The 138,859-nt window shown below is 45.5% G+C and overlaps 1 protein-coding gene across 1 annotated transcript; it reads left to right on the forward strand.

Moving 5' to 3' along the window:
* The first annotated feature begins 22,635 nt into the window (after positions 1-22,635).
* Positions 22,636-101,088, forward strand: LOC116989155 (disintegrin and metalloproteinase domain-containing protein 19-like). Its single transcript, XM_033046417.1, has 19 exons — positions 22,636-22,664; positions 26,101-26,179; positions 33,623-33,699; positions 36,114-36,141; positions 36,507-36,722; positions 39,190-39,255; positions 42,408-42,479; positions 43,205-43,371; positions 48,265-48,349; positions 52,073-52,215; positions 56,880-57,057; positions 64,491-64,583; positions 70,127-70,322; positions 80,877-80,985; positions 81,983-82,172; positions 88,527-88,604; positions 92,166-92,280; positions 100,212-100,304; positions 101,051-101,088. Exons 1-19 carry the CDS (start codon positions 22,636-22,638, stop codon positions 101,086-101,088), a joined length of 2,052 nt encoding a protein of 683 aa, XP_032902308.1.
* The last annotated feature ends 37,771 nt before the right edge of the window (positions 101,089-138,859 follow it).

Raw genomic sequence — 138,859 nt, forward strand, 5'->3', positions numbered from 1 at the left:
CAGACACCCTCCTTCCCCCCCAGACCAGACACCCCCCTCCCCCCAGACCAGACACCCCCCTCTCCCCAGATCAGACACCCTCCTTCCCCCCCAGACCAGACCCCCCCTCGCAGACCAGACACCCCCTAGACTAGACAGCCCCTCCCCCCAGACCAGACACCCCCAACCCCAGACCAGACATCCCCTAGACTAGACAGCCCCCTCCCCCCAGACCAGACACCCCCCAACCCCAGACCAGACACCACCTCTCCCCGCAGACCAGACACCCCCCTCGCAGACCAGACATCCCCCGGACTAGACACCCCCTAGACTAGACACCCTCTAGCAATGTTACAAAATTTTGAGATTTTAAAAATCAAGTCTTTAATTTATCCCATCAGATAAAGCACAAAAAGAAGTTTAATTTGACACCTAATTCACTTTCATATCTTCAGCATTAAAAAAGTTATGGCAATTTTCATGCTTGGAAATTGGCATCTTGTTCCCTATTGCTTTTCCATTGACTTAACACAAAAGCTGTGATCGAGGACAGTGAAATGGCCATAACTTTCTTAAAATTTAAGAGATCTGAAAGAAATGTTCAGTTATTATAGATTGAAGCATTCTGAAACAAATATGAAACAATCTTACTTAGATGACTTGAAATTAAAGCATATAATTAGTTAGTTACCTAATTGTAGCTAATTACAAAATTCAATTACTAGATCTAAACATCTATTCATTTCTTAAGAATAGATTAACATTTTTTAAATAGCCTAAGTGTCCAAATAACATTCACACAAGAATTCAGAATATAACATAATTTTTAAATCTCATTGTTTAGGCCAAATGGAAGGAATTTAATGTTTAATACCTGTAAATTAATGGCCATTTAAATCAGCTTGCGAGTGGGATTTTCTGGAACGGGACCGTTGGAACGCTGAGGTAGCGGTGAATTTAGTCCCCATATCTGCAGCAAATACACAGCCGGTTTGTTCGGGGACTAAATCACCGTTTCGCAACGTAAAATGTGAATTAAATACATCTTAAGAAACACTTTTATACATAAGAATAAACTACTTTCTTTTACCTGGTCCTCCATAAAATCCGTCCCCGTTGTCGGCATTGGCGGCTTCAGAAGCTGATTTTAAAATCACTACAGCAATTAACTTGTCGGGTGAATTTTTTAAAAAAACACACAGAACGGCCGTAGGAACAATTCTTTAGCAACATCTTGCACTCCAACAAATATAATTCAGGACCAGGTCGGAAAAAAACAGTTTTAACCCCGCCCCCCCCCCCCCAACGCGCCAAAATCACGCACACGGCCAGTGGCAGAATTGCTGTGCCGCTGAAGGTATGTTTTGTAACATACCTACACCCTCCTCCCCGCAGACCAGACACCCCCCTCCCCCCAGACCAGACGTCCCCCCCAGACCAGACCAGATACACCCAGACCAGACACCCCCCTCCCCCCAGACTAGACACCCCCCCAGACCAGACACCCCTCCACCCCCAGACCAGACACCCCTCACCCCCCAGATCAGACACCCCATAGACTAGACACCCCCCCCAGACTAGACACCCCCAGACCAGATCCACCCAGACCAGACACCCCCCAGTCCAGACACCCCCTCCCAGACCAGAACAGCACTGCCCCATCCCACTCGATTACTGCCCCTCCATCTCCCCCTCCATCATCGCCCCCACCCCCTCCATCATCGCCCCCACCCCCTCCATCATCGCCCACACCCCCTCCATCATCGCCCCCACCCCCTCCATCATCGCCCCCACCCCCTCCATCATCACTCCCACCCCCTCCATCATCGCCCCCACCCCCTCATTCATCGTCCCCCCCCTCTATCCACCATCACCCTCCATCGCCGCCCTTCCCCCTCCATCGCCGCCCTTCCCCCTCCATCGTCGCCCCTCCCCTCCATCATTGCCCCTCCCCCTCCATCATTGTCCCTCCCCCTCCATCATTGCTCCTCGCCCCTCCATCATTGCACCTCCCCTCTCCATCATTGCCCCCTCCCCCCTCTCCATCATCGCTCCCTCCATCACTGCCCCCTCATCACTGTCTCCTCCCCCCCTCCATTATCATCCCCTCACTCATCACCACTACCCCCCTCCATGACCCGCCTTCCCATCACTGCCTTGCCCCATCCTCGAGACATCCATCTCTTCATCCCTTCCACCCCGTCCTCTATCTCATCATCTTCGATTGGCGCCGCTGTTTTTGGTTTTGGTATTAGAGATACATCACGGAAACAGCCCAGCTGAGTCCGCACCGACCAGCGATCCCTACACACTGCCACCATCCTACACACGCACTAGGGACAATTTACAATAATACCAGCCAATTAGGGTTTTATACCTTAGGTGTGCAAGCAAAGAATTTCACTGTGCCTTATCATGTGACAATAAAGTAACGGCAGTCACGGTGGCACAGCGGTAGAGTTGCTGCCTTACAGCAAAATGCAGCGCCAGAGACCCGGGTTCGATCCCGACTATGGGTGCTGTCTGTATGGAGTTTGTACATTCTCCCCGTGACCTACGTGGGTTTTCTCCGAGATCTTCGGTTTCCTCCCACACTCCAATGACGTACAGGTTTGTAGGTTAATTGGCTTGATAAAAATGTTAAATTGTCCAAGTTGGCGATATGCAGAGTACTGCCCTGTCGACTACAAAATTCAGAAGGTTAATCCATTTCATAAAGTATTCAATAGGCAATAGGTGCAGAAGGAGGCCATTCGGCCCTTTCCATTCCTATTAGCCTACAAACCAGTATGTTCATAGTGGGGGAGGAAACTGGAAATCCTGGAGAAAAACAGGTCATAGGGAGAATGTACAGACATGCACCCGTAGACATGATTGAACCTGGGTCTCTGACGCTGTAAGGTAGCAACTCCACCCCTGCGCCACTGCACTGCCCCTGTTGTTGCGGCTCACGTTGTATCCCCTGGCCGTTAGTTCTTTCTTCAGCCCATTGCCAATGACTATGGGGTTCCACCAGCCTCTCACCAGCTACCGCTTCTTCATGTTGGCCGTCGCTTTGTCTGCTCCACTGCCGCTGCCTCCTCCTCCCCTGCAGTCGCCGACATCTTCCAATGTGATATATGCCAGCAACTCCAGGCGAGAAGGCGGGGTGAGAGGCTGAGTGGACAATGCATCCAGAGGAGGCGGTGGCGGTCAATTGGGGAGCACACAAAGCAACAGCCAACAGGAAGAAATGGCAGCTGGTTAGAGAGAGGGAGCCCCATGGTGAGCGAGCACGTCCTACCAGCAGCAGCGGCCTGAAGAAAGCGCAGTCCCCAGGGGCTAAAATGTGATCTGCAACAACAGCCACGTCAAAGGTGTTGTGGTGTTATAGAAACATAGAAAATAGGTGCAGGAGTAGGCCATTCGGCCCTTCGAGCCTGCACCGCCATTCAATATGATCATGGCTGATCATCCAACTCAGTATCCTGTACCTGCCTTCTCTCCATACCCCCTGATCCCTTTAGCCACAAGGGCCACATCTAACTCCCTCTTAAATATAGCCAATGAACTGGCCTCAACTACCTTCTGTGGCAGAGAATTCCAGAGATTCACCACTCTCTGTGTGAAAAATGTTTTCCTCATCTCGGTCTTAAAAGTTTTCCCCCTTATCCTTAAACTGTGACCCCTTGTTCTGGACTTCCCCAACATCGGGAACAATCTTCCTGCATCTAGCCTGTCTAACCCCTTAAGAATTTTGTAAGTTTCTATAAGATCCCCCCTCAATCTTCTAAACTCTAGCGAGTACAAACCGAGTATATCCAGTCTTTCTTCATATGAAAGTCCTGACACCCCAGGAATCAGACTGGTGAACCTTCTCTGTCCTCTATGGCAAGAATGTCCTTCCTCAGATTAGGAGACCAAAACTGTACGCAATACTCCAGGTGTGGTCTCACCAAGACCCTGTACAACTGCAGTAGAACCTCCCTGCTCCTATACTCAAATCCCTATGGGCAGGACCATCTGATATAACCAAAATCCATTATAAAGGGGCCCATTAAAACAAGGGTTTACTGTATACAAACGGCACAGGTCCCAGCAGAACTCCACTGGTCGTGGAACTCCAGTCTGAATATTGTCCTTACAACACAATCTTCTATCTTCTATCAGGAAGCCAGTTCTAAATTCATACAACCAAGTCACTGTAGATCCCATCCATCTTAATCTACTGGAAATAGCCTAGCATGGGGGACCTTATCGAATGCCGTACTAAAATCCATGTACAACAACATCCACCACCTTACCCTCACTGATCACCTTCTTCACTGTCAAAAATCTCAATCACATTAGTATGCTTGATTAATCTTCTGGAATTTTTTGAGGATGTAACAAGTAAAATGGACAAGGGAGAACCAGTGGATGCGGTGTATCGACATTCAAAAAGCCTTTGACAAGGTCCCATACAAGAGATTAGTGTGCAAAATTAGATCACATGTTATTGGGGGTAGGGTATTGACATGGATAGAAAACTAAAGATAGACAAAAAGCTGAGTAAATCAATGAGACAGGCAGTATCTCTGGAGAGAAGGAATGGGTGATGTTTCAGGTCGAGACCCTTCTAGAGAACTGGTTGGCAGACAGGAAGCAAGAGTAGGAATTAACAGGTCCTTTTCAGAATGGCAGCAGTGACTGGGACCCAAGTTATTTACAATATAAACGATTTAGACGAGGGAATTAAATGCAGCATCTCCAAGTATGCGGATGACACAAAGCTGGGTGCCCGTGAGCTGCGAGGAGGATGCTATGAGGCTGCAGGATGACTGATAGATTGAGTGAGTGGGTAGATCCATGGCAAATGTAGTATAATGTGGATAAATATGAGGTTATCCACTTTGGTGGCAAGAATAGGAGGGCAAATTATTGAAAAAGTTACCTTTATAACAACTAAACAGGTTCGCTTCTTAATAAACAGACACCACACAAACTGTTTGGTAGACCAGTTCAAAACTTTACTTATTATCGGCCGATGGAAGGGAGGAAGAACTCTAAGTCAAGTGAGCCATTACAGACACTTCACCGTCCTCCTCCCCTTCCCTGAACAACAGAATTACATCACATTATATAGGGTTTCTTTGTCCCCTTAGCGCATTCCACAGACATTAGTCATGGTCAGAGGTACAGGAAATGATTTCTACAGAATACAATACATCAAAGGCATTTTGTCACGGTACAAGATATATTAAAAACATTCGCCATTTGGTTTACGACATTTTATCTTTCTACTTCTCTGGTTCCTCTCTTGTCACCTCCTTCATAAACATAGGACACTTGGTTTACGACATCTTACTTCAAAGAGATGACTCTAGCTCTCTCTTCCTCTCTGTCACCTCGTCACTTGGGAGACAATGTTATAGTATTTATTATCTCACACACCGCAACTTGAGGCAAGCCTAATTTGACACTAAATATAAGCTGTAAGCTAGCCCAGAAACCAATTTTAATATCTTCTTATTTTTGTAACTTTATTCGGCTTCATCATTCCATTCTTTTATCAACATTTTGATAACTACTACAGTCCTTGCTGAGTACATACGAAAGACCATAAGCATCTCATCAGACAAATTAATAGTACACTAGTAACACAATCAATTCATAGTGGACAATCGTTCCACAAGTCCCTCCAAACATTTTAAATGGCCACCAACCTCCCCCAGACGTGACACTAATATACTACCATAGGACAGGAAAAGGATCATAAAAATTGCTCAGCCTTTATTCGGCTTCGCATGGAACTCCCCGTATGCTGGTGTAACTGGTTCATGCTTCTCTTGTGTGGCACTGCATTTGCAACATAACAATGCCCTGTCACAAATATACTGTTTCCTAAAAATACACCAGTGCCTTGGTTGTGGCAAAAACAGGTAGATTTAACTGGCCTTTGCAGACCTCTTATTGTCTGTAGTCAGAGTATCTTTGCTGCGCTTGTCATGTTTGACTCCAATCTTGTTTAAAAGGAGGTGTGTACCATCCTTTAAATGTGGGTTAGTCCGCAAGCTGAATAAAGTTCAGTCCTTGTGTCCACAAACTGTTCACAGTCAATCAAATGTATCCAACCACGATGATCTTCAATCTTCACAGCAGTTTATGTTGTTAGCAGCACTTGGTTGTTCCTTTCAACACAGTCTCAATTTCTTGTCCCAGCACCCCCGTCATCGTATAGCTTTTATGGCCTTGGTCACTGGTTTCCAGCAAAGCTCCTCCAACCTGGGAATATAGATCTGGCAAGACATGGGTTAATTGACGTCCATACATAGTTAGTTAATTGCCCAGGGCCTGTAGGTGGCTTCCCCCCACTCTCCAGGGGGTGGACACAGCAGCCTTTCCTGTATCAATAAAAAGTTGTAAATCCTGTTCACCAGCTGAGTTTCTCCAACACTTTTGTCTACCTTTGATCTTCCAGCATCTGCAGTTCCTTCTTAACACTTCCCTGGGAATTTATTCTTTAATCCGATTATATCTGAAGAGGCTCTCCCCACCTAAATATTCAATTCTCCAAATATGTTCTCTTCCCCAATCTACTTTATCTTCTCACCTTTTATCCCTCATTGTGAGTTCCCTCAACCCCCCTTTTGTAAGCCATAAGTCAATTTTTCATGTACCTTCATTTCCCTCACACAGCACGTGCTTCAACATCTTTTTGTTTGCTTGCAAACAGTAATCTTGCTTCATTTGCATTTTAAAAGACAACCTCTGTTATCATATCAAAACAATCTTTCTCAAAAGAACTCACTCAGAATCAGTAATCAATAATACATTTTATTTTTCTCTGTAATTTTGACATTTCCAATCTCAGTTAACACTTTAATCGGGATGAGTCTCTTTTTTAACTTTGCTCAAAAGATTTATAACAACCAACACATTTTATCATTCGAGTATAGCTCCGCCTCCCCATTCATGGCTGTTTCTTAATGGAACACACCATAACCTGTCTGTCCATTTGCATTTTAAAGGACAAATTGTTCTTAAAGCGACACACACCTTTGCTCATTGCTTCGAATTTCACACATTCCACATAAAAAACATTGTTTTACAAGCAGTACATATACAAAAACATTGTTTTACCAGCAGTATATAATATTTCATCTTCAAAGATGTCTCTTTGTAATTTACTTTCCCTTTTTCTGACAAGACTTCTGTTTACCAAAATCCTGGTTACCTAACCCTAATTGGACATTGATCCAGATCATGATTAGTCAGACTTCCCGTGTCCTTTCAGTCTCCCTACCCTATCCTCATTTCTCCATCGAATTTTCCTTCATCCCCAATTTTTTTAAAACATAGTTGCCTGTCAGAAAAAGGATTTACCCCGGGGTAATTGGCAGGATAGATTGGAGGGCTCATCTAGGGAGGTTATTTGGGTGGAACTCAGAAGTGGGAAAGGTGTAGCAACACTTATAGGGGTGTATTATAGACCGCCAAATGGGGATCGAGAATTGGAAGAGCAAATATGTAAGGAGATAGCAAATATTAGTAGTAAGCACAAGGTAGTGATTGTGGGAGATTTCAACTTTCCACACATAGACTGGGAAACACATTCTGTAAATGGGCTGGATGGTTTGGAGTTTGTAAAATGTGTGCAGGATAGTTTTTTGCAGCAATACATAGAGGTACCTACTAGAGGAGGGGCAGTGCTGGACCTCCTGTTAGGAAATGAGACGGGACAGGTGGCGGAGGTATGCGTTGGGGAGCACTTCAGGTCCAGTGATCACAATACCATTAGTTTCAATATAATTATGGAGAGGGTCAGAACTGGACCTAGGGTTGAGATTTTTTGATTGGAGAAAGGCTAACTTTGATGAGATGCGAAATGATTTAAAAGGAGTGAACTGGGACATTTTGTTTTATGCGAAGGATGTAGAAGAGAAATGGAGGACATTTAAAGGGGAAATTTTAAGAGTACAGAATCTTTATGTTCCTGTTCGGTTGAAAGGAAACAGTAAAAATTGGCAAGAGCCCAGGTTTTCAAGGGGAATTGGACATCTTGTTCGGAAAAAGAGGGAGATCTACAATAATTATAGGCAGCATGAAGTAAATGAGGTGCTTGAGGAGTATAAGGAATGCAAAAAGAATCTTAAGAAATAAATTAGAAAAGCTAAAAGAAGATATGAGGTTGCTTTGGCAAGTAAGGTGAAAGTAAATCCAAAGGGTTTCTACAGCTATATTAATAGCAAAAGGATAACGAGGGATAAAATTGGTCCATTGGAGAGACAGAGTGGACAGCTATCTGCAGAGCCAAAAGAGATGGGGGAGATATTGAACAATTTCATTTCTTCGGTATTCACCAAGGAGAAGGATATTGAATTATGTGAGGTAAGGGAAACTAGTAGAGTAGCTATGGATACTATGAGTTTCAAAGTAAAAGAAGTACTGACACTTTTGAAAAATATAAAAGTGGATAAGTCTCCAGGTCCTGACAGGATATTCCCTAGGACATTGAGGGAAGTTAGTGTAGAAATAGCCGGGGCTATGACAGAAATATTTCAAATGTCATTAGAGACGGGAATAGTCCCCGAGGATTGGCGTACTGCGCATGTTGTTCCATTGTTTAAAAAGGGTTATAAGAGTAAACATAGCAATTATAGACCTGTTAGTTTGACTTCAGTGGTGGGCAAATTAATGGAAAAGATACTTATAGATAATATATATAAGCATCTGGATAAACAGGGTCTGATTAGGAACAGTCAACATGGATTTGTGCCTGGAAGGTCATGTTTGACTAATCTTCTTGAATTTTTTGAAGAGGTTACTAGGGAAATTGACGAGGGTAAAGCAGTGGATGTTGTCTATATGGACTTTAGTAAGGCCTTTGACAAGGTTCCTCATGGAAGGTTGGCTAAGAAGGTTCAACTGTTGGGTATAAATGCAGGAGTAACAAGATGGATTCAACAGTGGCTGAATGGGAGAAGCCAGAGGGTAACGGTGGATGGCTGTTTGTCGGGTTGGAGGCAGGTGACTAGTGGGGTGCCTCAGGGATCTGTGTTGGGTCCTTTGTTGTTTGTCATGTACATCAATTATCTGGATGAGGGTGTGGTAAATTGGATTAGTAAGTATGCAGATTATACCAAGATAGGGGGTGTTGTGGATAATGAAGAGGATTTCCAAAGTCTACAGAGTGATTTAGGCCATTTGGAAGAATGGGCTGAAAGATGGCAGATGGAGTTTAATGCTGATAAATGTGAGGTGCTACACCTTGGCAGGACAAATCAAAATAGGACGTACATGGTAAATGGTAGGGAATTGAAGAATACAGTTGAACAGAGGGATCTGGGAATAACCGTGCATAGTTCCTTGAAGGTGGAATCTCATATAGATAGGGTGGTAAAGAAAGCTTTTGGTATGCTAGCCTTTATAAATCAGAGCATTGAGTATAGAAGCTGGGATGTAATGTTAAAATTGTACAAGGCATTGGTGAGACCAAATCTGGAGTATGGTGTACAATTTTGGTCGCCCAATTATAGGAAGGATGTCAACAAAATAGAGAGAGTACAGAGGAGATTTACGAGAATGTTGCCTGGGTTTCAACAACTAAGTTACAGAGAAAGGTTGAATAAGTTAGGTCTTTATTCTCTGGAGCGCAGAAGGTTAAGGGGGGACTTGATAGAGGTCTTTAAAATGATGAGAGGGATAGACAGAGTTGATGTGGACAAGCTTTTCCCTTTGAGAATAGGGAAGATTCAAACAAGAGGACATGACTTCAGAATTAAGGGACAGAGGTCTAGGGGTAACATGAGGGGGAACTTCTTTACTCAGAGAGTGGTAGCGGTGTGGAATGAGCTTCCAGTGGAAGTGGTGGAGGCAGGTTCTATTGTATAATTTGAAAATAATTTGGATAGGTATATGGATGAGAAGGGAATGGAGGGTTATGGTATGAGTGCAGGCAGGTGGGACTAAGGGAAAAAAGTTGTTCGGCACGGACTTGCAGGGCCGAGATGGCCTGTTTCCGTGCTGTAATTGTTATATGGTTATATGGTAATTTTGTTTTGCAATCCCCATTGACTCTTTCCACCATCTCAGATGCCTGTGGGTGGTGTACACAGTGAATTGCTGTCGGATATTAAAATGTGCCCATTTTCCCTTATTAATAGTGGCAATAAAATGAGGACCATTGTCTGAGCTTATGACAGTAGGTAGGCCAAACCTGGGATTAACAACAATGTTACTGTAGTTTCAGCAGTATTATTAGTGGTTGGTAGAGGTTCACTCCACCTGCTAAATAAATCTAAAATCACTAAGCAATATTTATAACACTGGGCCCTTGGCATTTCAATAAAATGAATCTGTATGCATTCAAACGGTCGTGATGGCATTGGCGTCACCCCTGAGGGTATCTTAGATGGTTTGCCTGGATTACTTCGTTGGCAAATTTTACATTCAGTGGCCTGCCACCACGTTTCCTTTGTTATCCTATCATTCCCTCCTTATCAGCATGGGTAAGACGGGTAAAAATGTATCGAATACACCAACTTATCCAAGCGGGGTGTGCTGAATCAATGGCACAGCCCTCTTGTTTCCATAGTTATTTTTATATATGAGAGGCGTCCCTCTGTAATGTACATACCTCCCTCATGTTTGGCAGGACCGTTCTATTTGCTAGCATCTGTTTAGCTGCTGTCACTACGCATTTGGATGTACAGGCTGCCTGTTTGGATACACTATCGGCAACTCATTGCCTTTTGCTATAGGGTCCCCAGCACCAGTGTGTGCAGTACATTTAATAATGGCCAGCTGTTCTGGTAGCATCAATGCCTTAAACAAATTACGCACAGAAAGGCATTCCCGTGCTCCCAATCCTGGGGAGCTTTCTAAGGTCAGAACTTCGAGGTATAGGGATGTTACTGACGGAGCTGTCACAGGTGGATGCCATTGCTACTGGTAGGACGTAAGGAGGTGGACATCTCCCAAGATTATCTAACTCCTCATCTTCACTACCAAATAGGGTCGTCGTGCCAGACATGAAGTCTCCTCCAGAGGATTTACCAGTACTGGGTTTATTTTTTACTAACCATCACCTGTTTCTCACCTCCTGTCTGTCTTTTAATTTTTTTCTCTTGTTCCCCTGCCCACTGGCATTCTAGTTGCAATACTTTCCATCCTTTCATAGTGCTATCATTGTTTCTTAACTCTATCCCCTTCTTACATGCAGTATCCAACCAACTTCGAACTCTATACTCTCCTCATGCTTCTCTTCTCTGCTTCTGCTTTCCATGTTTTAATTCCTTACTTCCATTTCTTTCCTGCCTTCCTTTCCCATATAATTGTCTCTACATTCCATGTGCCCCCTACTGGCCAGGCTTCATCCCCTATCCGTTTGGTCAACTTGTAACTTAACATTCTAAATTTCTTATTATACTTAGGATTCAAATAACACATATGTTGGACTGTTATCCAGAGCGAGAGCGAGAGAGAGAGAGAGAGAGAGAGAGCGAGAGCGAGAGCGAGAGAGAGAGAGAGAGAGAGAGAGAGAGAGAGAGAGAGAGAGAGAGAGAGAGAGAGAGAGAGAGAGAGAGAGAGAGTCTTAATTCCGGACCGTTCCAAATATATCAACCAGGCGACCCGCTAAATGAGACCCCAGCTTCTCAACTTGGCAGACTTCTTAATACTTTAATATACAACGCAGTGAAAAAGGCTAATGGCATGTTGGATTTCATTGCAAGAGGATTTCAGTTTAGGAGCAAGGAGGGCCCTGGTGAGACCGCACCTGGAGTATTGTGTGCAGTTTTGGGCTTGTGTTCACTGGAGTTTAGAAGGATGAGAGTGGATCTTATAGAAACATATAAAATTCTTGAGGGATTGGACTGGATGTCCTGATGTTGGGTGAGTCCAAAACCAGGGGTCACAGTTTAAGAATAAGGGGTAGGCCATTTAGAACTGAGATGAGGAAAAACGTTTTCACCCAGAGACGTGGATCTGTGGAATTCTCTGCCACAGAAGGCAGTGGAGTCCAATTCATTGGATGTTTCCAAGAGAGAGTTAAGGGCCTGTCCCATTGTACGAGGTAATTCAAGATCTCTCCCGAGTTTAAAAAAAAATCAAACTCATGGTAAGCATGTAGAATGTACGAAGCGGGTACGTCGGAGCTTGGGACGTCTCTTAGCGGCTTGTAACGCTAATGGCAGGTACCCGGGAAACGCTGTAAAGTCGTGAAGACTCATGAAGATTTTTTCAACATGTTGAAAAATGTCCATGAGAGCCCCGAGTACTTACGAGCGGCTATTACCGTAATTGTCCGAGTTTGAATCGGGGAAACTCGGGAGAACTCTTGAATTAGCTCGGACAGTGGGACAGGCCCTTTAGGGTTAACTCTTGGGGCTAGCGGAATCAAGGGATATGGGGATAAATCAGGAAAGGGATACTTAATTTAGATGATCGGCCATGATCATATTGAATGGCGATTCTGGCTAGAAGGGCCGAATGGCCTACTCCTGCTCCTAGTTTCTATGTATGTCATGACTTGTTGCATTCAAAGCCATGCTGTTTCAAATTCTCTTCCAAATGTAAATCCTATCCTGAAGTCCTCTCAAATCTTCTTCAAGCCTCCTGCAATCTTCTTGTCTCATAGCCAAGGGTTGATACCACCAGGCTTAAGATTTATCCACTTTATTGTTCTTCATGACAGCCAAAACTTCCTCCTCCTTGAAATCAACTTGCCCAAGAATATCAGCATATCGCACGCTGATCTAACTTTCCTCCTTTTCCTTGGTAAATGTTGAAGTGGGCTAATTTAGTTCCTCGTCCACTTTATCAAGCTTAAGTCATAAATAAACTTATGAATTTGTTCTTAATGGTCCTACCATCTCTCCAGCTATCCTCTTAGAGTGACACTGAATGGAAACAACCCTGTGACCCAACTTGCCTGTGCTGACGAACATGTCCCATCTACACGAACCCCATTTACCCGCGATTGGCACATATCCCTCTAAACTTTTTCTACCTGTCTCTTTTTAATTTTTATATAAAATGCTTTGGTAGGAGATGTATAGTTTATTAATTTAATGAACAGCACAATGGGATAATTCGGTCATTTTTCTGACAATGAAATATCAGATGGATTCCTGAAAGAAAAGCTTCAAGAACTGCATCATTACAGAGTCATCTACCCATTTATCATGTCAGGAGGACAGATGTGGAACATGGATAATTTAAAACAGGTAAAGACATTTATCAAACTCTACTGTGAATGACGTTAATGTTTTATACAATTGTACCATAACCTGCTCTCTTATATTCAAGAGTCAGTGACTCATACAGAAAAAAACAGGCCCTTCACCCTGTGACAATGCTGATCAAGTACCCAACTACACTCAAAACAAAATGTGTGGAGTAACTCGGCAGGCAGGCAGCATCTCCGGAGAAAAAGGATAGGTGACATTACTAAATACTGAACAGCATAGCTTTAAGGTGAAAGGGACAGAGTTTAAAGAGGATATGTGGGACAAGTTTTTTTAGATTGCCAGAGGTGAGATCAGTGACAATCTGAGAGAAATTCTTATAACAATTAAATTCTTATTTGCTTCTCCTCTGCAATTATAATAATAATGTAATCTATACATAACTAAGCTCTGATCTTGTTATCTTCTGGTTTGCGCGGTCTTTTTATTTGCCCAAAAACGGTACGCGATACCGCTACGACGTTTTGCCAGCTCACTCACCGTTCATCTGTGCTGCGAGTGCACTAAGTTTCGTTCCGATCAGTGGTCTATTGTAAAAGTTAGCGAGGTTTAAAAATATTAAAAACCACGCGTGCGCAGATCGATCTCTCCTGCCATTCAGCGCCGCATGGATTAGTCTCTTCTGTCACTCGGCGGGACGCTCAGCCCCTTCCTGCACCATTGCGTCTTTACTGGAGCTGAGGGACACTCTGGGTGGCAGGCGGAGGTCACCAATTTCGGAGGGATCGGAAGCGGCGCAGCCCGGCGCGGAGTCAGAGATGTCGCCAAATGGAAAGCGGGGACTCTGATCCCAGTGGAGGAGAACGACCAGCGACCAGCGCCCGCTGTGAGTCTCCATCGCACCGCCAGTTCCAGCCGCTTCCCCTCTGGTCCCCCTCGCTGGCTCCAGCCCCCCTCCCCCATGATAATAATAATAATAATAATAAATTTTATATTTAATGGGCGCCTTTCATACAAAATCTCAAGGACACCTTACATAGTAATCGGAATAAAAACATATAATCGGAGTAAAACAAGTAATTAAAGACATCACAATGACACAAATTAAAAACAGAATTCAATCCAAAAACAGAAAATCAAAAACACAGTGTGAAGAGAGAGCAGCGGCAACCAATTCGTGCCAGCGTCCACTCTCCCTTCACGGCAGCCATCTTGGACATAGACCTACAGGACTACAGTTAGACAAAAAAAAATCATCCCCCCACAGTGGATAGCACTGTGGAGGAAGGCACAATGTCCAGTCCCCACCCCATGTTCACCCCAAAGTCAGGCCTATTGGGGCCACCGCAATTGCCTCTATGGAGGCCCGATGTCCCTGGCCGTTCTCACCGGGTGGTCTTGCCCCTCTCTCCCCCATGGCTCTTCGCCCGTCTTTTCTCCGAGTTCTCTCCCCTCTCCCCCACACACCCCTCTCCCCCCACACATCCCTCTCCCCCCACACATCCCTCTCCCCCCACACATGTCTCTCCCCCCACACATCCCTCTCCCCCCACACCCCACACAACACCCCCCGCCCAGACACCCTCTCCCCCACAACACCCCCGCCCACACACACCCCTTCAATTTACCAAACAGGCCATGATACCACCGATTATACAATCAGTATGTTCTCTACAGTACTCCTGTAGATGTTCCATGGAGTATTCATCTGAATCTCCTAAAACATCGAGGAAATAGAGGCACTGGTGATCTTTGTTTGTGATGACCTTAATGTGCTGGGGCTTATCAAAGATGTGCAGGCCCAGGAACTTAAAGCTGTTCACTCTCTGCGCCTGAATGCCGCTGATGAAAGGTACATGATCCCTCAACTTTCCCTTTCTGATGTCACCAGTCAGCCCTTTGGGAACAACACTGTTCTGGCACCACTGCCACCTTCATCAAAACTGGGAAAGAGAAAACAAGTTAGCATTAAGGTACAGACATAGAAACATAGAAAATTGGTGCAGGAGTAGGCTATTCGGCCCTTCGAGCCAGCACCGCCATTCATTGCGATCATGGCTGATCGTTCCCTATCAATAACCCGTGCCTGCCTTCTCCCCATATCCCTTGACTCCACTAGCCCCTAGAGCTCTATCTAACTCTCTCTTAAATCCATCCAGTGACTTGGCCTCCACTGCCCTCTGTGGCAGGGAATTCCATAAATTCACAACTCTCTGGTGAAAAAGGTTTTTCTCACCTCAGTCTTAAATGACCTCCCTTTTATTCTAAGACTGTGGCCCTTGGTTCTGGACTCGCCCAACTTCATTGGCTATATTTAAGAGGGAGTTAGATGTGGCCCTTGTGGCTAAGGGGATCAGAGGGTATGGAGAGAAGGCAGGTACGGGATACTGAGTTGGATGATCAGCCATGATCATATTGAATGGCGGTGCAGGCTCGAAGGGCCGAATGGCCTACTCCTGCACCTAATTTCTATGTTTCTATGTTTCCTTCTAAACTCCAGTGAATACAAGCCTAGTCTTTTCAATCTTTCCTCATATGACAGTCCCGCCATCCCAGGGATCAATCTCGTGAACCTACGCTGTACTGCCTCAATCACAAGGATGTCCTTCCTCAAATTAGGAGACCAAAACTGTACACAATACTCCAGATGCGGTCCTACCAGAGCCCTATACAACTGCAGAAGAACCTCTTTACTCCTATACTGAAATCCTCTTGTTATGAAGGCCAACATTCCATTAGCTTTCTTCACTGCCTGCTGTACCTGTAAGCCAACTTTCAGTGACTGGTGTACAAGGACGCCCAGGTCTCGCTGCACCTCCCCCTTACCTAACCTAACCCCATTGAGATAATAACCTGCCCCCTTGTTTTTGCCGCCAAAGTGGATAAACTCACATTGGTGAGGGATGGATAGGTGATGCCAGGGTTACTGCAGTAATATGTTTATGAAACAATCTTGTTCATTTATTAATGAGGGCCATTGGGGAGAGAGTGAATCAGCTCTCTACTTATTCTCCTGCAAACCATTGACACAAGGGATAATTAGAGTAGCTATTGAAGCTACCAGCACATCACTGGGATGTGGAAGGAAAAGCGAGCACCAGTGGGAAACCCTCATAGTCACAAGGAGAATGCGCAAACTTCATATCATCAGTACTGAAGGTGAGGATTGAGGCTGGGTTGCTGGGTGACAATAACTGTGCCCAGAGGATTAATATAGCCTCACCCTGTCAAAGATATTCCTTGTGCCCTATCCATCCATTCGCTCTGCTCTCAGTAGGTTGAAAATTTTAAAAAGCCAAACATGCTGGAAATCTGAAATAAAATAAAAATTACAGTAATACTCCAGGTTATGCAGCATCTGTTGGAAGAGAAACAAAATCAATATTTTAAGTTGAAACTCAATTTCCAATTTTGATGTGGGGTTTAGACCTGGAACATTGTTTTGCATTTCCCAGAGGCTGCATTGGACCTCATTGGTTTGCACCATAGTTTTTTTTTAGTGATAGGAATTGTGTCAAGTTCCCAGTTCTTAGAGCCCCATGAATGTCTATTATGATAGACTTTTTTTTAGTGATTTCTACTGTGAACGTCGATCCAAAATAATTATTTAGAAACTTTGATTGTGTTGGAGGCTTAAGGGACACCTGTTAGAAGTATATAAAATAATGAGAGACATAGACTAGATAGAAAATCTGAACCTTTTTCCCAGGGTAGAAAGACACGGTGGCGAGGCACAGTTGCTGCCTTACAGCGCCAGAGACCCGGGTTTGATCCTGACTACGAGGTGCTGTCTGTACAGAGTTAGTTTGTTCTCACCATGATTGCGTGGATTTCCCCAGGAGCTCCAGTTTCCTCCCACATTTTAATGACGTTCAGGATTGTAGGTTATTTGGTTTGGTTAAAAATGGTAAATTGTTCGCAGTGCGCTTATGTTAGTGGTAATGTGTGGGGATCGCTTGTCGGCGCAGTCTCAGTGGGCCGAAATGCCTGTTTCCGTGCTGTGTCTTCAAACTAAACTAAAGGACATACCTTAAAGGTGAGAAGAGCAAAGTTTAAAAGAGATGTGCAGGGGCAAGTTTAACACAAGTGAAACTTGGGGCAAGTGAAGGCAGATACAGTAGTGGCTTTTAGATAGGCACTGATATACATGCGATGCATATGATCAAGTACAGAGATTAGTTTAACTTGGCATCATGTGCCTGTGCTATTGTCCAATTCTAGGTTCTCAATTATTTCTCTTTTTCTGATCATTAATTACCTCAAAGATGCTAATGTTTACTTCAGCTAAACATTTCTTTTGTAGATAGAGTTATACAATACAATACAATACGGTTTATTTGGAGTTGAAGCTCATCCTATTTGTTTGTCTTTATATAGTTTCCTGACATTTCCCGAGACATTATTAGTCACTGTTAATGAAGGCTTCTTTTTCCTGAACAGAGCAACTATACTGATGAACTTGAAATCTTGGTGGAAATAGAAGAACATTATTTAACCCTGGACCTGCGAAGAAATCAGTGAGTAAAGAGATGTCTTGTCTATATCTGCAACATTTTGTGTCTGACTTAACAGAAATGTAGATCCTGCCTCACCTTTTAAGTTATGAGGTCAGAAGGGATAGTAGATTTAGGCCATTCGGCCCATCAAGCCTACTCCGCCATTCAATCATGGCTGATCTATCTCTCTCCCCTAACCCTAATTCTCCTGCCTTCTCCCCATTACCTCTGACACATGTACAAATCAAGAATCTATCTCTGCCTTAAAAATATCCACTGACGGCTTCCACAGCCTTCTGTGGCAAAGAATTCCACAGATTTACAACCCTCTTGACTAAAGACATTTCTCCTCATCTCCGTCCTAAAAGAACGTACTTTAATTCTGTGGCTATGACATCTAGTCCTAGACTCTCCCACTACTGTAAACATCCACTCCACTTCCACTCTATCCAAGCCTTTCACTATTCTGTATTTCAATGAGGTCCCTCCCCCTCATTCTTCTAAATTCCAGCAAATACAGTAGACAATAGATGCAGGAGTAGGCCATTCGGCCCTTCGAGCCAGCACCGCCATTCAATGTGATCATGGCTGATCATCAACAATCAGAACCGCATTCCTGCCTTCTCACCATATCCCCTGACTCCGCTATCTTTAAGAGCTCTATCTAACTCTCTTGAAATCATTCAGAGAATTGGCCTCCACTGCTTTCCGAGGCAGAGAATTCCACACATTCACAATTCTCTGGGTGAAAAGGTTTTTCCTCATCTCCGTTCTAAATGGCTTACCCCTTATTCTTAAACTGTGGCCCCTGGTTCTGGACTCCCCCAACATCAGGAACATGTTTCCTGCCTCTAACGTGTCCAATCCCTTAATAATCTTATGTTTCAATAAAATCCTCTCTTCCTTCTAAATTCCAGAGTATACAAGCCCAGCCGCTCCATTCTATCAACGTATGACAGTCCCGCCATCTCGGGAATTAACCATGTGAACCGACGCTGCACTCCCTCAATAGCAAGAATGTCTTTCCTCAAATTTGGAGACCAAAACTGCACACAATACTCCAGGTGTGGTCTCACTAGGGCCCCGTACAACTGCAGAAAGACCACTTTGCTCCTATACTCAACTCCTCTTAGATATAGATAGATATAATTTAATTGCCACACAACCAAGGTCGGTGGTATTTGGGTTGCCAGCAGCGGTGGACAGCGGACAGTAATAAAGAACACAACCACAATAAAAATTTTACACAAACATCCACCACAGCATTCATCACTGTGGTGGAAGGCACATAGCTTGGCCAGTCCTCCTCCATTTTCCCCCGTGGTCGGGACCACCACCCTCCACAGCCGTTGCTGCGAGCGTCCAGATGGTAAGGGACAAAGTCAAGGTGAGTCCAGGATCGGCTCTTCCCAACCAGAGACCGCGGCTTCAGGCTGGTGTAGGCCGCAGGCCGGCGGTCAAAGTTTTAAAGTACCTGCCGTGCCGCAGCCGGAAGCACCGCAGTCTGCAGGGCCGGCGGTCGAAGCTCCCCTCCAGGGTAGATGGTAAGTCCATGCCGCACCCGCGGTAGAAGACGGCCGCGGGCCGGCGGTGGAAGCTTCTTCTTCCCCCCGGGTCCTCCACGAGGGATCCCGGGCTGTAGACGCCGCACCAGCTGAAGTTCTGCAGACCGCGGCTTCAGGCTGCCGGCTGCCGCGGGCCAGCGTTAACGGAGCGCTCCCCTCCAGCGAGGTCTCACCCGCTCCGCGCCGAGAGTCCTCGCTGCGCCCGCCGCTGAAGCTCCAGGCGCGTCTCCGGGAAAGTTCGCGCCGATCCTTGCTGTTAGGCCACGGGGGAGGCGACCTGAAAAAATCGCCTCCATGGAAGAGGCGGCCGAAACCCCCCCACACCACCCCCCACACAATTTTTTTTTTTTTTTTTTTTTTTTTACGGTAAATTACAATAACACACAACACATATATCTTAATACATTTTTTGTACCGCTTCATTTTTTTTTTTTTTTTAAAGCTTTAAGAAAAAGATAGAAGTAAGGAAAGTAAAGAAAGTGCGCAAGAGTTGTGAAGTGCAGGAGAGTGTTGGGAAAAGAAAGCCCCTTAGAAAAGAAGTTAGAGAAGGAAGTAAAGTAAGAAAGTAGACCCTAGAAAAGAAAGAAAAAGAAAGTAAGGACAATCGCTCTATCAGAAAGACTACCAACCAAGAGTGTCCAACCAAGCCACCCCCCACACATAACACACAAAGAAACATTAAAAACATACTTTTAAACATACTAAAAAAAAACGGACACGCTGCCGACAGGCTGCTGCCAGTGCAGCGCCCCCTTTCTAGTCCTTGTTATGAAGGCCAACATGCTATTAGCTTTCTTCACTGCCTGCTGTACCTGCATGCTTACTTTCAGTGACTGATGAACAAGGACCCCCAGGGTCTCCATTTCCCAACTTGACACCATTCAGATAATAATCTGCCTTCCCGTTCTTGCCTCGAAAGTGGATAACTGTTGAAAAAAGACCAAGCTCTTACAAAGTGATTAGAATCCATTGTCTTTTATTAGCAACTCTGCAGAGGTAACTCAAAGAGCTTTCATCTCAGCATGCATAACTTGTTTAACAGTGAGAGAGAGAGAGCTCTCGAATAAGCCTGTGGGCGGAGCCACAGTGTGAGTGACACTAATCTACATCCTCCCTCTTAAGGAATTAAATGCAAATACAAAACTACTGACTATATAAAGCATACATAGCATATGGCAATAAACTGGAGGAAGTTCAAACATAGCCCGGGTACTTTACAGTGGGCTTACAATTACGACCAACACGTGTACGGTATAGTCCATCCATCACCGTGGACACAATCGGTGGTGAAATAGGTGTTGGAGATTGAAACGGCATTCCTGGTGACGAAACAGGAAAGATACAGGTGGAGGCGGCGTGGCCATAGGTGAAGTAACTGGTCAGAAACAGGTTGTCATGCTGGTGCAGTCGGGCCGATGCCGCTGGATGTGGATGGAAGTACACTTGTGCGGTCAGGATAGTACGGAGGTGGTGCTGGCTCATGCACAGGCAGGATATGTTGCCTATTATGTCTGTAGGTGCCGCCATCGGCCTTGACCAAGTATGAACGTGGCTATGGGGCAGTTCCAGAAATTACGCCGTTGCGGTCGTGACCTTTGTCGGTTTGCAGACGCACCACTTGCCCCTCGGCTAAACGTGGAAGTGGTCTGCTCGTTTTGTCATACCACCCTTTTTGAATGTGGCGCTTTTGCTGCAGCCTGGACTGGACCTCTGATGGTGGGACCACCTGCGGGACTAGTGCCTGATTCGCCACAGGCAATGTAGCTCGGGTCTGCCTTGACAACAGACGCTGAACAGGTGAACCCAAGATAGGGTCGAGAGAGATGTTGCGCAGGTCCAGGTACACATCTGATTTTGCTCTATGGGATCGTTCCATTAATTGTTTGGCACTCCTGACGGCACGTTCAGCCAGCCCATTCGACTGAGGATATTCAGGGCTGCTGATGATGTGACGAAAACCCCAGCGTGCAGCAAAGCCTTTGAAGTGCTGGCTGGTAAATTGACTGCCATTATCAGATGGCAGTTGACAAGGAGCTCCATGGTCTGAGAATTGGTGAGCCAGCTTTAGAACTACCCCGTGAGAAGTGGGACCACTAAGAAGATGTCAAAATAACTGGAATAGGAGTAAAAAAGAACCAGGTACTGCTTGCCAAGCCACTCAAATATGTCAGTAGCCACTGTAGACCACGGGAGGGCAGGAACCGGGTGTGAGAGAAGTAGTTGCTTTTGTTGATGAGGTGCCAAACTGTTGCACACTGCACAGGATTCCACTTTCTCATGAATGTAATCAGTCATGCCAGGCCAGTAAAACATGTTTTTTTGCTCGTAGGGCAGTTGCTTCTGCGCCTGGGTGTCCTGAATGGACAGCGTCAAAATACTTGCTGTGTAGAGAGGCAGGGACTACAGCCTTGTGGCCTTTTATGGTAATGCCATCTTGTAGTACTAGTTCATCACGGACGGCAAAGAAGGGCCGAACAGGAAGTGGTAGATTGTAATGCTTGTCAGGCCAACCGCGCTTAATGACGGAGGAGAGGGAATGTAACGTATCGTCAGCAGCAGTGTGGGTAACCAGGTCCTCCAAACAGGAGGAGGGAATAAAGGAAACAGTCATGACCACAAAACTGTCATCTGGTGAGGGCGGACCCACGCAGGTTTTTCGAGAAGCAGGCAGGAGGGTGTCAGCCAGGTGCATGTCCTTGCCACGTTTGTAGGTCAAAACAATGTCATACTTTTGAAGCTGTAGTAACATCCGTTGAAGGCGTCCTGGAGAGGCATGTATTGGTTTGTTCAAGATGCTGATCAGGGGTTGGTGGTTCTTTTCAATCTTGACTGTACTTCCCAAGATAAAGTCGTTAAACATCTTGCATGCGAAAACGACTGCAAGCAACTCCTTTTCAATCTGCGTAGCGTTGGCCCATGTCAGTCATGATGAGCGAAGCTTAGGCGACAGACCTGTTGCTGTTACCATCATCTTGAAGATAGGCTGCCCCTAAACCGTACTGTGAGGCGTCCCAAGTCAGTGTGACCGGTAATTTAGAATTAAAGTAGGTGAGAGTGGTGGCACAAGACATTTGCTGTTTAACAGTATCTGCTGTTGCTCATGCCAGGCCCAAATAGTGTCTTTATGGGTTAGCTGGTGCAGTGGGGCCGATATTTCACTGAAGTTAGGAATAAATTTTTCCAAGTTTACCATGCCAAGGATTCTCTGCAGGCTAAGCACGTCAGTTGACAGAAACTCTAAAACGTCTGAGATGTCTGCAGTGTGGTATGAAATATTCTGCCTTGAGCAAAACACCTCCCATTTCTTTATGCAAGAAATGTACTGCTTCTGGGTACTATCCCTCCAGGCTGCTGCAATTACATCCATAGTGCGATCTGATAGTCCTCTTCCGAGATATGGCCTTTTTAGAATCTGCAAATCAACAAATCAATACGATCATGTAAAGGATGACAATCACCAGATACAGGGTGCACAAGTAGGTTTTCTTGTCTTGGAATACCCATAAGAGGTTCTGTGACCATTTTTAGCACTAATGGGTACCATGGTTGTGTAGGCCAATCTGAGACCACCAACAATCCTGAAGCAGAATCTTGCTTGATCTTTTGTAGACACCTACTAATGAGACAAAAGGGAGGAAATGCATATAAAAACATTCCACCCCAATTTAGCGAGAATGCATCCACCGCTGTTGCACCTGGATCTGGTTCCCATAATTGGTGGTTCAGTCTAGATGCAAACAAGTCCATTTCTGGCATTCCAAATTTTTCAACAATTTTATTAAAAAATGTCATCCATTCCGTATTGTCATTAAATTTTCGTGACCTGGTGTCTGCAATTATATTGAATCTACCTGGTAGGTAGATTGCCGAAAGCCAAATGTTTCGAATAATACACCAGTGCCAGATAACGTTTGCCAATCTGTCACAAGACTTGATTCCACCCATGTGATTGACATATGCTACAGCCGTAGTGTTGTCAATCTGAACCTGCACGTGCAGATTTTGCACATTAGAACAATAAGCTTTAAGCCCATAAAATGTACTTAACAATTCTAGGTAGTTAATTCCATGTGCTTCGAGCAAAGGTACCTCTTCCATATTCCATCTACCTCCACAGCTGGTAATGGTATCAATAGCGCCCCAACCTAGCGCACTTGCATCAGTCTGTAGAATGATAGCAGGTGTTTCAACCAGAATTTTCCTGGAAGCATATGAGACACTCTTAATCCACCATTGTATATCAGCAATTGCTGTTGTTGGTAATTGCATGGGCCTATCAAAATGCCCCGAATGTCTTTTCAATGCCTGTACCTTTGCTCTCTGCAGTTGCTGATAATGCAGTGGACCGAACTGCACAGCTGGAAATGAAGCGATTAGTTTGCCACGTAAGCTCGCCACTTGCCTAATTGATGGTTGATGCTCTGTAATGAGTTTACTACAACCCTCAATTAACTGCAGCTTTTTATCCTTAGGTAAAGTCACTATCATGTGTTCTGAATCGATAGTGAACCCCAAGTAATCAATTGTTTTATTTGGAGACAACATTGATTTATCTGGATGTATTACAAAACCCAGCCTCTCAAATGTGAGCTTGACTTCTGACACTGATGCTTCTGTTGTAGCTTGAGTGTCACCCACAATTAAAATATCATCCAAATAAGCCATTACCAAATGGCCCTGGGTTCTTAGCAATGCTCGGACTGGTTTTAACAATTTTGTAAATAATCTAGGGGCTGAGGTTAACCATTAGGCAATGCTTTTAGCTGCCATTATTGATTCATCCAGTTAAATTTTAAATATCTTCGATCATTGCCATGCACAGCCACAGAGTAATATGCATCTTGCAGATCTATGCTGGCCATATAGCATTCTCTTGAAATTAGCTGCATAGCATTGGCAAAAGTCTCCATTTTTAAATGTTTATACTGTACAAAAGGGTTAAGACTTGTTAAATCAAGAATGATTCTACAACCACCATCCTTTTTTGCTCTAGGAAATATGCTAGATACAAATTGGTGGTTTTGGTAAACTGTCTTTTCAATAATCCCTTCCCTACTTAATATTTCAAGCCCTGCTTGAATGTTTCTATTCTCTTCTTTAGAGAAAACATGCGTTCGCTTAGGAACATGTTGAGTAGGAGGATATAAATGTGGGTAGAATTCAACTCTAAACCCCATAATACTGCACAGTATAAATGCATCAGATGTTATTTTTTGCCATTCTTTTAGGAAGAATTGTAAACTTCCCCCAATTTGCGCCTTTACTTTTTCCCCCTTTCTCCATAGTTTAAGACTTGCCTGTACTCAGCACATAGTCTCCACGGAAGAAAGTGGCCTGAAAGTGAAAGTAAAAGTACATACCTTCAGGTTTTTTCTTTCACTCACCGCCTGGAGGGCTCTGCTCCTCCCAACACGGTCACAGCCGCTATGTGTCTGACGATATGACGCGTGTGCGTCTGGACGGGGTCTTCACGTAGTCACTCACGTGACTTCGAAGTAAAATTCCATGTTCTGTCTTTTAGTAAAGAAGTAACTTCTTTAGCATATGCATTCAATGGGAAGCACGTTGAGGAAGTAGACTAAGCTGTCTCATATTGTAAAGAAGGAAACTGGGTGGAGCCAGCAATGGCTGTCTCGCCAACAGTCTGTCTGTCCCTTCCTCCTTTGTTGTTTAATAGTATGTGTTAAATGTATGTTTTAGTGTTCTTTAGCTTGTTTTATATGGGGGGTCGGGGGGGGGGGGGGGTGTTAGGGGGAAACTTTAAAAAAAATCTCTTACCTCGATGGAGATGCGATTTTTTTCTGTATCGTATCATCATGGAGTTGGCAGCCTCTGCTGGAGACCGACTTCAGGAGCTCCAACCGCGGGAGCCTGCAGGACTTACCATTACGGTGCTTGCGATCGTTGTCGGGGATCGACCTTGGAGCTCCAACCACGGGAGCCTGTGGACTTCAACATCGTGGAGTTCGCTGTCCCTGGTTAGAGACCGACTTCAGGGACTCCAAGCCACAGGAGCTTCGACCGCCCCGACGGATGATTCGACTGCCCCGACCGCGGGAGAATAAAGAGAGAAGAAGATTAGACTTTATTGTTTTAATGGCATGTTGGCCTTCATAACAAGAGGAGTTGAGTATAGGAGCACAGAGGTCCTTCTACAGTTGTACAGGGCCCTAGTGAGAGCACACCTGGAGTATTGTGTGCAGTTTTGGTCTCCAAATTTGAAGAAGGACATTCTTGCTATTGAGGGAGTGCAGCGTAGGTTCACGAGGTTAATTCCCGGGATGGTGGGACTGTCATATGTTGAAAGAATGGAGTGACTGGGCTTGTATACACTGGAATTTATAAGGATGAGAGGGGATCTTATTGAAACATATAAGATTATTAAGGGATTGGACATGCTAGAGGCAGGAAACATGTTCCCGATGTTGGGGGAGTCCAGAACCAGGGTCCACAGTTTAAGAATAAGGGGTAAGCCATTTAGAACGGAGATGAGGAAAAACCTTTTCGCCCAGAGAGTTGTGAATCTGTGGCATTCTCTGCCTCAGAAGGCAGTGGAGGCCAATTATCTGGATGCTTTCAAGAGAGAGCTAGATAGACCTCTTAAAGATAGCAGAGTCAAGGGATATGGTGAGAAGGCAGGAACGGGGCACTGATTGTGGATGACCAAATGGCCTACTCCTGCACCTATTGTCTATTGTCTTCCATCACATTGAGGGATGTGGAATCCGCTGTGGTGGATGTTTAAGTTAACTTTTATGTAGTTGTGTGTCTTGCTTTTTTTTTGTATGGTTGTATGGTAATTGGAATATTGGTACACGTGACAATAAAGAACTTTGAAACCTTTGAATGGAAATCAATGGTTAAAATGGCTGAAGGGCTTGCTTGCATAAAATCCACCTGTTTCGTTAACAGGTTCCTCATTCCAGAAAGGTTTCAGGTATCGTACTATGATGCTAATGGAACTTTGGCAACGGAAGAAAACAGCACCTTGGTGAGATAATACATTTAATTAAAACCACATTTTAGTTGGTTTTCCCTTGTTAGAAGGTTGCATATTTAATGATTATAAACAAACTTTGAAACTATTAATTGTTTTAATATTACATTAAAAACATCTATGAATTCCAGCAAACAAGCAAATTGTTACCCTTGTGTGTGAACTGTTTTCGTTTGTTTTAAATGTTTAAACTGCTACTGAAAGCAGCACTTCCTTTTATGAAGAATTTGTTTTTCTCAAATAGAAGGTTAGATTGCATGGGATCCAAAGTAAGATAGCTGTATGGATAGAAAATTGGCTTCATGGAAGGAAGCAGAGGATGATGGTGGAAGGAATGGGTGGCGTTTTGGGTTGAAGCCCTTCTTCAGACTGATGTTAGGGGAGCGGGTGGGACAGAGATAGAATGCGGTTGGACACAGTAAGACTGGTGGGAGAACTGGGAAGGGGGAGGGGGTGGAGAGAGAGGGAAAGCAAGGGCTATTTGAAGTTAGAGAAGTCAATGTTCATAACGCTGGGATGTAAGCTACCCAATCGAAATTTTTGCCTCACTCTGACAATGGAGAAGGCCAAGGACAAAAAAGTCAGATTTGGGAATGGGAGGGGGAGTAAAAATGCTGAGCATCTGGGAGATCAGGTAGGATAAGGCGGACTGAGTGGAGGTGTTCAGCGAAACGATCGTCGAGCCTGCGCTTGGTCTTTTTACCTAGTGAAGATGGTTGTCAAAAATTGCAGCAGGATCTTAATTGGAGAGTCTTTTGCCCAGAGTAGGGGAATTGAGAACCAGTAAGACATAGGTTTAAGGTGAGGGCTGAAAGATTTAATAGGAACCTGTGGGGTAAATTTTATACACAAAGAGTGGTGGATGTATGAATTCAGCTGCCAGTGGAGGTAGTGAAGGCAGGTACTGTCGCAACGTTTAAGTTACATTTAGATAGGTTTATAGTGCAGTGACTAGTGGGGTGCGCAAGGCTCAGTGTTGGGATTCAGTTATTTACAATATATATTTACGATTTAGACAAAGGAATTAAATGTAACATCTCCAAGTTTGCGGATGACACTAAGCTGGGTGGCAGCGTGAGCTGCGAGGAGCATGCTATAAGGCTGCAGGGTGACTTGGACAGGTTGGGTGAGTGGGCAGATGCAGTATAATGTGGATAAATGTGAGGTTATCCACTTTGGGGGCAAGAACAAGAAGGCAGGTTATTATCTGAATGTAGACATAAAGTAGACATAAAATGCTGGAGTAACGCAGCGGGACAGGCAGCATCTCTGGAGAGAAGGAATGGGTGACGTTTCGGGTCAAGACCCTTCTTCAGACATTATCTGAATGGTTATCTGAAAGGGATCACAGTTTAAGAATAAGTGGTTGGCCATTTAGGACTGAGATGAGGAAAAATGTTTTCATCCAGAGTGTTGTGAATCTGTGGAATTCTCTGCCACAGAGGCCAGTGGAGGCCAATTCACTGGATGTTTTCAAGAAAAAGTTAGATATTGCTCTTTGGGCTAACAGAATCTCGGGATATGGGGAGAAAGCAAGAACGTGGTACTGATTTTGGATGATCAGCCGTGATCATATTGAATGGTGGTGCTGGCTCGAAGGTCTGAATGGCCTACTCCTGCACCTAACTTCTGTGTTTCTATATAGGGATATGGGCTAAATGGAGGTAGGTGTGACTAGTGTAGATGGGGCAGCCTGGTTGATGTGGGCAAGGTAAGCTGAAGGGCCTGTTTCCACAATGTGTGACTCGATGATTAGTGACATCCATAATACCAGAACAGAGCCAGCAAAATTGAAAATAGCAGGTGAATAAGTCGTAGACACAAGGATACAAAGTGCTGGAGTAACTCAGTGCATCTGGCAGTATCTTTGGAGAACATGAATAAGCAATGCTTTAGTTTGGAATCTTTGGGGCATAGGTGGATACAGGTGAGGGAGGTTGGTTGGACAAAGGCCAGAGATGAAAAAGACAAAGATAGAGGAGAAAAGCAGTGAAATGTGAAGCCAAAGGAAAAGGATGTAAGTGTGTAGGTGAAAGGGGATGTGGGGGGAACCAGCATATGCAGTTCCTTGTTTCTACTTGGAGCTAATACTCTTCAAATCCTGCACCATCCCAAAATGTCAATACCTCACACTTAGACTAATGCAGCACAGAAACGGGCCCTTCAGCCCAACTCATCCATGACAACCAAGATGCCCATTTTGGGCATTTGCCTACGTTTAGCCCATATCCTTGCAAATGTTTCCTATCCATGTACCTGTCCAAGTGTCTTAAATGTTGTTATTGGATCTGTCTCAATTACCTCCTCTGGCAGTTTGTTCCATACACCCAGCACCCTCCTTGTGAAGACATTTCACCTCAGGTTCCTATTTAATCTTTTTCCTTATCTCCTTAAACATCTTGTGCAATTGTAACATAACATCCCAACTTCTATATTCAATACCCTAACTGGTGAAGGCGAATGTACCAAAAGCTTTCTTTACAATCCTATCCACCAATGCCGCCAGTTTCAGGGAATGGTGCACCTGTCTCCTAGATACTTTGCAGGGCCTGCCATTCACTGTGACGGTCCTGCTCTGGTTTGACTTCCCAAAATGCGAAACGCACATTAAACTACATTAGCCATTCATTAGCCCACTTACCCAACTAATGAAGATCTTGCTGTAATTTTTGATAACTAGCTTTTCGACAATACCACCCACTTTAGTGTCATCTGCAAACTTACTAATCATGTCTTGTACATTCTCATCCAAATCATAGATATAAACCACTAACAATAATGGGCCCAGCACTGATCCCTGATGCACACCACTAGTCACGGGCCTTCAGCTAACTTGATCAGATTAAACTCTTTCTGCCATTACTCCACCTACTCCGATAACTATTCAAAATCCCATTGTATGCCTTGACAGCCTTCTTCACTGCCCGCAACTCAATGAATGTTGATGTAATTTGCACCAATTTACTTACCAACTTAATTACAAATATTTCCAAGTCTATGTTGGAATATATTTCCAACATAGTATTCCAACTATATTTCCAAGTTCTATGTTCTGTTGTGCTGAAGCAACGCAAGAATTTAATTGTCCTATCAGGGACACATGATAATAAACTCACTTGAACTTGAACTTGAAGTTGTTTATATATATCACCATTAACAAGTCCCAACATAGATCCGTGGGGAACTCCACTGGTCACAGACTTCAGTCTGAATATTGTCCTTCTATCGCAATCCTCTGTCTTCTATCAGCAAACCAGTTCTGAATCCATACAACCAAGTCACTGTGGATCCCGTGCATCTTAATCTTCCGGGGTAACCTACCGGGGGGACTTTATCGAATACTTTACAAAATTCATGCAGACAACATTTTCTGCAGGGGTCGGTGCTGGGGCTGCTACTCTTCATGTTGTATATTAATGCTGTGGATGAGGGGATTGAAAACTTTGTGGCCAAGTCTGCAGATGATACAAATATAGGTAGAGGGGCAGGTAGTGTAGAGGAAGCAGGGACTCTGCAGAAGGACTTAGACAGGTTGGAAGAGTGAGGAGAGCAGTGGCAGATTGAATATAATGTGGAGTCATGCATTTTGGTAGTAGGAATAAAGGCGTAGAATATTTTCTAAATGGGGGGATCCAGAAATCGGAGGTGCAAAGAGACCTGGGAGTGCTGATGTAGCATTCCCAAAAAGTTAATTTGCAAGTTGAATCATTGGTAAGGAAGGCAAACGCAATGCTAGCATTTATTTCGAGAGGACTAGAATACAAAACTAGGGATGTAATGCCAAGGCACTTTACAGTGCTGGTCAGGCCGCATGTGGAGTATTGTGAGCAATTGTAGGCCCCACATCTGAGGAAGGATACGCTGACACAGGAGAAGGTCCAGAGAAGGTATACGTGAATGATCCCAGGAATGAATGTTAACATATGATGAACGTTTGACGGCACTGGGCCGTCACTCGCTGGAGTTTAGAAGGATGAAGGGAAACCTGTTTGAAACTTCCCTAATAGTGAAAGGCCTAGGTAAAGTGGATGTGAAGAGGATGTTTCACTAGTGGGAGAGTCTCAGACCAGAGGTCATAGCCTCCGAATTAAAGGTTCCTTTAGGAAGGAGATGAGGAATTTCTATCATCAGAGGATGGTGAATCTGTGGAATTCATAGCCACACAAGGCTGTGGAGACCGTCAGTGGATATATTTAAGGCAGAGATATGGGGAGAAGGCAGGAGAATGGGGTTAGTAGGGAGAGATAGATCAGCCATGATTGTATGGCAGAGTAGACGATTAGGGCCGAATGGCCTAATTCTGCTCCTGTTGCTTATTTACCTCATCAATCGTCCTCATCACCTCAAAAAGCTTAATCACGTTAGTTACACATCATCTGTCATGGTCATGGAACAGAAAACATTACAGCACAGGAACAATGCCTGTGCCAAACAATGCCAAGACCAACTCTTATCTGCCTGCACATAAACCATATCCCTCCATTCCCTGCAAATCAAAGGAAGGACATGATTGCCATAGAGGGAGTGCAGAGAAGGTTCACCAGACTGATTCCTGGGATGTCAGGACTTTCTTATGAAGAAAGACTGGATAGACTCGGATTGTACTCGCTAGAATTTAGGAGATTGAGGGGGGATCTTATAGAAACTTACAAAATTCTTAAGGGATTGGACAGGCTAGATGCAGGAAGATTGTTCCCGATGTTGGGGAAGTCCAGGACAAGGGGTCACAGCTTAAGGATAGAGGGGAAATCCTTTAGAACCGAGATGAGAAGAACATTTTTCACGCAGAGAGTGGTGAATCTCCGGAACTCTCTGCCACAGAAGGTAGTTGAGGCCAGTTCATTGGCTATATTTAAGAGGGAGTTATATGTGGCCCTTGTGGCTAGAGGGATCAGTACGGGATACTGAGTTGGATGATCAGCCATGGTCATATTGAATGGCGGTGCAGGCTCGAAGGGCTGAATGGCCTACTCCTGCACCTATTTCCTATGTTTCTATATCCATGTGCCGATCTAAAAGCCTCTTAAATGGCACCACCCTATCCTTGGCAGCACGCTCCAGGCACTCACCACCTTTTGTGTCAAAAAACAACTAATTTCTACCATTTGCAGGTCAGAGTCTTTGTTCATTTAATGACGTTCTTCACTTTGTTTATTCAATTTTTATCTGTTCTTGCTTTGGAAGTTTCTGAAACTGGCACGTGGTATTGACACGCGGCTCCTGCTGTTCACTGTATATTTTTGACATTGCTGTTAGAATGCTTTGGAAAGTTGAAGTTCATGGTCAGGTCACAATCACAATCACAGTAATATTTTATTAGCCAAGTATGTTTTGCAACACACGAGGAATTTCATTTGATTAGATTTTTTAGATTAGATTAGATAGCCTTTATTGTCATTCAGACCGAAGTCTGAACGAAATTGAAGCAGTCATACATACAATCCAATACAATAAAAAACAACAATAAACACATATTAACATCCACCACAGTGAGTCCACCCAGCATCTCCTCACTGTGATGGAGGCAAAAGTCTTAGGTCTCCAGTCTCTTCCCTCCTCTTCTCCCTCTGCGTTGAGGCGATACCCCCCGGGCGATGTTACAACTGTCCAGCGGCTCAAACACCGCGGCCCGGGGTGGTCGAAGCTGCCGCCCACCAGTCCTGCTGACGCAGCCGCTGGCCCGCGGCCGAACCCCGGACTCAGGCCACCGCCGCCAGAACACCGTCCCAGCCACCGGAGCACCGTTCCAGCCCCGAGCCGGTCGCCCTCACGTGAGTACCGTTACCGTCTCAGCCTCGCGCCAGGCCGCCCCTACATGGACGCCGCTCTTCCCTCGGGCTGGGCCACCCCGACATGGGCGCCGCTCCTCCCTCGGGCTGGGCCGCCCCGACATGGGCGCCGCTCCTCCCTCGGGCTGGGCCGCCCCGACATGGGCGCCGCTCCTCCCTCGGGCTGGGCCGCCCCGACATGGGCGCCGCTCCTCCCTCGGGCTGGGAGCGCCGACATGGGCGCCGCTCCTCCCTCGGACTGGGCCGCCCCGACATGGGCGCCGCTCCTCCCTCGGGCTGGGCCGCCCCGACATGGGCGCCGCTCCTCCCTCGGGCTGGGCCGCCCCGACATGGGCGCCGCTCCTCCCTCGGGCTGGGAACGCCGTACCTCCCCGAGCTCAGCCACTCCGACGGGAGCACCGTTCCTTCCTCGGGCCGGCCGCCCTCCCGGGAGCGTCACAGCCACTCACGAAAGCACTGTTCCAGCCCCGAGCCGGGCCATCCTCATGGGAGCGAGCCCAGTGCGAGTCCTGGCGGGCTCTGCCTCCTGAGCCTCGAGGTCGCCAGCTCCGCCATTAGGCCTCAGCGCAGACGGAGGCGGAGAAGGGGAATACGACAAAAAAGTCGCATTCCCCCCAGGGAGAGACAGCAAGCCCCGTTTCAACCCCCCCCAAAACAGAAACTAAAAACCAAAACTAGACTAACCAAAACGAAAATAAATAACACAAAAAACACAAAACAAACAGGACTGCCGGAGAGCCGCTGCAGCCAGAGACGCGCCGCCGCCTAGTCAGTCATACAAATAAAAATCAACGGAACACACAAAACATATTTTAACATAAACATCCATCACAGAGACTCCTCCACATTCCTCTCTGTGATGGAAGGCGAAAAAAAGCTCAATCTCTTCCCTTTGCTTTCCCGCGGCCGGGGGCCTCGAACCCTCCGTTGACGGGATGATCTTGACTCCCGTAGCCAGCGGCGTTTGGGCCCTCTGTGTCGAGGTGATCAGCTCCTCCATCGGGGGGATTGTCAGCTACCCCGCGCCGGTCGATCGATCCTCTCGTCGGTGCTGGTTGAACCTTCCGCGACGTTGGAGCTCACGACATCCACGGCCTCTCCCGAGACTGAGAGCACCCGATGGAAAGACCGCAGGCCGCGGTTGGAGCGATATCAGGCAAGGGATCGATCTAATGTAAGTCCACAGCCTGCAGTGGGGCCCAAGGTCAGTCCGAGGAGGCCTCCAGCTCCATTGATGGTAGGCCACAGCGAGAATGCCATCCGAAAATTAATCGCATCCCCGGCAAGGTAAGAAACTGAAAAAAAAAGTTTCCCCCGACCCTTCCCCCTTCCCCCTTCCCCCACATAAAACAAACTGGAAAACATTTACACAGACTTTAAACACACACTACAATTTTTTTTTTAAGTAAAAAAAACATACAGACTGGCGGGGCTGCCAATCGTAAGGCGCCCCTGGTTCCTCCCACTGTCCAAAGACATGCAGGTTTGTCTGTGTTAATGTCAGAAAATTCAATTTTGTAGCTAAATGCGCAGGTTTGTTCATGTTTGGCTTGAACACAATGGGTAAGATGGCCACCTGCTGATTTAAATTTCTATTTTCCCCAAAACACTACAGCTTCTTTAAAATATTTAAATGTTTTCTCTTTAGAATCGATGTTATTATGAGGGGACGGTGCGAGGATATTTTGGTTCCCAAGTCGCAGCAAGTATATGTTCAGGACTCAGGTGAATATTAACTAATTCATGAAACTTTATTGTGTTGATGCCGCATATCAAACACCCGTTTACACTAATCCCATTTTATTCTACCCTCATTCCAATCAACACTCCACAGATTCTACCACTCAGCTACACACTGGAGCAAATTTAGAGTGGTCCATCAACCTACCAACCCCCATATAGTTGTGGTGTGGCAGGACACCAAAGCACCCAGAGGAAATCCCAGGATAGGACTAGGGGAAAATAATTGTTCAGCACAGACTTGAAGGGCCGAGATAGCCTGTTTCCGTGCTGCAATTGTTATATGGTTATATATAAATCCATGCAGTCACAGGAAGAATGTGTAAACTCCTCACAGACAGCACTGGGATTCAGTATTGAATCTGGCTCACTCGAGCTGTGAGGTAGTAAGCCTACTAGCTGTGCCACGGTGCAACTCTTAAACATAAAGTACATAACAAATGCTCAAATGTTTGGAATGGGCCAGTAGGGTTTTAAACATATTACTTGAGCCAGGGCACATCATTGAATGTTTCTCTGAACACTTGTACTCACTTGTACTGGCGTTCCGGCGGCGGCCCGACTTCGGGGCTGTGGCGGCGTTCCGGCGGCGGCCCGACTTCGGGGCTGTGGCGACGTTATGGCGTTCCGGCGGCAGCCCGACTTCGGGGCTGTGACCGCGTTCCGGTGGCGGCCCGACTTCGGGGCTGTGGCGGCGTTCCGGCGGCAACGACCCGACATCGGGGCTGTGGCGGCATTCCGGCAGCGGTGACCCGACTTCCGAGCCTCGGAGGCTCGGCCGCGGGCCCAGTGGACGACATCGTCGTGAGGTCGCAGGTCATAGGTTGGTGACCTGTTTTTCCGGAGCTCCTGCAACAACAACAACAACAATAATCCCTGTCACCCCTACTAGTCAAGCATCTATCTATCTCTGCCTTAAAAATATCTATTCACTTGGCCGCCACAGCCTTCTGTCGCAATGAATTCGACAGATTCACCACCCTCTGATTAAAGAAATTCCTCCTCATCTCCTAAAGGATTCTCTAATGTTCCATAGAACTGCTGGAAGGGAAGTTCAAGTTCACATTTATTGTCACATGCACCAATTGGTACAGTGAAATGTGAGTTACCACCTGTGTTCTCCATTCTGGATGCCAAAAGTTTGTTTTGGCAGATCCCACTGGGCCCTGACTCGTCCAACCTCACCACGTTCGGCACCCCCTTCGGCCGCTACAAATTCCTGAGAATGCCCTTCGGCATCAACTCTGCCAGCGAGGTTTTCCAGCGCACAATGGAACAATTGTTTGCGGGGTATCCATGCGCCGTCATTGTCGATGACATTCTCGTTGCCGGACACGACGTGGCTGAGCATGATGCCAATCTAAAAAGAGTACTAGACCATGCTAAAGGCATTCATCTCAAGCTCAACCCCCTGAAATGCAGATTTCGGGTCACAGAGGTTAACTATGTCGGCCATGTTTTCACCAGTGAAGGTCTCAGGACGAGATTATAATCAAGGGCCATAAAGCAGTCATCCCAGCCGTTCTTCGGGACAAGTAAAACAATGCCATCCGCAGGGGCCACCCCGGTGTGGAGGCAACCTTACAACAGGCGCAGAGCAGGATGCCCAAAGCTGAACACAATACTCCAACTGTGGCCTCACCTGCGCCTGTGGAACTGTAACGTCTCCCGATAGCCCAGACCCTCTAGCCCTGGGAACATCCTGAGCTACAGGGAGAGGTTGGGCAGGCTAGGACTGTATTCTTTGGAGTGCATGAGGATGAGGGATGATCTAATGGAGGTGTATAAGATCATGAGGGGAATAGTTAGGTTAGATGCACAGTCTTTTACCTAGAGGAGGGGAATCAAAAACTAGAGGACATAGGTTTAAGGTGAGAGGGGCAAGATTCAGTAGTAATCTGAGAGGCAACCTTTCCACAGAGGTTTGCGGTATATTGAAAGAGCTGCCAGAGGAAATTGTTGAGGCAGTTACCTCAACAATGTTTAAAAGACATTGAGACAGGTACATGGATAGGAAAGGATTCGAGGGATATGGGCCAAGATGGGACTGGGTAAGATTAACTTTAGTGCTGTTCATTGCTCCCCTATCCTGTCACATCTTAAATCTAATGTACATTCTCTGTTTCCCAGTACTGCAAGGAGTCTTTGGTGTGAAATATGAACTTTAATTTAGAAGGCTTCCAAGATGGCGCTCAACCCAGTTGACTATTTACGTGCTAGCCACAGAATCAGATCTACAATCACACTTTACATTCGTTCCGCACTCTTAAATCTCTGCACTGTAAATGGCTTGATTGTAATCATGTATTGTCTTTCTGCTGACCGGATAGAACGCAACAAAGCTTTTCACTGTACCTCGGTACACATGACAGTTAACTAAACCGATTTTCTTTCCACAGATACTTCCTGACTTGCTACGTGTTTCCAGTATTTTCTGTTTTAATTTCAAACTTTGAGAGTGTCCTGTCTTTAGATTTTCAAGTACCTGCGCATGTTGTTGTGCACTCTCATCAAGAAACATCAGTTCTGTACATTTATTACTTAACTGCCACATTATCTTTTCTTACCTTAAACCACCTGAACACAAGACCAGGGAGAAATAACGTACAATATTTATTTATTGACATTTGCATCAAGAGTGCTTGTCACTCTTTTGTTTTTAAAGATCTCTTGAGGATGGAGGTGGCGACAATGGTGATGTTTGAGCCGTCAAAATAGCTGTGTGTTTGCAGTAAGTGAGAGTCCTTGGTGGGACTACAAGTTGCTAAATGTCCTCTGTGGCATTATTCCAGTTAGTGTCCAAAAGAGAGCTAATCCTCATCTTTTTCTCTTTTGTTGGAGTCAGTGCTCTAATTATTCTTACGAATGAGAGTTATGTTATTGAGCATCTTGAGGGAGATGTACATGGTTACCACCTGGCATTTAAATCTGAGCATGTGAAGTTAAAGGAGAAGAAGTGCAGCAGCAGCAGGCACCTAACTGCAGAACGTACTCAACGGCCAGTTCGGGTAAGCATTGTACCTTGTGTTGTTATCCTGTAGCAGATTAATAGTGGACCTATCCTCTAAAGGACTTGACTTTGTATGCTCTTTAGGTTGCTTATTATTTCATATATTTAATTTAAAGTAATGCAGGGAGACAGAGGGCCGTAAAATGAGCGCAGAAGCAAAAGGTGGAAGGGAGAAAAGAAAAACAAACCTGAAAGCTTTGTGCCTTAATGCGAGGAGCATTCGTAATGTGGATGAATTGAATACGCAGTTAGTTAACGGATATGATATAGTTGGGATTTCGAAGACATGGATCCAGGGTGACCAAGGCTGGGAGCTATACATGCAGTGGTATTCAATATTCAGGAAGGATAGGCAGAAAGGAAGAGGAAGTGGGATGGCATTGCTGGTTAAAGAGGAGATGAATACAATAGCAAGGAGAGACATTAGCTTGGATCCTGTAGAATCGGTTTGGGTAGAACTGTGAAATAGCCAACGGCAGAAAACAGTTGTTGGAGTTGTATACAGACCACCAAACAGCAGTAGGGAGGTTGGGGATAGCATCAAGCAGGAAATTAGGGATGCGTGTAGCAAAGGTACAGCAGTTATCATGGGTGACTTTAATCTACATTTAGATTGGGCCAACCAAATTGGTAGCAACACTGAGGAGGAGGATTTCCTGGAGGGTATACAGGATGGTTTTTTAAGCCAGTATGTAGAGGAACCGATTAGACGGCAGGCCATCCTAGACTGGATATTGTGTAATGAGGAAGGATTGGTTAGCAATCTTGTTATGCAAAGCCCCTTGGGCAACAGTGACCATATTATGGTGGAATTCTGCATTAGAATGGAGAGTGACACGGTTAATTCAGAGACGAGGGTCCTGAGCTTAAAGACAGGACACTTTGATGGTATTTGATGGGAATTGGCTAGGATAGACTGGCAAGTTATACTTACAGGGTTGATGGTGGAGATGCAACGGCAAAGCTTTAAAGATTGCATTGATGAACTACAACAATTGTTCATCCCTGTCTGGCATAAAAATAAAACCGGGAAGGCGGCTCCACTGTGGCTAACGAGAGAAATTAGGGATAATGTTAAATCCAAGGAAGAGGCATATAAATTGGCCAAAGGAAGCAGCAAACTGGAGGACTGGGAGAAATTTAGAATTCAATTAAGAGGGGGGAAATAGAGCATGAAAGAAAGCTTGTGGGGAATATAATAACTGACTAAAAGCTTTTTTAGATAAGTGAAGAGGAAAAAAATGAGTGAAGACATATTTATGGGCCTATCCACTTAGGCGACTTTTTAGTGACTGCATGAGACTATGCGGTCGCCACATGTTCGCGGGTGGTTGCCGTGGAGTCGCTTTCGTGGTCGTGAGGAGTTCCCGCATTCTAGGACCTAGTCGCGGCCTCATTATGGTCACAGCGATTTTTGGAACATGTTGAAAAATTAGCGGCGACCAGAATGAAGAGTAGCGAGAATTCTCGTGCCGTAGGTGCAGTGGTAGTGGGTTGCCAGGAGGTCGAAGGTTGTCGTAGGTTGTGGCCGGTGCTGACCAGTGAAACTAATTGGTTAATTGGGGAAAAAAACGTAGGCAGTAGTTTTCAGAACCAAGGAAACCGACTGGTAATGTTAAATGTCCGCCAAGCTTCACAGTCGTGTCGTTTCTTAAAAGTTGTCTCCACTCCTTCTGCCGCAACTCCCCCCTTCTCCCCTCCTGTTTTAAAGGGCTTACGTGGCCCTTCCCGTATACTGTGCTTTCACCGTCTTAATTACATCGCCAACCTTCCTGTTCATCGCTGTGTGTGTCTGTATCACATTGGCTTTGCACCATGTGAATTTCACTCAGACAGCGCTCCCCCCGCTTGCCCTGTCCCCCGCCTGCATAATGGGCTTGTGAAGAAAGTGATGTGGTGTGTTTGTTCCCCTCTGACAGCCGTCGTTCCAGTCGCCGTTTTTTCAGGCGACTTAATAGTCGCTGGCAGTCGCCTGAAAAATCGCCTAAGTGGGACAGTCAGAAACAGGTGAATTTATAATGGGAAACAAGGAAATGGCAGACCAGTTAAACAAGTACTTTGGTTCAATCTTCACTAAATAGGACACAAACACCCAGAAATACAAGGGGACCGAGGATCTAGTGGGAGGGAGGAACTGAAAGGAATCCACATAAGTCATGAAATGGTGTTGGGGAAACTGTTGGGACTGAAGGCAGAAGGTGGCCCTAGAAATCGTGGATGCATTGGGGATCATTTTCCAATGTAAACAAGGACATGCTGGTGCACCATGTGAGCTGGGAATGGCATCAGAGGCCATAGCTGGAAGCGGTTGGGGAGGCGATGAGAACGGATGGTGGCGAGGGCAGATCAGTCCAACATAACCAAAATCTGTTAGAAAGAAGTCCGTTCAAATGATGTTTTACAGTTCATTTGTTCCTGATGAGGTCTCAGTATTCTCTACTCAAAATGTAAATGTTCTTTTTCAGTTGAAAAGGTCCCTTGGGTCAGAAATGAAGTACTTGGAGTTGGTCCTTGTGGCAGACAGAGTAGAGGTGAGTAGAAAGAAGGAACTGCTGATGTTGAGTCACAAAACAAGACACAAGGTGCTGGAGTAACTCAGCGGCTCAAGCAGGATCTCCAGTCAACATGGATGGGGATCGGGTTGGAACCTTCTTCAGACTGATTGTGTGGGGGGGAAGAAAGCTGTAAGAAAGGAGGGTCAGGACAAAGCAGGTAATAAATGAACAGGCAGATGGTTGGACAAATGCCATAGATGAAAAGTCAGAAGGTGTGAGGCAAAAGATCATGTGATAAGATTAGAATTAGGCCATTCGGCCCATCATGTCTACTCTGCCATTCAATCATTGCTGATCTATCTCTCCCTCTGAATCCCATTCTCCTGCCTTCTCCCCAGAACCTCTGACACCCGTACTAATTAAGAATCTATCGATCTCAGCCTTTAAAATATCCACTGCCTCGACCTCCACATCCTTACATAGAAACATAAAAAATAGGTGCAGGTGGAGGCCATTCGGCCCTTCGAGCCAGCACCACCTTTCATTGTGATCATGGCTGATCGTCCCCCATCAATAACCCGTGCCTGCCTTCTCCCCATATCCCTTGACTCCACCAGCACCTAGAGCTCCATCTAACTCTCTCTTAAACCCATCCAGTGACTTAGCCTCCACTGCCCTCTGTGGCAGGGAATTCCATAAATTCACAACTCTCTGGGAGAAAAAGTTTTTTCTCACCTCAGTCTTAAATGACCTCCCCTTTATTCTAAGAATGTGGCACCTGGTTCTGGACTCGCCCCACATTGGGAACATTTTTCCTGCATCTAGCTTGTCTAGTCCTTTTATAATTTTATATGTTTCTATAAGATATCCCCTCATCCTTCTAAACTCCAGTGAATACAAGCCTAGTCTTTTCAATCTTTCCTCATATGACAGTCCCGCCGTCCCAGGGATCAATCTCGTGAACCTACGCTGCACTGCCTCAATCACTGTACACAATACTCCAGATGTGGTCTCACCAGAGCCCTATACAACTGCCGAAGAACCTCTTTACTCCTATACTGAAATCCTCTTGTTATGAAGGCCAACATTCCATTAGCTTTCTTCACTGCCTGCTGTACCTGCACGCCAACTTTCAGTGACCGGTGTACAAGGACGCCCAGGTCTTGCTGCACCTCCCCCTAGGTTTGCCTTCTGTGGCAAACATAGAAAAATAGGTGCAGGATTAGGTCATTCGGCCCTTCGAGCCATCACAGCCATTCAATATAATCATGGCTGATCATCTAAAATCAGTACCCGTTCCTGCTTTTTGTCCATAACCCTTGATTCTTTTAGCCCTAAGAGCTAAATCTAACTCTTGAAAACATCCAGTGAATTGGCCTCCACTGCCTTCCGTGGCAGAGAATTCTACAGATTCACAACTCTCTGGGTGAAAAAGCTTTGCCTCATCTCAGTCCTAAATGGCTTACCCCTTATTCTTAAACTGTGACCCCTGATTCTGGACTTCCCCAACATCAGGAATATTTTTCCTGCATCTAACCTGTCCAATCCTTTAAGAATTTTATGTTTCCATAAAATATCCTCTCATCCTTCTAAATTCCAGTGAATACAAGCCCAGTCGACCCATTCTTTCATCATATGTCGGTCCCGCCATCCCGGGAATTAACCTGGTGAACCTACTCCCTCAATGACAATAATGTCCTTCCTCAAATTAGGAGACCAAAATTGCATACAATACTCCAGGTACGATCTCACTAGGGCCCTGTACAACTGCAGTAGTACCTCCTTGCTTCTAAACTCAAATCCTCTCGCAATGAAGGCCAACATGCCATTAGCTTTCTTCACTGCCTGCTGTACCTGCATGCTTACTTTCAGTGATTTATATACAAGCACACCCAGGTCTCATTGCACCTCCCCTTTTCCTTATCTGACACCATTCAGATAATAATCTGCCTTCCTGTTCTTGCCACCAAAGTGGATAACCTCACATTTATGCACATTATACTGCATCTGCCCACTCACCCAACCTATCCAAGTCAGCCTGCAGCCTCATAGCATGCTCACGGCAGCTCACACTTTCACCCAGTTTAGTGTCATCTGACTTGGAGATGTCATATTCCCTCGTCTAAATCGTTAATATATATAAATAATTCGGGTCCCAACACTGAGCCTAGCGGCACCCCACTAGTCACTGCCTGCCATTCTGAAAAAGACCCGTTAATTCCTACTCTTTGCTTCCTGTCTGCCAACCAGTTCTCTATCCATGTCAATACCCTACCCCCAATACAATGTGCTCTAATTTTGCACACTAATCTCTTATCTGGGACCTTGTCAAAGACTTTTTGAAAGTCCAGATACACCACATCCACTGGCTCTTCCTTATCCATTCTACTTGTTACATCCTCAAAAAATTCCAGAAGATTAGTCAAGCATGATACCCCTTCATAAATCCATGCTGACTTTGACCGATCCTGTCACTGCTTTCCAAATGTGCTGCTATAACATCTTTAACAATCGACTCGATCCCCCTGTATTTCTGGGAGATGGTTTGTGCCTTCCTCAATGATGACAGAACCAAAATTCTCGTTTAATTGTTCTGCCATTTTCTGGTTTCCCATTATAAATTCACCTGTCTCTGATTGTAAAGGACCTACATTTGTCTTCACTAATCCTTTCCTTTTCACATATCTAAAGAAGTTTTTAGAGTGTTTTTATATTCCCCGCAAGCTTTCTTTTGTGCTCTTTCCCCCCTGTTAATTAACCCCTTTGTCCTCCTCTGTTGAATACTAAAGATTCCACAGATTCACCACCCTCTGACTAAAGAGATTTTCCCTCATCTCTTTCCTAAAAGAACATCCTTTAATTATGAGGCATTGAACTCTACACGTGACAATAATGAACTAAACTAAACGACACCTGTCCATATATTTCAGAGATGCTGCTCAACCCACTGAGTTGCTCAAGCATTTTGTGTCTATCTTTGGTATAAACCAACATCTGCAGTTCCATTTTATTATGCACTCCCGAGAACCCAATCATTCATTGGTCTTTGACCAATCTGTCAATGATTTTGTCTCTCCTTTTTAACATCATCAGTCAACATGCAATTTTGCAATCAGCAATAAAAGAAACAGCCAATTCATAAAATTGTAACTCTGTAAATGAAATTACAATGTGACTTTGTCTTTCAGTATCAGAGTGCATTCAACAGCAAACGAAAAGTGATCAGTCGATTAGCAAATGCTGTTAGTTATGTGGATCTGGTAAGTATGGCAACCAAGTGATTTCACTAATGGCACATGTAATTCAATCATTTTCTCTACACTGTATTGCAGTATACAATACAGAGTTTTTGATTTGTACGGGTGTCAGAAGTTATGGGGAGAAGGCAGGAGAATGGGGTGAGGAAGGAGAGATAAATCAGCCATGATTGAATGGCACAGTAGACTTGTTGGGTCTAATGGTCTAATTCTGCTCCTATCACTTATGATCTTATGATCTATACAGTCTGTGGGCACGGCAGGTAGGGTGTTTATTTGGTGGGAAAACATTGCAGGGAGACCAAGCTTCATTGATTTGTAGGCAAAGGTGTTTGTGTTTGCTATAAAGGGAGAGGAAATTAATATTTTTTATCTACTAACAATGGTTAGATATTATATATCATTACATATCACAAGGTGACAAGCAGTGCAGGAAGACAAATCTATAAGATAGTGATACATCACAAAGATCAGGACAGTGAGTTGGGTCAGTGCTATTTCTAAATGATGCATTGGGACAGATTTATAGGGTAGGTTTTCAGGTAAAGAAGAAAGATGTTTATTGCATGTGTTAGCAGTACATGTTGACAGGCTTATTGGAGGCTGTACATCACAGAGAGGGAATTGTACTTTTGTTGAAGTGCAATAAGACAGGGTGCTTCCTGTTACCGGATATGTATTTAGTCATTTCAATTGATGATTCAGTTGATGTTTCCATCTCACTACAGTTCTACAGACCATTGGATCTTCGAATTGCACTGATTGGTGTTGAAGTGTGGACAACAGACCAGATTGTGGTCGATGACAATGCGTTGGCCACCATGAAACGATTCCTTACCTGGAGGAAAGCAAACCTTCTACCAAGACTACACAATGATAATGCTCAGCTCATCATGTAAGCCACTGTTATTAAAATGATGTATTGGTTCAGCCTGTGAATCGAGTTCTGATGTGGGGTCATGATGAGAAACATTGACCATCCCATTGCCTCTGCAGGTGTTACTAAACCCGCTGAGTTCATCTTGCCGTATGTTTATTGGAGTCATGGAGTTAAACAGTACGGAACGAGGCCCATCGGCCCAGATCATTCATGTGGACCAAGGTGTCTATCTGACCTATTCCCATTTGCCTATTTTGGCCTATATCCTTCCAAACATTGTTTTTTAAACATTGTAATTATGCCAGCCTCTACAACTTCCTCTGGAAGCTCGTTCCACATACCCACCAACCTCTGTACGACAAGGTTGCCATTGAGGTCCCATTTAAATCTTTCTCCTCTCACTTTAAACCTACAGCCTCTAGTTTTAGGCTCCCCTTAATGTGAAATCTCCTATGACCATTCATTTTAGTGTAGCTGGGACATGTTGGCCGGTGTGGGCAAGTTGAATTGAATTGAATTGAATTGAATACCTTTATTGTCATTCAGACCTTACGGTCTGAACGAAATTTCGTGCCTGCAGTCATACATACAATCATACAATAATAAACAACAATAAACACAAATTAACACCACCACAGTGTATCCTCCAAGCACCTCCTCACTGTGGTGGAGGCAAAAATCTTAGGGTTACTGTCTCTTCCCTCCTCTTCTCCCTCTGCGCTGAGGCGATTCCCCACCGGGCGATGGCACAACAGTCCCGCGGCTCACCGAACCCCGCAAACGGGCCGGTTCAAACACCGCGGCCCGGGGGTGGTCGAAGCTGCCGCCCTCCAGTCCAGCACACGCAGCCGCTGGCCCGCGGCTGAACCCAGGACTCAGGTCACCGCCGCCAGAACGTCGTCCCAGCCACCGGAGCACCGTTCCAGCCCCGAGCCGGATCGCCCTCACGTGAGTACCGTTCTCCCTTGGGCTGGGCCACTCCGACGGGAGTGCCGTTCTCCCTCGGGCTGGGCCACTCCGACGGGAGTGCCGTTCCTCCCTCGGGCTGGGCCACTCCGACGGGAGTGCCGTTCCTCCCTCGGGCTGGGCCACTCCGACGGGAGTGCCGTTCCACCCTCGGGCTGGGCCACTCCGACGGGAGTGCCGTTCTCCCTCGGGCTGGGCCACTCCGACGGGAGTGCCGTTACACCCTCGGGCTGGGCCACTCCGACGGGAGTGCCGTTCCACCCTCAGGCTGGGCCACTACGAAGGGCCACAGCCCCTCACGGGAAAGTCTCTCAGCCCCTCGCCAGGCCACTCTCACGGGAGCGCAGTTCCAGCCCCGAGCTGGGCCGCCCTCACGGGAGCGAGCCCAGGGCGAGTCCTGTCAGCTGCCTCCAGAGTCCCGAGGTCGCCAGCTCCGCCATTAGGCCTCAGCGTAGACGGAGGCAGAGAAGGGGGATACGACAAAAAGGTCGTATTCCCCCGAAGGGAGAGACAGAAAGCCCCGTTTCACCCTCCACCCCACCCCCCCCCCCCCACATAAACACGACCTAAAAAAACAAAAACGTAACTAGACAAAACGAAAAAAACAACACAAAAAAGTAAAAGACAAACGGACTGCAGGCGAGCCGCAGCCGTTCCCAGCGCCGCCACTTCCGGAAGTTGGGCCGAAGGACATATTTCTACGCTGTATCACCCTGACTTTATGAGTCTATGTTGCAGTTATATAAGATGTTGTTGAGGCTGCATTTAGAGTATTGTGTTCAGTTCTGGGCACCATGTTATAGGAAAGATATTGTCGCTGGAAAGGGTACCTTAGGTTCAAGGTGAAGGGGAAATAATCTGAGGGGTAACATTCAACACACAAAGGGTGGTGGATGTATGGAACAAGCTGCTAAAGGAGGTAGTTGAGGCAGGGACAATCGCAAGTTTAAGAAACAATTAGACAGGCACATGGATAGGACAGGTTTAAAGGGATATGAGCCACACGCAGGCAAGTGGGACTAGTGTAGCTGGGCCATGTTGGCCCACAGTGTGGGCAGGTTGGGCTGAAGGGCCTGTTTCCCCACTGTATCACTCTGCCCTCTGACTCCTCCTCCAAAGCAATTTTGGAATCTAATTGGCTGGCTCTTCTTAGATTTTTTAAACTGCTATTGAACTACTTTTTGTGGTTTATTATAATATTCACTGAGTTAAGTGTTTACAGACCTGTTGTGCTGCAACAAGAAATAATTTCTGTCCCGTTTCAGGACATATGGCAATAAATCACTCTTGACTATTGATTTAATGCAATCTAAGCTTCCCGACAAACCATCTAAGTAGGATAGAGACAAAATGCTGGTGTAACAAGGGTCAGGCAGCATCACTCTACAAAATGGATAGGGAAGTTTCGGGTCTTCAGATCATTTTTCTGATCTCTGCCATCCTGACCTGCTGAGTTACTCCAGCATTTTTTATTTATCTTTGGTATAAACCAACATCTGCAGTTTATTTTTTATTACCTTCCAAATCCTCATCAATCCTCTTGGTGACCGCTTCAAAATACTCATCTGATTTGTGGGAGATGATTTCCCATACCATGCTGACTATCCCTAATCAATCTATCCAAATCACTCTTGACTATTGATTTAATGTGATCTAACACCCAGTTTCTTACTCAGAGTAGGGGAATCGAGAACCAGAGGACATAGGTTTAAGGTTAGGAGGTAGCTTTTTCACACAAAGAGTAGAGAGTGTTTGGAACGAGCTGCTGGAGGAGGTAATTGAGGCAGGTAGTATCGCAACAGTTAAGAAACATTTAGACAGGTTTAGAGGGATATGGGCAAAATGCAGGCAGTTGGAAACTAGTGTAGATGAGCCATGTTGTTCGGTGTGGGCAAGTTGGTCCAAAGTGACTCTTTCCATGCTGTATGACTAAGAGAATCCTTCCTTGTACTTGGAAGGATTCTCTTGATCCTGCTGCTTAAATCTGGTATGACTCAATTTTCTTGACCAGTACTTCAAAATCTCTCGTCAACCAGAGTTCACTAAAGTTGCCAGCCTAGCCCTTCACCCCAACAGGAATATGCTGCCCCTCTACTCTTGCTATCTCACTTTCTAAAGCCTCCCACTTGCCAGACATCCTCTTACCTGCAAAAAGACTTTCCCAATTGACCTCTGAAAGTTCCCACCCAAATTCGGCCTTGTTCCAATTTAACCAGTCCTATCTTTCTCATCACCATTTTAAAACGTAGAATTATGGTCACTTGTCCCAAAATGCTCGCCACTGACACTTCAGGAGTCACAGATTTTAGGAGCAAGGAGGTCCTACTGCAGTTGTACTACAGGGCCCTGGTGAGACCACACCTGGAGTATTGTGTGCAGTTTTTGTCTCCTGATTGGTCTCCGAATGAGGCAGAATATTCTTGCTATTGAGGGAGTACAGCGTAGGTGCACCAGGTTAATTCCCGGAATGGCAGGACTGACACATGATGAAAGAATGGGTCGACTGGGCTTGTTTTCACTGGAATTTAGAAGGATGGGAGGGTATCTTATAGAAACATATAAAATTCTTAAGGGATTGGACAGGCTAGATGCAGGAAAAATGTTCCCGATGTTGGGGGAATCGAGAAGCAGGGGTCACAGCTTAAGAATAAGGGTTAGACCATTTAGGACTGAGATGAGGAAAAAGATTTTCACCCAGAGAGTTGTGAATCTGTGGAATTCTCTGCCACAGAAGGCAATGGAGGCAGATTCACTGGATGTTTTCAAGAGAGAGTTAGATTTAACACTTAGGGTTAAAGGAATCAAGGGATATGGGGAGAAAGCAGGAACGGGATACTGATTTTGGATGATCAGCCATGATCATATTGAATGGGGGTGCTGGGTCGAAGGGCCGAATGGCCTTCTCCTGCACCTATTTTCTATGTTTCTATCCCCATCCTCATTTCCTAAGAAGAGGTCCAGTGATATGTCCTTTGGAGTAGGGTTTGTATAGATTAAAGAAGCGTTACTGGACACATTTAATAAATTCCATCTCATCCAAGCCCTATCATCTAATCAATCCTATATTGATGCTGGTATATTACACCCAGTCCATGTGCTGCAACCTTATTGATCAACCGTTAATAAACAATTCTCATTCCATCCTGAAGGATGAGAAACAGATACAGGTACCTTTGACTTGGTGTAACTGGAAATATGTTTATTAGCACAGTTTACTTATCTGGAAATAGACAAAATGCTGGAGTAACTCAGCGGGACAGGCAGCATCTCTGGAGAGAAGGAATGGGTCATGTTTCGGGTCGGGACCCTTCTTCAGACTGGTTAGGGATAAGGGAAACGAGAGATACAGACAGTGATGTGGAAAGATAAAGAACAATGAAGGAAAGATATGCAACAAAGTAACAATGATAAAAGAAACAGGCCATTGTAAGCTGTTTGTAGGGTGAAAATGGGAAGCTAGCGCGACTTGGGTGTGGAAGCGATAGAGAGAGATGGAATGCCGGGGCTACCTGAAGTGAGATAAATCAATATTCATACCACTGGGCTGTAACTAGGTTATGTTCAATGCCGGTATTTCTATCACAATTCTCAGGGAAATAAGGTTCTCTTTGCACTGTTCAATCCTTCTCGGAGGTTGGTGAGCTTCTATATTTATGCTTGACACCATGTGATGTAATCAGATGCCAGATCTGAGCATTCTTTATGCTGCTGAGCATACCACCATGCCGGAGACACTGGATGAAGATCAGCCTCCTATTAGGAACATTATCAAAGCATTGTGGAAATGACTCACTGTCCCAGGTCACAGCTGGAATCAACCTTCTCTGTGCCTGATGAAGTGGTATTTTGGGGAGAAGAAAACAACTGTGAACCAACTCCCAGTCAATGTTGGGGATTCTTCACCCACAACCTGTGTACAAGTATTTGTTATTTCTCTCACAGAGGCAAGAGCTTCAACAGTCTCAATGGGCAGCTTGCTGAGTTTGGTTCCATGTGTTCTGAGGATCATTCAGGAGGTATTGTTCTGGTAAGCATCAGTCTATCACAAATATGGTATGACTGAAGGTCTGAGATTACAAGGGACAAAACACTGGTGGGATAGTTTATAGGCAGGAAATAAAGGAATAAGCAAAACTCAAAGCAACAGACGTGCAGTAATCAGATCCCATGTAATCTTCATTATGACTGGGCAAACAGGTAAAAGAGGATCCATTTATCGGATGTCTGTGGGACAGATTTCTAAAATAGTATAAAATGGAGTCAGTGAGGTAATGAGCTATCTCAGACTTTAATTTTGTGTAATACCTTGAAAGTTGTGTTCAAGGTAGAAAGGGTGGTCAAAAAGGTTTTGGGTACATCAGTTAAGATATTGAGTATAGATATTGGGATGTTATGTTACAGTTATACACGACATTGGTGAGGCTGTATTGGAGTATTGTATCTGTGTCGGTCACTCTGCTATAGGAATAAAGTCATCAAGCTGAAAAGAGTGCAGAGAAGATTTGTGATGATGTGGCCAGGACTTGAGGGCCTGAGCTGTAAGGAGAGGTTAAGCAGGCTGCGACTTTATTCCTTGGAGTGCATGAGGATGATCTTATATAGTTGTATAAGATCATGTGGGAAATAGACAGAGTAAATGGACAGTCTTTTGCCCAGAGTAGGGGGAATCAAGAATAAATGGGGTTTAAGGTGAGAGGGAAAAGATTTAGTAGGAACCTGAGGGCAACTTTTTCACACAATGCGCGATGGGTATATGGAACAAGCTAAGAGGAGGTAGTTAAAGCAGGTACTATGACAATATTTAAAAGACATTTGAACATCTACAGTATATGGACAGGAAAGGTATAGAGTTATATGGATTAAAAGCGGCAGGTGGAACTAGCTTAATTGGGGCATCTTGGTTGGCATAGGCATAATGTGCCAAAAGAGCCTATTTTGGTGCAGTTTGACTATGACGCTGTGATTCTGTGATCCCATAGTAAAAAAGCCATGCTGTCCATATTACCTAGCAACAATAATCACATTTGCCTGCTTTAGGACATCTATACCTTAACTGTTTAAATAACTGCCCAAATTATTTTTAAACATTGTAATTGTATCTGACTCTACCCCTCCACTGGCAGCATGTTCCAGGTGATCACCGTCCTCTGGGTGTCATACGTATGCTTCAGATCTCCTTTAGTTTTGCATTCTCTCACCTTAAGCCTGTTCCTCTAATTCTAGTCTTCCCTATACTGTAAAATAACCAAATATCTGTGCTATGCCTCTTATAATTTTATAACACTCTGTGAAGTCAATACTCAACCTTTTACATTTAAGTGAGAATGAACCCAATTTATCTAATCTCTTTTAACTGACTTGAACTGGACTTTATTCATTGGAGCGCAAGAGGCTGAGGAGTAATCTTGTAGAGGTGTATTAGATCATGAATTGATGGGTTTGAGGCAATTAGCAGATGATACAAAGCTAGGTAGCATCAAGGAAGTGGGGAGTCTGCAGAATGATCCACTGTTGGAGGGTACCTGCAATACACAGCTGGGGAGAGTGGTGGAAGAAGAGTCACTGCAGCATTTAAGTGACTAGATGAGAACTTGAATTCTTAGGCCCATGGTCTAGTGCTGAATGATGGGATTTATACAGACGGGTGCCCACTGGTTGGCGTGGACAGTCAGGTAGGCAGAGGAGTGGGGTAGCTCTGCTGGTAAGTCGTTAGCAAGGGGTGACATAGGATCAGAGGGTGTAGATTCCTCATGGGTAAAGCTGAGAAACTGCAAGAGTAAAAATACCGTAATGGGAGTTATTTACAGGCCCCCAAACAGTAGCCTGTACATCAGGAGAAACAATCGACGTAAGAAAAGCAATGTTACAGCGATCATGAGGGATTTCAATTTGCAGGTAGACTGGGACAATCAGGTTCGTACGGGATCTCAAGAGAAGGAATTTGTAGAGTGCCTATGAGATGGGTTTATTAGAACAGCTGGTACAGAGTCACAGTGATACAGTATGAAAACAGGCCTTTTGGCCCAACTTGCGACACTGGCCAACACCTCCCAGCTACACTAGACCCACCTGCCAGCATTTGGTCCATATCCCTCCAAACCTGTCCTATCCATGTCCCTGTCCAACTGTTTCTTAAATGTTGGGGTAGTTCCAGCCTCAACTACCTCCTCTGGCAGCTCGTTCCATACATCCACCACTCTTTGTATGAAAACGTTACCCCTCAGATTCTTATTAAATATTTTCCCCTTCACCTTAAACTTCTGTCCTCTGGTCCTCAATTCCCCTACTCCGGGCAAGAGACTCTGTGCATCTACCCGATCTATTCCTCTCATGATTTTATACATCTCTATAAGACCACCCCTCATCCTCCTGCACTCCAAGGAATAGAGTCCCACTTACTCAACCTCTTCCTATAGCCCAGGCCCTCTCCAGGCCCTGTATGTTCTCATACAAATCATTGATATGTTGAGCCTACTAGGGAAAGGGCAATTCTGGATGTGGTGTTGTGTAATTAACCCAAATTGATTTGGGATCTTAAGGTAAAGAATAGAAAATTGACTTCACAGACGGAAGCCTGCCAAACGCAGGCTGATGGGACTCGTGTAGATGGGACATATTGGTCAGTGTGGGCAAGTTGGGCTACAGGGCCTGTTTCCACACTCTATGAAACCTGAGCAGGTAGTGACCATAGTATGATCATATTTACCCTGCAGTTTGAGAGGGAGAAAATGAAATTGGATGTGTCGGTATTACTGTTGAGTAAAGATGACTACAGAGGCATGACGGAGGAGCTGGCTAAGGTGGATTGGAAAGGGATCCTAGCAGGAATGTCGGTGGAACATCAATGGCAGGAGTTGCTGGGAGTAATTCGATAGACACAGGATCTTCTCATTCCAAAGAGGAAGTAAGATTCTAAGCGGAGGACGAGGTGACCGTGGCTGACATAGTAAAAGTGAAAGTGTATAATATTGCTAAGATTAGCAAGAGCATAGACATTTGGAAGCTTTTAAAAATGAACAGAAGGGACTTGGGTGTGCTGGTGCAGGATTCCTAAAATTTCAAGTTGAATTGGTAGGAAGGAAGGCAAATAACATTTATTTTGAGTGGACCAAAATATAAAAACATGGAAATAATGTTGAAGTTGAAGTGCACTGGTTAGACCACATTTGGAGTATTGTGGTCAGTTTTGGGTCCCAATTCTGAGGAAGGATGTGCTAGCATTGGAGAGGGTCCAGAGGAGGTTTACGCAAACGATCCAGGGAACTATTGAGTTAACGTTTGATGAGCGTTTAACAGCACTGGGCCTCTACTCACTGGAGTTGAGAAGGATGAGGAGGGACCTCATCTAAACTTACCGAATAATGAAAGGCCTGGATAGAGTGGATGTGAAGAGGATGTTTCCACTAGTGGGAGAGTCTAGGACCAGAGGGCATAGCCTCAGAATAAAAGGATGTACCTTAAGAAATGAGATGAGGAAGAATTTCTTAGTCATAGGGTGGTGAGTCTGTGGAATTCATTGCCACGGATAGCTGTGGAGGCTATTATTGGTAATTCTAAGGCGGAGATTGATAGATTATTGATTAGTAAGGGTGTTGGGTTATGGGGAGAAGGCAGGAGAATGGGGTTGAGAGGGAAAAATAGATCAGCCATCATTGAATAGTGGAGTCAACTCGATGGGCTGAATGGCGTACACGCTCCTATACTTATGAGCGTATATGACTGACTCCTAATTATTGCTCTTCTCTCCTAGGATACCACTGCGGAAAGTTTGGGCATTGCTTCTAATCTGGCTCATGGCATTGGACACAATCTAGGAATAGAGCATGATTCCCCAGCTCAAAAGTGTGTTTGTGCAGACAAAAAGGCTGACTGCATCATGGCAGAAGTCCGAGGGTAAGAGACCAACAGAGTGCTGAATGGAAGAAATGGGAAGAGGTTATAAAATACAGGGAAAACATGGATTTAAATGGTTCTGGGAAACTGGCACAGAACTAGATTTAGGGCAGATCAGGAAAATATTGAATAGTGGGGTGTAAATGTCAAAGCCTAGAGGGCACAGCTTTAAGATCGGAACTGGACTGAGTGTTTAAAAAGTGCCGAGCAAGTTACGGCCCAATTTCTTTCTGATCCTGATAAGCATAGGTAGCAAAACCCGATCTGAGTGTCAGCTAAAGGATGCTGAGCTCCAGCATTGGTTTTGGGAATGGCGGGGTTTCAATTCCAAGTAGGGTGTTTGAGTAATAAGTGCTGAGGGTTTGGCTCAAGAGTCTCTGGCAAGAAGCTGAGCAGGAGCTACACAGTGAATGGTAGGGTTCTGGAGTGTTGTAGAGCTGAGGGATCTAGGAGAGCAAGTACATAGTTCCCTGAAGGTGGAGTTGAAGGTAGATTGGGTGGCCAAAAATACTTTAGGCACATTGGCCTTCATCAGCCAGAGTATTGAGTATAGATGTTGGGAGGTCATGTTGCAGATGTATAAGACATTGGTGAGGCCGCATGTAGAGTATTGTATTCAGTTTTGGGCACCATGTTATAGGAAAGATATTGCCAAGCTTGAAAGGGTACAGAGAAGATTTACGAGGATGTTACTGGGACTAGAGGGTGTGAACAACAGGGAGAGGTTGAGTAGGCTGGGTCTCTATCCCTTGGAGCGCAGGAGGATGAAGGATGATCTTATAGAGGTGTATAAAATCATGAGAGAAATAGATCGGGTAGATGCACAGAGTCTCTTGCCCAGAGTAGGGGAATCGAGGACCAGAGGACATAGGTTCAAGATGAAGGGGAAAAGATTTAACAGGGATCTGAGGGGTTACTTTTTCACAAAAAGGGCGGTGGGTGTACGGAACAGAGGAGGTAGTTGAGACTGGGACTATCCCATCGTTTAAGAAACAGTTAGACAGATACATGGATAGGACCAAACGCAGGCAGGTGTGACTGATGTAGCCGGGACACGTTGGCTGGTGTGGGCAAGTTGGGCCGAAGGGCCTGTTTTACAACTGTATCACTCTAAGACTATGACTCAAAGATATAGGTAATAACGTTCATAAGTTCATGTTATAGGAGTAGTATACACTATGAGAGGGTCTCCAGGATGGTGTGTTGCCCCCCTAGTGCTGGGGTCTGTGATGTCTCCGAGCAGCTGCTGAACATTCTTAGTGGGAGGGTGAGCAGCCAGGAGTCATGCATGTTGGGTAGAAGAAGGGAATGTGGTCCTGCGGAGAATCAGGCAAAAGGTTCAAAGGGGAACAATCTCCAAATTCTCCAAATCTCCAAATCACAATCTCCAAAAGGGAAACAATCTCTAGATTGCACCAGGTGCAATGTGCTAGTAAGGGCAAGAACAGGAAAATAGGACGGATGAAAGCATGGTTTAGGAGTTGTGACATAGGGCAAGGATTAAACATTAATATTGACCCCACACCCCGTTAAAGAGAACAGGCAGCAATAACGGACTCCCTGTGGTGCATTGCTGTGGAGGGTCTACTGTACTACATTAAAAAGAAAAGAATAACCGGGGGATTAAGGATAATCATAATTATAATGGAATATCTGAACAGACTTTAGAGATACAGAGCGGAAACAGGCCCTTCAGCCCACCGAGTTCGTGCCAACCAGCAATAACCCCGTAAACTGACACTATCCTATCCTACACACTAGGGACAATTTTACAATTCTACCAAAGCTAATTAACATAACAACCTGTATGTCCTTGGAGTGTGGGAGGAAACCTGGGCACCTGGAAAAAACCCACATGATCCCAGGGAGAACATACAAACTCTGTACAGACAACGCCACTATTCAGGATCAGAAACAAGTCTCTGGCGCAGTAATAATAATAATAATAATAAATGTTATTTATGGGCGCCTTTCAAGAGTCTCAAGGACACCTTACAAAAATTTAGCAGGTAGAGGAAAAACATGTAAGGGGAATGAAATAAATAGTAGAGACATGACTAGTACACAAAGTAAAGACAGAATTCAATACAAAATACAGTATGAGGCAATTAATGCACAGATGAAAAGGGAGGGGGACGTGGGGCTAAGGATAGGCAGAGGTGAAGAGATGGGTCTTGAGGCGGGACTGGAAGATGGTGAGGGACACGGAATTGCGGATCAGTTGGGGGAGGGAGTTCCAGAGCCTGGGAGCTACCCTGGAGAAGGCTCTGTCCCCAAAACTGCGGAGGTTGGACTTGTGGATGGAGAGGAGACCGGCTGATGTGGATCTGAGGGACCGTGAGGGTTGGTAGGGGGAGAGGAGGTTTGTGAGATATGGGGGGGCCAGATGGTGGAGGGCTTTGTAGGTGAGGATCAGGATTTTGTAGGTGATCCGGTGGGAGATGGGAAGCCAGTGAAGTTGTTTGAGGACTGGAGTGATGTGATGCCAGGATTTGGTGTGGGTGATGAGTCGGGCAGCTGCGTTCTGGACCAGTTGGAGTCGGTTGATGTAGGTGGAGCTGATGCCAAGGAGAAGTGAGTTGCAATAGTCCAGTCAGGAGGAGATGAAGGCATGGATGAGTCTTTCAGCAGCGGGAGGTGTGAGAGAGGGTCTGAGTTTGGCGATGTTGCGGAGATGAAAGAAGGAGGTTTTAATGACATGGCGGATGTGAGGCTCAAGGGAGAGGATGGAATCAAAGATCACGCCAAGGTTGCGGGCCTGGGGAGATGGGGAGACAGTGGTGCCGTCGATGGTGAGAGTGGGGTTATTTATTTTGCTGAGTGTGGCTTTGGAGCCTATGAGGAGGAATTCTGTCTTATCGCTGTTGAGTTTGAGGAAGTTATGTTGCATCCAGGTTTTTATAGCTGACAAACAGGAGTTGATATGGGAGAGGGGGAGGTTGTGGGGTATTTGGTGCCGAGGTAGATCTGGGTGTCATCGGCGTAACAGTGGAAGTCCAGGTTGAAGTGGCGAAGTATCTGACCAAGAGGGAGGATGTAGATGATGAAGAGGAGGGGGCCGAGTACGGAGCCTTGGGGACCGCCTTGAATGACTGTGGCTGTAGCAGAGGTGTGGTTGTGGAGAGAGATGAAGTGGGATCTGTTGGAAAGGTAGGAACGGAGCCAGCTGAGTGCAGAGCCTTCAATGCCGAGGTCTTTGAGTCTGGTGAGCAGGAAGTTATGGTTCACTGTATCGAAGGCTGCGCTCAGGTCGAGGAGGATGAGGATGTTGAGAGAACCAGTGTCAGCAGAGGTGAGGAGGTCGTTGAGGACTTTGAGGAGAGCAGTTTCTGTGCTATGGAGGGGGCGAAAGCCAGATTGGAGGGGTTCAAGTTGGTTATACGCAAGGAGGTGGGAATGAAGTTGCGACGCAACGATACGCTCCAGGGTTTTTGAAAGAAAGGGGAGGTTTGAGATTGGGCGGTAGTTAATGAGAGAGGAGGGATCAAGACCAGGTTTCTTTAAGATTGGTGTGACAGCAGCAGTTTTGAAAGCAGAGGGGACAATTCCTTGGGACAATGAGGAGTTGAAGAGATTAGTGAGGTAGGGGCAGAGAACGGGGAGGCAGGACTTCAGCAGGGGAGTGGGGAGAGAGTTGAGGGAGCAGGTAGTGGGTTTGGAAGAGCTGATGAGTTTGGAGATTTCAATAGGGGTGACCAGTAGGGCAGCAACTGTACTGCTGCGCCACTGTGCCGTCCCTAAATATATGTAAAGATACTAGACTAACAGGGACCTGTTGGGGGGATGTTTTTATGTTTTCTGTTAAATTTCTTTATAATGTTGTGTTGTATTCTTATTAATGTGCTGCAATGGCAACTTGAATTTCACGACACCAATTGGTGTATGTGGCAATAAATGAACCTTTGAAGGCCACCAAATTCAAGTGCAGTTTCATGCCATTTCAAGCAGGGTGCAAGGCCACCAATTTCAAGTGCAGTTTCATGCCACTTCAAGCAGGGTGCAATGCCACCAAATTCAAGTGCAGTTTCATGCCATTTCAAGCAGGGTGCAAGGCCACCAAATTCAAGTGCAGTTTCATGCCATTTCAAGCAGGGTGCAATGCCACCAAATTCAAGTGCAGTTTCATGCCACTTCAAGCAGGGTGCAAGGCCACCAAATTCAAGTGCTGTGTTATACCACTTCAAGCAGGGTACAAGGCCACCAAATTCAAGTGCAGTGTCAAGTAGGGCTGAAGAGCCTGCTTCCATGCTGTGAGACTATTTATTTTTTTCTCTGTTAGTTTGTTTAGTTTAGTTTAGAGATACAGCATGGAAACAGGCCGTTCGGCCCACCAAGTCCCCGCAGTCTAACAATTACATGTACTCTAGTTATATCCTGCACACTAGTGACTATTTGCACAAGTCAATTCACCCACAAGCCCACACATCCTTGTAATGTGTGCGGAAACTGGAGCACCCAGGAGAAAACCCACACGGTCACAAACTCCATACACACAGCACTCGTAGTCACGATCGAACCTAGGTTTCTGCTGCTGTAAGACAGTAACTGTACCACTGCGCAACTGTGCTGCTTTACATTCTGCAACTAAGTTCCCTTGGGATCACTCTTTAGAATTAAGGATTTGATTAGCATTTGGGATTTGATAATCTGATTTATTCTTTCAGGCTTCAGCCAGCACAGGTCTTCAGCAGCTGCAGCAAAGATTCTTTCCAGCGAAGTCTAACTCGTGGTGTTGGGATGTGCCTTTATAACCTGCCCGATCCCAGTTTGCTGGTTCGAGGACAAAAATGTGGAAATTCCTATGTGGATCCAGGTGAAGAATGTGACTGCGGAAAGCCTGAGGTGAGTAATGAACAAAGACACCCTCGAATTCCAAAATGTTGAAGTGTTCATCTCCCCTTTTACTCTCCCCTTATTCCCCTCACTGGTTCATTTGGTGTTAGAAATAAGTTACGTTGCACATAGGAGTGGCTGGGCAAATTTCCAATGGCTGCTATTTCACCAAGAAATAACAAGATATGACAAGAAATACAGAGAATAATGAGAAATAACGAGATATGTCAGTCCTGGGATGGCAGGGCTTGTACACTCTGGAGTTTAGAAGGATGAGAGGGTTCTCATTGAAACATATAAGATTGTTAAGGGCTTGGACACGCTAGAGGCAGGAAACATGTTCCTGATGTTGGGGGAGTCCAGAACCAGGGGCCACAGTTTAAGAATAAGGAGTAAGCCATTTAGAATGGAAACGAGGAATCACTTTTTATACAGAGAGTGGTGAGTCTGTGGAATTCTCTGTCTCAGAAGGCAGTGGAGGCAGGTTCTCTGGATGCTTTCAAGAGAGAGCTCGATAGGGCTCTTAAAAATAGCAGAGTCAGGGGATACGGGGAGAAGGCAGGAACGGGGTACTGATTGTGGATGAACAGCCATGATCACATTGAATGGCTCGAAGGGCCAAATGGCCTACTCCTGCACCTATTGTCTATTGTCTATTGTGGTATCCGACTAAGCTTAACGTCAACAAAATGAACGAGTTGGTTGTTTCCCTAAGAAAAGAGTGAACAATGTCCTTAACAAGAGTTTCTGTAGAGATAGTCAGCTTCAAATATCATATCAATATACATAGAATAGTACAGCACAGGAACGGGCTCTTCGGTCCACAGTATTTGTGCCAAACATCATGCCTAGTTAAACTGATGTCATCTGCCGGCACATGATCCATGTCCCTCTATTATTCATCCATGTCCATCTAGATTATTGCAACGGTCTCCTTGCAGGTCTTCCAAAAAAAACTGTCAGGCAGCTACAGCTTGTTCAGAACGCTGTTGCTAGAGTTCTAACAAAGACCAAAAAATTTGAGCATATTACACCAATTCTTAAATCCTTACATTGGCTCCCTGTATGTCAGAGAATAGATTTTAAAATCCTGCTGCTCACCTATAAATCACTACATGGTTTAGGGCCAAAGTATATCACTGACATGCTTCCACTATATAAGCCTTCTAGACCGCTAAGATCTTCTGAAACCAATCTGCTAGTGATTCCCAGAGTAAATACAAAACATGGGAAAGCAGGATTTAGTTACTATGCAACAAATAGCTGGAATAAACTTCCTGAAGATTTAAGACTTGCCTCAACTTTGACCACTTTTAAAACAAGACTGAAAACTTTTATGTTTACTTTAGCTTTCAGCTAAATCTTAACTACATTGCACTTTTAACTTTTGCACTTTTTATAATGCATTTTAAATTTTGTTTTTCTTTTCTTTTAGTTCTTCTATTTTATTTCATTTTATTATTTCATTTATTGTATGACATGTTTTTATGTGAAGCACTTTGAGTCTGCCTCGTGTATGAAATGTGCTATATAAATAAAGTTGCCTTGCCTTGCCTTGCCTCTATTCCCTGCACTTCCATTTGACAATAGACAATAGGTGCAGGAGTAGGCCATTCAGCCCTTCGAGGCAGCACCGTCATTCAATGTGATCATGACTGATCATCTCCAATCAGTACCCCGTTCCTGCCTTCTCCCCATATAACCTGACTCCGCTATTTTTAAGAGCCCTATCGAGCTCTCTCTCGAAAGCATCCAGAGAACCTGCCTCCACCGCCCTGGGAGGCAAAGAATTCCACTATCTAAAATTGCGTCTAAAATCTTCTTAAACACCACCTTCATGTCTGCCTCCACCACCGCAGCTGGCAATGCGTTCCAGCCACTGCCAATCCCTGTTTAAAAAACTTTCCCCGCACATCTCCAGTAACCTTCCCCGCCTCACAATATAGCTATGCCCTCCAGTATGAGAACAAATGTATGAAAGATACGCTGAAAGCAACAATGTCATTGTCTGTATAACTCGTTATCAACTACCCCACAGCCAACAATGGAGCAAATATTGTGGGCTCTATCTTTCCTTGATCATCGTTGCTTTTTGCATTTCTTTCATTCATTTGTTCTATAATCTCTCTATATCACAGTCTATATGTCTGATATCTCTTTCCCCTGACTCTCAGTCTGAAGAAGGGTCTCGACCTGAAACGTCACCAATTCCTTTTCTTCAGAGATGCTCCCTGACCCACTGAGTTTAGTTTGGAGATACAGCGCAGGAAGCGGGCCTTCAGCCCACTGACCGGTGATTCCTGCACATTAATGCAAAACCTACACACACGAGGGACAATTTACACTTGCACCAAGCCAATTAACCTACTAACCTGAAGGTAGACACAAAATGCTAGAGTAACTCAGCGGATCAGGCAGCATCTCTGGAGAAGGATTGGGTGACGTTTCTGGTCGAGACCCTTCTTTGATTTAAACCAGCATCTGTAGTTCTTTCCTACACATTTTAACCTACTAACCTGTACGTCTTGGGCGTGTGGGAGGAAACCGAAGATCTTGGAGAAAACTCACGCGGTCACGGGGAGAACGTACAAACTCCGTACAGACTGCACTCGTAGTCGGGATCGAACCTGGTTCTCTGACGCTGCAAGCATTGTAAGGCAGCAACTCTACCGCTGCCCCACCATGCTGCCCTTATGTTACTTATTATGTTTATTATGGGGAGAAGGCAGGAGAATGGGGTTGAGACGGAAAAATAGATCAGCCACAATAGAATGGCAGAGCAGCTTCTGCTGTAATGTCTTATAGTATTATGTCCACAAGAATTCTCTTGAATTTCTGTAGATGCACTATGAAACTATGCTGACGGGATGCATAGAAACATAGAAATTAGGTGCAGGAGTAGGCCATTCGGCCCTTCGAGCCTGCACCGCCATTCAATATGATCATGGCTGATCATCCAACTCAGTATCCCGTACCTGCCTTCTCTCCATACCCTCTGATCCCCTTAGCCACAAGGGCCACATCTAACTCCCTCTTAAATATAGCCAATGAACTGGCCGCGACTACCCTCTGTGGCAGGGAGTTCCAGAGATTCACCACTCTCTGTGTGAAAAAAGTTCTTCTCATCTCGGTTTTAAAGGATTTCCCCCTTATCCTTAAGCTGTGACCCCTTGTCCTGGACTTCCCCAACATCGGGAGCAATCTTCCTGCATCTAGCCTGTCCAACCCCTTAAGAATTTTGTAAGTTTCTATAAGATCCCCTCTCAATCTCCTAAATTCTAGAGAGTATAAACCAGTCTTTCTTCATAAGACAGTCCTGACATCCCAGGAATCAGTCTGGTGAACCTTCTCTGCACTCCCTCTATGGCAATAATGTCCTTCCTCAGATTTGGAGACCAAAACTGTACGCAATACTCCAGGTGTGGTCTCACCAAGACCCTGTACAACTGCAGTAGAACCTCCCTGCTCCTGTACTCAAATCATTTTGCTATGAAAGCTAACATACCATTCGCTTTCTTCACTGCCTGCTGCACCTGCATGCCCACTTTCAATGACTGGTGTACCATGACACCCAGGTCTCGCTGCATCTCCCCTTTTCCTAGTCGGCCACCATTTAGATAATAGTCTGCTTTCCTGTTTTTGCCACCAAAATGGATAACCTCACATTTATCCACATTATACTGCATCTGCCAAACATTTGCCCACTCACCCAGCCTATCCAAGTCACCTTGCAGTCTCCTAGCATCCTCCTCACAGCTAACACTGCCCCCCAGCTTAGTGTCATCCGCAAACTTGGAGATATTGCCTTCAATTCCCTCATCCAGATCATTAATATATATTGTAAATAGCTGGGGTCCCAGCACTGAGCCTTGCGGTACCCCACTAGTCACTGCCTGCCATTGTGAAAAGGACCCGTTTACTCCTACTCTTTGCTTCCTGTTTGCCAGCCAGTTCTCTATCCACATCAATACTGAACCCCCAATGCCGTGTGCTTTAAGTTTGTAAACTAATCTCTTATGTGGGACCTTGTCGAAAGCCTTCTGGAAGTCCAGATACACCACATCCACTGGTTCTCCCCTATCCACGCTACTAGTTACATCCTCGAAAAATTCTATAAGATTCGTCAGACATGATTTACCTTTTGTAAATCCATGCTGACTTTGTCCAATGATTTCACCACTTTCCAAATGTGCTGCTATCCCATCTTTAATAACTGACTCTAGCAGTTTCCCCACTACTGATGTTAGACTAACTGGTCTGTAATTCCCCGTTTTCTCTCTCCCTCCCTTCTTAAAAAGTGGGGTTACGTTTGCTACCCGCCAATCCTCAGGAACTACTCCAGAATCTAAAGAGTTTTGAAAGATTATTACTAATGCATCCACTATTTCTGGAGCTACTTCCTTAAGTACTCTGGGATGCAGCCTATCTGGCCTTGGGGATTTATCGGCCTTTAATCCATTTAATTTACCCAACACCACTTCCTGGCTAACCTGGATTTCACTCAATTCCTCCAACTCCTTTGACCCGCGGTCCCCTGCTATTTCCGGCAGATTATTTATGTCTTCCTTAGTGAAGACGGAACCAAAGTAGTTATTCAATTGGTCCGCCATATCCTTGTTCCCCATGATCAACTCACCTGTTTCTGACTGCAAGGGACCTACATTTGTTTTAACTAATCTCTTTCTTTTCACATATCTCTAAAAACTTTTGCAGTCAGTTTTTATGTTCCCTGCCAGTTTTCTTTCATAATCTATTTTTCCTTTCCTAATTAAGCCCTTTGTCCTCCTCTGCTGGTCTCTGAATTTCTCCCAGTCCTCCGGTATGCTGCTTTTTCTGGCTAATTTGTACGCATCATCCTTCGCTTTGATACTATCCCTGATTTCCCTTGTTATCCACGGATGCACTACCTTCCCTGATTTATTCTTTTGCCAAACTGGGATGAACAATTTTTGTAGTTCATCCATGCAGTCTTTAAATGTCTTCCATTGCATATCCACCGTCAACCCTTTTAGAATTAATTGCCAGTCAATCTTGGCCAATTCACGTCTCATACCCTCAAAGTTACCTTTCTTTAAGTTCAGAACCATTGTTTCTGAATTAACAATGTCACTCTCCATCCTAATGAAGAACTCAACCATATTATGGTCACTCTTGCCCAAGGGGGCACGTACAACAAGACTGCTAACTAACCCTTCCTCATTACTCAATACCCAGTCTAAAATAGCCTGCTCTCTCGTTGGTTCCTCTACATGTTGATTTAGATAACTATCCCGCATACATTCCAAAAAATCCTCTTCCTCAGCACTCCTGCCAATTTGATTCACCCAATCTATATGTAGATTGAAGTCACCCATTATAACGGTTTTGCCTTTGTCGCACGCATTTCTAATTTCCTGTTTGATACCATCTCCAACTTCACTACTACTGTTAGGTGGCCTGTACACAACACCCACCAGTGTTTTCTGCCCCTTAGTGTTTCGCAGCTCTACCCATACCGATTCCACATCCTCCAAACTAATGTCCTTCCTTTCCATTGCGTTAATCTCCTCTCTAATCAGCAACGCTACCCCACCTCCTTTTCCTTTCTCTCTATCCCTCCTGAATATTGAATATCCCTGGATGTTCAGCTCCCAGCCTTGGTCACCCTGGAGCCATGTCTCCGTGATCCCAACTATATCATAGTCATTAATAGCTATCTGCACATTCAACTCATCCACCTTATTACGAATGCTCCTTGCATTGAGACACAAAGCCTTCAGGCTTGTTTTTACAACACTCTTACCCCTTATACAATTTTGTTGAAAAGTGGCCCTTTTTGATTTTTGCCCTGGATTTTCCGGCCTGCCACTTTTACTTTTCACCTTGCTACCTATTGCTTCTACCCTCATTTTACACCCCTCTGTCTCTACGCTCACACATTTAAGAAACCCTTTCCCTTTAACTCCATCCTCCACTAGCCCATTCAACACCCCACCCCCCTTATTCAGTTTAAAACCACCCGTGTAGCAGTGGCAAACCTGCCTGCCAGAATGCTGGTCCCACACCTGTTAAGATGCAATCCGTCCCTTTTGTACAGTTCCCCCTTACCCCAAAACAGATCCCAGTGATCTAAGAATCTAAATCCCTGCCCCGTGCACCAGTTCCTGAGCCACACGTTCAGGTCCCGTATCTCCCTGTTCCTGCTCTCGCCAGCACGAGGAACTGGAAGCAAACCGGAGATAACAACCCTGGAGGTCCTGCATCTCGGCCTGGAATGGCAACTGCTCTTCTCTTGACCGCTGAACCTGCAGGGAGTGTAGAACATAGCCCAGTCCAGTACTGTGTACTCGAAGAGCTATTTCATTTTATCCTGGTGATTAAGACAATAAATTACTTTCCAAATGTGAATCCGACCTGCACAATCTAACCTGGTTAAAAAAGCCCAATTTTTGCACAAAGAAAACAAATCCGAAGGTCCCTGCTGCAGTTAATGAAGGCAGTGCGTAGTTTAGTTGTAATATGTAGCATTTAATAATATGGTGATTGTCCTGAACCTGGACGTTACAGTTTTCAGACTCCTGTACCTTTCGATCCCGACCACGGGTGCTGTCTGTATGGAGTTTGTCCGTTCTCCCCGTGATCTGCGTGGGTTTTCTCCAAGATCTTTGGTTTCCTCCCACACTCCAAAGACATACAAGTTTGTAGGTTAATTGGCTTGATAAAATGTAAAAATTGTTGAGTATAAAATTGCCCAGTGCTGAGTGTTGCTGTACCTTGAGCTTTTCACCGTACTACATCCAGATCCAGATCCAGTATTGTAGTCCTCTTGAAATAAATGCTAGCATTACCTTCGCCTTCCTTACCAATGATTCCATTTGCAAATTAACTTTTGGGAATCAGCACTCCCAAGTCCCGTTACACCTCCGATTTCTGAATTCTCTCCCCATTTAGCATTTGGGAGAGAACTTTCTACCCTATCTATGCTTTTCAGAATTTTGTGTACTTCCGTCAGGACTCCCTCTATCTCTGTGTTCTAGAGAACATAATTGAAGTAGCTCAACCTCTGCTATTTCAAGGTTCCAAAGTCCCAAGACCTCGTATATCTTCTTTGCATAATGACATATTCCCAGGGCTTAATAAAAAATGAATATCTGCATCCAGAGTGTGGTGAATCTTTGGAAATCTCTACCCAAGAGGCTGTAGGGTCTGTTCATTGTGTCTATTCATTAGTCGTGGAGAGTCATAGTCGCTTAGCATGGAAACGGGAAACTCAGCCATGCCAACCAGGTTTATAGCTGAGCTAATGCCATTTGCCGGTGTTTGGCCAACATCATTCTAACATTGGTAAAATGTCCCTTTTATGCTTCTGCACATGAATAATGGGCATGAATGAATTTGACAGAGCTGTTGTGTTTGTTGGTAAGACTATATCGTTTTAATTTAAATTGTCCCTCTTCACTTAGGAGTGCATGGATCCCTGTTGTGTTGCTTTACTGTGTAAATTTCGACCCGGTGCCAAATGTGCATCAAATGATATCTGCTGCAGAAACTGCAAAGTAAGTATATGATTCTTCCTTTACAAACAGAATTACATAGTTGCAAAGATTCATTTAACAGGTAAATATGCTGTTAAAATTGTTGAGTTGACACCTTACACCAGCTGCAAGCAACAGTTATTGGCAAAACCAAGACTACTGAATATGGCCTAAACACAATATTATTTGGGGAGAAAATAAATATTTATACCTATTGACACAAAGTAGCATTGTGTGCCAGTATTCTGACCTAAGAATGTGCAAGAACCACAAAACATATTGGCAACATTAATCACTGTAAACGAGGAATACACTTTCCCTGGTGTTTCTGGGATCCTACTTCACATATTTCCCTGAGAGGGGCTTCTCTTTGCTTTGCACCTGGAGAAATGGGACCTCCTCAGGAGCACTACTCTTTTCATCTTTACCTGTCTAACCTTAAAGCTATGCTAACGCCCTTTGACATTTCCTCCCTGGGAAAATGTTCAGATTGTCTACTCTATCCATGCCTCTCAAAATGTTATATATTTAAATCAGATGTCCCCTCCAACTCCCCAGAAAAAACAATTCAAGTTTATAAAACCTCTCTTTGTAGCTAATGCCCTCTAATCCAAACCTGCACTCTCTCCAAAGCCTACACATTTCATCCTGTAATGGGGTGACCAGAACTGCACACAATATTGCAAGTTTAGCCTAACCAAAGTCCTATAAAGCTGCAATATGATTTCATGACATTTATACTCATTGCCCCATCCAATGAAAGCATAGAGTAATAGAGTGATACTGCGATGAAAAAAAGGCCCACGTTCCGCTCCGTTGCATACTACACGTCAGAGTAGCAGTGTGAACGTGTGATGACCTGCTTAGTAGTTAATGACCTGAACAATAAAGATGCTTGTGTTTCAACCTGTGTGAGTTTGGACTCTTTACAAAGGGATTAAAAGTAATATTCACAAATTTGCAGCTGACACAAAGCTGGGTGGCAGTGTGAACTGTGAGGAGAATGCTATGAGAATGCACGGTGACTTGGACAGGTTGGGTGAGTGGGCAGATGCATGGCAGATGCAATTTAATGTGTATCCAAATGTGCCGCTATTTCATCTTTTATAATTGACTCCAGCATTTTCCCCACCACCGATGTCAGGCTAACAGGTCGATAATTCCCTGTTTTCTCTCTCCCGTCTTCCTTAAAAAATGGGATAACATTAGCTACCCTCCAATCCACAGGAAATGATCCTGAATCTGGGAGATTGTTTGTATCTTCCTTAGTGAAGACAGATCCAAAGCACCTGTTCAACTCGTCTGCCATTTCCTTGTTCCCCATAATAAATTCACATGTTTCTGTCTTCAAGAGACCCACATTTGTCTTAGCTAAATTTTTCCTCTTCACATACCTAAAGATGCTTTTACTATCTATCCTCCTTTATATTCTTGGCTAGTTTACCTTCGTACCTCATCTTTTCTCCCCGTATTGCCTTTATAGTTATCTTCTGTTGCTCTTTAAAAGTTTCCCAATCCTCTGGCTTCCCACTCATCTTTGCTATGTTATACTTCTTCTCTTTTATTTTTATGCTGTCCTTGACTTCCCTTGTCAGCCACGGCCACCTCTTACTCCCCTTGGAATCTTTCTTCCTCTTTGGAATGAACTGATCCTGCACCTTTTGTATTATTCCCAGAAATACCTGCCATTGTTGTTCCACTTTCATCTCTGCTAGGGTATATTTCCAGTCAACTTTGGCCAGCTCCTCCCTCATGCCTCCATAGTCCCCTTTGCTCAACTGTAATACTGACACTTCTGATTTTCCCTTCAAATTGTAGATTAAAATTATTATATTATGGTCACCACCTCCTAATGGTTCCTTTACCTTGAGTTCCCTATCAAATCCAGTTCATTACACAACACTAAATCCAGAATGGCCTTCTCCCTGATGTGGGAGAAGTACAAGCTGCTCTAAGAATCCATCACGGAGTCACTCCACAATCTCCCTTTCTTGGGGTCCAGTGCCAACCTGATTTCCCCAGTCTACCTGCATGTTGAAATCTCCCATAACCACAGTAGTATTACCTTTGCTACATGCCAATTTTAACTCTTGATTCAACTTGTACCCTATGTCCAGGCTACTGTTTGGGGGCCTGTAGATATCTCCCATTGGGGTCTTTTTACCATTAGAATTTGTCAGTTCTATCCATACTGACTCCACATCTCCTGATTCTATGTCACCCATCGCAAGGGACTGAATTTCATTCCTTACCAACAGAGCTACGCAACTCCCTCTGCCCACCTGTCTGTCGTATAGGACGTATACCCCTGAATACCTAAAGCTTCTTTCGGTATGTGAAGAGGAAAACATTAGTTAAGACCAAAGTTGGACCCTTGAAGACTGAAAAGGATGAATTTATTATGGGGAACAAGGAAATGACAGATGAGTTGAACAGGTACTTTGGATCCATCTTCACTAAGGAGGACACAAACAATCTTCCTGATGTACTAGTGGCCAGAGTATCTTGGGTGACGGATGAACTGAAGGAAATCCACATTAGGCAGGAAATGGTGTTGGGTAGACTGATGGGACTGAAGGCTGATAAATCCCCAGGGCCTGATGGTCTGCATCCCAGGGTACTTAAGGAAGTGGCTCTAGAAATCGTGGACGCATTGGTGATCATTTTCCAATGTTCTATAGATTCAGGATCAGTTCCTATGGATTGGAAGGTAGCTAATGTTATCCCACTTTTTAAGAAAGGAGAAGAGAGAGAACGGGGAATTATAGAACAGTTAGCCTGACATCGGTGGTGGGGAAGATGCTGGAGTCAATCATAAAAGATGAAATAGCGGCACATTTGGGTAGCAGTAACAGGATGGTACTTATGAAGGGGAAATCTGCAAGTCAGCATGGTATTTATGAAGGGGAAATCTGGAATTTTTTGAGGGTGTAACTAGGAAAATGGACAAGGGAGAGCCAGTGGATGTAGTGTACCTGGACTTTCAGAAACCATTTGATAAGGTCCCACATAGGAGATTAGTGGGCAAAATTAGGGCACATGGTTTTGGGGGTAGAGTGCTGACATGGATAGAAAATTGGTTGGCAGACAGGAAACAAAGAGTAGGGATTAACTGGCCCCTTTCGGAATGGCAGGCAATGACTAGTGGGGTATCGCAAGGCTCGGTGCTGGGACCGCAGCTATTTACAATATACATCAATGATTTAGATGAAGGGATTCAAAGTAACAAAGTGACACAAAGCTGAGTGGCAGTGTGAAATGCGAGGAGGATGCTATGAGAATGCAGGGTGACTTGGACAGGTTGGGTGTGAGGGCAGATGCATGGCAGGTACAGTTTAATGTGGATAAATGTGAGGTTATCCACTTTGGCAGCAAAACCAGGAAGGCAGATTATTATGTAAATGTTGTCAAGTTGGTAAAGGGATGTACAACAGGATCTGGGCATTTAGAACGGAGATGAAGAAACACTTTTTCACACAGAGCGTGGTGAGTCTGTGGAATTCTCTGCCTCAGAGGACGGTGGAGGCAGGTTCTCAGGATACTTTCAAGAGAGAGCTTGATCCTGCACCTATTGTCTATTGTCTAATCTCAATTCAGTTCCCAGCCCTGGCCCTCTTGCAGCCATGTCTCTGCATTTCCCATAACATCATACTTGCCAATTTCTAACTGAGCCTCAAGCTCATCCACTTTATTTCTTATACTTTGCGCATTCATATACAACACTTTAACTTACTCCCAATTTAACAATACTTCAATTTGTCAACCGCTCCCCCCCACGCATACGCTTTCACGTTGTTGACCCCCAACTCCCCACTATTTAGTTTAAACGCACACGTGTAGCATTAGCACTAGGCAGAATGTTGGTCCCCCTACAGTTAAGGTGTAACCCGTCCCTTTTGTACAGGTGGACAAAAGTGCTGGAGAAACTCAGCGGGTGCGGCAGCATCAATGGAGCGAAGGAAATAGGCAACATTTCAGTCTGAAGAAGGGTTTTGGCCCAAACCGTTGCCTATTTCCTTCGTTCCATAGATGCTGCCGCACCCGCTGAGTTTCTCCAGCACTTTTGTCTACCTTTGATTTTCCAGCATCTGCAGTTCCTTCTTAAACCTTTTGTACAGGTCACCTCTACCCCAGAGGGGATCTCAGTGGTCGATAAATCTAAATCTGTGCTCCCTGCACCAGCTCCCCAGCCACATATTCAGATCCCCTATCACCCTGTTCCTGCCCTCACTAGCAGAAGGTACAGGAAGCAATCCAGAGATAACCAGCCTAGAAGTCCTGCTTTTCAGTCTTCTTCCTAACTCTCCAAAGTCATGTTGCAGAACCTCCTTCCTCTTCTTCCCGACGTCGTTTGTGCCCACATGCACAAACACTTCCGGATGCTCACCTTCCCTCTTGAGGATGTTCTGAAGTCGGTCCGAGACATCTTGAACCCTGGCACCTTTGCTCTTCCTGTAACCTTGGCATGGCAACCTCACTCTAGGTCCTGCCCAGAATGGCCCTGAGGTCATCCAGCTGCTTCTCCAGTTCCCCAACACGCACGTTCATTCAGGAGCTGCACCTGGACACAATTTCTGCAGGTGTAGTTTCCAGAAGCACCAGCGGTGTCCCTGACTTCCTACATCCTGCAGGAAACACACTGTGCCAACTTGTCTGCCATTTCTTCAGTGGAAAAAATGACAGATTTTGATCAAGTGTAGCCTCCTTGCCTCAGCCTCCTGGCCAAAGACTCTCGAGACAAAGATTCACACTTTACTCACCAAGGCACTAAGACTCTGGAGCCAAAGGCTCACACTCTACTCACCAAGGCAGTTCACCTCAACAAAGCCACTCCCCAACAGGCCGCTCCCCCAAGAGCAAGACCTACTTTTATTTGCTGTTCAATTAACTAACTTCTGCAGCCAATCCCCCGCACTAGCTCCTTCACCTGCCACTCCTCGGCCGACCTTGAAGGTAATTCTTGCTATTGAGGGAGTACAGCGTACATTCACCAGGTTAATTCCTGGGATGGCGGGACTGACATATGATGAAAGAATAGGTCGACTGGGCTTATATTCACTGGAATGTAGAAGAATGACAGGGTATCTTATAGAAACATATATAATTCTTAAAGGATTGGACAGGCTAGATACAGGAAAAATGTACCTGACATTTTTGTTCCCGATCAAATGTAGTCCAGAATCAGGGGTCACAGTTTAAGAATAAGGGGTCGGCCATTTAGGACTGAGATGAGGAAAAATGTCTTCACCCAGAGTGAATCTGTAGAATTCTCTGCCTCAGAAGGCAGCGGAGGCCAATTCACTGGATGTTTTCAAGAGAGAGCTAAAGGAATCAAGGGATATGGGGAAAAAACAGGAACGGGGTACTGATTGTGCATGATCAGCCATGATCAGATTGAATGGTGGTGCTGGCTCGAAGGGCCGAATGGCCTACTCGTGCACCTATTTTTCTATGTTTCTGTAACTATTAGAGGAATACAGCTTCCTTTTTAATTTGGAGCTGTTTCAATGAAAATGATTGTTGTTAATTTGTGTGTAAATGTAATGTGCCCTTCCAAATTACAGTTCGTAAAAGCAAATCGAATTTGCAGGAAACCCATTGGAGAATGTGATTTCTCAGAGTATTGCACGGGCGCACATTCAAAGTGTCCCATCAATATGTACAAGAAAAACTTTTACCCCTGTGCAAATGGGACTTCATACTGTTTCAATGGCGCATGCCAGACACTGCAGACTCAGTGTCAGAATATCTGGGGACCAAGTAAGTATACAGCCAGCTTTGTTGCATTTATCTTTCTATTTCCTACCGCTGAGGAAGTGCATTTTCTGTGTTTTTGTGTCTACTAGCACAAATATATTGGTTTAACTAAACTAGACCTAGAGCATTATCACACGATGCAAATAAAATAGTTATCAATAGCGTATATTTAAGTGGAAATGTTTAAGTAGGAACTGCAGATGCTGCAAAATCGAAGGTAGAAAAAAATACTGGAGAAACTCAGCAGGTGTGGCAGCATCTATGGAGCGAAGGAAATAGGCAACGTTTCGGGCCGAAACCCTTCTTCAGACTGAAGATCACTTTGATGAAGAGCACTGCAGCTGAAATGTTTACTGTTTCACTTCCCACTGATGCTGCTCTGCCTAACTGTCAGATTAAATATCTTATGCTGATTATTTTCTGCATTTTCAACTTTTATTTTAGATTTCAATTTATTTAATTTCCATTTAGGATTAAGATATTTAATCTGACAGTTAGGTGGAGAACCCTAAAGGTAAAGTGTTTCAGGAAAGGAATTCCAGTGCATAATCAACCAATGATGAGTAAAGGGAAATGAACGAAACAGTAGATCCTCTATTTAATGGACCCCAGTATAACAGAATTCAGCTATAGTGGGGGGGACCCCATTCTCGCACTGCCTCCGCAGCCCCATGGGGAGCAGATTTCCGAGGGCCTCCATCCGACTTGCAAGGTGCACGAGCGAGCCCTTCGTCACTCACCGCATAGTTCGGTTGATGCCGCAGTTGTTGCAGGTCATGTTGTAGCCCCTGTGGACAGCGCTGTCTTCGGGCCACCTACAGGGCAGGCTCGGTCACAATGGGGCTCCCTCCACTCATCTGCTGCTTCGTCCACTCCATACTCCACCGCTGCCACCTGCTCCTTCTCCGTTGGTCTGTCATAGAATGATATAGAACTGAAACAGGCCCTTTGGCCCAATTTATGCCCCAGAATACACTCCAGCAATTTATCACGGATCTTAGGTTAACTGGTCTCTAGTTCGCAGACATTTCCTTGCATCCATCCTTGAATAGAATGTTAGCCACCCACCAGTCTTTTCACAGTTCACTCGTGTCTTATGATTCATATATTGTCATACGGCACAAAAAAAGGCCTTTTGGCCCAATATGCCCATGCCGACCAAGATGCCCCATCTGCGTTAGTCCCACCTGTGCACATTTGGCATATATCCCTCTAAACTCTCCATATCCATGTACCTGTTGTTAAAGTACCAGCCTTTCACCACCTCCTCTGACACCTCGTTCCCTTAACCCACCAACCTTTATATGAAATGTGTTGAAAGCAACTGCAGATGCTGTTTTAACGCTGAAACATAGAAAATAGGTGCAGGAGGAGGCCATTCGGCCCTTCGATACAGCACCCCCATTCATTGTGACCACGGCTGATCATCCCCAATCAATAACCCGCGCCTGCCTTCTCCCCATATCCCTTGATTCCATTAGCCCCTAGAGCTCTATCTAACTCTCTCTTAAATCCATCCAGTGACTTGGCCTCCACTGCCCTCTGTGGCAGGGAATTCCACAAATTCACTGGGTGAAAAGGTTTTTTCTCACCTCAGTCTTAAATGACCTCCCCTTTATTCTAAGACTGTGGCCCCTGGTTCTGGACTCGCCCAACATTGGGAACATTTTTCCTGCATCTAGCTTTTCCAGTCCTTTTATAATTTTATATGTTTCTATAAGATCCCCCTCATCCTTCTAAACTCCCGTAAATACAAGCCTAGTCTTTTCAATCTTTCCTCATATGACATCCCAGGAATCAATCTCGTGAACCTACGCTGCACTGCCTCAATCACAAGGATGTCCTTCCTCAAATTAGGAGACCAAAACTGCACACAATACTCCAGATGTGGTCTCACCAGAGCCCTATACAACTGCAGAAGAACCTCTCTACTCCTATACTGAAATCCTCTTGTTATGAAGGCCAACATTCCATTAGCTTTCTTCACTGCTTGCTGTACCTGCACGCCAACAGAAGATAGACAAAAAATGCTGGAGTAACTCAACGGGACAGATAGCATCTCCAGAGGGGGGGGAATGGGTGTTATTTTGGGTTGAGACTTCTTCAGACAGGGAGAGGGAGACTGGAAATATGTGGAAGGGTAAGGTGTGAAAACAACAGATCAAAGCAGATGGTGATCAAAGAAACAGGGAATGGATCGTTGTTAGCGGAGGGGAAGGTGACAACGAGGCCTACATTCAGCAAAATTAACCAGGAGGACAATGAAACTTGTCAGTGAACTAGGGTGGGGAAGGGACGGAGAGAGAGGGTAAAGAAGGGTTACTTGGTTAGAGAAATCAATATTCATAATGTTGGGTTTTAAGCTGCCCAAGCCCAAACATGAAGTGCTGTTCCTCCAAATTACGTTTGTCCTCACTCTAACAGTGTAGGAGGCCCAGGACTGAAAGGTCAGTATGGGGATGGGAGGAGGAGTTAAAGTATTTCGCAACCAGGAGATCGCTTGAGCCTCGGCAAGCTGAGTCTGCGCATGGTGTTGCTCCTCATAAGATCTTCATAAATCTTCTGTGCACTCTTTCCAGTTTACCATGATCCATCCTGCGCTAGTCCCACCTGCCCAGGAACCATCTGCTCTACAACACTCCCCAGGGCATTGCCATTCATTGTGAAGGCCCTGCCCTGTTTTGACTTTATAAAATGCAACACCTCACACTTATCTGCATTAAATTGCAATAACCATTCCACTGCCCGCTGATCAAGATCCTGCTGTAATTTTTTATAACCATCTTCACTATAATACCACCCACTTTAGTATCATCTGCAAACTTACTAATCATGCTTTGTACATTCTCATTCAAATCATTGACTTAGATCACCAACAGCAATGGGCCATGCACGGATCAATAAGACCATGAGACACAGGAGCCGAATTAGGCTATTTGGCCCACCAAGTCCCTGAGGCACACTACTAGTCACAGACCTCCAGTCTGAAAAACATCCTACGACCGTCTCGTAACGTCCCGGCTCTGGAACTCTTTATCCAGAACTGCCGCCGCGACGTCAACCGCCTCAACTTATCCACACCCGTCTCACTCCAATCTCTCCCCCCCCTGAACGCACTGCCATTGAATCACTCCGCAAAAACCCAGATTGGGTTATCAATCCAGCCGACAAGGGAGGTGCCGTGGTAGTCTGGCGCGTCGATCTCTAAAAAGCTGAGGCCACGCGCCAACTCTCGGACACCTCCTCCTACTTACCCTTGGACCATGACCCCACTGACGAGCACCAGGCCACCATATCTAGCACCATCACCGACTTCATCAATTCCCACGCCCAGCCAGACCAAGCTTCCAACCTCATCGTTCCCCAGCCCCGCACGGCCCGTTTTTACCTTCTCCCCAAAATTCACAAACCCGGCTCTCCCGGCAGACCCATTGTCACTGCTTGTTCGTGCCCCACCGAACTCATCTCCACATACCTTGACTCCATACTATCCCCCTTGGTCAAATCCCTTCCCACCTATGTTCTAGACACCTGAGACACTCCGCCGCCTCCGCGCATTCCACTCTCTAGGCCCTCACCCCCTCATCTTCACCATGGATGTCCAGTCACTCTACACCTCGATCCCCCACCAGGATGGCCTCAAAGCCCTCCGGTTCTTCCTCGACCAGAGGAGCAACCTATACCCAGCCACTGACACTCTCCTCCACCTAGCGGAGTTGGTCCTCACCCTCAACAACTTTACGTTTGATTCCTCCCATTTCCTCCAAACACAAGGCGTAGCTATGGGCACACGCATGGGCCCCAGCTATGCCTGCCTCTTTGTCGGGTACGTTGAACAATCCTTGTTCAATACGTACCAGGGCCCCATCACCGACCTCTACCTCCGTTACATTGATGACTGCTTTGGGGCCACCTCCTGCACCCACACACAACTGACTGACTTCATCCACTTCACCACCAACTTCCATCCGGCACTCCAATACACCTGGACCATTTCCGACACTTCCCTACCATTCCTTGACCTCACCATCTCCATTGCAGGGGACAGACTTCTGACCGACATACACTACAAACCAACTGACTCACATGGCTATCTGGACTACATGTCTTGCCACCCTGCCCCCTGTAAAGACTCCATCCCCTACTCCCAATTCCTCCGCCTACGCCGCATCTGTTCCCAGGATGAGACGTTCCACACCAGGGCATCGGAAATGTCCTCGTTCTTCAGGTATTCCTCCGCCACCATAGATGAGGGTCGCACCAGGGTCTCATCCATACCCCGCAACACTGCTCTCTCTCCCCATCCCCGCACTCGCAACAAGGGCAGAGTCCCCCTAGTCCTCACCTTTCACCCCACCAGCCGGCAAATAAAACACATAATCCTCCGCCATTTCCACCACCTCCAACGTGACCCCACCACTCGCCACATCTTCCCATCTCCCCCTATGTCTGCCTTCCGCAAAGACCGCTCCCTCCGCAACTCCCTTGTCAATTCTTCCCTTCCCTCCCGTACCACCCCCTCACCGGGCACTTTCCGTTGCAACCGCAAGAAATGCAACACCTGTCCCTTCACCTCCCCCCTCGACTCCATTCAAGGACCCAAGCAGTCGTTCCAGGTGCGACAAAGGTTTACCTGTATCTCCTCCAACCTCATCTACTGCATCCGCTGCTCTAAATGTCAGCTGATTTACATCGGGGAGACTATGCGGAGGTTGGGCGATCGTTTCGCCGAACACCTCCGCTCAGTCCGCAATAACCTACCTGAACTCCCGATGGCTCAGCACTTCAACTCCCCCTCCCATTCCCAATCCGACCTCCCTGTCCTCCTCCATTGCCAGAGTGAGCAACACCGGAAATTGGAGGAACAGCACCTCATATTCCGCCTGGGTTGCTTGCGTCCAGATGGCATGAACGTTGAATTCTCCCAATTTTGCTAGCCCTTGCTGTCTCCTCCCCTTCCTTAACCCTCGAGCTGTCTCCTCCCATCCCCCCGCCCTCGGGCTCCTCCTCCTCCCTTTTTCCTTCCTTCTCCCCCCCACCCCCCATCAGTCTGAAGAAGGGTTTCGGCCCGAAACGTCGCCTATTTCCTTCGCTCCATAGATGTTGCTGCACCCGCTGAGTTTCTCCAGCATTTTTGTGTACCTACGACCATCACACTGCTTCCAGAAGCCAATTCTCTATCCAGTCGGCTCGCTCTTCCTGGATCCCATCCAGAGCAGTCTGCCTTATCAAATGCCTTGCTGAAGTCCATATTGACACTGTCTATAGCTCTGATCTCAACAACCTTTTTGGTTACATTAAAAAACTCATTCAGATTCATAGGACACAATTTACCACATACAAATCCATGCTGACTATCCCTAAACGACCCCTGTCTATCCAAATGCATGTATATATCATTCTTCAGAATGATCCAGCTATCATGGTAACTAATGTCCTATTTAAATGTATCACGTGTTACTATGAGTCAGAAAGGTCAGAGGACACATGTAGCCAAGATGTAAAGAATGGTGGACGAATAAAACACAGCGTTTATGTTCAGTGTCCTTGAAGCATGTTTATTACATTCGGATTCAGGCGAGGATCTGACATTGGCGACAAGGATGAACTAGTAATTGTTTAGTTCAACTTTTGAAACAGATATGGCATTTAACGAAGCAGCTGGAATTAGAAGTTTGAAGTCATTCATCCCGAATGGGGAGGTGAGTGGTGTGAGTGCGAGGATTGAGGCATGGCTAGAAGAATTTGACTCCTTCTGGTGATTGGACCATCACCATAGAAACATAGAAAATAGGTGCAGGAGTAAGCCATTCGGCCCTTCGAGCCTGCACCGCCATTCAATATGATCATGGCTGATCATCCAACTCGGTATCCTGTACCTGCCTTCTCTCCATACCCCCTGATCCCTTTAGCCACAAGGGCCACATCTAACTCCCTCTTAAATATAGCCTATGAACTGGCTTCAACTATCTGCTGTGGCAGCGAATTCCACAGATTCACCACTCTCTGTGTAAAAAATGATTTTCTCATCTCGGTCCTAAAAGACTTCCCTCTTATCCTTAAACTGTGACCTCTTGTTCTGGACTTCCCCAACATCGGGAATAATCTTCCTGCATCTAGCCTGTCCAACCCCTTAAGAATTTTGTAAGTTTCTATAAGATCCCCCCTCAATCCTCTAAATTCTAGCGAGTACAAGCTAAGTCTATCCAGTCTTTCTTCATATGAAAGTCCTGCCATCCCAGGAATCAGTCTGGTGAACCTTCTCTGTACTCCCTCTATGGCAATAATGTCTTTCCTCAGATTAGGAGACCAAAACTGTACGCAATACTCCTTGTGTGGTCTCACCAAGACCCTGTACAACTGCAGTAGAACCTCCCTGCTCTTATACTCTCTGTACTCCCTCCAGGGCAAGAATGTCTTTCCTCAGATTAGGAGACCAAAACTGTACGCAATACTCCAGGTGTGGTCTCACCAAGACCCTGCACAACTGCGGTAGAACTGGATTTGAGTATAGGAGCAAGGAGGTTCTACTGCAGTTGTACAGTGTCTTAGTGAGACCACACCTGGAGTATTGCGTACAGTTTTGGTCTCCTAATCTGAGGAAAGACATTCTTGCCATACAGGGAGTACAGAGAAGGTTCACCAGACTGATTCTTGGGATGTCAGGATTTTCATATGAAGAATGACTGGATAGACTCGGCTTGTACTCGCTAGAATTTAGAAGATTGAGGGGGGATCTTATAGAAACTTACAAAATTCTTAAGGGGTTGGACAGGCTAGATGCAGGAAGATTGTTCCCGATGTTGGGTAAGTCCAGAACAAGGGATCACAGTTTAAGGATAAGGGGTAAATCCTTTAGGACTGAGATGAGAAATACATTTTTCACACAGGGAGTGGTGAGTCTCTGGAACTCTCTGCCACAGAAGGTAGTTGAGGCCAGTTCATTGGCTGTATTTAAGAGGGAGTTAGATGTGGCCCTTGTGGCTAAAGGGATCAGGGGGTATGGAGAGAAGGCAGGTACAGGATACTGAGTTGGATAATCAGCCATGATCATATTGAATGGCGGTGCAGGCTCGAAGGGCCGAATGGCCCACTTCTGCACCTATTTTCTATGTTTCTAAGTCACCTTGCATTGCATTCTCATTGCAGTTCACACTGCCACCCAGCATTGTGTCATCCGCAAACTTGGAGATGTTACATTTAATTCCTTCGTCCAAATCGGAGGAAGAAGGATTCCAAGGGGAGAAAGGGACGACCATGGCTGACAAGGGACGTCAGGGACAGTATAAAAATAAAAGAGAAAAAGTACAAAGTAGCAAAGATGAGCGAGAAGCAAGAGGATTTTGTAATGTTTAAAAAGCAACAGAAGATAACTAAAAAGGCAATAACTAAATAGCCAAGAATATAAAGGAGGATAGTAAAAGCTTATTTAGGTATGTGAAGAGGAGAAAATTAGTTAAGACCAAAGTTGGACCCTTGAAGACTGAAAAAGGTGAATTTATTATGGGGAACAAGGAAATGCAGATGAGTTGAACAGGCACTTTGGATCTGTCTTCACTAAGGAGGACACAAACAATCTTCCTGATATAGTAGTGGCCAGAGGTTCTGGGGTGACGGAGGAACTGAAGGAAATCCACATTAGGCAGGAAATGGTGTTGCATAGACCGATGGGACTGAAGGCTGATAAATCCCCAGGGCCTGATGGTCTGCATCCCAGGGTACTTAAGGAAGTGGCTCTAGAAATTGTGGACGCATTGGTGATCATTTTCCAATGTTTTATAGATTCAAGATCTGTTCCTGTGGATTGGAGGGTAGCTAATGTTATCCCACTTTTTTTAAAAAAGGCGTCAGAGAGAAAACAGGGAATTATAGACCAGTTAGCCTGACATCGGTGGTGGGGAAGTTGCTGGAGTCAATTATAAAAGATGAAATAGCGGCACATTTGGATAGCAGTAACAGGATCAGTCCGGGTCAGCATGGATTTACAAAGGGGAAATCATGGTTGACTAATCTTCTGGAATTTTTTGCAAATATAACTAGGAAAATGGACAAGGGAGAGCCAGTGGATGTAGTGTACCTGGACTTTCAGAAAGCATTTGATAAGATCCCATATAGGAGATTAGTGGGCCAAATTAGGGCACATGGTATTGGGGGTAGAGTGCTGACATGGATAGAAAATTGGTTGGCAGACAGGAAACAAAGAGTAGGGATTAATGGGATCCTTTCAGAATGGCAGGCAGTGACTAGTGGGGTGCCGCAAGGCTCGGTGCTGGGACCGCAGCTATTTACAATATACATCAATGATTTAGATGAAGGGATTCAAAGTAACTTAGCAAATTTACAGATGACACAAAGCTGAGTGGCAGTGTGAACTGTGAGGAGGATGCTATGAGAATGCAGGGTGACTTGGACAGGTTGGGTGAGTTGGCAGATGCATGGCAGATTAAGTTTAATGTGGAGAAAAGTGGAAGCAAAAACAAGTAGGCAGATTACTATCTAAATGCTGTCAAGTTGGGAAAAGGGGAAGTACAATGGGATCTGGGGGTCCTTGTTCATCAGTCAATGAAAGTAAGCATGCAGGTACAGCAGGCAGTGAGGAAAGCGAATGGCATGTTGGCCTTTATAACAAGAGGAGTTGAGTATCGGAGCAAAGAGGTCCTTCTGCAGTTGTATAGGGCCCTTGTGAGACCACACCTGGAGTATTGTGTGCAGTTTTGGTCCCCTAATTATAGGAAGGACATTCTTGCTATTGAGATAGATAGATATAATTTAGATAGATATAATTTAATTGCCACACAACCAAGGTCGGTGGTATTTGGGTTGCCAGCAGCGGTACAGTAATAAAGAACACAACCACAATAAAAATTTTACACAAACATCCACCACAGCATTCATCACTGTGGTGGAAGGCACAGAGCTTGGCCAGTCCTCCTCCATTTTCCCCCGTGGTCGGGACCTCCACCCTCCACAGCCGTTGCTGCGGGCGTCCAGATGGTAAGGGACAAAGTCAAAGTCAAGGTGAGTCCAGGATCGGCTCTTCCCAACCAGAGACCGCGGCTTCAGGCTGGTGTAGGCCGCAGGCCGGCGGTCAAAGTTTTAAAGTACCTGCCGTGCCGCAGCCAGAAGCACCGCAGTCTGCAGGGCCGGCGGTCGAAGCTCCCCTCCAGGGGTGATGTTAAGTCCATACCGCGGTAGAAGACGGCCGCGGGCCGGCGGTGGAAGCTTCTTCTTCCACCCGGGTCCTCCACGAGGGATCCCGGAATGTAGACGCCGCACCAGCTGGAGTTCTACAGACCGCGGCTTCAGGCTGCCGGCTGCCGCGGGCCAGCGTAACGGAGCGCTCCCCTCCAGCGAGGTCTCACCCGCTCCGCGCCGAGAGTCCACGCTGCGCCCACCGCTGAAGCTCCGGGCGCGTCTCCGGGAAAGTCCGCGCCGATCCTTGCTGTTAGGCCACGGGGGAGGCGACCTGAAAAAATCGCCTCCATGGAAGAGGCGGCCGAAACGGTTTCCCCCTCACCCCCCCACACCACCCCCCACACATAACACACAAAGAAACATTTGGGAGTGCAGCGTAGGTTTACAAGGTTAATTCCCGGGATGGAGGGACTGTAATTTGCTGAGAGAATGGAGCGGCTGGGCTTGTATACTCTGGAGTTTAGAAGGATGAGAGGGGATCTTATTGAAACATATTTGATTATTAAGGGTTTGGACATGCTAGAGGCAGGATACATGTTCCCGAAGTTGGGGAAGTCCAGAACCAGGGGCCACTGTTTAAGAATAAGGGGTAAGCCATTTAGAATGGATATGAGGAAACACTTTTTCTCACAGAGAGTTGTGAATCTGTGGAATTCTCTGCCTCAGAGGGCGGTGGAGGCCGGTTCTCTGGATACTTTCAAGAGAGAGCTAGATAGAGCTCTTAAAGATAGCGGAGTCAGGGGATATGGGGAGAAGGCAGGAACGGGGTACTGATTGGAGATGATCAGTCATGATCACACTGAATGGTGGTGATGGCTTGAAGGGCCGAATGGCCTACTCCTGCACCTATTGTCTATTGTCTAAAATTATACGTTATCACTGTAACAAATGCCATATCCTAAATAGTGTTGGAATGTTCAGTTTAAATTTATGAGGATTTGAATATCCTTTTTGTTTGATAAGGGAGAAATGTCATGGTAACCAACGTCATATTTAAATCATGTGTTAATATGTCAGAAAGGTCAGAGGACACATGTTGCCAGGATATAAAGGAATGGTGGAGGAATAAACAAAAGTGTTTATGTTCAGTGTCCTCGCAGCATGTTTATTACATTCGGATCCAGGCGAGGATCTGACACCTGTAACTTTCCCACCACAGATGTTATGCTCACAAGTGTATAGTTCCCAGGCTTTTCCTTGCAGCCTTTCAGAAATAGATTACAACGTTAGCCACCTTCCAGTCTTCTGGCACCTCACCTGTGTCTAATGATGATTCATATATCTGTATTAATAAATCTGCTGTGAATAAAACCAAGCTGACTGTCCAATACAATAACCTGTTTTGTTGTTCCTTCTTTCCAGCCTCCGCTCCTAGTCCCATTTTATGTTATTGGTACATGAACATAATAGGAAATCAATTTGGAAATTGTGGCCGGAAGGATGATGGCTTCTTTGTGAGTTGCCCTATAAAGTAAGTAGAAATATACTATGGATGCTGCCTTTCCCTTGGGATTGTAAGGAAAGACTGGATAGACTCGGTTTGTACTCGCTAGAATTTAGAAGATCCCCCCTCAATCTTCTAAATTCTAGCGAGTACAAACCGAGTACAAACTTGGGGCACAGGAGGATGAGGGATGAACTTATAGAGGTGTATAAGATTATGAGGGGAATAGATAGAGTGAATGTAGTCTTTTATCCAGAGAAGGTAAATTAAGATGACATAGGTTTAAGGCGAGAGAGGAAAGATTGAGTAGGAATCTGAGGGTGGTGGGTGTATGGAATGAGCTGCTGTGCAAATTCATTTTGGCTCTCCTGAAAACAGTTTACATCCCACGCCAGGCTGATGCTAAGCTTGCACTTGAGAAACTACACAGTCACTGAAAACCTTGAAACAAAGTTCCCCGAGGCCTTCATAACAGCCAGCGACATCAATCAGACCAATCTCAAGAGCTTTAGTTTAGTTTAGAAATACAGCGTGGAAACAGGCCCTTCAGCCCAATGAGCCATGCTGACCAGTGATCTCCCTACACTAACACTATCCTACACACACTCGGGACAAGAGTGGCTCACTCCCAATTAACTCTATGTAATCTATGCCCACTTTGAACAGAAAGTAGGTGGAGGAACCCGCACAATCATCATGTGTGCCTTCGTTTCTCTCACACTCAGCGTTGTTACACACCATCTATGTTCTCTTCAATTTTTCTGCAATTTAAATGTTGCATTTCTCACCTTACTTTGACCTATGGCATTCACTCCATTTCTCTACAGATGCTGTCTGACCACTAACTATTTCCAGCATTTTCTACTGTTATTTCGGATCTCCAGCATCTGCAATTATTTCCTTTTCTAAAGACAGGGTTACGTGTATGAAGCCGGATAATATTAACCTTTGAACTGCTGAAAATAATTTATTAAACAAGCAAAAGGCGGAAGATTTTTAAAAGTCCTTTGCAATTTTCCTGCAGAGATGTGAGATGTGGAAAGCTTCAATGCAATGGTAAAGGCATATCACCAGCAATTGGTGGAAGAACCGAAAATGTTGTGTCCCAGTTCTCCAACAAAGGCCGGAATATCGAGTGTTATGGAACATATTTCACAGGTGATGCTGAAGGCATTGATCTGGTGGCAGATGGCACTCCCTGCGGTTTGGGAAAGGTAATTCTCCTCACGTCATCAAAACACTGCATTTGCGGACATTGCAAATTGTGTCTGATTTGGTCTCAGACACAGATTTCCCAGTTCTGAGTCCGTAGCTTCATAGTTTAATGCAAGGTGCATGATCAGGTGCTCATCTGAGTACTTATTACATGTGGTGAGGCTTCCTTCCTCAACCACTCCGTCAGCATGAAAATGATGCCTCGGTTTCCTCCCATATCCAAAAGAGAAGCGGTTAATTGGGCTCAGTAAATTGCCCAGTCTGGAGGGGGTGGATGTGATAGAGAATAACATAAAATGAGTGTGAATGGGCGATCGGTGGTCTCTGGACTGAGTGGGCTGAATGGCCTCTTTCCATGCTGTATCTTTCATTTATACATTCCTTCAAAATCAGAACTGGCAAGAGTGATCCAGCTTTGATCCAGTGCAGTCTGTGCAGAGTTTGCATATTTTCCCTGTGGCTTTCCCAAAATCATGACGGTTGGTAGGTAATTGAACTCTAAGAGGTGACACAGTGGTGCAGCGGTAAAGTTGCTGCCTTACGGGTTCGACCTGACTATGGGTGCTGTCTGTATGGAGTTTGTACGTTCTCCCTGCGACCACGTGGGTTTTCTCTAGGTGCTCCGGTTTCCTTCAACACTCCAGAGACGTGCAGGTTTGTAGGTTAATTGGCTTCAGTAAATTGTAAATTGTTCCTAGTGTATAGGATAGTGCGAGTGTGCGGGGTGATCGCTGGTCGGCACAGTCTCGGTGGGCCGAAGGGCCTGTTTCCATGCTGTATCCTTAAAGGAAAGAGATTTGTCTGACATGATTTTTGTTGAGTCTGCCTATTTTTATTTGTTACTATGTACCCTGTTACCACTTCCTTACTATAAACTTGCAGCATTTTCCCTGCTACTAATTTCAGGCTAATTGCATCATAGTTCCATTTATATTTTTTGTCTTATTATTGTTAAATAGGAAGGATACATTTGCTACTTTCCAATCTGGAGAATAGTTATAGAATCTTTGCAATCTGCTCCTCTTGATTTTCCTTCTCACCCTTAACTCAGTATTTGCTCCCCTGTCCAAATGGATTAACTCATACCTATCTGGATTGAGAATTTTTTTGCTACTCTTAGATTTTAGAGATTTTAGGCCCTTAGACCAACTGAGTCCATGCCAACCATCAATCACCCGCATACTAGTCCTATGTAATCCCACTTTTGTGTCCTACACACTAGGGGGAATTTACAGAAGTAAATTAACAGGCATACCTGCATTTCTTTGGAATGTGAGAGTAAGGGGTAAGCCATTTAGAATGGAGACGAGGAAACACTTTTTCACACACAGTGGTGGAGGCTGGTTCTCTGGATACTTTCAAGAGAGAGCTAGATAGGGCTCTTAAAGATAGCTGAGTCAGGGGGTATGGTGAGAAGGCAGGAATGGGGTACTGATTGGGGATGATCAACCATGATCACATTGAATGCTGGCTCGAAGGGCCGAATGACCTACTCCTGCACCTATTGTCTATTGTCTCTAAACTGGAGAACCCTTAGAAAAATCACGGGGACACGGAAAGAACATACAAACAACACACAGAAAGCACCCTTCGTCAGGATTGAACCTGGGCTCTCACATGTCTTGAAGCAGCAACACCACCGCTGCACCCTGTGACACCTTAACTAGTTCAATTATATCCTTCAGTTAATATTTCAAGTCCAGTTGCTTTAACAGAACTGAGAAAGAGGGAAACAAGTTAGTATAGGTAGCAGAGAAGTGGTGGGGTTTAGGTTTCTTATTGTTTCTCATTATGTATTTATTTATTATTATATATAGGTACAGTGACAAGCTTTGTTTTGCATGCTATCCAAACAGATCAGATATACCATACACAATACAATCAAGTACAGAGTGCAGAATTCTCAGCATTGTAACGCATTGTAGGGAGGATGTTAGGAGGATGAGTGCAACAAAAAGAAGGAAAATCAGGTGTTGCTCCTCAAATTTGCATGTATTTAGTTATCCAGTGGAGGAAGGCACAGGTCAGAGTGGCAATGGTATAGTAAATTAGAGGTAATGAAGTGGTAATTAAATATATTGATTAGGACAGCCAGCATGTTGATGTCGTCTATATAGACATTTACACTTCAGAGATACAGCGTGGAAACAGGCCCTTCGGCCCACCGAATCCACACTGACCAGTAATTACCCCAAACACTAGCACTATCCTATACACTAGGGTCAATTTACAGAAGCCAATTAACTTACAAACCTGCACGTCTTTGGAATGTGGGAGCACCCAGAGAAAACACACACAGTCGCAGGGAGAACATCCGTAGACAGCACCCGCAGTCAGGATTGAACACGGGCTCTGCTGCTGTAAGGCAGCAATTCTACCGCTGCGCCACTGTGCCACCCTACTTCATTATGTTCTCACACGGATGGCTGATCCAAAAGATTAGTCCCATTGGATCCAAGGCAAGTTGGCAAAGTGGCTTGGTAAAGGGAGACAGAGTAATGGTGCAAGTTGCTTTTAGAGTCATAGAGCCATACAGTGTGGAAACATTCCCATCGGCCGAACTTGCCCACACCGGCCAACGTGTCCCATCTACACTAGTCCCACCTGCCTGCGTTTGGCCCATATCTCTCTTAAACCTGTCCTATCCAAGTATTTGTCAATGTACCAAGTACATTGTTTCATAAACATTGCGATAGTCCCTGGCACCTCGTTCCATACTCTCACCACCCTTTGTGTGAAAAAGTTACCCTTCAGATTATTATTACATTTTTTCCCATTCACCTTAAACCTATGTCCTCTGGTCCTCAATTCCCCCACTCTGGGCAAGAGACTCTGTGAGTCCCAACTATTCCTCATATGATTTTATACACCTCTACAAGATCATCCCTCATCCTCCTGCGCTCCAAGGAATATAGTCCCAACCTACTCAACCTCCCCTGATAGCTCCGACCCTCGAGTCCTGGCAACATCCCTGTAAATCTTTGTGATTGGAAGGCAGACAACTTTTAATCATAGTATTATCACAGAAAGTGGTGCTGAGACATTGGTGCTATGTGATTTGGATGCCAATGTAGGTGATATGACTGGCAGGTTTGCAGATGACACAAACATTGGTAGTGTTGTGGATAGTGAGGAGGATAGTCTTCCCCTCCCCTCTCTCCCCCCCACCTCTCCCCCACCCCCCCCCCCCCCCCCCCCCCCCCCCCCCCCCCCCACCTCTCTCGAGCTGAATATATCGTGGCAGCCTAGAAGAGCAATACCAGACTTAATCTGGGGGAAATGTAACTGCATTGTCTGTTTTTATTTCAGAGTTCCAGCATAGGTGTAGTTTTATTTATTTTCATTTACCAGGAGACTGCCTGGGAAGAAACATGTCATTTCTGAGGAGTGTTTGGCTGTTTTCCTTAAAGAGGAAGGGGCTGCTGGGGAATCCGATGGTGAAATTATTATTAACAACTTGTTCATAGAAACATAGGAAATAAGTGCAGGAGTAGGCCATTCGGCCCTTCGGGCCTGCACCGCCATTCAATATGATCATGGCTGATCATCCAACTCAGTATCCTGTACCTGCCTTCTCTCCATACCCCCTGATCCCTTTAGCCACAAGGGCCACATCTAACTCCCTCTTAAATATAGCCAATGAACTGGCCTCAACTACCTTCTGTGGCAGAGAATTCCACAGATTCACCACTCTCTGTGTAAAAGATGTTTTTCTCATCTCGGTTCTAAAAGATTTCCCCCTTATCCTTAAACTGTGACCACTTGTTCTGGACTTCCCCAACATCGGGAACAATCTTCCTGCATCTAGCCTGTCCAACCCCTTAAGAATTTTGTAAGTTTCTATAAGATCCCCCCTCAATCTTCTAAATTCTAGCTAGTACAAGCCGAGTCTATCCAGTCTTTCTTCATATGAAAGTCCTGACATCCCAGGAAACAGTCTGGTGAACCTTCTCTGCACTCCCTCTATGGCAAGAATGTCTTTCCTCAGATTAGGAGACCAAAACTGTATGCAATACTCCAGGTGTGGTCTCACCAAGGCCCTGTACATCTGCAGTAGAACCTCCCTGCTCCTATACTCAAATCCTTTTGCTATGAATGCTAACATACCATTCGCTTTCTTCACTGCCTGCTGCACCTGAATGCATACTTTCAATGACTGGTGTACCATGACACCCAGGTCTCGCTGCATCTCCCCTTTTCCTCATCTGCCACCATTCAGATAATAGTCTGCTTTCCTGTTTTTGCCACCAAAGAGGATAACCTCACATTTATCCACATTATACTGCATCTGCCATGCATTTACTCACTCACCCAGCCTATCCTAATTCAAATTCAAATTCTTGTTCAAATTCTTTGAGATTGTATCAGGGGGACCTTATAGAGGTGAATCTCCACATGTAGTATGTAGTGATTTCCAAAAGACATTTGACAAGATGTCATGTAAGTGGCTGGTGGTATAAATTGAAATCGGACATAGTTGTCAGAATAGACTGAAAACAGCTGCCTCATAGAAAACTGAGTTGGAGTAAGTTGGTGCTTTCAGACTGATACCCATCATGGGGAGGTGTTATATATCTTTTGGTGTGTTGTCTGTGTGTATGTGCTGGTGATGCTGTTGCAAGCAACATTTTCACAGTGCTTGTGCATATGACATCTACTTTAGTCTCTACTTATCTAAATGGAGAAAGGCTGCAAGTGAGTGAAATACACAGGGATCAAGGTGTCCTAATGCAAGTATCACAAAATGTTGGTTGGCAGGTCCAACAGGTCATCTCAATGATTTGGATGAGAATGTACACGGCATGATTAGTAAGTCTGCAGATGACCCTAAAGTGGTAGATAGTGAAGATGGTTATAAAAATTGCAGCACCACCTTGATTGGTTGGGCAGGTGGGCTGATGAATGGTTATTGAAGTTTATTGCAAGAATACTGCAAGGTGTTGCATTTTGTGAAGTCCAACCAGGGCAGGACCTACACAGTGAATAGCAGGGCTCTGGGGGGGAGAGAGAGGGGGGAGAGGGAGAGGGGGGTGGGGGAGGGGTGCAGAGGGAGTGGGAGAGGTGGTGGGAGAGAGGAGGAGAGGGGAGGGAGAGGGGCGGAGAGGGGGGGAGACTTGGGAGAGGGGCGGGTGGAGAAAGGGGTGTGGTATATTAAGTAGAGCAATTGTAGATAGAATTTAATGCTGGTGATGCACATTTGCAAACTTACTAATCTTGCATTCTACATTCTCGTCCACATTGTTGATATAAACCATAAACAGCCATGGGCCCAGCACCGATTCCTGAGGCACACCACGAGTCGCAACCTCCGGTCCAAAGATCAACCTTCCACTATCACCCTCTGCATGCTTCCATGAAGCCAATTCTCTATCCAATCGGTTACCTCACCCTGGATCCCAAGTGATATAACCTTGCAGAGCAGACCCTTGGACAGGTACATGGATTGGAAAGGTTTAGAAGGATATGGGCCAGATTTGGACATTGGTTTAAGGTGAGGGGTGAAAGATTTAATAGGAACCTGAAAGGCAACATTTTTATACAAAGGTCGGGGGATGTATAGAACAAGCTGCCTGAGGCGGTGGTTGAGGCAGGTACTATCACAATGTTTAAAAGGTCTTAAGTGATGGGAGCAGAATTAGGCCATTCGGCCCATTAAGTCTGCTCCGCCATTCAATCATGGCTGATCTGTCTCTCCCTCCTAACACCATTCTGCTGCCTTCTCCCCGTAACTTCTGACACCCGTACTAATCAAGAATCTATCTATCTCTGCCTTAAAAATACCTATTGACTTGGCCACAGCCTTCTGTGGCAAAGAATTCCACAGATTCACCACCCTTTGATTAAAGAAAGTCCTTCTCATCTCCTTCCTAATGGGACGTCCTTTAATTCTGAGGCTATGACCTCTAGTCCTCGACTCTCCCACTAGTGGAAGCATCCTCCACATCCAGTGGTAGTTGGGCGAAAGGGCCTGTTTCCACACTGTATGACTCTATGAACCCTGACATCCTTCCTGTAATGCGGTGTCCTAGACTGCACACAATACTGCAAATGCAGCCAATCAAAAATATTATAAATGTGTAGGAAGAAACGCAAATGCTTGTTTACATCGATGATAAACACAAAATGCTGGAGTAAGTCAGCGGGACAGGCAGCACCTCAGGAGGGGAGGAATGGGATGACGTTTTGGGTCGAGACCCTTCGTCGGAAAAACCGTGCATACTCCAGCATTTTGTGTCTATCTTCGAAAGTCCTACAAAGCTGCATCATGATGTGTGTTGTGAATAGTCTGTCCAAGCTTACGTTAAATAATGTTACTGTGTCTGTTAAAGTGATGAATTACTTTTATCCTTCAGGCGTGCTTCAACACCATTTGTCGTGGCGTGGCTGGTTTTGGTGTCGCCAAGTGTAACAAGCACTGCAATGGTCATGGGGTAAGAGCTCGGAAAGTTCATCCTTTCTGTATTTTGAGAAATTTAAATGTAACCCAGCTAAGCATGAAGCATGACCTTTAAAGTCATAGTCCTTCCAAAATGATCAGATTTGAATTTGTACTGTGCTAGACTTGCGACATAGAACAGCACAGGAACGGGACCTTCATCCAAGATGTCTGTACTGACTATGATACCAATTCAAACTGCACATCTGTCGGCACATGGTCGACATCCCTCTCTTCCCTGCCCATCTTACTTTAGAAATTGGTTTTGGTTTAGATTTATTATTGTCACGTGTACCGAGGTACACTGTGAAGCTTTTGTTGCAGTGGAAAGACAATACATGATTACAATCAAGCCATCCACAGTTAGACAACAGTTACATCATAAGGGAATAACGTTTAGTGCAAGGTACAGTCAGTAAAGTCTGATCATAGTCCAAGGGTCAGCACTGAGGTAAATAGTAGTTCAGGACTGCTATCTAGCTGCGGTAGAATTATTCAGTTGCCTGATAACAGCTGGGAATAAACTGTCCCTGAATCTGGAGGTGTGTGTTTTTACACTTTTACACTTTTTGCCCGATATGAAAGCGGAGAAGAGGGAGTGGCCAGGGTGCGAATCGTCCTTGATGATGCTGCTGGCCTTGCTGAGGCAGCGTGAAGTATAAATGGGGTCAATGGAAGGGAGGTTGGTTTGTATGATGGCTGTGTCCACAATTTGCTACAATTTATTGCAGTCTTGGATGGAGCTGTTCCCAAATCATGCTGTGATGCATTCTGATAAAATGCCTACGGCACATCTGTAGAAGTTGGTGAGAGTTGTTGGGGACATGCCAAACTTCCTAAGCTTTCTAAGGAAGTAGAGGCGTTGGTGTGCTTTCTTGGTCATTGCTTCAATATGGGTGGTGCGGGATAATTTGTTGGCCATATTGATTCCTAGGAATTTGAAGCTTTTGACCATCTCTACTTCGGCACCGGCAATGTAAACTGGGGTATGTGTATCGCCTCGCTTCTTGAAGTCCATCACTATCTTCATTGTCTTGCTGACAGTGAACTCCATCATACATGTTGGGACATTGATGGGGTAGATAGTCATTACCTTTGTCCCCGGATGTAATAATTAAATACTAGCGGGCATAGCTTTAAAGTGAGTGGGGCAAAGTTTGAAGATGTGCGGGGCAGGTATTTTATATAGAGGTTGGTGAGTGCCTAGAACACGTTGCTGGTAGTGGTGGTTGAGGCAGATGCAATAGTGGCGTTTAGGAGATTCTTGGATGTGCACATGGTTATACAGGGAATGAGATATATTGATTATGTACAGGCAGGTAGTAGTTGGTCTTGGTTCAGAACAGACATTGTGGGCCGAAGACCCTGTTACTGTGCTGTACTCTTCTGTGTAAGCCAGTGAGCTTTACATTTTTGGAGAAGACTTTTGGGGATAGAATCTATTCACATCTGGAAAAGCATAGACGTATTCAGGATTGTTAGCCTGGCAGCGTGTGGAAATGGTCACATTTTACAAACTTGGTTGAGCATTTTGAGATGTTGAATGATGAAAGTAGGGCATTGGATGATGTCTGCATAGAGTTCAGCAAAGCCTTCAATATGGCCCCTCATGGTAGGCTGATCCAGAAGATTATGGCACATGGGTTCCATGGAGACTGAGATTGTATTCAAAAGTGCCTTGTCTATTTAAGTAGTGGAGGGATGGTATTCTGACTGGAGGTCAGTGACCAGTGATATTCCCCAAGGATCGTTGCTGAGTCTTCTGTTGTTTGTGAAAATGACACGGTCAAAGTCGTACTTGGTTTGATTAATGTAGGAAGGAACTGCTGGCTTACACAGAAGATAGACGTAAAATGCTGGAGTAACTCAATGGGATAGGCAGCATCTCTGGAGAGAAGGAATGGGTGACGTTTCGGGTTGAGACCCTTCTTCAGACTCTAGACTTCAAAGTCTGAAGGATCTCGACCCGAAACCTCATCCATTCCTTCTCTCCAGAGATGTTGCATGTCCCACTGAGTTACTCCAGCATTTTGTGTCTATTTTGGTTTGATTAGTATGTTTGTAGATTACACAATTGGCAATAATGCATAATGAGGAAGATAGTCAAAGAATTCATCAGGGTATAAATTGAAAATGGGGCAGATAATTGGCAAATGACGTTTAATGCAACTTTGAGTGATCCAATCTAAGTGAAAGGTATTCAGTAAGACCTGCACCCTTTGGCGGGTTGATGTGTAGAGGGATCTTGGGTGTGTCCAGCTGCAAGAAAGTGGCAACACAAATAGAAAGGGTGGTTCAAAAAGACCTATTCGGTAGGCGGCGCGACTCTCGTCAGCAGCGGCCTCTGCAGTCCGTCTGCGTTTTTATTATTTTATGTCTATGTTTTTATGTAGTTTTTGTTATTTTTGTTGGGGTATGTGTGTGGATGGGGGAGGGGGGGGGGGTAACTTTTAAATCTCTCCCTGCACGGGAGACCCGACCTTTTCTTTGTCGGGTCTCCGTTGTCGTTGGGGCTGCAACGAGGAGCGGCCTCCAACAGGAAGACCGGGGGCTGTGGTGCCGACTACTCACCTCACCGTCGCGGAGCTGGCCGAGTCCAGAGCGGGTGGAGCTGTGGTGGACGCTGCTGCGGCCCGACCCCCGGAGATTCGGTGGCTGCAACTGCGGGTTTGGCGGACGGCACCGGGAGCCCGCGGGTCCCTGGAGGGAGACCGCTTTTCGGGGCTTCCGCAACGGCGACTTCTCCCGCCCGAGTTGCGGGGTTGAAGAACTCCTGGAGCGGGGCCTTACATCATCGCCCCGCGCGGCTTGGAATGGCCGCGGGATTGCGAGCGCCCGCCGGGGGCTCTAACATCTAGAACCCGGTGTGCGACCTTGCATCACCCGGCGTGGCTTTAATGGCCACGGGACAATTCGCCATCGCCAGCCGGGGGCTTTGACTTTGACTCTGACATCGGGGGGGGAGAGTGCAGTGGAGAGAAAAGTTTTTTTGGCCTTCCATCACAGCAATGTGATGGATGTTTATGTAAATTATGTTGTGTCTTGGGTCTATTTGTTTGTAATGTATGGCTGCAGAAACGGCATTTCGTTTGGACCTCAAGGGGTCCAAATGACAATAAATTGAATTGAATTGAATTGAATTGAATTGAAATTGCATGCTTGCCTTCATCCATTGCGATGCTGAGGATAAAAGTCAGGAAGCCATATATTGTATAGGATTTAACAGAGAGTTAGATAGAGCTCTAGGGGCTAGTGGAGTCAAGGGATATGGGGAGAAGGCAGGCATGGGTTATTGATAGGGGACGATCAGCCATGATCACAATGAATGGCGGTGCTGGCTCGAAGGGCCGAATGGCCTCCTCCTGCACCTATTTTCTATGTTTCTATGTAGAACACAAATTAACACAACGGGTTGGGCATATCGAGGACATGGACAGGCAACATTTCGGGTTGGGGCCCTTCTTCAGAGTGCTGTAATATTGCATCTTATTTTGAATGTGATATACAGATGTATTGAATCTACAGCTTTAGATGATATCATCTTCTATTATCTTAGGTATGTAACAATAATGACGCATGCCACTGTGACCCAGGCTGGGCACCCCCAAATTGCACCACTGCAGGACAAGGTGGCAGCGTGGACAGTGCAACATGGTTTTCACAGCAGCCAGGTGAGTGTCTGACAATGGCATTTTTGTCTTTAGAAAGACTATTGATCTGCAAAATCCCATTTGCAGCCTTTCCGACCTTAATTCAATGGAACGTGCAGTGCAGGGGCACAGCTGGTGGCACAGCTGCCTCATAACCCCAGCAACACATCTTCAGGCAGCGATTGACCTGAGATAGTGCAACATCGTGTTTCCAGAATCTCCGTTTTATTTTAAGACATCATCAAGAGGATTGATGTGGACAGAGCAGTGGATGTTATGGATGGACTTTAGCAAAGCCTTTGGACATGGACCCACATGGAAAGCTTAGTCTGGTAGGTTAAATCACATAGATTCCAAGGGAGCTCATTGATTGAATTCAAAATTGCCTTGGAGGAAGGAGTGTTAAGGATAGTTGTGGAGGGTTGTTTTTATGATTGGAGGCTTGTGACGGATGGAGTGCCGCAGGAGTCAGTGCTGGATGCACTGCTGATTGTTAATACATTAGTGATTTGGATAACACATCTGCAGATTACTCCAACATTGTTATAGTGGACAGTGAGGAAGGATATCAATGTTTACAAGATCTAGATCAGTTAGGAATGTGGGTCAACACAGTCCCGTTTATATCAACGGGTCGATGGTGGAAAGGGTCAAGAGCTTCAAATTCCTGGGCGTGCACATCTCTGAAGATCTCTCCTGGTCCGAGAACACTGATGCAATTATAAAAAAAGCACATCAGCGCCTCCACTTCCTGAGAAGATTACGGAGAGTCGGTGTGTCAAGAGGACTCTATCTTTTACCGGTTGCATCGTGGCTTGGTTCGGCAACTTGAGCGGAAAAGACTACAAACAGTAGAAAACACTGCTCAGTCCATCATCGGCTCTGACCTCCCTACCATCGAGGGGATCTATCGCAGTCGCTGCCTCAAAAAGGCTGGCAGCATCATCAAGGACCCACACCATCCTGGCCACACATTCATCACCCCGCTGCCTTTAGGTCGAAGGTACAGGAGCCTGAAGACTGCAACGTCCAGGTTCAGAAATAACTGCTTCACCACAGCCATCAGGCTATTAAACTCAACTCAAACAAAACTCTGAACATTAAAAAAAAAAAATCCTTTTTTTTTTTCCTTCGCTCCATAGATGCTGCTGCACCCGCTAAGTTTCTCCAGCATTTTTGTGTACCTTCGATTTTCCAGCATCTGCAGTTCCTTCTTGAACACTCTGAACATTAATAGATCATTTTACTTCGGAGTCACGTGAGTGACTACGCGAAGACCCCGTCCAGCACGCATGCGCGACATAGCGTCTCACGCAGTGCAACAGCGACGAACGAGAGTACAGGCGCTCACGCTAGAAGTTTAAAAACGGGACCTCCAGGTAAGTAACTTACTCTGAGGTCGTGTTTTCAAAACCCTTGTTCTTGTTTGTACACTCACAGGATGAACAAGGGAAAACAATCAAGAAAGGTCGTTCCCCGTTCGACTCCAACGGAACAGGAGGGTTCCATCAGTGGGGGGCGATTGGCGGCACCTGGACCGCACACGCTGCGGTCCAATGTCACCGACACCAATTCCGAGCCGAGCCCAGCACCACTAGCACAACCTGAACATCAGCAGCGGGCTGGAGGTAAGGCAAAACGGAAGTCGGACCGGCCGGTATACTCAGACGAGTCCGGTACGGAAGACTCACCGCCCGGGAGCGGCAAAGGTGGCTGTTTGTGCCGAATGGAGAGACTCATGGAGCAAATGCTCCAGCTAGACTTGCTCCAGGAGATGGGGCAAGCTCGCCAAGGGAGCACAAGCACTCCCGCTCCAGTGCACTACCACACACTGGCCATCGCATCTCCCTCAGCAGAGGGGAGGGTTGGCGACCAGGACTGGGCTGGTCAAGAACAGGGGTCACTGGCCGAAGATATCGGGAGTATGCACGGGGTACAGGAACAGGAAGAGCTGCTGGGAGTGGTGAACCGCTACGTGGCAACACCGCGAGCGGGGCGGCCGTTACAGCCGAAACTGGCGGCCGGCATTGACTACCTGTCATCTAAACCACTGCAAGAACAGGTAGACAATGAGGCGTTGGACCTCTACACGCCTCCTGAAAACTGCATTTCATTAAATGTACCTGCTGTCAACAGCCAAATCTGGGGGTACATTGGACAGGGTATCAGAACCCAAGAATTGAAACTGCAGCTCCTGACGTCGGCTATCACCTCCTATGGTCGTTGCATGGACGGGGTAGACATGACAACTAATCAGCAAGATACCCTGGCTCTACTGTGTAACACACAGTATGAGATTAACAACCTCTGCAAGGAAGCAATAAGTCCTGCCCTCAATCCGAAATTCGCAGGACTGTGCAGAACACCGGCCTCAGAACCACAGATCCTGCTATTTGGCAAGGACTTGCCCAAACAAGTCAAAGACCTGGATGAGGAATCAAAAGCATTTGGCCTCATGAGGGCAGGACCCGGAACGAGCAGAACCACTCAACCCAGACGGCAGTACCCCATCGCATCCACCAGTCGACGTCAATTCCATGGGACTGGTGAAAGCTCGGAATGAAAGCTCACACCATCCCCGGAAGCCTTTTTTAGGCCAGGGCCCAGAGAGTTTAATCTTACTATTATCTGTTTATTTGCACTTTATCTGTTTATTCATGTGTGTATATATTTATATAATACACGGGGTAGACATGTGCTCGCCCCGCCTTACCTCTCTGAGCTGCTCCACCTATATGCTCCTGCCCGGTGCCTCAGGTCAGCTGATCAGCTGCTCCTTGAGGTACCAAGGTCTAAGCGGAAGCTCAGAGGGGATAGAGCCTTTTCTGTTGCTGCTCCGGCGCTCTGGGACACCTTGACGTTGCACATCAGACAGGCCCCCTCACTGTCCATCTTCAAATCCTCCCTAAAAACTCATTTTTATTCTCTGGCTTTCGACACTGGCTGAGACATTGCTCCTGTTCTTAGTGCTTTTAATGTCTTTTAATTTTTACTGTTTTTTAGTCCTTCGTTTTATGGTTTTTAATGGTTTGTAATAACTTTTTGTCCATGAGTTCTCATGTACAGCACTTTGTGGCAACTGCGGTTGTTTAAAGTGCTTTATAAATAAAGTTATTATTATTATTATTATTATTATTATATTGGTAAATGAACACACTGATCTGTTCTGTATTCATGCCTACTATATTCTGTTGTGCTGAAGCAAAGCAAGAATTTCATTGTCCTATCTGGGACACATGACAATAAACTCTCTTGAATCTTGGATCAAGGAATGGCAAATGAAATATAACTCTGGCAAGTCTGGCAAGTCTGAGTTGTCAAACCAGAGCAGGATTTAGACAATAGGTGCAGGAGTAGGCCATTCGGCCCTTCGAGCCAGCACCGCCATTCAATGTGATCATGGCTGATCATCCACAATCAGTACCCCGTTCCTGCCTTCTCCCCATATCCCCTGACTCCGCTATCTTTAAGAGCCCTATCTAGCTCTCTCTTGAAAGTATCCAGAGAAGCGGCTTTTTACACAGTAGATGGTGGACCTCTGAAGAGTGTTGCACAACACAGAGATCTGAGAGTATGGGTACATTTCACTGAACGTGACCAATCAGTTGGACACTGTGGTTAAAAAAGGGGTTTGGCACACTGGCCTTCATTGGGAAGGGCGTTGAGTACTAATGTTGGGATATTATGATGCATCAGTACAAGTCGTTGGTGAGACCACACTTGGAGCACTGTGCGGTTCTGGTTGCCCAGCTACAGGGAGAATGTCATTAAGTTGGAAAAGGTGCAGAAAAGATTCATCAGGATGTTACCTGGGCTTGCGAGCTTGAGTTATAGGGAGACATTGGATAGGCTTAGACTTCGTTCTTTGGAGCGTCAGAGGCTGATTGTTGGCATTGAGGTGTACAAGATCATGAAGAGCATGGATAAAATGCCTTGCTCATCAACCTTTTACCTGGGTAGAGGATTCTAAAACCCGAGGTCATGGGCTTAAGGGTTGAGGAGAGAGATTTAAGAGGGTCCTCAGGCAACGTTTTCATTCAGAGGGTAGTTACATCATGGTACAGCTGTACAAATTGTTGATGAGGCCACACTAGGATCACTCTGTGCTGTTCTGGTCCCCCATCTACAGGAAGGATATCATTATGTTGGAAAGGATGCAGAAGTGATTCACCTGGATAAGGTACAGAGAATTGTGAAATGCTGCCAACCAGTACAGAGAGTTGGTAAATGCTCGTAAATGGGCACGGATGACATCTTACGCGACTGCTTTGAGTCAGCTACTGATCCACATTCAGGGATTCCACAGCTAACCTGAATGAGTATGCCACTGCCATGACTGACTTCATCAGCAGGTGCGTGGAAGACTGTGTGCCGACCAAGTAAATCCGAGTGTTGCCCAACTGGAAACCATGGATGAACCGTGAGGTACATTCACAGGTTAAGGCCAGGTCTGCTGCATACAAGTCAAACGATTCAGAGCTGTACAAGAACGCCCGCTATGATCTCCACAAAGCCATCAAGGATGCCAAGAGACAATACTGGGACAAACAGGAGTCCCAGTATAATCACTCAAACACACAGAGAATGTGGCATGATCTAAATAAGATAACTGGCTACAAAGCAAGGTCAGGCAACATCACCGGTGATAGTGTGCCGTCAAATAATAATGAGACGGAGTACAGAAGGAGATTGAGAACCTCGAGTGCTGGTGTCGAGACAACAACCTTTCTCTCAATGTCAGCAAGACAAAGGAGATAGTGATGGATTTCAGGAAGCAAAGCGGTACACATACCCCGGTTTGCATTGAGGACGCCAACATAGAGATGGTTGAAAACTTCAAATTCCTAGGAGTCAAAAACTTCAAATTAATCAAGCCGCCCACAGTGTACAGATACAGGATAAAGGGAATAATGTTTAGTGCAAGATAAAGTCCAATTAAAGATAGTTTGAGGGTCTCGATGAGGTAGATGATCATCTAAAACCAGTACCCCGTTCCTGCTTTCCCCCCATATCCCTTGATTCCGTTAGCCCTAAGAGCTAAATTGAACTCCCTCTTGAGGTGTAGAGGTTTGTAAGAATCATTGGAGACATGCCAAATGTCCAGTTTCCTCTTTAAGTAGAGGTGTGGGTGGGTGTGTCCTCTTGGATATCATTACAATGTGGTTTGTCCACGACCGATGTTGGTAATATTAAGGGTAAAGAACCGTCACACCTTCCGGAGGTGCTCTCCGGAGGATCCGCTGTGGTAGGCCCCTTCTGGAGGTGCTGCTGAGAAGCTCAGGCCGGAGTCTCGCAGGCCGGAGTCCGGGCATCGCGGGTTGGAGCCTCGCGGGTCTGAGATAGAGCCTCACGAGTCGACGAAACTCCGCGGCCAACGTGCTGGGGCCTGGCTCGGCGTCACGGAGGCATCCGGAGACGGACCCTTCGGCGATAGTGGAGAGGTCGGAGCGGCAGTCGACCGACGGACGAGGACGGTCACGTGGAAGTGGATAAGTCTCCAGGTCCTGACAGGATATTCCCTAGGACATTGAGGGAAGTTAGTGTAGAAATAGCCGGGGCTATGACAGAAATATTTCAAATGTCATTAGAAACGGGAATAGGACCCGAGCATTGGTGTACTGCGCATGTTGTTCCATTGTTTAAAAAGGGTTCTAAGAGTAAACCTAGCAATTATAGACCTGTTAGTTTGACTTCAGTGGTGGGCAAATTAATGAAAAAGATACTTAGAGATAATATATATAAGCATCTGGATAAACAGGGTCTGATTAGGAACAGTCAACATGGATTTGTGCCTGGAAGGTCATGTTTGACTAAGCTTCTTGAATTTTTTGAAGAGGTTACTAGGGAAATCGATGAGGGTAAAGCAGTGGATGTTGTCTATATGGACTTTAGTAAGGCCTTTGACAAGGTTCCTCATGGAAGGTTGGTTAAGAAGGTTCAATTGTTGGGTATTAATGCAGGAGTAGCAAGATGGATTCAACAGTGGCTGAATGGGAGATGCCAGAGAGTATTGGTGGATGGCTGTTTGTCAGGTTGGAGGCCAGTGACTAGTGGGGTGCCACAGGGATCTGTGTTGGGTCCACTGTTGTTTGTCATTTACATCAATGATCTGGATGATGGTGTGGTTAATTGGATTAGTAAGTATGCAGATGATACTAAGATAGGGGGTGTTGTGGATAATGAAGTAGATTTCCAAAGTCTACAGAGAGATTTAGGCCATTTGGAAGAATGGGCTGAAAGATAGCAGATGAAGTTTAATGCTGATAAATGTGAGGTGCTACATCTTGGTAGGACAAATCCAAATAGGACGTACATGGTAAATGGTAGCGAATTGAGGAATGCAGTTGAACAGAGGGATCTAGGAATAACTGTGCATAGTTCCCCGAAGGTGGAATCTCATGTAGATAGGGTGGTAAAGAAAGCTTTTGGTATGCTAGCCTTATAAATCAGAGCATTGAGTATAGAAATTGGGATGTAATGATAAAATTGTACAAGGCATTGGTGAGACCAATTCTGGAGTATGGTGTACAATTTTGGTCGCCCAATTATAGGAAGGATGTCAACAAAATAGAGAGAGTACAGAGGAGATTTCCTAGAATGTTGCCTGGGTTTTAGCAACTAAGTTACAGAGAAAGGTTGAATAAGTTAGGTCTTTATTCTTTGGAGCGCAGAAGGTTAAGGAGGGACTTGATAGAGGTCTTTAAAATGATGAGAAGGATAGACAGAGTTGACGTGGATAAGCTTTTCCCATTGAGAGTAGGGAAGATTCAAACACGAGGACATGACTTCAGAATTAAGGGACAGAAGTTTAGGGGTAACATGAGGGGAAACTTCTTTACTCAGAGAGTGGTAGCTGTGTGGAATGAGCTTCCAGTGGAAGTGGTGGAGGCAGGTTCGATTTTATAATTTAAAAATAAATTGGATAGGTATATGGATGGGAAAGGAATGGAGGGTTATGGTCCGAGTGCAGGTAGATGGGACTAGGGGAAAATAAGTGTTCGGCACGTAGGGCCGAGATGGCCTGTTTCCGTGCTGTAATTGTTATATGGTTATATGGAAGTGAAGATGCCGCTGCCGCGGAAATGAGCAAAGGTGAAGCTGACGTGGGAGGACTGCCGTGAGGAGGGGAAGAACAATGGAGGACCGGCGTGAGGATGGGGAGAACTAAGAGGAAGCTGGCGCCGGGGTCCTCTGTAACTATGTAAGTGCCCTTTATGCGGGACTATTTGCATACTTTGGATATGCAAGCAAAGAATGTCACTATGACTTGTCACATGACTAAAGTATTCAATTCAATGTCCACATCCACACTATTGATGCTGATTGAGGTATGTTCTCCACCATGACTCCTGACATTAAGGGAGAGGTTATCATCCTGACACCCTATTACTAAATTCTCTATCGCCTTCCTGTAGATCATTGTTAAAGGAATCAAGGGATATGGGGGAATAGCAGGAACGTGATTTTAGATGATCAGGCATGATCCTATTGAATGGCGGTGCTGACTCTGGGCTGGATGGCCTATTGACTCTGTTTTTTTTCTATGTTTCTACCACTGTGGTGTCATCTGCAATCTTGTACATGGAGTTGCAGCCAACTTTGGCCACACAGCCGTGAGTAGAGCAGGGGACTGAGAACGTATTCATGTTGAAAATTAACATCACCGGTGTTCATATTTACTGTGGAGGAGGTGTTGTCATCTATCTTTACTGATAGTGGTCTGTGGGTCAGTCACCAACCTGGTGGCAGAGTGGTGCCAACCTGGTGCTGAGTCGTTGGTCCAGGTCGTTGGGAGATAGGTTTGGATAGGATTATGGTGTCAAAGGCAGGGATTACACATCTGACTATGAAAATCTTGCAACACTGAACATGCATTGATTGTGGGTGTAGAAGAATTATGACCTTGAGGTTGTTTGTTACTCCTTGCATTTTCATGTTCTTGCATTTCACAGCTGAAAAGTATGAACCTAAAACTCCAAAACCAACTGCTGTTATTGAGAATAATTTCATCTATCCTAAAGTAAAACCCACCAGTCCAGGATATGGTAAGTGAATTCTATATGCTCCTTTCATTATCAGTAAGGAGGGTGAAGGAAGACCTGAAACAAGAGTATATAAAGTTATTGTTCATATAGGTAAGAGATTGGATCCTGTTGACGTTCAAAGGGACCTTCATAACATTGGACTCAAGTAAATGAAAACTAATAACAATGTGGTGTGTTGGCCTTTATTGCAAGATGATCTGAATATAAAAGTGAAGATGTCCCACTGCAATTATATAGGGTGAGGCTACACCTGGAATAAATGTACCGTTTTGATCTAAACCAAAATGTTAGAAGGAATGCAGCAAAGATTCACCAGGTTGGTTCATAGTTTGTTTAGGAAGGAACTGCAGATGCTGGAAAATTGAAGGTAGACAAAAATGCTGGAGAAACTCAGCGGGTGCGGCAGCATCTATGGAGCGAAGGAATAGGCAACATTTTGGGTCGAAGAAAGGTTTTGACCCAAAACTTTGCCTATTTCCTTCCCTCCATAGATACTGCCTCGCCCGCTGAGTTTCTCCAGCATTTTTGTCTACCTGGTTCATAGAGTTGTAGAGCTACCCAGCGTGGAATTAGTTTCTTCAGACCAACTCGTCTGTGTTGATTAAATGCCTTCCCCAGTTTGTCCCAATTGACCCATATCCTCCTAAACCTTTTCTATCCATGAAGCTGCCAAATGTCTGTTAAATATTTTAACTGAAACCTGTCCCCTATATTCTGACTCCCATTTAATCTTTTTACCCTTGCAGTTTTTCACCTCTACCCACAGGGACTGTACATCTTCTGATCCTATGTCATCCTTTGCTAAGAACTGAATTTCATTCCTTACCGGCAGTGCTTCCCCACAGAAAATGGTGTTAGGGAAACTGTTGGGACTGAAGGCAGATAAATCCCCAGGGCCTGGTGATCTACATCCCAGAGTACTCAAGGAGGTGGCCTTAGAAATCGTGGATGCATTGGTGATTTTTCTATCCTGGAAAAAAGGTTCTGACAGGCTACCATTTCTATGCCTCTCATAATTATATCAGGTCTCCTTGCAACTTCTGCTGTTCCAGAAATACCAAACTAAGTCTTGCCAACCTCTCCTTGTAGCTAATACTCCCCTATCCAGGCATTATTCTAATAACCCTGCTCTGCACCCTTACCAGAGGCTTTATTGGCGACCAGATCTGCACATAATACTCCAAATGCGACTTTTATTAAATGCGACTTAACTAAAGTTGTGTAAAGCTGCTTCATGATTTCCTGACATACTGATCAATGACATCAAGCGTACCGCATTCCCTCTTTACCACTTGTGTGTCACTTTCCGGAGTTATAGATTTGGACCCCAAGATTCCTCTGTGCATCAATGCTGTTGAGGGTCATGCCATTAATTGTACATTTTTCCCTTACGTTTGACCTGCCGAAGTGCAACACCTCACACTTGCTCGGATTAAACTCCACCCATTTCTGCAGCTGACCGATGTAAACCTGGACTGCTTTCCTCACAGTGCATGACCCCAGCAATCTTGCTGTCATCTGCAAACATACTAACCAACCGGTTTACTTCCAAGTTATTTATATATATCACAAACAGCAGAGGTCCCAGCACAGATCCCTGCAGAACTCCACTAGTCACAGACCTCCAGCCTGAAGATTCTCGTTCCACCACAAGCCTCTATCAGCAAGCCAGTTCTGAATCCATATGATCAAGTTTCTGTTAATCCTGTATCCTGATTGTATTGGTCAATAGTATTATCAGATTTGATTAGGTAGCATGCAAAACAAAGCTTTTTGATGCACCTTGGTACACATGATACTAAACCTATACTTTTTAAAGTTATGTTACACTGCAAGTTGTTGCACTTGGAATATAGAGTTCAGTTTTAGTCACCTTGCTATAGGGTGCCATTAAGCTGGAAAGAATGCAGATGAGATTTACAACGATATTGCCAGGACTTGAGGGCCTGAGTTTCAGGGAGAGGCTGGGCAGGCTAGGACTGTCTTCCTTGGAGTACAGGATGATCGTTAGAGAGGTGTTTAAGATCATGAAGGGAATAGATAGGGTGAATGCAGAGTTTTTCTCTGAGGATAGGGGAGAGGAGGGGAAAGGTAACATTTTCACACAGGGCAGTGTGTATATGGTATGAGCTGCCAGATGTGGACATTGAGCCAATAACAATATCTAAAAGAGATTTGGACAGGTACATAGATAGGAGCTACATGCAGGACAATTGGACTAATTTAAATGGGGCATTTTGGACAAGCTGGGCCGAAGGGCCTGTTTGCATGCTAAATGACTCTAGCATATAGCCTTCCCTTCTACACACACCATCCTGGAAATGTCACTTCATAATTGCTGTTACTTGATCAGCACTGGTTCTATATCCTGGAACTCATTCAGCAGCAGAAGGTTAGCAGGAGCAGTTGAAGAATATAGTTCACCCCACCTTTATAGACAAATAGGTGCAGGAGTAGGCCATTTGGCCCCTCGAGCCAGCACCGCCATTCAATGTGATCATGGCTGATCATCCCCAATCAGTACCCCGTTCTTGCCTTCTCCCCATATCCCGTGACTCCGCTATTTTTAAGAGCCCTATCTAGCTCTCTCTTGAAAGCATCCAGAGAACTGGCCTCCACCAGAGAATTCCACAGACTCACCACTCTCTGTGAGAAAAAGTGTTTCCTCATCTCCGTTCTAAATGGCTTACTCCTTATTCGTAAACTGTGGCCCCTGGTTCTGGACTCCCCCAACATCGGGAACATGTTTCCTGCCTCTAGTGTGTCCAAGCCATTAACAATCTTATATGTTTCAATGAGATGCCCTCTCATCCTTCTAAACTCTGGTGTACAAGCCCAGCTGCTCCATTCTCTCAGCATATGACAGTCCCGCCATCCCGGGAATGAACCTTTGCAAGAGTAAATGGGGATGGGCAATAAATGCTACCCTTGCAAACACCTTCTAGATCCTGAAAATGAATAATCAAATGAAGCCTGCAATCATGACCAATCACAAGGTGGTAGAAGTGGGTGCAGTAACAATGTTTACATGGATAGGAAAGGTTTAGAGGGATAAAGACCAAGCGGACAGATAAAGGTAGCTGAGGAAGATAGCTCAGTCGGCAATGCAAGTTGTGCCGATGGGCATGTTTCTATGCTGCATGAATCATTTGTACACCAGCTGTAATTTCCCCTCCAAATCAAGCACCATCATGGTCTGTGAAGTATTGGTATTCCTTTATCATTGCAAGGTGAAATTGTTGGAGCTCTGCATAGAAGCCCCAGGACAGTAAGGCAACTCAACATTACCCTCTCACGAGGAAAGGCTATTAAATGCTTCTCTCATGAATACAGCACCTTGTGTACCACGTACATTTCAGCAATGCCATTCTGGCATAAATGTGGACGTAATTAACTGCATTAAAATGTCATAGAAACATAGAAAATATGATAACCTCTTCCCGGTTGTAGGGAAGTCCACACGAGAGAAAGATGGCACCCAAACCCCTGCCTTTAAATCCTCTGGTTAAGGGCCGCCTCCGGACTGAACCACTCCCGTGCCGAGGGGTTCGACAGTTAGGATGGCGCGACCCTTGGGAGCCGCCACAAACTAGTAATTGTTTAGTTCAACTTTTGAAACAGATGTGGCATTTTACGAAGCAGCTGGAATTAGAAGTTTGAAGTCATTCATCCCAAATGGGGAGGCAAGTGGTGTGAGTGCGAGGATTGAGGCATGGCTAGAAGAATTTGACTCCTGGTGATTGGACCATCACCATAGAAACATAGAAAATAGGTGCAGGAGTAGGCCATTCGGCCCTTCGAGCCTGCACCGCCATTCAATATGATCATGGCTGATCATCCAACTCAGTATCCCATCCCTGCCTTCTCTCCATACCCCCTGATCCCTTTAGCCACAAGGGCCACATCTAACTCTCTCTTAAATATAGCCAATGAACTGGCCTCAACTACGTTCTGTGGCAGAGAATTCCACAGATTCACCACGGTTTTCTCATCTCGGTCCTAAAAGACTTCCCCCTTATCCTTAAACTGTGACCCCTAGTTCTGGACATCCCCAACATCGGGAATAATCTTCCTGCATCTAGCCTGTCCAACCCCTTAAGAATTTTGTACGTAAAGTCATACAATCTGTGCCTGCTCCGTCTGCATAGTGTCAGTCAGATGGGTGTAGAATCTGTAGTTTGTCAATAAGTGTTAGTGTAGTAATGTTTCAGGTGTTACTATTTCACTGCAGGTTTTAGAACCGGCACGACTACACCACAAATTTCGATAAAAGGCATGCATGAAGAATCGGGTAAGGAAACGCACCATAGAAACAGTTTCATAATTTCCAGGGAATTTTGATTTACAGTTTCCCATTGATCTGAGGAATGTTTTTGGCAGCAACATTCTAAAAAGTAACCATGATCTATTGTAATTAGTTTCTGGTTGTTCAGATATCACTTTTCAAACCTTGAACATTTCAAGATGCAAGCTCAGTGGATCCTGTGCTCATTACTGTTACACTCACTACACTGTTATGTGCATCTTGAAGTCTTGCATTAAACCAGCTGCTGAAATAGGCAGTGTCCATCTCAGTGTGGAAATGTTCCCAAGCATAGCAATTCTTCATCAAGATTTCAGTTTATGCTTCCAATGTTCGCAGAATGATGCTGATAATAGGATATTCTGACATATAAGTTGCTATTGCACTTAACTTTTTCAATGCAGTGGGATGGAATTTGAACCATACTCCAGGTACCCAGCTAATTTTGTGGCTTTGTTTTTTGAATGGTGCAAATGCTGAGTGGGCATATTTGGTTGTTAATGGTGGGAGTTTGAAATAATTTCAGAGCTCTCTGGGTTAACCCTCAATACTAATGCCAGATGTTAGCCGGACTTGTTATTTAGTGTAACAAAAGTATAAATAAGAAATCTGGAAAATATTCAGCATAAAAGCCAGGGTGTCTGGTGAGATTAAAAATTTAATATGTATGGAAATTGACCCAAAATCAGTCTGACAGAAGCTCATCATTGTGAACCTCGTTGATGTTAATGGGGCTCTATTTTCTCTCCAAAACTCTTTTCTCATTAATATACATAAACTCTCTTTGTATTATCTTCTATCTTATCTAGCAAATATATCATATGCCCCTTTTTGTCCTCCTTTTGTGTACTCTTAAGCTTAACAGGTAAGAGGTTTAACTGGTAAGGCGGAAAATGTCAGACCATGGGTTAGCTGAGGGGACTGGGATATTCTAGCCATATCAGTAACATGGCTGAGAGAAGGAAGGGCAGGACTGGCAGCACAGTGCCCCAGGGTACAGATGCGGCAGGTTTGATAGAGATGCAGGTAAGAGGTTGGTGCCGGGTGGGGGGATAAGAGGCTTCTTGATGAGGGAAAACATTACAACAGTGCTTAGGGAATGATCAAATGTGGCTCTTTGGAGAGAAGATTGTAATGAGAACGGACGAGTCAGGAGGAATTAGAGGTTGGAGTGTATGGAGATTGCTAAGAGTTGTAAGAATATTGGAGTTGTATTAATGGGATATTTTAACTTACCTAATATTGACCGGGTCTCATATTATGCAAAGGGCTGGGATGGGGTGGAATTTGTTAAGAAATTTGTCAAGAAAACTCCCTTGATCAATATATAAATATTGATTGTGGAAATATTGTAGGGAAGCTATTGAAGAGGATTCTCAAGGATAGGATTTAGTCCCATTTGGAAGAGAATGGATTAATTTGGGACAGTCAGTATGGTTTTGTGCAAGGCAGTTCAAGCCTTACTAAACTGATCAAGTTTTTTGAGAAGGTGCGAACATGATCATAGATCAGTACAGCACAGGAACAGGCCCTTCGGCCCACAATATTTGTACCAAACATGATAGCTACTTATGATATCATATAATGATACCATTAACCTTTCCCTCGCTCACCATTATAGCTATGCCCTCTAATATTGGGCATTTCCACTCTCTGACTGTCTGCCCTAACTGTGCATCTCCTCCATTAAGTTTTCCATCAACCTCAAGTTCCAGAGAAAACAATCAAGTCTATCCAACCTCTTCCTCTAGCTGCAGCCCTCAAATACAGGCAGCATTCTGGTAAGCCTCCTCTACACCTCTCCAAAGCCGCCGCATCATTCTTGTAATGGGGTAACCAGAACTGCATGCAATACACCAAATGTAACCAAACCTCTCTGACAAAGGGAGCTGAGGGAATGCTCTGTGTTCTGTTGCACAGAGACATGGCTCAGCCCCAGCTCCCCAGCCTCAGCCGTCCAGCCTGAAGGTTTCTCCATCCATCCTATGGACCGAACGCAAGCATCTGGGAAAGGGAGAGGAGATGGTGTCTGCCTCATGGTCAACTCTTCATGGTGCTCAGATGTGGCAGTTCTGTCTAACTCCTGCTCTCCGCACCTGGAACATCTGGCGATGAAGTGCTGCCCCCTCTACCTCCCGAGGGAATTCACCTCCATCATCCTGACCGCAGTCTACATCCTACCCCAGGCAGACATCTGTCTAGCACTGGAGGAGCTGCACGTCGTGGTCATCAAACAACAGTCAGCCTTTACCACCATAGCTAGGGACCTCAACAAAGCCAACCTGAAAAAATCACTCCCAAACTACCACCAACATGTCGCTTGCAGCACCAGAGGATTAAACACCCTTGACCATTGTTATACGACCATCAAGGATGCCTATCACTCTATCCCTCGGCTTCAATTCTGGAAATCGACCATTCAGTGGTGCTGCTTCTTCCTCCATACAGGCAGCAACTGCCTCCCCAGACCAGAGGAGGCAGAAGAATAACAAAGGGACTGCTTGGAGTCAGTAGACTGGGCAATGTTCAAGGACTCGACAACGGACCTACAAAAACCTTCCGAGTAGTTCCTAACCAGAAGCCTTGGATGAACCAGGAGATCCGCATTCTTCTGAAGACCAGATCCCGGGCATTCAGGTCTGGCGACGCAGAGGTCTATAAGAAGACCAGATACGACCTTGACAAGGCCATCAAAAAGGCCAAAAGGGACTTCCGCTCAAAGCTGGAAGATGAGACAGATGTTCGGCAACTGTGGCAGGGCTTGAATGCCATCTTAAGATGGCGCCTGCCTACAGCGACTTTTGCGGAGCTCCGGAAAAGAAAAGGCTCAACTACAATTTCCAACAACTTACCTGGATCAGAAAAACGGCAGAAATCGGTGCCGTTTTGGGAAAAGCTGCTTGAGCACCTCAAGGCTCTTGCAATTTTGCGATCTCCCGCAGCTGCGGGAACCCCGGACTTTAAATGTTCCCACGCTGGCTGTGGAACTCCCGACCCGACTGTGGATCACAGGTACTGTACCTTGAAACCCCGAGATGACCCCCAGAACCGACGGGCTGGATCTTCCAGGAACAACGGAGCTGGAGCTGCTGACTTTGAGGGAACCCCTGTTCGTTACGGAGCTGGAGCTGCCGTCTGTGAGGGAATCCCCGTTCCAGCGCAGGTCCACAGAAACAGCAGGTACAGCAAGTACAGTACCTGGAAACAAAGGGGAAGCCTCCATTGTGTCCGGAAACGTGGCCGTCGGGCAGGACTCCAGGTCAGAATGAAGCGCAGGGGCCTTTGGCCCCCTCTCCCTACTATCCTACTGGCTAATGTACAGTCCCTTGAAAACAAAGTGGAGGACTTAAGGGCAAGACTGCTTTATCAAAGGGAGCTGAGGGAATGCTCTGTGTTCGGTTTCACAGAGACATGGCTCACCCCCAGCTCCCCAGACTCAGCGGTCCAGCCTGAAGGGTTCTCCATCCACCGTATGGACCGTACCCTGGCATCTGGGAAAGGGAGAGGAGGGGGCGTCTGCCTCATGGTCAACTCTGCGTGGTGTTCAGACGTGGCAGTCCTGTCCAACTCCTGCTCTCCACACCTCGAACATCTGGCGGTGAAGTGCCGTCCCTTCTACCTCCCGAGAGAATTCACCTCCGTTATCCTGACCGCGGTCTACATCCCACCCCAGGCAGATGTCCGTCTGGCACTGGAGGAGCTGCACGCCGTGGTCAACAAACACCAGACGTCTTACCCCGAGGCATTTACCACCATTGCTGGGGACTTCAATAAGGCGAACCTCAAGAAATCACTCCCCAACTTCCACCAACATGTCTCCTGCTGCACCAGAGGACCTAACACCCTCGACCACTGCTACACCACCATCAAGAATGCCTCTCGTTCTATCCCTCGCCCTCACTTCGGTAAGTCCGACCATACTGCGGTGCTGCTTCTTCCTGCCTACAGGCAGCAATTAAAGAGCGCACCCCCAGAAGTGAGGACAGTACAGAGCTGGTCGGGGGGGGCAGAAGAACAACTCCAGGACTGTTTGGAGTCTGTAGACTGGGCAATGTTCAAGGACTCGGCAACGGACTTGAACGAATATGCCACAGTCGTTACAGACTTCATAAAGAAATGTGTGGAGGACTGCATCCCTACAAAAACCTTCCGAGTGTTTCCCAATCAGAAACCTTGGATGAACTTTGAGATCCGCACTCTCCTAAAGTCCAGACACAGGGCATTCACCTCCGATGATACAGTGGCCTACATGAAGACCAGATACGACCTTGGTAAGGCCATCAAAAAGGCCAAAAGGGACTTCTGCTCCAAACTGGAGGACGAGACAGATGTTCGGCAGCTGTGGCAGGGCCTGAATGCAATCACCTCCTACAAGGCGAAACCAGGAGGCAGCTCAAATGTTGGCGTAACATCGCTCCCTGACGAGCTCAATGCGTTTTACGCACGCTTTGACAGGGAGAATACTGATGTGCCTTCCCGATCCCCCATTCGCTGTGATTGCATTTCAGTCTCAGTCACAGAGGCCGATGTCAGGAAATCCTTCAGAGGGGTGAACCCCCGAAAAGCACCTGGTCCTGATGGTATACCCGGTCGTGTTCTAAAAACCTGTGCGGACCAACTGGCGGGAGTTTTTACGGACATTTTCAACCTCTCACTTCTGAGGTCTGAGGTCCCCACCTGCTTTAAAAGGGCATCAATTATACCGGTGCCCAAGAAGAGTAAGGTGACGTGCCTCAATGACTATCGACCAGTGGCACTAACGCCGGTGGTGATGAAGTGCTTTGAGAGGTTGATCATGGAGCAAATCAACTCCTACCTTGACAAAACCCTGGACCCACTGCAGTTCGCGTACCGCCACAACAGATCAACGGTGGATGCGATCTCGTTGGCCCTCCACTCCGCACAGGACCACTTGGACAACAAAAACTCATATGTCAGGCTGTTATTCATTGATTACAGCTCGGCATTTAACACAATCATCCCCTCCAAACTGGTTACCAAACTCGCAGAACTGGGTCTCTGCGCATCCCTCTGCAACTGGATCCTCGACTTCCTCGTCCACAGACCACAGTCTGTTCGTATTGGTGGAAATGTGTCAGCCTCGATAACAATCAGCACGGGAGCACCTCAAGGCTGCGTGCTCAGCCCTCTGCTGTACTCACTCTATACCCATGACTGTGTAGTGAACCACAGTGCGAACTCCATCATGGATTTACGAAAGGTAAATCATGTCTGACGAATCTTATAGAATTTTTCGAGGATGTAACTAGTAGAGTGGATAGGGGAGAACCAGTGGATGTGTTGTATCTGGACTTTCAGAAGGCTTTCGACAAGGTCCCACATAAGAGATTAGTATACAAACATAAAGCACACGGTATTGGGGGTTCAGTATTGATGTGGATAGAGAACTGGCTGGCAAACAGGAAGCAAAGAGTAGGAGTAAACGGGTCCTTTTCACAATGGCAGGCAGTGACTAGTGGGGTACCGCAAGGCTCAGTGCTGGGACCCCAGCTATTTACAATTTATATTAATGATCTGGATGAGGGAATTGAAGGCAACATCTCCAAGTTTGCGGATGACACTAAGCTGGGGGGCAGTGTTAGCTGTGAGGAGGATGCTAGGAGACTGCAAGGTGACTTGGATAGGCTGGGTGAGTGGGCAAATGTTTGGCAGATGCAGTATAATGTGGATAAATGTGAGGTTATCCACTTTGGTGGCAAAAACAGGAAAGCAGAATATTATCTAAATGGTGGCCGATTAGGAAAAGGGGAGATGCAGCGAGACCTGGGTGTCATGGTACACCAGTCATTGAAAGTAGGCATGCAGGTGCAGCAGGCAGTGAAGAAAGCGAATGGTATGTTAGCTTTCATAGCAAAAGGATTTGAGTATAGGAGCAGGGAGGTTCTACTGCAGTTGTACAGGGTCTTGGTGAGACCACACCTGGAGTATTGCGTACAGTTTTGGTCTCCAAATCTGAGGAAGGACATTATAGCCATAGAGGGAGTGCAGAGAAGGTTCACCAGACTGATTCCTGGGATGTCAGGACTTTCATATGAAGAAAGACTGGATAGACTTGGCTTATACTCGCTAGAATTTAGGAGATTGAGAGGGGATCTTATAGAAACGTACAAAGTTCTTGTGGGGTTGGACAGGCTAGATGCAGGAAGATTGTTCCCGATGTTGGGGAAGTCCAGGACAAGGGGTCACAGCTTAAGGATAAGGGGGAAATCCTTTAGGACCGAGATGAGAAGAAACTTTTTCACACAGAGAGTGGTGAATCTCTGGAACTCTCTGCCACAGAGAGTAGTTGAGGCCAGTTCATTGGCTATATTTAAGAGGGAGTTAGATGTGGCCCTTGTGGCTAAAGGGATCAGGGGGTATGGAGAGAAGGCAGGTACGGGATACTGAGTTGGATGATCAGCCATGATCATATTGAATGGCGGTGCAGGCTCGAAGGGCCGAATGGCCTACTCCTGCACCTATTTTCTATGTATCTATGTATCATCAAGTTTGCTGACGACACCACTATTGTGGGGCGTATCACTGATGGGGATGAGTCAGAATATAGAAGAGAGATCGAGCAACTGTCCATATGGTGCCAGCGCAATAACCTGGCCCTCAACACCAGCAAAACCAAGGAACTGATTGTGGACTTTGGAAGGAGTAGGAGGGGGACCCACAGCCCCATTTATATCAACGGGTCGATGGTTGAAAGGGTCAAGAACTTCAAATTCCTGGGTGTGCACATTTCTGAAGATCTTTCCTGGTCCGAGAACACTAACGCAATTATCAAAAACCTCATCAGCGTCTCTATTTGCTGAGAAGATTATGGAGAGTCGGATTGTCACGGAAGACTCTCTCTAACTTCTACAGGTGCACAGTCGAGAGCATGCTGACCGGTTGCATCGTGGCTTGGTTCGGCAATTTGAGCGCCCTGGAGAGGAAAAGACTACAAAAAGTAGTAAACACTGCCCAGTCCATCATCGGCTCTGACCTTCCTTCCATCGAGGGGATTTATCGCAGTTGCTGCCTCAAAAAGGCTGGCAGTATCATCAAAGACCCACACCATCCTGGCCACACACTCATCTCCCTGCTACCTTCAGGTAGAAGGTACAGGAGCCTGAAAACTGCAACAACCAGGTTCAGGAATAGCTACTTCCCCACAGCCATCAGGCTATTAAACCTGGCTCGGACAAAACTCTGATTGTTAATAACCACTTTCTGTTATTTGCACTTTACCAGTTTATTTATTCATGTGTGTATATATTTATATCATGGTATATGGACACATTTATCTGTTTTGTAGTAAATGCCTACTATTTTCTGTGTGCTTAAGCAAAGCAAGAATTTCATTGTCCTATACAGGGACACATGACAATAAACTCACTTGAACGAACTTGAACCTCCTACAAAGCAAAATCAGCTCAAGCGATAGCGAAGCATCGCTCCCTGACGAGCTCAATGTGTTCTACGCAGGCTTTGATAGGGAGAACACCCAGCACCGCCATTCGTTGTGATCATGGCTGATCATCCACAATCAGTAACCCGTGCCTGCCTTCGCCCCATATCCCTTTATTCCGCCAGCCTATAGAGCTCCATCTAACTCTCTTTTAAATTCATCCAATGCATTGGCCTCCACTGCCTTCTGTGGCAGCGAATTCCACAAATTCACAACTCTCTGGGTGAAAATCTCAGTTTTAAATGAGCTCCCCTTTATTCTTAGACTGTGGCCCCTGGTTTGAATGAATGAATAAGTTTATGGCCAAGTATATTCACAAGGAATTTGCCTTGGTGCTCCGCCCGCAAGTGACAACATGACATACAGTGACAGTTAGGAATGACACATAAAACATTAAACAGTAATAATAAAACATTATCGATTAAACACATTAATTAAATAAATTACCAGAGCATAAGGAGGCTACAGATTTTTGGTTATTGAGTAGAGCTACTACTCGTGGATAAAAACTGTTTTTATGTCTGGCTGGGGCAGCTTTGACAGTCCGGAGTCGCCTTCCAGAGGGAAATGATTCAAATAGTTTGTGGCCAGGGTGAGAGGGGTCAGAGATGATGTTACCTACTCGCTTCCTGGCCCTTGTACAGTTCGTCAGTGGAGGGAAGGTTGCAGCCAATAACCTTCTCTGCTGATCGGACGATTCACTGCAGCCTCCGGATGTCGTGCTTGGTGGCTGAGCCAAACCAGACCATGATGGAGAAGATGAGGACAGACCCTACGATGGCCGTATAGAATTGGACCATCATTGCCTATGGCAGATTGTGCTGCCTCAGCTCCCATAGGAAGTACATCCCCTTTTGTAACTTTTTGACTATGGAGTCGATGGTGGCCCCCCACTTAGGGTCCTTGGAGATGATGTTTCCCAGGAACCTAAAAGACTCCACAGATGTGACTGTGGTGTTGTTGATGGTGAGTGGGGTGAGGGCAGGGGGAGCTCTCCTAAAGTCTGCAATTCCACTGTCTTAAGAGCATTGAGCTCTAGGTTGTTGCGATGTCACCAGGATGCATGCTGTGTCACTTCCTGTCTGTAGGCAGATTCCTCCCCATCCGGAACCAGTCCAATCAGGGTTGTGTCGTCTGCAAACGTGAGAAGCTTTGTAGCGGAGTCAGTGGAGGTGCATTCATTGGTGTGGAGAGAATAGAGGAGAGGGGAGAGTATGCAGCTTTGCGGTGCTCCTATGTTGAGGGTCCAAGATGTGCTTTCCCAGCCTCACATGCTGCTTCCTGTCTGTCAGGAAGCTGGTGATCCACTGACAGGGGTTCAGGCACAGTCAACACGGAAAGTTTGGAGTGCAGTAGCTCTGGCACAATGGTGTTGAATGCAGAGCTAAAATGAACAAACAGGATCCTCGCATAGCTCCCCTAGTGGTCTAGGTGCTGTAGGATGAAGTGCAGGCCCAGGTTGACTGCATCATCCACAGATCTATTGACCCGATTTGCAAACTGAAGAGGGTCCAGCCGGGGGATTGTGATATTTTTCAGCTTGGACAGCACAAGCCTTTCAAGTGTCTTCGTGACTACAGCAGTCAGTGCGACAGGCCTGTAGTCATTAAGGCAAGTAATCCTTACCTTTTTGGGTACAGGGACAATAGTGGAGACTTTGAAGCATGGAAGGGCAGTACAGAATTGCAGGGACTGGTTGAAAATGTCTGTGTAGACTGGGGACAGTTGTTCGTCACAGAGCTTGAGGGTAGAGGGGGAAACATTGCCCGGGCCTGGAGATTTCCAGCTTTTCTGTCTTCTGAAAAGCCTCTCCACCTCCTCTATTTTTATTGTTGATGAAGTGATGTTGTGCAGCACGGAGGGCGTGGGTAGTGGACGTGGCCGCAATCTTTTGCAGTCAAGCAAAAGTGCAGTTAAGTGGTGATTGGAGAGGGGTGGATGGGTAATGGGACCAGTCTTTCTGCTTGGTTCTGAACTCCCCCAACATTGGGAATTGGTAACATTTGGCCAATGAATTTAGTGCTCCTGAACTTTCAGAAAGCATTTGATAAGGTCCCACATAGGAGATTAGTGGGAAAAATTAGAGCACATGTTATTGGGGGTAGATTGGTTGGCAGACAGGAAACAAGGGGTCCCTTTCAGAATGGCAGGCTCAGTGCAGGGCCGCAGCTATTTACAATATATATTAATGATTTAGATGATGGGATTAAAAGTAACATTCACACATTTGCAGATGACACAAAGCTGGGTGGCAGTGTGAACTGTGAGGAGGATGCAGGGTGACTTGGACAGGTTGGGTGAGTGGGCAGATGCATGGCAGATGCAGTTTAATGTGGATAAATGTGAGGCTATCCACTTTGGTGGCAAAAACTAGAAAGCAGATTATTATCTGAATGGTGTCAAGTTGGGAAAAGGGGAAGTACAACGGGATCTGGGGGTCCTTGTTCATCAGTCACTTAAAGTAAGCATGCAGGTACAGCAAGCAGTGAAGAAAGCGAATGGCATGTTAGCCTTCATAACAAGAAGAGTTGAGTATAGAAGCAAAGAGGTCCTTCTGCATTTGTATAGGGCCCCAGTGAGACCACACCTGGAGTATTGTGTACAGTTTTGGTCTCCAAATTTGACAAAGGACATCCTTGCTATTGAGGGAGTGCAGCGTAGGTTCACGAGGTTAATTCCAGAGATGGTGGGATAGAATGGAGCGGCTTGGCTTGTATACTCTGGAATTTGGAAGAATGAGTGGGGATCTTATTGAAACATATAAGATTATTAAGGGTTTGGACACGCTAGAGGCAGGAAACATATTCCTGATGTTGGGGGAGTCCAGAACCAGGGGCCACAGTTTAAGAATAAGGGGTAAGCCATTTAGAATGGCTTTTAGATGAGGAAATACTTTTTCACACAGAGAGTTGTGAGTCTGCGGAATTCTCTGCCTCAGAGGGCAGTGGATGCCGGTTCTCTGGATACTTTCAAAAGAGTGTTAGAGCTCGTAAAGATAGCGGAGTCAAGGGATATGAGGAGAAGGCAGGAATGGGGTACTGATTGTGCATGATCATCCATGATCACATTGAATGGTGCTGCTGGCTCGAAGGGCCAAATAGGCTACTCCTGCATCTATTGTCTATTGCCTAACTAGCCTGTCCAGTCCTTTTATAATTTTATATGTTTCTATAAGATACCCTATCATCCTTCTAAATTCCAGTGAATACAAGCCCTGTTCCAATCTTTCCTCATATGTCCCGCCATCCCAGGGATTAACCTTGTGAACATACACTACAGTGACTCAATAGCAGACCCCTTCACTTTTCCCACATTTTTTTACGTTAATCTAAATTGGATTTACTCTAATATGACAGTCCCGCCATCCAGGGAATTAACCCTGTAAACCTATGCTGCACTCCCTCAATAGCAAGAATGTCCTTCCTGAAATTAGGGGACCAAAACTGCACACAATACTCCAGGTGTGGTCTCACTAGGGCCCTATACAACTGCCGAAGGACCTCTTTGCTCCTATACTCAACTCCTCTTGTTATGAAGGCCAACATGCCATTTGTTTTCTTCACTGCCTGCTGTACCCACATGCTTCATTGACTGATGAACAAGGACCCCCAGATCGCGTTGTACTTCCCCTTTTCCCATCTTGCCACCATCTGCCTTCCTGTTTTTGCCACCAAAGTGGATAACCTCACATTTATCCATATTAAACTGCATCTGTCATGCATCTGCCCACTCGCCCAACCTGTCCAAGTCACCCTGCATTCTCATAGCATCCTCCTCACAGTTCACACTGCCACCCAGCTTTGTGTCATCTCCAAATTTGCTAATGTTACTTTGAATCCCTTCATCTAAATCATTGATGTACATTGTAAATAGCTGCAGTCCCAGCACCGAGCCTTGCGGTACCCCACTGGTCACTGCCTGCCATTCTGAAAGGGACCCGTTAATCCCTACTCTTTGTTTCCTGTCTGCCAACCTATTTTCTATCCAAGTAAGCACTCTACCCCCCAATATCATGTGCCCCAATTTTGCACATTATTCTTCTCTGTGGGACCTTATCAAATGCTTTCTGAAAGGTACACTATATCCACCGGCCCTCCCATGTCCATTTTACTAGTTACATCCTCAAAAAATTCCCCTTCGTAAATCCATGCTGACTCGGACCGATCCTGTTACTGCTATCCAAATGTGCCGCTATTTCATCTTTTATAATTGACTCCAGCATCTTCCCCACCAGCGATGTCAGGCTAACTTGTCTATAATTCCCTGTTTTCTCTCTCCCACCTTTCTTAAAAAGTGGGATAACATTAGCTACCCTCCAATCCACAGGAACTGATCCTGAAACTATAGAATATTGGAAAATTATCACCAATGCGTCCACAATTTCTGGAGCCACTTCCTTAAGTACCCTGGGATGCAGACCATTGATTATCCTTGAGATGTTTCTACAACTTGATTGGAATCCACCAGTGGTAAATTAAATCGATTGTACATGATTTGGAAATGCACACACCTGTCTATATAAGGTCCAGCAGTTGACAGTGCTTGTCAGAGCAAAAACCAAGCCATGAAGACGAAGGAATTGTCTGCAGACAACCGAGACGGGATTGTGTCAAGACATATCTGGGGAAGGGTATAAAACAATTTCTGCAGCATTGCAGGTCCCGAAGAGCACAGTGGCCTCCATCATTCTTAAATGAAAGAACTTTGAAACCACCAGGACTCTTCATAGAGCTGTCTGCCTGGCCAAACTGAGCAATCAGGGGAGAAGGGCCTTGGTTAGGGAGGTGACCAAGAACCCGATGGTCACTCTGACAGAGCTCCAGAGTTCCTCTGTGGAGATGGGAGAACCTTCCAGAAGAACAACTATATCTGCAGCACTCCATCAATCAGGCCTTTATGGTAGAATGGCCAGACGGAGCCACTCCTCAGTAAAAGGCACGTGACAGCCCGCTTGGAGTTTGCCAAAAGTCACCTAAACAAGATTCTCTGGTCTGATGAAACCAAGATTGAACTCTTTGGCCTGAATGCCAAGCGTCATGTCTGGAGGAAACCAGGCACCGCTTATCACCTGGCCAATACCATACCTACGGTGAAGTATGGCGGTGGCAGTATCATGCTGTGGGGATGTGTTTCAATGGCAGGAACTGGGAAACTAGTCAGGATCGAGGGAAAGATGAACAGAGCAAAGTACAGAGAGATCCTTGATGAAAACCTGCTCCAGAAAGTTCTGGACCTCAGACTGGAGCGGAGGTTCACCTTCCAACAGGACAATGACCCTAAGCACACAGCCAAGACAATGCAGGAGTGGCTTCATGACAAGTCTGTGTATGTCCTTGAGTGGCCCAGCCAGAGTCGGGACTTGAACGCGATCGAATATCTCTGGACGGACCTGAAAATAGCTGTGCATCGACGCTCCCCATCCAACCTGACAGAGCTTGAGAGGATCTGCAGAGAAGAATGGGAGAAATTACCCAAATACAGGTGTGCCAAGCTTGTAACATCATACCCAAGAAGACTTGAGGCTGTAATCGCTGCCAAAGGTGCCTCAACAAAGTACTGAGTAAAGGGTCTGAATACTTATGTAAATGTGATATTTCAGTGATTTATTATTAATTACTTTACAAAATTCTCTAAACCTGTTTTCGCTTTTTTTATTATGGGGTATTGTGTATAGATCGATGATTAAATTTTTTTTTAATCCATTTTAATATAAGGCTGTAACGTTACAAAATGTGGAAAAAGTGAAGGGGTCTGAATACTTTCTGAATGCACTGTATGTCAAATGAAGGCAAATGGAATAGTATATAGTGAACCATTATAACAGACCCGAGTAGGGGGAATGGCGTCCATTATTGCCAATTGTCCACTCTAACCGATGAAGACATTGAGTATAGAAGTTGGGATGTAATGTTAAAATTGTACAAGGCATTGGTGAGGCCAATTCTGGAGTATGGTGTACAATTTTGGTCGCCTAATTATAGGAAGGATGTCAACAAAATAGAGAGAGTACAGAGGAGATTTACTAGAATGTTGCCTGGGTTTCAGCAACTAAGTTACAGAGAAAGGTTGAACAAGTTAGGGCTTTATTCTTTGGAGCGCAGAAGGTTAAGGGGGGACTTGATAGAGGTTTTTAAAATGATGAGAGGGATAGACAGAGTTGCCGTGGAAAAGCTTTTCCCACTGAGAGTAGGGAAGATTCAAACAAGGGGACATGACTTGAGAATTAAGGGACTGAAGTTTAGGGGTAACATGAGGGGGAACTTCCAGTGAAGGTGGTGGAGGCAGGTTCGTTTTTATCATTTAAAAATAAATTGGATAGTTATATGGATGGGAAAGGAATGGAGGGTTATGGTCTGAGCGCAGGTATATGGGACTAGGGGAGATTATGTGTTCGGCACGGACTAGAGGGGTCGAGATGGCCTGTTTCCGTGCTGTAATTGTTATATATTATATCATTGCAGTTGAAACAAAGAACTGCAGATGATGGTTAATACACAAAAGAGACACAAAGTGCTGGAGTAACTCAGCAAGCCAGGCAGCATCACTCGAGAATATGAATAGGTAACGTCGGAACCCTTCTTCGGATTGATTCAGTCTGCTGAGTTACACCAGCACTGTAGTATCACCTTAAAACTAGGCGCTGATACAATGCAGCCGCGAGCTCTTCCTCACTGGTTCATGTGGCTCACTTTGTAGCCCCTGAGGCTTTCTTCAAGATTCTGCCAATGACAAGACACACTCGGTCACTGTGGGACTCCCTCCCCTCTCACCTGCTACCATTTCCAAGGTGGAGTATGTTGTCAACTACGGGGAGAAGGAAGGAGTGTGGGGGGGAGTAAACAGAGCGGCGGGAGAACGAGGAGATGACTCCGACAGGGAACGGGGGACAGGGGAACACAACATTTTGGCGGCCAAGCGCGCATGCGCACACTCACACACACGCGAGGCTTCGGAGGCTCAATCCAGCGCTAAATGCAGCTCAACTCTGCCTGTCTCGCCGGGTTAACCTACAGCCCTGCCTGGACTGACGGGATACCAGCGCTGCTTCTCCACGCTGGCTGTAAACCTGGGCCATATTTCCTGTAAGTCCAGGCAGGGCTGAAGGTTAACGTGGCGGGACAGGCAGAGTTGAGCTGAGTTTTGCGCTGCTTCTCTGCGCTGGCTATGGGCCTGGGGTACAGCTCCCATCAGACTCCCGACGTCTCTGGCTACCCCTGGGCGTGGGGGGGGGGCACTCGGGTGGGGACGGGACAACTGCGGATGAGGTGCAGGTCTGTGTGTGAGAGTGTTTTGGCACATCTCCCACCTCCATCACTGCGCTCTATCCTCAGTCCCACCCCCACTCCTCCCTCCTCCAATCATCGCACTAAATCATCATGTCGCGCCCCCATTGCCTGCTGACCGACGTCTCTCTCGTCCAACCAGTGCCCTCGATCAGCAGTCCCACCCCACTGTTGCCAGGACTAAGGAATGACTGTGCAATTTTATAGGTGTCAATGGAATTTTAAGGTTGCACAAAAGATTTACGTGAATGTTGCCAGGACTCGAGGGCCCTGAGCTACAGGGCGAGGTTGAGCAGGCAAGGATTTTATTCTATGGAGCGCAGGAGGATGAGGGGTACAAAATCATAAGAGAAATAGATCGGGAAACACTCTCTTGCCCAGAGTAAAGGAACCGAGAGCCAGAAGGCAGTTTATGGTAATGGGGGGGAAAGATTTCATAGGAACCTGAGTGGTAACTATTTTACACAAAGAGTGGCGGGTGTATGGAACCAGTTGCCAGAGGAGGCAGGTAATATCGCAAAATTTAAAAAGCATTTAGACAGGTACATGGATAGGAAAGGTTTAGAGGATGTGGCCCAAACGCAGACTGGTGGGACTTGTGTAGATGGGGCATATTGATCGGTGTGGGCAAGTTGGGCCGAAGGACCTGTTTCCACGCTGTTTGAAGCTATGAATAATATACCGTTTGACCTGGTATCAGTGAGTCCGTTAATGGAGAACGTGTGCTTCTATAAAGCACTGTTAATGATGCTTTCCATCATTTCTGCTGATGATTGAGTGTTGAATGATAGGACACACAAATTAGAAGAATGGCACCTTATATTCCACGTGGGTAGCTTACAACCCAACTGAATGTACATATGTTGGTACCATCGTCCCCTCACATTTTTTCCCCTGTGCCCAACCCCATTTCTCCCACTATCTTCCCCTTCCCCCAATCCAATTTCACCTATATCCATTCCTCTGTCTTCCTGTGACTTGTGTTGTACCTCAGGGACCGGTGCTGGGCCCATTGCTGTTTATAGTTTATATCAACGACTTGAATGAGTATGTACAAGGCATGATTAGTATGTTTGCAGATGATACTAAAATAGGTAATATCGTAGACTATGTGGATTATCAAAACTCACAGAAGGACCTTGATCAGTTGGATAAAAGGTTTTGACTGTCTCCCCTATCTATTCGGGTTGGGGACTGGACATTGTACCTTCCCCCACAGTGGTATCCATTGTGGGGGGATGATTTTTTGTCTGTACGTAATCCTGTTAGTCTTTGTCCAAGATGGCTGCCATGAAGGGAGAGTGGACGCTGGTGAGCTTTAGCTGCCGCTGCTCTCTCTTCACATTGTGTTTTTGATTTTTTGTTTTTGGACTGAATTCTGTTTTTAATTTGTGTTTCTGTGATGTCTTTATTATTTATTTTATTCTGATTATATGTTTTTTATTCCTGTTAATCTTTGTAAGGTGTCCTTGAGATGTCTGAAAGGCGCCCAAAAAATAAAATTTATTATTATTATTATATCTCCTCTCAACCTCCGATGATCCAGAAAAAACAATCCAAGTCTATCCTGTGGGTGACACTCTAATCCAAGCAGCATTTTGTAAGCCTCCTCTGCACCCACTTAAAAGCCTCCACATCTTTCCTGTACAGGGATGACCAGAACTGCACGCAATACTCCAAATCCACCTAACCAAAAGTCCTAGAGAGCTGAATCATGACTTCCTGATACTTTCTTTTACTCAATGCCCCTAGCAATGAAGGCAAGCATACCATATGACTTCTTTATCACCTTGTGATCTACTCTACTTGTGTTGCCACCTTCAGTGAGCTATGAATTTAGACTCCAAGAACCTTCTGCACATCAATGCTATTCAGGGACTTGCCATTAACTGTATACTCTCCTCTTACATTCAATTTTCCAAAGTGCAGCACCTCACACTTGCTTGGGTTAAACTTCATCTGCTATTCCTCCGCCCATTTCTGCAGCTGATATGTATCCCGCCGAATCTTCTACAATACGATAAGATAAAACTTTTTTCATCCCCGGAGGGAAAATTGGTCTGCCGCTAGTCACGACATACAACAAAGGTACACAAATTCTTGAAATTAAAAGTGAAAACAAAAAGAAAAAGAGACAAACGACTTGTCTGGCTGCCGTGAGCACAGCGCCTTCACCGGAACAGATGAACAAACAAACAAACCAACGCAGGCTTATCCCCTGGGCAGAGGATTCTAAACTACAGTGTCCCCCTCCCCCCACACCGGGTTCCCCTTTGTTCTCCCACCGTCCCTCACAGCGGTCACCCCGTGCCGGGTCCCCATTGTTCTTCACGGTGGTCCCCCCATGCCAGGTCCACATTGTCTTCCCCTTCCCCCCTCACTCTCATCGACCGCGAGGCCCCACTGTGGCTCCTTCGACCCAGACAGGCCTCATCGCCCGGCTTCACCACAGCCTTCCTCACTGTCTGCAACTCCGCTCATTTTGGTGTTGTCAGCAAACTTCCCAACCCATCTACATTTACTTCCAGGTCATTTATGTATATCACAACAGCAGAAGTCTGAGAACAGATCCCTACAGAACTCCATTGGTCACCGATCTCCAGGCGGAATATCTACCGTGCACTACAACCCTCACTAGTATGAACAAGCCAGTTCTGAATCCATACAACCAACTATTTGAAATCTGTCAGCATATTGAGTATAGAGGGTGGGATGTTACGATACAATTGTATAAGATGTTAGTGGAGCCACAATTGGAGTATTATGTTTAACTTTCTTCACCCTGTTATAAGAAGGATGTCATTACACATGAAAGAAAATTTGCCAGGATTCAAGGGCCTGAGGTACAGGGAGTGGTTGGGCAAGCTTCGAGGTTATACCTTGGAACACTAGAGGCTGAGGGGTGATCTTAGAGAGGTTTATAAAATCAAGAAGGCAATAAATAGGGTGAATCAAGTACCAGAGATCGTGGTTTAAGATGCGAGGGGAAGATTTAATAGGAACTTGAGGGGCAACTTATTCACTCAGAGTGTGGTGCATATATGGAACAGGCTTCTAGAGGAAGTTGAAGCTGGTACCATCAGAGCATTTAAAAGACACTTGGACAGGTACATGGATAGGAAAGATTTAGAGTGATATGTGGCAATTGTGGCTAAATGGGACAAGCTGAGTGGGGCATATTGGTGAGCGTGGATGAATTGAGCCAAAGTTACCTGTTTCTGTTGTGTATGATTCTATAACTCTGGCTTCACATTTCACTCTTCTGTTCTCTTTATAATAGACAGTGGACAGAAAGGCCACAATAGGTGCAGGAGTAGGCCATTCGGCCTTTCAAGCCAGCACCGCCATTCACTGTGATCATGGCTGATCATCCACAATCAGTACCCCGTTCGTGCCTTCTCCCCATATCCCTTGACTCCACTATCTTTAAGAGCTCTATCTAACTCTCTTGAAAGCATCCAGAGAATCGGCCTCCACTGCCTCCTGAGGCAGAGAATTCCACAGATTCACAACTCTCTAGGAGAAAAGGTTTTACCTCATCTCCGTTCTAAATGACTTACCCCTTATTCTTAAACTGTGGCCTCTGGTTCTGGACTCCCCCAACATCAGGAACATGTTTTCTGCCTCTAGCGTGTCCAATCCCTTAATAATCTTATATGTTTCAATAAGATCCCCTCTCATCCTTCTAAATTCCAGTGTATACAAGCCCAGTCATTCCATTCTTTAAACATATGACAGTCCCGCCATGCACCCCTTCAATAGCAAGAATGTCCTTCCTCAAATTTGGAGACCAAAACTGAATACAATACTCCAGGTGTGGTCTCACCAGGGCCCTGTACACCTGCAGACGGACCTCTTTGCTCCTATACTCAACTCCTCTTTTTATGAAGCTTTTTTCACTGCATGCTTACTTTCAGTGACTGATGTACAAAGACACCCAGATCTTGTTGTACTTTTCCCAACTTGACACCATTCCGATGATAATCTGCCTTCCTGTTTTTGCCACCAAAGTGGATAACCTGACATTTTTTCCAATTAAAATGCATCTGCCATGCATCTGCCCACTCACCCAACCTGCCCAAGTCACCCTGCATCTTCATAGCATCCTCCTAACAGTTCACACTGCCACCCAGCTTTGTATCATCTGCAAATTTGCTAATGCTACTTTTAATCCCTTCATCTAATTAATGTACAGTATATTGTAATTACTGCGGTCCCAGCACCGAGCCTTGCGGTACCCCACTAATCACTGCCTGTCATTCTGAAAGGGACCCGTTAATCCCTACTCTTTGTTTCCATGTGTTCTAATTTTCCCCACTAATCTCCTATGTGGGACCTTATCAAATGCTTTCTGAAAGTCCAGGTACACTACATCCACTGGCTCTCCCTTGTCCATTTTCCTAGTTACATCCTCAAAAACTTCCAGAAGATTAGTCAAGCATAATTTCCCCTTCGTAAATCCATGCTGACTCGGACTGATCCTGTTACTGCTATCCAAATGTGCCGCTATTTCATCTTTTATAATTGACTCCAGCATCTTCCCCACCACCGATGTCAGGCTAACTGGTCTATAATTTCCTGTTTTCTCTCTCCCGCCTTTCCCGTCATGCCCTGTGAATTTCCTTCAGTTCCTCTGTCACCCTTGATTCTCTAGTCACTGGTACATCTGGGAGATTGTTTGTATCTTCCTTTGTGAAGACGAATCCAAAGAACCTGTTTAACTCATCTGCCATTTCCTTGTTCCCCATAATAAATTCACCTGTCTTCAAGGGACCCACATTTGTCTTAACTATTTTTTTCCTCTTCACATACCTAAAGAAGCTTTTACTATCCTCCTTTATATTCTTGGCTAGCTTATCTTCACACCTCATCTTTTCTCCCCTTATTGCCTTTTTAGTTATCTTCTGTTGCTCTTTAAAAGTTTCCCAATCCACTGGCTTCCCGCTCATCTTTGCTATGTTATACTTCTTCTCTTTTATTTGTATACTGTCCCTGACGTCCCTTGTCAGCCGCAGTTGCCTCTTACTCCCGTTAGAATCTTTCTTCCTCTTTGGAATGAACTGATCCTGCACCTTCTGTATTATTCCCAGAAATACCTGCCATTGTTGTTCCACTGTCATCCCTGCTAGGGTCTCTTTCCAGCCAACTTTGGCCAGCTCCTCCCTCATGGCCCCATAGTCCCCTTTGTTCAACTTTAATACCGAGACTTGCGATGTTTCCTTCTCCCTCTCATTCACTTGCCAGCTTTCTCACTCCTACTACAATTAGTCTGAAGAAGAGTCCTGACACCAAAACCTATCTTATCCATGGGCAAAAGCCTGGCAAATGATAGATGGATACAGGTGAGGGAGGTTTGATTGGCAGATAGGTGGACAAAGTCCACAGATGAAGAGAAGACAAAAGGGTGACAAAAGGAGAGGAGATGAGTCACATATACAGCGATGCTGCTTGTCCCGCTGAGTTCCTACAGCACTCTGTGCGTGAACAATAATTAGATGCATTGGGTGTGGACAGGGCACCCCTGGGCCATTTCCTTCTTGCTGAATGAGTGCTGGTGTTGTAAATGTGCTGGAACAGCTTGTCTCCAGGCATGGCCAGCTGAAGTTGAGACTGTTGTCTGGTCCCATAGTCACTGCTGGATTCAATACCAGATCCCAATTCTATGTGAAGCAAATCTATCTGTGATGGTGGCGATCCCAAAAAGAATCTGGGGTCAACGTTTTATTTTTAACATGAATATAAAAGCTTCAATTAAAATAGAAGCATTGCAAATGTCCTTCAGCTCAGCAGCAGCTGTGGAGACAATGTTCTTCCAGCATATCCAGAAGTTCAAAAAGATCAAGTTTTAAGATGAAAGCAAGAGACGGTGTCGAGGAAACAAAGGGAAGGCCAAAGACAAGGTGGACTAAGAAAGACTCAATTATGCAAATATCAGTGCTGTCAGGGTAGTGAAGACTCTTGACCTACAGATTACTAATTAAATTCACTAGGGCTTAGATGGCAGGGCCCTGGAGGATGTTGTGAAACAGAGACACCTACGGGTATGGATTTCTCGAATGTGGCGACACAAGTGGACTGGGTGGTGTCAAAGGCACATTTTCCTCCATCGGTCAGGACACTGATAAAAGCGTTGGGACGTCATGATACAACTGTACAACTGAAACAGTGCTGATCTAGTCCTAGGACATTGGGAGGGGATGAGCCTTTTGGGACCAGCGACCACTATCAGGTTTAAGGTACTTATGGATATAGACAAGGCGTGTTACAATTCTAAATTGGGGCAAGACCAACTTTGAAGTTATTCGACAGGAACTCAATCAAGTTGATTGGAGCAGGTCTTCTGAAGGAAAAGGAATGTCAGGAAAGTGGGATGTTTGTTTAAAAGTGTGACAAGAGTTCAGGGCATGCGTGTCCCTGTTAGAGTGAAAGGCCAAGCAGGTGGGCATATGGAAGCTTATAAACACATAAAGGGGACAAATGGTAACCAGAGAGAGAGAGTGAGACCCCTCGGGAATCAAAGCAGTGGAGCCACAGGTGATGGGCAAGGTCCTCAACATGTATTTCTCCTCTGTTTTTACCATGGAGAAAGACAGTAGGATGGGGGATCTTGGGGCAGTCACTATCTTGAAAGCAGTCAGTATTACGGTCGCAGAGGTGCTAATGGTCCTGACACGTATGAAAGTAAACACACTATCTCCAGGGCCTGATCAGATATATCTGAGGACATTGTGTGAAACTAGAGATGAAATTGTGGGAGCTCTCACTGAGATTTACGAGTCGTCATTAAATACTGGCGAGGTGCCAGAAGGCTGGAGGGAGGCAAATGTTGTGCCTCTAATTAAGAAGGACCTACACAGTGAGTGGCAGGGGTCTGGGGCTTGTTGTAAAACAGAAGGATCTAGAAGTGCAGGTACATAATTCCTTGAGTGGCGTCACAGGTAGATAGGGTGGTCAAGAAGACTTTTGGCTCACTGGCCAAGGTAGAGTTGAGTGTAGAAGTTAGGGGGTCATGTTGCAGTTGTACAAGATATTGGTGAGGCCACATTTAGTGTATTGTCTTCAGTTTTGGTCATCCTATTGTAGGAAGGATGTTGTTAAGCTGGAAAGGGTGCAGAGAAGATGTTTCCGGCACTCAAAGGCCTGAGCTATAGGGAGAGGATGAGCAGGCCAGGACTCTTATTAGACTTATTAGAGGGATATGGGCCAAGCGCAGGCAGGTGGGCCTAGTATAGATGGGGCATGTTGGTCCACATGGGCAAGTTGGGCTGAAGGGCCTGTTTCTGTGCTGTATGACTTGATCACTCTGACTCCTTCCACTGAGGCAATTTTGAATCCGGATGAAAAGCTCACCCTGTATCTTGTGTTATAACCACTACATCAGCCTACCATGCATGATCTTGTCAAAGGCCCTGCTAAAGTCCATTTAGACAACATCCACCACCCTGTTGTCATCAATCCTTTTACTGATCTTCTCAAATACTGTCATATTACTGAGATATGAATTCCGCACACAAAGCCATGCTGACTATCCCTAATTAGTCTGTGCCTATCCAAATACTGGTAGACCCTATAGATCCTGCCACTCAGAATGCCCTTCACTAACTTGTGTTACTCCCACTTACCCTCCACCCTTGTAAGGCTCACCAGCCTGTAGTTCCCTGGCTTGCACTTAAAGCCCTTCTTAAATAACCTACAAAGTTAGCCATCCACTACCGCTCTAGAAACATAGAAAATAGGTGCAGGAGGAGTCCATTCGGCCCTTCGAGCCAGCACCGCCATTCATTGTGATCATGGCTGATCGTCCCCTATCAATAACCCGTGCCTGCTTTCTCCCCATATCCCTTGACTCCACTAGCCTCTAGAGCTCTAACTAACTCTCTTAAATCCATCCAGTGACTTGGCCTCCACTGCCCTCTGTGGCAGGGAATTCCATAAATTCACAATTCTCTGGGTGAAAACGTTTTTTCTCACCTCTGTCTTAAATGGCCTCCCCTTTATTGTAAGACTGTGGCCCCTGGTTCTGGACTCACCCAACATTGGGAACATTTTTCCTGCATCTAGCTTGTCCAGTCCTTTTATAATTTTATATGTTTCTATAAGAACCCCCCTCATCCTTCTAAACTCCAGTGAATACAAGCCTAGTCTTTTCAATCTTTCCTCATATGACAGTCCCGCCATCCCAGGGATGGATCTCGTGAACCTACGCTGCACTGCCTCAATCACAAGGATGTCCTTCCTCAAATTAGGAGACCATAGCTGTACACAATACTCCAGATGTGGTCTCACCAGAGCCCTATACAACTGCAGAAGAACCTCTTTACTCCTATATTGAAATCCTCTTGTTATGAGGATTTCAGTATAAGTAGATACTCTGGTAGATACAAATCTCTCTGCCAGGGGCAATTTCTTCTGTTGGATCTAATAATGGTTGTGGTCATTGAGGCTTCACTGTTCTTTGAGCTGTAATGACTTCCAACCCACCACATTAGTCGGTTCCAATGTTATTCCCTTATTTACATGATGTGTTTACACGTGGGATTTTTTATCTGAGGCCCTGTGAGCGTAATCTGCTTCAAGAACCAACATACTAAATAGCAAGAGATGGGCCCATTTTATTCCATCCACTTCACACTAATCCAGGATAATGCAGTGGCTTTTTCATGTTCATAAATCATAGGGCCATGTGGTTCACCACTATGGCTCTGCCTGACATCGGTCTCTCTGGTCGAGGCTCTGCGCCAGGATTCGAGTCACACACCTGTCCGCCGCTCAGACTGGAAGTGTCATAGGACATAAAGTGGTCATACGTGATAAACCATTTGGCCCATCAAGTCTACTCTGACATTCAATCATGACTGATCTATCTTTCCCTCTCAACTCCATTCCCCTGCCTTCTCCCCATAACCTTTGACATCCTTACTAATCAAGCGCCTGACAATCTCTGCTTTAAAAATACCCAAAGACTTGGCCTCCACAGCCGTCTGTTATTAACGTCAACTACTTCTTCATCAAAGACAACTTGCTGACTATACTTGTTGAATTCTCAGTGGTTGACAACTTTCAATCATTCTCCAATATACCAAAAAGGAGTATGTCACTGCCAGAGCAGATCAGGCAACAAGGACATTATGCTAGTGAGACTGATCAGCCCTCAATAACCTGCAGCCACACGAGTGATCGTTGCGGCCATGCCATCGAGAAGTCACAGGCTTGTGTTTTGTGCTTTTTATAGCAGTTGTTAAAAGTGGTTCCAGTTCAAGGAAGAAGAATGCTAAGACAACAACTGCAAGTCCAGGCAGAGGTAAGGAGACAGGTCTGATGATAATGTGGACTTCAGTCATCCTAACATAGAATGGGGCTGGGGGGGGGGGAGGGAGCGGGGTGTGGGCAGGAGGGTGGGTGGAGAGATGAGAAGTATTTCCTGAAATGCACACAAGAAAGCTTCTTGATCGCTACATGTCCTTCCCAACGAGAACAGTTGTAGTCTGGATTTGGTTCTGAAGAAAGAAATCAATGATTGTGGATCACAATGTCATTAGGTTTAGAATAGTTATGGAAAAGGTCAGAAGTCGAAGGTATGGAGACTGCATTGGAGGAGTGCTGCTGTCGGGTTTGAAGCAGCAATAAATAAGCACTGGCAGGCTGTTAAGGAGACGATGCAGAGACTGGTGATGCACACATCAATGTTAGACACAGCAAAGGATATTGACATAGTTTTAGATGCTTCAAGTTGATCAATAAAAGACCTAAGAAACAGCAAGGACTGCACATCTAAATATTCAAAGGATAAACAAAGAAACAGTGTGGCAAACAATGGACCGAAGGATCATCTTAGGAAAGGTACGAGACATGGTTGAGATAATCAACGAGGGGTTTCACCTTTTGTCATTGGATGAGAGAATGCTGCAAATATCACAATAAAATTGGATTGAATAAAAATAAGGAAAAGGTAACGAGCTGGCAGCATTCGATGTAGAATGGGCCTCCATGGCAGCTCTCGATGTAGAATGGTCCTCCATGGCAGCTGGTCTGTCATTCAAACTGCTGACTGAAGGAAGGGTGAAGTTATAAAGCCCCAGCCAAAGCATCGTTTACAGGTGGGATCAGTGCTGCAGGCTAGAAGTGTGTGAATTTTACATTCTGGCTTGGAAAAAGCTGGTAACTGCAGACCATGCTTTAGACCAGGTCAGAGGCAAGGAACTTGCTCGAGACCATAATCTGGGACAAAGTAAATTACCACTTCAAAAAATCAAATCACAATCTATAGTAGACACAAGAAACGACAGATGCTGGTTTTCAAAAAAAGACACAGGGCTGGAGTAACTCACGGGTCAGGCCACATCTCTGGAGAACGTGCAGAGGTGACGTTTCAGACCCCCTTCACCTGCATCTACTTATCACTGATCAGGATTTGTCCTGTCCTTCCTTTACATAGACAATAGGTGCAGGAGTAGGTCATTCGGCCCTTCGAGCCAGCACTACCATTCAATGTGATCATGGCTGATCATCCCCAATCAGTACCCCGTTCCTGCCTTCTCCCCATATCCCCTGACTACGCTATTTTTAAGAGCCCTATCTAGCTCTCTCTTGAAAGCATCCAGAGAACCTACCTCCACCGCCCTCTGAGACAGAGAATTCCACAGACTCACCACTCTCTGTGAGAAAAAGTGTTTCCTCGTCTCCATTCTAAATGGCTTACTCCTTATTCTTAAACTGTGGCCACTGGTTCTTGACTCCCCCAACATCGGGAACATGTTTCCTGCCTCTAGCGTGTTGAAACCCTTAACAGTCTTATGTTTCAATGAGATGCCCTCTCATCCTTCTAAACTCCAGAGTGTACAAGCCCAGCTCCTCCATTCTCTCAGCATATGACAGTCCCGCCATCCCGGGAATTAACCTTGTAAACCTACACTGCACTCCCTCAATAGCAAGAATGTACTTCCTCAAATTAGGGGTTTAAGGTGAGGGGGAAAGATTATACTCATTGACCTGACCAATGAAGACAGGCATGCGATATGCCTTCTTTACCACTATCTACACACTGATCCAAACTCTTCACTGCTTTCTCCACAATGCTTCTTGCATTGAAATAAATACCCTGCGGCCCCTCAGTTTAATCATATTCCTTCACCTCTCACTGCCTGTCTTTCCTTTGAGATTTACTTGCACTATCTATTAGAGGTTATGGAGAGAAGGCAGGAGAATGGGGTTAGGAGGGAGAGATAGATCATGATTGAATGGCAGAGTAGACTTGATGGGCAGAATGGCCTAATTCTACTCCTATCCCTTATGACCTTCCCATCAGTCCATAAGATATAGTAAGCAGAATTAGGCCAATCAGCCCACCTTGACATTCCTAGTCAAGAACCTACTAATCTCTGCGTCCACAGCTATCTGTGGCCTTTCATTTTGCTGCTACTCCGGATCCCACCCTCGTGTCACTCTAATTTAACTCATCCCGTGTAGCACTAGTGAATCTCCTTGCAAGGATATTGATTCCCCTTCAGTTCAGGTGCAACCCATTCCTCTTATACATGTCACCTCTGCCCCAGAAGAGATCCCAATGGTCCAAAAATTTGAGGCTCTGCCTCTTGCACCAACTCCTCACCCATGCTTTGCTCTGTCCTATCCTCCTCTTCCTACTAGAATTGGCAGCAGGAGCAATCTAGAGATTACTATCCTTGGTCCTGCTTTTTATCTGTTTATATATCTTCCTGTATTCACTCTGACAGCTCCCAGCCCTTTTCACACCTATGTAATTTGTGCAAAGAATTACGGCTCCTCACCCTTCCCCCTTGAGAATGTTCTATAGCAACTTGGAGACTTGCTGGATCCTGCACCAGGGACGCAACACAACATCTTGTTTGCTGCCACAGAATCTCCTGCCTGGCCCCCTAAATAATGGGTCCCCTATCACTATCACTCGGTCTGGCCATGCCTCAGAATCAGGCCCGACACCACAGGCCTGACTGCTGCCATCACCGGACAGGGTATTCCCTCCACCAGTATCCAAATAGGTAGAGCTGTTGTCAACAGGAATGGTCACTGGGAATTCCTGCACACGCTGCCTATTTCCTTTCCTGGTGATTGCCTGTAGCAGTTCTAGTTCCCTAATGCCATCTGTAAGGAGCGGCAGCCAAATGCACTTCCACTGTAGTGCACACAGACACTGACTGTCTTCCAAACCCTACATCCTGCAGGAGGAGTAGTGCACCATTCTATCTGCCATCTCTACTACACTGACCACTAATACACTGAGAAAAATTATACACAAAAATACAAGCTCACCCTCTGCTCAGCCACCTCGCCAAAGCCTTCAAACACAGCACTGTACCTCTACGCACAGCCTCTCCCAAAGCAGCTGTTCCCAAGTCTCAACACGGCTTCTCCCAATTTCACATAAGCGATAGGAGCAGGATTAGGCCATTCGATCCATCAAGTCTACTCCCCATTTAATCATGGTTGATCTATCTTTCCCTCTTAACCCCATATAGCCTTCTCGCTATAACCCCTGACACCCGTACTAATCAACAATCTATTTATCACTGCCTTCAAAATATCCATTGACTTGGTCTCCACAGCCTTCTGTGGCAATTAATTCCACAGATTCATCACCCTGAGCATGTGGTGTAGCAGACCCAGGTTCGATCCTGGCTACGGCTGTTGTCTGTACCGAGTCATAGAGTAATACAGTGTGGAAACAGGTCCTTCAGCCCAACTTGCCCAGAGTTTGTACATTCTCCCTGTGACCACGTGGGTTTTCTCCAGGTGCTCCGGTTTCCTTCCACACTCCAAAGACGTACAGGTTTGTGGGTTAATTGGTTTCGGTAAAATTGTAAATTATCCCTAGTATGTAGGATAGTGCTTGTGCACGAGGTGATTGCTGGTTGGCACAGAGTCGATGGGCCGAAGGGCCTGTTTCCGTGCTTTATCTCTAAAGCAAGAGGCTGCTGGGTGCCAGAAACACGATGTCCGGGGCATTGAAGTGATATGGATCACGTGTGAGCAGATGAGATTAGTTTAATGGCGTATGTTCGACAGAGATATTGTAAGCCCGAAGGGCCTGTTCCTGTTATGTACTGTTTTATAAATAGGATTGGAAAAGTTGAAGTTCTTGTTCGATGAATAATTGTTGGCAAAGTTTACATTGAAAATGCCTGGCAAAATGTGTAAAATTATCAACAGCAAATCAAGGGAAACAAAGTCAATTTGGAGAGTGTATCAATCTGGAATAGCTGTAGGAGTGCATGGTGAGGCAGAGTTTATGGGATTCTTTTAAAAAGAACTAAAACTAAAAAATTATGACAAACAGAAATGTATTCTAGCGCAAGTGTGACAAATTGCTGGAGTAACCCAGCAGGTCAAGCAGCATCTTTGGAGAACATGGATAGGCGACATCTTGGGACGGGACCCTTCTTCACACTGACCTGAGCCAAAACATCACCTATCCATGTTCTCCAGAGGTGCTGCCTGACCCGCTGAGTTACTCCAGCACCTGTGTCTTCTTTTGTAAGCCAGCATCTGCAGTTCCTTGTTTTCATATTAAAAGCATATCTATTTCAAAACACTATTTAACCACCATCATTGCTGCTGGTGTCCTAAAGTCACCTGGTCAGACAATGAAGACAAAACTTCCATTGAACCTTTGTGGGGAATGTTTTTTTGTTAGTCTTTATCTACAAATATTTAGATATTGTGATTAGCACAACTGATAAAACAGATCAGAAGGGCAAAAAGGGGCTAGGTGATAGCTCTGGTGGGTAGAATTATGACAATCCCAAAAGATTATATAAATACATAAGGGGGAAAAGTGTAACTAGAGAGAGAGTGGGACCTCTCAGGAATAAAAGCGGTCACCTCTGTGTGGAGCCACAGGAGATGGGCAAGGTCCTCAATGAGTATTTCTCCTCTGTATTTACCGAGGAGAAAAAACAGTAGAACAGAGGAAATTGGAGCAGTTACTGGAAGTGTCTTGAGAGCAGTCAGGGTTACCGTCGAGGAAGTAGTGAAGGTACTGTCTTGTATGAAGGTAGACAAATCTCCAGGGCCTGATCAGATATATCCAAGGACATTGCGGGAAACTAATGAGGTAATTGCGGGAGCCCTGGTTGAAATTTAGGAGTCATCCTTAAATACTGGAGAGGTGCCGGAAGACTGGAGGGTGGCAAATGTTGTGCCTCTTTTCAAGAAGGGCTACAGGGAAAATGCTGGGATCTATATGCCGGTGAGCTTAACATCTGTAGTTGGAAAGTTACTGGAGAGTATTCTGAGGGATAGGATATACAGGCATTTGGATGGGCAAGGTTTGGAGGGATATGGACCAGGTGCAGGCAAGTGGGACTAGTGTAGCTGGGACATTGTTGGCCGGTGTGGGCGAGTTGGACCGAAGGGCCTGTTTCCACACTGTATCACTCTATGACTCTATGGAGTGTGTGGGATAGTTTGATTTATATAAACACAGTGTGCAAATTAATCTGTGCTCACATTATGGTTGTGGTAGTCTGATGAATTCCCACTCTGCAGCATGTGGGACATTCTATACATGTGCTAAGGTCACAGTGTGTACAATAGTCTGGACTCACATAATGTATGGGAGAAACTGGTGCATTAATAATGGTGCCAAATCTCTGACTGGAGTGTGTGTGACAGTTAAGGACAGTTTGAGACAGTGTTTGGGGCAGTTGTATAGGGCTCTGGTAAGACCACATCTGGAGTATTGTGTACAGTTTTGGTCTCCTAATTTGAGGAAGGACATCCTTGTGATTGAGGCAGTGCAGTGTAGGTTCACAAGATTGATCCCTGGGATGGCGGGACTGTCATATGAGGAAAGATTGAAAAGACTAGGCTTGTATTCACTGGAGGTGAGAAGGATGAGGGGAATATCTTATAGAAACATATACAATTATAAAAGGACTGGACAAGCTAGATGCAGGAAAAATGTTCCCAATGTTGGGTGAGTCCAGAACCAGGGGCCACAGTAAAGGGGAGGCCATTTGAGACTGAGGTGAGAAAAAACCTTTTCACCCAGAGAGTTGTGAATTTGTGGAATTCCCTGCCACAGAGGGCAGTGGAGGCCAAATCACTGGATGGATTTAAAAGAGAGTTAGATAGAGCTCTAGGGGCTAGTGGAGTCAAGGGATATGGGGAGAAAGCAGGCACGGGTTATTGATAGGGGACGATCAGCCATCATCACAATGAATGGCGGTGCTGGCTCGAAGGGCCGAATGGCCTCCTCCTGCACCTATTTTCTATGTTTATTCTCGGCTCAGGCTGCACTGTGTGGGCTAGTCTGTACTAATATTCCACTTTGTGAAATGGATGGATTTGCGTTCCCATTGTTTTGTGTGTGATGGTCTTATCTGCAAACATAGTGTAGGAGAACCTGCTGTGTGCTGTCACTGATATGTGTTGGATAGTCTGATCTTTGTTCACCATGGTGTCTGGATAGTCTGTGCTCAGAATACAGCCTGTTGTCGGTTTATGGATCAACTGATTTTAGTAAAGACTGTCTGCTCCAAGGGAGATGATAGGTAGCCAGTAGGTAAAGGCTTCAGGAAGTAGTGGTGTTTTTCTTACAGTGGTTTCTATTCATTTTACAGCAGGACCCTATGGAACACGCCTAGTTATTAAAGGTGGTGTAATACCTAGCCGTAGAGCACCAGCATCTGGTCCAGTGCAAGGTACGAATATCCCATCCAACTCTCCATTGTATTTGCTGGGTGCAAATGTCTTGTTTTGCCTCAGCATCTTGGATCTCAGCGCCCTGATTATCATCTCCAAATCATCAAGCAATGGTGGCAGTATCTCCTCAGATTATATATACATTACCCTCCAATTGATACGTCTAAGTACCTGCAGTGGGACGACCCAAACTGTGTATAATATTGTAAGTGTGATCCAACCAATGTTTTGTACACCAGTAACATGTCCGCCCATTTCTTGTACTCATTGACTCGTCTCATGAGCAAACACAGCAAAATGCCTTCTTCATTACCCTATCCACCTGTATCACCACTTTTGGGAAACTATGGCCTTGCACCCCATCTCCCTCTGTACATTAGCAATCCTAAATTAAGTGCCTTTTACTCTGCGTCCTACCAGAATGTGACTGCCCAGAGTACATAAACTCACACTTGTCTGGAATAAATTGTTAAACAGCCTTCGCTTTCTACAATTCTGCCAGTTTTTGCAGAGTCTGGAAGAGATATATAGTCAAGTTGCACAAGTTCTTTGTGTTTTTTGAGGAGGTGATGGAAGTGATTAATGGGGTTGGATGTTGTCTACATGAATTTTAGTAGGGTATTTGATAAAGTCCCCCATGGTAGGCTGATCCACAAGATGAAGTTGAACATGCTGTATGGATTTAGAACTGCCTTGCTGACAGATGACGAAGGGTTGTGATGGAAAACCGTTATTCTGGCCAGAGCTTTGTGAGCAGTGGAGTTCCATAATTGATTGGACGTAAATGTAGATGTATTGGTTAACAAGTTTTCAGATGACACAAAGGTTGCTGGTGCCGTAGACTGTGAAGAAGGCTGTCTAGGTTTCAAGGTCAGTTTATTGTCACATGTATCAGTTGAGGTACAGTGAATTTTGAGTTACCATACAGCCATACTAAGTGAAAAGCAACAAGACACACAATCACATAAAATCAAAGTTGACATAAACATCCACCACAGTTGATTCCACATTCCTCACTGTGATGGAAGGCAATAAAGTTCAATCTTCTTCCACTTTGTTCTCCCGTGATCGGGGCAGTCAAACCATCCGGAGTCGGGGCGATCAAAGCCGCCGCAGCTGACGATCGAAGCCCCTGTCAGGGTGATCGAAAGTCCCGCGCCAGGGCGGCTGAAACTCTCTCCGCGGCATGGAGCTCCCGAGTCGGCCTCTACTTACCAGAGACCGCAGGCTTCACGATGTTAAAGTCCACAGGTTGGAGTTTCGATCCCCGGCAAAGGGATCGCAAGTTCCGCGATGTTAAAGTCCCACACGCCCGCAGCTTGGAGCGCCGGGTCGATCTCTAGGAAAGGCCGCCGATTCCACGATGTTAGTCTGAGGACAGAGATACAACACGGGAGAGAATCGCATCTCCGTCCAGGCGAGAGATCGAAAAAAAGTTTCCCCCAACCCCTCCCCCACTCCCCACCCCCACTCCCCACCCCATACATAAAACAAACCAAGGATCAGTAAAACATATTTTTAATACATACTAAAAACAACAAAAACAGAAAGGACAACAGGATAAGATCAGCGACAGAAATGAGCAATGAAATGGCAGATAGAGTTTAATCCAAGCAAGTGTTAGATGTTGTGTCAAATGTAATGGGGGAATATAAATTAATGGCATGACCCTTAACAGCATTGATGTACATGGGAATCTTGGAGTCCAAATCTATAACTCCCTGAAATTGGCAACATAAGTAGAGTGGTAAAGAAAGCATATGGTATGCTTGTTTTCATAGGTCAGGGCATTGAGTATACAAGTCAGGAGGTCACATTGCAACTGTATAGGACTTTGGTCAGGCCGCATTTGGAGTATTGCATGCAGTTCTGCTTGCCCTATCACAGGAAGGATGTGGTGGCTTTGGAGAGGGTGCAGGACAGGTTTACCAGAATGATGTCTGGTTTAGAGGCTATAACAACTTGGAGATGTGTAGCCATATCCCTTGGTCTCTCTGTTCTACAACGTTCCCCGGGGTCTGGCCATGTAGATAGACATAAAATGCTGGAGGAACTCAGCGGTCAGGCAGTATCTCTGGAGAAAGGAAATAACTGACGTTTGGGATCGAGACCCTTATTCAGACCTGAAGTATCTATCTTTGGTGTAAACCAGCATCTGCAGTTCCTTCCTACACATTTTGTCTGGCCATGTAACACCTCACGTTGTTTAATTTACCAAAAGCCACACTTGTATGAGTTAAATTCTATTTGCAAATCCTTGGCTCATTTTCTCAGTTTTAAGCTTGTTTTAAAACTGTTTTAATCTTAGATGAGCTTCCTCAATGTCTACTACACCATCAATTTTGGTGTAATCCACAAACTTACTACCCATGCCAACTACATTCTCATTCAAATCATTAGTATAAAAGATGAAATCAAATCTATGAGATGTGGTAGGATGATTCAGCTGTAATCAGGCAACTGAATCATCTTACCACAACCAGAGAGCAGTCCTGAAACACCATCTACCTCATTGGTGACCCTCGAACTTTCCTTGATCGGACTTTGCCAGTTTTTTCTTGCACTAAACGTTATTCCATTATCATGTATCTATACACTGTAAATGTCTGGATTGTAATCATGTGTTGACTTTCAATGTATACATGACAATAAACTAAAAACTAAACTGTTATTTTCCACACACAATGCCACAATGACATCTTAATCAGTCCTTGCCCTACCAATAGTAGGTAGACCCTGCCTGGATAGGTGTAGGAGTGGTGGGTATAAGGAAGGAGATGCCATAGAAGGTAGTTGAGGCAGCTACAGCAATTAAAAGACATTTGGACAGGTACATGGATACGAAAGGTTTAGACCCATATAGGCTAAACGCAGGCAACAGGTGGTCTTATAGAGGTGAGATGAATAGATCGGGTAAACACAGTCCGGGTAAACCCAGAGTAGAGGAATGGAAAACCAGAGAACACCATAAGATCATCAGTGATAGGAGTAGAAATAGGCCATTCAATTCTACCCTGCCATTCAATCATGGCCAATCTATCTCTCCCTCCTAACCCTATTCTCCTGCCTTCTCCACATAACCTCTGACACCCGTACTAATCAATAATCTATCTATCTCTGCCTTAAGTATATCCACTAACTGCCTCTACAGCCTTCTGTGGCAAAGAATTCCACAGATTCACCACCGTCTGACTAAAGAAATTCCTCCTCATCTCCTTCCCAATAGAATGTCCATTAATTCTGAGGCTATGACCTCTAGTCCTAGACCCTCCCACTAGTGGAAGCATCCTATCCACATCCAAGCCTTTCACTATTCTGTACGTTTTATTAAGATCTGCCCTCATTCTTCTAAACTCCAGCGAGTACAGGCACAGTGCTGTCAAACGCTCATCATATGTTAACCTACTCATTCCTGGGATCATTCTTGTAAACCTCTGGTCCCTCTCCAGAGCCAGCAAATCCATCCTCAGATATGGTGGCCAAAATTGTTTACAATATTCCAAATGCTGCCTGACCTGTGCCTTTTAGAGCCTCAGCATTATATCCCTGTTTTTGTATACAAGCAAAATCTTACCCCAGCAGGTAGAGCTGCCAGAGAACTGGACTTGATCTTGGCCTCGTGGAGTTTATGCATTCTCCCTGTAACTGCATAGATTTCATCCGGGTGCTCCAGGCTCCTCCCACATCCCAAAGACATGTGGACTTGTAGGTTCATTAGCCTCTATAAATTGCCCCAAGTGTGAAAAGTGGGATCACATAGAACTAGTGTACATGGGTGATCAATGGTCGGCATGGTCCCAGTAGGCTGAAGAACCTGATTCCATGCTGT

This window comes from Amblyraja radiata, chromosome 1 (assembly GCF_010909765.2).
Source record: "Amblyraja radiata isolate CabotCenter1 chromosome 1, sAmbRad1.1.pri, whole genome shotgun sequence".
NCBI lineage: Eukaryota > Metazoa > Chordata > Chondrichthyes > Rajiformes > Rajidae > Amblyraja > Amblyraja radiata.

Excerpts from the sequence above, each read along its gene's own strand:
- LOC116989155 (XM_033046417.1), top strand. The coding sequence starts at position 22,636 with ATGACAATCACCAGATACAGGGTGCACAA. Across the intron at positions 22,665-26,100 it reads ACCAGATACAGGGTGCACAA|GTTCCTCATTCCAGAAAGGT; the intron begins GTAGGTTTTCTT and ends TTTCGTTAACAG. Across the intron at positions 48,350-52,072 it reads ATTCAGGAGGTATTGTTCTG|GATACCACTGCGGAAAGTTT; the intron begins GTAAGCATCAGT and ends CTTCTCTCCTAG.